Source organism: Oryctolagus cuniculus, chromosome 3 (genome assembly GCF_964237555.1).
Source record: "Oryctolagus cuniculus chromosome 3, mOryCun1.1, whole genome shotgun sequence".
NCBI classification, from domain to species: Eukaryota; Metazoa; Chordata; class Mammalia; order Lagomorpha; family Leporidae; genus Oryctolagus; species Oryctolagus cuniculus.
The window spans coordinates 125,865,398-126,009,576 of NC_091434.1; the positions used below are offsets into that span (position 1 = coordinate 125,865,398).

A 144,179-nucleotide genomic window follows, 5' to 3' on the forward strand; every position below is an offset into this window, starting at 1 on the left:
CCCTCACATTTCACCAAATTTTTCAGCAGTATCCATACTTCCTTTCTGCTCCCCCCTTCCTGACTTCCTCTTCTTCCTTCCTCCCTTCCTCCCTTCTTCCCTTCCTCCCTTCCTTCCTTTCTCTCCTTAGTCTTGTGCCTTGGTCTTTTTCTTCATCCTTCTGGTACTCTGGCATCAGATTTTTTTAAAAAAGATTTATTTTGTTATTTGAAAGGCAGACTGAGAGAGAGAGAGAGAGAGAGAGAGAGAGAGAAAGCGTTGCATCCTGTATTCCACTCCCCAAATGGCTAAAACAGCCAGGTCTGGACCACGCTGAAGCCAGGATCCAGGCACTCCATCCTGGTCTCCCATGTGGGTGGCAGGAGCCCAAACACTTGGGTCATCATCTGCTGCTTTACCAGGTGCAGTAGCAGGTAACTGGATGACAAGTGGAGTAGCCAGGACTTGAGCTAACTCTCTGATATGGAATGCCAGCATCACAAGTGGTGGCTTAACCCACTGTGTCTCAATGTCTGCTCCTAGTTCATTGACTTTATCCCTGTCTCTGAGGCTCTTTTCTAGTTTTATTCTCATTCTTTTTTCCTTGTCTTTCAGACTCAGTACTTTCTGTTGATACATGGGCATGCTTCTTAACACCTTCCTGTTATTTACCTCTGCTAGTGAACCCATCCAATGATTTATTCTTTTTGTCATTTAGTATTATGCTTTTCATTTGTAAATTTTCCATTTTGCCCCTTTTAATTTTTTTGTCTTTCCCTCTGAAATTTTCTGTCTTATCATTTGTGTTAAAAGTAGCCACCCTTACTTCTTGGATTATGCTAATAAAAGCTGCTTTAAAATATTTGATAATCCCTGGTCTCTATCATCATTGAGTGGGCATCAGTCAATAGCTTCCCCCTCACAAGACGTTCCATGCCCAGAAGCCACAGATTGTGTCTGAGCATTTTGAGTAGTTTTGAGTCTTTGGGGGTCTTATTGAGAATGTTTACATTTATGTTTTAAGATGTAATTGATATATTTTTAAAAATTATTTATTTATTTGAGAGGTAGAGTTACAGATAGTGAGAGAGAGAGACAGAAAAAGGTATTCCACCTTCTGATACACTCTCAAATGGCCACAATGGCCAGAGCTGAGCTGGTCCAAAGTGAGAAGCCTGGAGCTTCTTCTGGGTCTCCCATGGGGGTGCAGGGGCCCAAACACTTGGGCCATCTTCTACTGCTTTTCCAGGCTGCAGCAAAGAGCTGGATCAGAAGAGGAACAGCCAGGACTAGAACTGGCACTCTTATGAGATGCCAGCACCATAGCTGGAGGATTGACCTACTATGCCACAGCACCAGCCCTGACATAATTATTATATTATGTTGACCAGCCAGCCACCTTCTTACATATCTGAGAGTTTGGACCCAATGTCATAACATTTTTCTTTTTTTATATGAATTTATTGGTATATTTTATTTATTATTTTTGAGTAATATATTTTAATTTATGTTTTAGTCAAAACTTAAACTAAGTAAAGAATTAAATAAACAAAAAGTTAAAAGACCATAGTCCAGCAGGAAAATAGGCAAGAGCTATAAACAATAATCAAATGAAAAAATGCTCAACTTTATTCATATAAATTAAATTTTGAAATAGTCATAAAATCAATACCTCTACAGTTGTATATAATTCCTTTCAATTTATGTCAAGTCAGTTTTCAAAAAAATTACAATTTTATTCAAATATTTCTTGCATTTATCACTCAGTGACCAATCTGGGAGGTGGGCAGGGGTCAATGCTTGGTTCAATTCTCAGGGACTTTGGAATGCTGTTCAGATCTAATCATGCACAGATTTGGGATAAGCCTGAAAATATACACACAAAAAAAAAGTGAATGGAAGATTGATCTCTCTGTGTCTCTCCCTCTCTCTATAACTCTGACTTTCAAATAAATAAGTAAATCTTGAAACAACAACAGCAAAACATGTTAAACACAGAGGACTAGGATATTAAATTTAAGATCATAAAAAAACACATTATGTACATTTAGACTATTGTGCAAGAAATCTGGTGTCACTGTTGCAGGGGGAGTGGCAGGAAGAGTCTGTGGCTTCAGTCACTTGGGTCTGTGTCTTATCCCCAGGAGAGTGGCAAATTCTTCTTTTCACCAGATTCTTTAGAAATGGCACAGATCCCGTGTTACAGCTCCTATGTTACAGCCTCTTCTCTCCTGTTGGGTCACAGCTTCTTTTCTCTGCTGGGTTCTTTGTCCCATGAACACAAACAATGAAGCACTTGGACAAGGAAGGAGTGAGCAAAATGAAGGACATTACTGAAACAGAAAGGGAAAGCTCTCTGGCATCCAGGAGGACCTGATCCTCTAGGACTGCCTACCCCAAAGGGCTGCTTACCCAGAGCTGCCTCTCAAGGCTTCCTGGCCCAAATTTTCAGATGTTTCTGAAGGAGGAAGTTTGCATGATTGGTCAACGTATATGCTAATCAGTATTATCCATGAACCAATCAGGGAGTCAGCCAAGCTTGAATGTGATTGGTTAGACCAGAAACCAATCAGTAGGGGCCTAACGTGGAGCTCATGTTACAGAGGGAAATTAGGAGTGTGTTCGATACAGGTTCAGTGTGTTCACACAGGTCCAGGATGTTATGTTATGTCCAGATACAGATTCTGCATCTGAAGTTTATATTGTATATGTTTCTCCCTCCCCCTCTTTCCCTCAGGGCTCCTGGAGGGTCACCTCATATACTTTCTTCCTTTTCTATCCAGGGGCCCCTGGAGTCTCTATCACTATTTTGAGAGAAAAAGAATTTAAAATGATATATGCATATGCCTGAAAGAAAGGTAATAGCTGTCTTTCTAGCAGAGGTCTCATAGTACTCACTATCTTTCTAGCAGAGGTCTCAGTCTTTGCACTGTTGCCTCACTCAGCCTTCACCATCTGGAACATATCATTCTCGCCATTCAAAAGATGAGAAAACTAAGACAGAACAGGGTCATCTAGCCAAAAAGTGGCAGAGATCCTAATCCAGAAGATCTCATTCTGTTAGTCATCATGCTATATCACTTATTTCAATATAATTGCAGTTTTTACTGTTCTTTTATGATATTTTTATTTTTTAAATTTATTTTACTTCCAAAGAAACTATTTATTTAAGGAATACAGACTTCATGCATTTCATAAGTACAACTTTAAAAATATGGTGATTCTTCCCACTATCCCCCCCACCCACTCTCCCACCCCCTCTTCCTCCCTCTCCCATTCCCAGTCCCATTCTCCATTTAGATACATTTTCGATTAACTTTATACACAGAAAAACAACTCTATGCTAAGGAAAGAGTTAAACAATTTGCACAAAATAAAAAACCAAAACCAAAAAACAGAACAAAAAAAAAAAAAAAAAAAAACAACAAACTTGTTCCTAAACAGCAGAGATGAGGGCTGTTCAAAGTCATTGCATCTTGAAGTTAATTTCACTTATTTTTTTTTAGAAACTTAACTTTAAAGAAGCATCCAAGAATGATACATCTTTTTTGAGCACTTAGGCATAATTATAAAACAACTCTTTGAGGACAGAGGTCCTGAATGGAAGTTAGTTCACAGTGACCCTTGTTGTTAATTTAACAATTAATACTCTTATGTATGATATTAGTGATTATCTGAGGCTCTTGACATGAGTGGCCTAAGATATGGAAGGCTTTGGATACACAAATTCTGTCAGTAGATAGAAAAGGCCATAAGCAAAGTTGAACTTCTCTCCTCCCTTCAGAGAAAAGTACCCCCTTCCTTGAAGACCACTTCTTTCCACAGAATCTCACCCTCTGAGGTCCTTCATGGAGGACATTATTTTTGCCACAGTGTCTTGGCTTTCCATGCCTGAAATGCTATCATGGGCTTTTCAGCCAGACCAGAATGCCTAAAAGGCTGATTCTGAGGTCAGAGTGCTATTTAAAGCAATTTTCATTCTATAAATCTGCTATGTGGACTGCTTCCCATGTCAGAGCATTAACTGCTTTCTAATTCTATCTATTATTATTACCAGACCCTTAATCCTATCCAAATGATCACTTTAACACTTAAGATGGTATTTTTACTACCCAGCTTAAGGGGATTTGGTGTCCCATGGCAAGTTTTTAAACTGTACCCTTATAAGTAAGTCCATAGGAATGTATGCAGAGCTAAATAGCTTTAGAGTTACAAACTTCATATAGTTCATAGCTACAACTTTAGGAATGGTGATTATTCCCACCATGCCTACTCTCCCACCAATACTCCCAAACCCTCTTCCTCCTCCCTCTCTTATTCACACTCTTATTTTCTACTGAAATTTATTTTCAATTGACTTTATACACATATGTTTAACCCTATGTTAAATAAAGAGTTCAACAAATGGTATATATGAAAAAATGTTCCTCAACAGCAAAGACAAGGGCTGTTCAAGTCATTGCTTCTCAAAATGTGCTGGTACAAAAACAGATGGATAAACCAATGGAACAAAATAGAAATGCTGGAGATCAATCCAAGAATCTACAACCAAATTACATTTGACAAAGGAAGTAAAAATCAATCCCTGGAGCAAGGACAGTCTCTTCAACAAAGAATGCTGGGAAAACCGAATTTCCACATGCAGAAGTGTGAAGCAAGACCTTACACCTTGCACAAAAATCCACTCAAAATGGATTAAAGACCTACATCTACAAACTGATACCATCAAATTATTAGAGAATATTGGGAAAACTTTGCAAGATATAGGCACGGGCAAAGACTTCTTGGAGAAGACCCCAGAGGCACAAGCAATCAAAGCCAAAATTAACACATGTAAATCAAATAGAGAGGCTTCTGTACTGCAAAAGAAACACTCAGGAAAGTGATGAGGCAATTAACAGAATAGGAGAAATAATTTGCAAACTATTCAACTGATAAAAGATTAATAACCTTAATCTACAAAGAATCTACAGAATCTCCAAAGAGATAAGAAACTCTACAACACAAGAAACAATCCACTTAAGAGATGGGCCAAAGGACTTAAAAAAACATTTTTTTAAAAGAAGAAATCCAAATGGCCAACAGACACATGAGAAAATGCTCGTGATCACTAGCCATCAGGAAAATGCAAATCAAAACCACAATGAGGTTTCACCTCATCCCAGTTAGAATGGATTTCATACAGAAATCAACTAACAACAGATGCTGGCAAGGATGTGGGGAAAAAGATACACTCATCCACTGTTGGTGGGAATGTAAACTGGTAAAGCCACTACAGAAGACTGCATGGAAATACCTCAGAGATCCGAATATAGACCTACCATATTACCCAGCTATTCCATCCCCTGAAATTTACCCAAGGGAAATGAAATCAGCATATTAAAGAGTTATCTGCACCCCCATATTTATTGCAGCTTAATTCACAATAACTAAGACATGGAATCAACCAAAATGCCTGTCAACTGAAGACTGGATAAAGAAATTATGGGATATGTATACTATGGAATACTATACAACAGTAAAATAAATTAAATCTGGTCATTTACAACAAAATGGATGAATCTGGAAAACATCATACTTATTGAAATAAGCTTTTTGATTTTTAATTGTAATATGCTTCCAATTATTTCTAGCTAGTATCTCTTGTTGGAAATGTATTTATTCTTTCTTTTATATCCAAGCCTGAGTGACTGCATCACTCCTTATGGGTTTGACATCTTTCTTAATTTTCTTTAGTTGCCAAATATCCTGGTGTAAGAACAGCCTTCTGTCACCTTGAAGAGAATTAATAAGAACAGTTGGCAGAAGTCACATATTTGAGAGGAACATAAATTTTTGTTTTCATAAAACACAGTTGATAAATTTTCTGGGGAAATCAAATGCTAAAGTCAAATCATCAAATAGCAATCTATTTGTGGAGATGTTGTGCTATAGGAAGAGAGATGAAGCTATAACAATAACATCATATAGCTCCATGTAAAGCATAAAAAACAGTTTGTCAAACAAGTGCAAAAATATTTATAGAAGTATAAACCATAATATGAGAGAGAGAGAGAACTCAAATGTCTGTCAGCAATAAACTGGAGACACACAGTGTATATTCATACAATGGAACAATCTCTTACAAAGAAAATAAATGTATCACAAACACACTTTACAATACACATGAATATCATGAAAATAATGTTGGATGAAAAGACATACTATGCAATTTTACTTTTTAAAGTTCAAGTCCAAACAAAGTCTATGGTTTTAGCAGACAGGGAGTGTTATTACTGTGGAGGGAAGACAGTACAGAGGGCCTGGATGAGGAGCCCTGAGACAGAGATTGTCAATATTCTTTGTGCAAGATGAAATGAGTATGAGTGTGTTGTGGACATGATACAGCTACAACTCAAATATGTTGCTTTGTGTGTGCTCTGTGTAATACAATCTTATATTTGGTAAAATGGCATAAAAACCATAAATAGTTCCAGGGAATCAACTTTGCATTATGTGTCTGTGAAAGTAAGCGACAAGAATAATCTACATGCACATTATCAGGGAGCTGAATCAGAAGTGGAGCAGCCAGGGAGTCCCCAGACTCATATGGGATGCTAGCATTGCACGCGGTGAGTTAAACTATTGTGCCACAATTCTGGCCCTATCCCATGATTTTTTTGCAGGGCTCTTGTACACACATGTGAAAGAAAGGGAGTTGACAGTCTTACCACATCACACAGTGTACTCTAAGAGCTATCTCTTGGCTATAAGATTCCTGAGAGCCACAAGGGCTATTCAAGTATCTTGCAGACCAACACTGTGTGTCACTTGGAGATCTGTGAGCAACAGTGTATCTCCACATTGGAACAACTCTTATAACCCTTAAAGAGGAGCTCGCCCTTGCCAGAACAACTTCAACTCCCTTTATGGGGAAAAGACCTAGTGGCAGACCTGGACTGAGAGCGGGAAGATGCCCAAACCCTGAGAATGACCCTAACTGTATCCATGCCATGGCAGTGGCCTGCTCCTGCTGCCTCCTCTGCAAGTTCACTGCCACAGTAAATGGTGGTTCATCCAAGAGTGTCTGAGATCTAACTCAGATGCCAGTCAGAGCCAAAGGGAGAAGTCACCCAGGGAAAGCTGGTTAACTAGGACCTGAACCTCTGAATATGACTCATCCCATGACCTAGCAAAGTCCTTTTTCAGAATTATAATGAAATTTTGTCAACATTATACAAAGACTGGAAGCAGATAGAGTTCAAAACAGTGTCTTCTCACCTTCATTCCCAAGTTATGGCTTTTCAGCCTGCGCAAAGGCTCTGGGCAGCTCTTACGTAACAACACCTGGCAGCCACATGATTGTGTCTGTGGTGTCTAACAGTGGTCACCTTCTCTCAGCCTGAGAACTTAGAGGCAAAGTGGACTTTATGCTTGAGAATGAACCAAGGCACTGCTGTACAAACTAGTGATTGGAAAGAAATGCCTGTGACATGGTGTGTGTCTCTATAAACCTTGCACACACAGATCTGGGTCCTGGAGACTCACAGAGAAGTCTTCCCTCTTTCCTTCTTCTCCCTCTCCCCCTCCCTCTCCCCCTCCCTCTCCCTCTCCCTCTTCCCCTCCCCCTCCCCCTCTCCCTCTTTCTCCTCCTCCTCCTTCTCTTTCTCCTTCTTCTCCTTTCTTCTTCTTCAACATGACAAAATTTCTTAAGCTTTATTTTTCATTAAGAAAACCCTTTATTTGTATATTAATTCTGAACACAGAAAAACTAGAAAAGATTTTCTTTCTTTTTTTAAACCTATTACACCTAAAATAAACTATCATGCAGTTTTTCTTTATCTGGGCTATTTTAAAAATTTTATTCATTCATTCATTTGAGAGAGAGAGAGACAGAGAGATCGCACCTGCCAATTCATTTTCCAAATGCCCAGAGTGGTGGTTGGGCCAGGACTTAGGCTGGAAGCCAGGAACTCAATTCATACACCTTACATGAATATCAAGAATCTAGTTACTGGAGCCAAAACCATTGCTTCCTAGGATCAACCTTAGGAGGAATCTTGGGTCAAGAACCCAAGCTGGGTATCAAATCCAGGCTCTCTGACACGGGATACCTGCATCTTAACCGCTATGCCACATACCCAACCTTATTAGAACCATTTAATGACTTTCAAGATTCATTAAAGTAGTGAATGTATAAACTGGAGGGAGAAATGACAATATTGGTATATGGAAAGTTTTTATTTATTAACTCTTGATTCACAATATATTTTATAATCTTCCAACATATTTTCTTTCTGAATTTATGTAAAAATGGTTCAATATTTGAGGTCATCTTGTTTCATGGGCTGTTGTATTTACCCTATTAAAAAGTTTTACTTTAAGGGCCATTTAAAAACTCTTAAAATTTTAGTAGAAGATTGAATATGAAGTTGTTGGGGGATTTTAGGTTGTCTTTGTTGTGTGAAGGATCGATTTTCACTAATTAAGCACCAGGAGAATAAAAAAATGAGCAAATATATAGATGTTCAAAGACATAAATACTAAGGGGAAAAGCAGCAAAATTTCACAAGAAGACAAGGAGTTCTGGGATTGGAATGGATTGCAAATGTGCATAGGTAGTCAGGGAAAGTCACTTTAAGAAGAGAGTGTTTGGAGCCAGTGCTGTGGCACAGTGGGTTAAAGCCCTGGCCTAAAGCACCGGCATCCCATATGGGCACCAGTTCGAGTCCTGGCTGCTCCTCTTCCAATCCAGCTCTCTGCTATGGCCTGGGAAAGCAGTAGAAAATGGCCCAAGTCCTTGGGCCCCTGCACCCACATGGGAGACCCGGAAGAAGTTCCTGGCTCCTGGCTTCGGATTGGCACAGCATCGGCCATTGCAGCAATCTGAGGTGTGAACCAGCAGATGGAATACCTCTCTCTCTGTCTCTACCTCTCTCTGTAACTCTTTCAAATAAATAAAATAAACCTTTAAAAAAAAAAACAAGAGTGTGTTTGAGCAAAGATTTAAACGTTGAGAAGGAGAGGAGGCATGTGGTTGAGTAGAAAGATAAGATACCTGGGCCTCATGTGGACATTCTTGTCTTCTGTTCCCGTCTGCGATTCCTGACCCTGGAGAGGCAGAAGTGATGGCTCAAGCAGTTGGGTCTCTTTCATCTACATGGCACGCTGGGACTGAGTTCCCAGCTTCCAGCGTCACCTGGCCCAGTCCTCCACAGTGGGGGAGTGAACCAGCACACAGGATTGATCTCTCTCTCTCTCTCTCTCTCTCTCTCTCTCTGCATTTCAAGTAACTAAATACGTTGAGAAGGAGCTGGGTAGAAGAAAGCATACTTGCAGAGGCCCTGAGACACTAGTGTCTTAGCCATCTGCCTTTGGAACAACAGGGAGGTGAGTAGGCCTGAAGTGGGACCAGCTAGAGGCACAGTTAGCAGGCTATGTGTAGGGAGATACTCCAGAGCACCAGATACGTGGAAACCTAGAAGAAAATTAATAACAAAATATCCGCCATAGAGTGGACCCTAGGAGGAACAGAGTGGCCCCTGCCACCCACATGGAGGACCCAGATGGAGTTCTAGGTTCTTGGCTTTGGCCAGGTCCAGTCATTGTGGCCATTTGGGAAGTGAATCATCTCATCAAATAGAAAATCTCCTTCTGTCTCTCCCTCTCTCTGTAACTCCATCCTTCAAACAAATAAATGTATAAGAAAAGTTACTGGGAAATACTGTGAAAAGATAAATTTATTTATTTTGATGCAAAAAAGTCTTGAAATCTATGCATTATATATTTTCATAATACACATTTTCCCTGAACTACTTGAAGCCATGTCATATGTGTACATACACATAAACAGATATACTGGCAAACTGAATAAAAGTTTTAGATGCTGACTTTGTAAAACAGTGGTTAAGCCACTGTTTGTGACACCAGCATCCCTTACAGAGCCCTAGCTGCTGTTTCCAATCCAACTCCCTGCTGGGACATCTGGGAAGGCAGCAGACTATGGTTCATTTGCTTGGGACCCTGCCACCCAATGGGAGACCCTGAATGGAGTTCCAGGATTCTGGCTTAGGCCAGATACAGCCACAGCCATTGAGCCATTTGGAAAGTAAACCAGCAGATAGAAGATTCTCTCTTTCTCTCTCTCTCTCTCTGCCTGTCTAATAAATCTCGTTTTCTTAAAAGTCTAGATGTTGATTTTGAATAAAGTAATCTCCCAATCATTGAATGTTTTCAGGTGTCTGTATTTTTATGAACACAAGATAGCAGCTTAGAACTTTGTTTTCTAATTCTTTTATCTGACATTAAAAGGGCTTTACAGGGCTGGCATTGTGGTACAGCTGACATATATCAGTTTACTGGATCAAGTCCTGACTGCTCTGCTTCCAATCCATGGGCCTCCTGGGCCCTTGCACCAATATGGGAGATGAAGACAGAATTCCTGGCTTTGACTTGGCCCAGATCTGACCATTGTAGCCATTTAGGGAGTGAACCAGCAGATGGAAGATATCTGTTTCTCTCTCTCTCTCTTTCTCTCTCTCTCTCTCTGCCTCTCAAATAAATAGATAAATCTTCTTAAATCAACACAAAATGGATAATTAAATTAATAATTGATGATTGGATTGATGATTGAGTTAAAGGGTAAATGAAATACATTTTCTGTTTGTGGTGTTATCTTTCTCTCCCTCTAAGCCTCCCTACTTCCTTTCTGTCCTCTCATCACTATCACGCAGTGTTTGAACTGCCTGCCACCATGAAAGAGCACTATGGATTTAGGAATGTAAATGGCCAGAGTTAAACTTCACGAAGATGGCCACAGGATAAAAGGCAGATGATCGTGTAGATGTGTTCTCAGCTGCTTTGCTACTATAAAGAAAAAAAAAATGGCTCTCCACGTTGTGTTCCCTCTGCAATGTGTTTATCTTTAGATTATGTTGGTAAGAAACCCTGAGGTACCTGGATCTCGGCAGAACCTGCTGGGCTCTAATCCTCTTGGGCTAAGCTTCATGATTCTTTTCAAAGCAAGTTACTCAAGTTGTGCATTTAGGTTTAAATGTTTTACAATTTATTTTTAAGTTGTCTTGAGGTGTCATAGCAAGTAGAGAAGGGAGTTCTGAGATAGACACATTTAGTTGCCAATGTATTTCTTTTCTCTAATAGCTGTGTCGCCCCATCAATTGCTCTGCTATGTTCCAGAGGACTTAGCTGTAAGCTGAGTATTTGAGATTTAAATCAGATGATGTGCATAAAGGGACTACCGCAGTGCCAAGAAGATAGTGAGAGCACTGTAAACACTAGCCACTTATTAAGAAGTGATGGCATTTGGGTCTCATTTATATAAAGATGTTCTATTTTAAGATTTATTTTGAGTTCACTCTGAGCAGAGCAAATGCAGACAGATAAAAATTCCCTGTGATGGCTAAAAATATTCCCCAATAATCAGCAGATGGGTAGAGAATACCTGAGCTGACATTTTTATTTGCAACAGGATTTTATTGGCATCGCCAGAGTTTTCAGTGTTATAATTGAATGCTAAGTGTACAAACACAACATGTCTCTCTCAAGCCCTGAAAACCATCCCCTGTTTTCTCAGAGTGGAAACTCCCTATGTCTTGCTCCTTAGTATCTCTAACCCAAAAACTTGAAATCAGGTTCAAGATGCAAAGTATTTTTAGCATGAACATGATGCCACAAATGGAAAATTCCATACCACAAATTGTGAACTAAACTTTGTTTCATGCACAAAATTCTTAAAAATATTGTGTAAAAGGGGCAGATGTGCGACTCAGTGGTTGAAATGCTGCTCAAGACACCTTCCTTCCACATCAGAGTATTTGGATTTGAATCCCAGCTCTGCTACTGATTCAGCTTTGTACTAATGTGTACCCTAGGAAGCGTTGGACTATGGCTCAAGTACTTGGGTCCTGTCACCATATAGGAGACCCAGAATGAGTTCTGTCCCCTGACTTCAGTCTGGTCTGGCTATAGCAATGACTACAAAAGTGAAACAGAGGATGGCCTCTGCTCTCTCTCTCTCTCTCTGTGTGTGTCTTTCAAATAAAATTTTAATGTAATTTAAAAAATTCATTGTGTAAAACAAATCTAGGCTAATTGTTCATGATTTTTATAAAACATAAGTGAATTTTATGTTTAGATCTGACTCTCATCCCCAAGATATTTCATTATCTATTTGCAAGTATTGAAGAATTTGAAGAAATCTCCAAAGCAAAATACTTCTGGCCCCTGTGGGGGGCAACTCGGACTAGACTAAGTTACTGGAATTAAGACTTATTCTATGCATCTGCTCTCCCACAATATGGTGCTGGGAGAGGAGTAAACAACTTCTACACAGCTGCCTCTCGCCAATTTGACTGATGAGCTGCAGGAGCTGATCTTGCTCCTGATTGGAGGAGAGCAGCGTGCTAGGCGTGTGGGTAGCAGAGTTGGGATTGGTGGAAGAGGACTATAAAGGAGGAGAGAGACAACATGCACCAGGAACATCTAAGGGGAACATCTATCTGAAGGAACACCTGAGCAGCCCCCGAGAGAGCCGGCCGGCGGTGTGCCGCTCCCCCGCGGAAGTGGGGAAAGTGGCAGGGGGAGCTGCCCCTCCACGGAGGTGGAGGGATCGGCAGCCAACCCGGGAAGGACCAGCAGCAAACCCGGGAAGGGCCGAGCAGACAAAAGAACAGCGCAGAGTCCTGTGTCATTCCTCCATGAAGAGGAGGAGCGACAGGCCCCAAGCATTTTGGATAAGAGATACTCAACTTGCAGGTGTTGTTTCTGAGCTGCACTGTCTCACTCCTGCGGGCAACACCCCCCTTCCATATTGCATGCAAAATAAAACAAAATAAAAATGAAGTGAGCACCCAATATGGCCCACATGTGTGCAGTAGATTCCTTTGGAAGTGCACAGGGAGCAGTGAAGATTTGCACAAAATCCTGCAGCTTAAATGTGAAACATCCTCTGTGTAAACTCTCCTGTGTGTCCAGCCCTGCCTTTGATTTTTCCTGGTTACTTCTCCTGATGGTGTCGATGGTGTCCCAAGGCTGACATTCCCGCCTCTCTTACTGCTGTGTTCAGGCTGTGTTCTCAGTCCTCCTTGCTCTGGCCCCTCTTTCTTCCTCGCTGGGCACACATTTTTCTGTCCTTACTTGATTCATGCCAATGGTCACACCATCAGGCTCATCACACTTGCCTCAATCAATGCTTGAGCATATCTTCCTAAGCAAAACATTTTCTTTTCTAAGATAAATTTCATTTCCTGCAGGTAAGACAACTTTTGGAAATTTCCTCCACATATCCAAAGCTACTTCAAAAAGTTTACAAAAAACAGAATTACAAGATCAGTGTATTTTCTGGAAAAACATTGTGTGGTTCATGCATAGTTTTCTCACATTATGCATTTTTGTAAACTTTTTAAAGATTCCTCCATATGCATGCATTTCTGGTTTATTCACACAAAAATACATTGACCTTTGAATTTTATTTTCCACAAGCTTTTTGAAGTACCCTCATATTTATACTCCATTCCCTCTGGCACAGCTGTAGTTCACCTGCTTCCATGATAATCAATTGATCTACAGAAAAAAAAATAGCAAGTCTGGCTTTGGTGTTTGATCTGGTACCAGAGGGGATAGAAAAGCTGCCAGAGGGCCATTTCCCTAATGAGATCAGTGAACATAATGTTTAGTACTGAGCCTCACCTTGTGGAATCTCCCCTCTCTCTTGCCTTGTTGGTCAAGGTGCGCTATGGAAGGTGACCATGGTGACCATGGTGCTGGTGCTGGTGCCGAGGCACTAAAACCTCACAGTCCTGTAATAACTCGGCCCAGGCAGACCTATGCATTGCACAACCTTGCCTCTTCTCTCCTCTCCTTCCTCGTATGCAGGGTTATGGAGCTGGCTTTATCATGGATTTTGTTCCTTAGTTAAGGCTCTGGACTCCCAGATAGCTATAGACTATTTTCCACAGGTGAATACATTGTCCAAGACTCTCCAGCACTTGGGCTTTCAGCGTTCTGATGCGAACAGCTTCCTTTCCCTCTGGATGATATGAGTTCATTGGTGCAGTGTGGGACTCAAAAAGACTTAAGTCCAGGGTGGCTTGAAGAGAAGTCGAGCTGGTTCTCAGATGGCCTGGGTTTTCACTGTAGTAATTCACTAAGGAGAGCATGGTCAGTAAGTGACCCACTTGCAAGGATTCTAACTTCGCTGCTTGCTAAGCAGTGTAACCTGGGATAAGCCACTGTGCCAGTTTTTGCCTGACTTTTTCCTTAGTGGTTTGCATTTAAGTACTCAGGAAGTTTCACCTCTTATTAACATTGGTGGAAAGATTCACATGTTGATTTGTCACTGTTTGTAAAATGCCCTATGTGCTCCGGATTGAGCTACACCTAGAAAGACAAGCAGATGTACTTCCTACTCGATAGAGTGTTCATTCTAGTGAGAAGTCAGACATCACAACGGCTGTATCACTACAAGCTCATCAACCATGTTTAGGAAAAAATGGAGCAAAACAAGGGGGTGCAGTTAGCAAGCACTGGGAAGACACTCTGAAGCAGAAGAGCTTCAAATATATGCTAGGTGAGGTGAAGGCAAGGGAGGGTTAGGCCTAGGGTGGAGAAGGAGAAACTCACATGTTCAGGGAAGATGCTGGGCAAGGTCCAGAATGTAAGAAAGGGAGAGCCCAGTGTGGTGGGGAAGTTCTGAGCTGCAGGCAGTGTAGCTGTGAATCTGGATTTTGGGCAAGGACTTGGTCACATAGGGCCATTGGTGTCATTTTAGAACTTATGAACTTGATTCTAGGAGTGACTGGGGAATCATTCGAGAGTTTTCATTCTCATTTGTCTTCTTTTATTGAAAAGAGAAGCACAAACAGAGACAATGAGAGCTGCCATCTCCTGGTTCACTCAACAAGTGCCTGAAACAGCTGAGGCTAGAAGCCCAGAAATCAATCTGGAGTCCAAAACTCAATCTGAGTCTCCAAATTGGATGACAGGGACCTAAGTGCATGAATCATCACCTGCTGCCTCCCCCCCCCCCCCCGCCCCAGCATGAAGAATTCACAGGAAACTAGAATCAGAGGTGGAGTTGAAACTTGAACCTGTGTCCTCCAATATGAGATGTAGGCATCCCAACTGGTATCTTGCCATCACACTATGTGCCTGAAGTGTTCTCATTTTTTGAATGAAATATTCTGGAATATTTATCTTTCCAAATAGGATACTGAGATTATTGAGTGAACCTGGAATTATGTATGATTGGCACATCTGAAGAGAATGATTTATTTAACTCTGAAGAATGCTCAACTGGTGCTTTAACTGCCTGCAACCCTTCCATGTGTTAGACCAGGTGGGGTTGTCTGATGTCCCTGTACTCCTCTCCTCCTGCTCCTCACCCTGTATCCTTTCGGCTTTCCAGAGAGTCCCCAGATCTTTGCACAGAGAATTCGCTTTTTCCAAGCTAGCAGCTGTGTGATTTAGGAGGAGTCGCTGGAGACCCAGCTGCAGGAGGGTGTGCGAGCTGTGATCCTGTGCCCGTCCCCCATGCTGTTGTGCTGATTATATCAGGACAAGCCAATTAAACAGTGAGGGATGGGAATGGAAACCAGTGACCTTCCTGCGGGACATTCAATAGTTTTCTTTACCTTTTTTGTAAAGCAAATTTAAGATTTATTGCTCCCTCTTCCTCTCTTCCCCTCATCCTTCCTCTCTCTCATTCTCTTTTTCTCTGTCTCTCATGCATGCTCACACACAATATCAGTGATAAAAAAGTCTCTGATGTTAGTTCCCAGAGATATAAATAGGGCCAATGAGTAGATCCTCCAGAGATATGTCAGAAAAAAAGGAAAGAGTCCATGGTAGGGGGGAGAGGGAGAAACTTTAAGTTCTGGATGAACTGCTGGTGGTTTTCTATGTATCTGTTCACATTTTCACGTATTGAGTCATGATCTTTGGCCTGCCTACAGCAGCCTATCACATATGTTGAATCCCTATTCTTACCTTCAGACTCTCATGGATGCTCTGTTCTGGAAAAGTTCAGCAAACCCCCAGCTCTCTGAGTTTGGTTCAGATTCCCCCTACACATGGATCCCAGCATAATCATCTCAGTATCTGGATCTCAGCTTTGTCCTACATTTCACAAAACTACCAGTCCACAAAGGATTGCAAATACGTTGGCTTTTGTTAAATAGCAGGAAAACTTTACCCCATGCAGCTGAGCCATTCATTTGGAAAAATGCAGTAGAAGACATCAAATATCCTGTTCTGTAGTGAAGAGAAAAAAATAGTTTTTCTATTTGAAATATTATGAAATATAAATGCTTTTCTTCATGTCAATGTTCCTGTTCCCTCTGTGACCCAATTCTTGTTGATTAGTCTTGTGCTGCCTTGAGTCCAATGTTGATGAAGACCTTCCATTGTGACCTAAGCACTGTGACACTGCAGTCAAATCATGTCTAGCCCAAGGCAATGAGGTGCCCTTGGTACTTCCTGGATCCATGGGAGACACGTGGATGAATCCGGAGGCCTGTTCCTTGTTCACATGGGTGAGTGAGCACCTCCTCCCAGTGTCAGAATCAGGCCCTAGAAGCAGCCCTTAGCTGGTAAGAACCACGAGGCACAGGAGCTGTTTCTGTTTGCTTCTTCCCACTTCAGTTCTACTCACAGATGGGTAGGTTTTGCAATAGGGTCCCTATTTAGCTTTTGGAGATTGTGCATGAAATATCTTTGTATTTTCTCTTTCAGAGGTTGTGAGGTAACCTTATGTGAGTGTTATGTGTCTGTGTGTGTTGGGAGAGAGGGGGTTGATACAAGATTATATAGTCCTAACAAAGAGAAAGAAATGCAATCTGCTCCTTGGCATTAAACTTGGCTCATTCAGTAAAATGTTCAGTTCCTCCCCCTTTTACTGAGACTCATACCACCCCAATGAGCTACATTTGTCACCATTGTCAAAGGACCACAATTCTTTTTTTCCTTCAAGATTTATTTATTTATTGAAAGACAGAGTTAGAGAGAGACAGAGGGACAGAGAGACAGAGAGAGAGAGAGAGAGAGAGATCTTACATCTGCTGGTTTACTCTCAAGCAAACCAGCAGATGGAAGGACTATGTCCGGCCAAAGTCATGACTCTGAAACTTCATCAGGGTATCCTTTGATGGTGGCAGGAGCCCTAGTACTTGAACCAACTTCTGGTGGTATCCCAGGTGCGTTACCGTGGAGCTGGATCAAAGACCCAGCAGCTGGGACTAGAACGTGTGCTTTGTTATGGGATTCCAGCGTTAAAAGTGGCTACTTAACCAGCTGCAGCACATCAGCCCCAAAGGGCCACAGTTGTAATGGAAGTGTTGAGCTTCCTGGAAATGCTTTAGAACAGTAGTTGTGCATAACGATAATCCTCAAAGATGACTGCCTGGCCAAGCCTGCATGCCCCCTGCAGTGAGCTCAGACCCCCTTGCAGGCAGGCGAGAGCAGTTCTGGGTAGACGAAGAATCTTCTTTCCTCCTCTGTGCCCTGCTTGTGCTGAGAACTCCTGCCCACTCCCACATACAGTGTTTACCTCCTGGAGAAGACTCCAGTTTTTTTTTTTTTTTTTTTTTCATGTTTTTAATAGAACTCCATAAGTTTTAAATTTGAGCAAATCATGGTTGATATATATATATATATATATATATATATATTTTTGACAGGCAGAGTGGACAGTGAGAGAGAGAGAGAGAGAGAGAAAGGTCTTCCTTTTGCCATTGGTTCGCCCTCCAACAGCCACCGCGGTTGGCGCCCTGCGGCCGGCATACCACGCTGATCCAAAGCCAGGAGCCAGGTGCTTCTCCTGGTCTCCCATGGGGTTCAGGGCCCAAGCACTTGGGCCATCCTCCACTGCACTCGCTGGCCACAGCAGAGAGCTGGCCTGGAAGAGGGGCAACCAGGACAGAATCCGGCGCCCCGACCGGGACTAGAACCCAGTGTGCCAGCGCCGCAAGGTGGAGGATTAGCCTAGTGAGCCGCGGCGCCGGCTAATATACTGTTTCCTATACTGAGCAGCTCTTGGATTTTATTTAATTTATTTAATCTCCTTGGGCCAGTGTTTTCCAAGCTGCAGGTGCCAGTCAATTAGTGTGGCATAGTTAATTTAATGTTCACAGTGATACATGAAAAATGCGATCGAATAGGAAAATCAGTCTATCACATACTGTAATGGTAACTTTTGTTTAGATCACCTGAAATAGTCTGTGTTTCTGACTTCTTCAACTATTTTTAAAGCATTGCTCTAAGCCTCAGTTTCATGATCTCCAGTTGCCATTTAATTATTTAAATTTTTATATAAAAACCAAAGTTGTGTCTTCCACCCATCTGTTAGGGCAGGAACTAACTTCTTTCCTAAATGCTTGGCTCATATATCTTTGAATATCTTTAGACCAAATAATAAATCAAGTTAAAATGCCCCTTAGCAGGGACCTGCTAACAAGTTATCATTTTGATTCAATTATCAGAGATTGATGTGAGTTTTACTTCATCCTGTGGAGAATGGGCTTTTTGCATACCCTGATTCATATTTAGAAAAATGGTGTCCTGTTCCACTGATTTACCATTTGGTTCTCAGAGTAAATATCAAAAAATGAAATCAATTTCTTGGGGGAAGGAGAAAGGGAGAGGAAAGAAAAATATGGTAGGCTAACTTTAAGTTTGGTTCAATATGTTGACATATGGAATACAGAGCATCAGGCTGGGTTTTTGGATGGACATACATGTGCATACATGTATGCAAGTATGGTATGTGTATGTGTATGTATGTTTTGGAGTCCTGATGTTGAAGCCAGTGGGGCTGTTTACTGATAGCACAGTAATTCTCATTCCAGACACATCATGAATTGACATTTACTTCTGCTGTGGAGCTGAGCATAGCCACATGACTTGCTTTGGCCGCTGAGATATGGTTGACACCACATTTAGCACATCTGCATGGCCTTACACCCAAGCTTTGTTTGCTGTCTCATTTATATGACAACAATCTAATGTGGCAGAGACTCTGAGCCCAGCAATTATGAGATGGACAATCTATGTGCCTTGAAATAGACACATAATATGAGTGAGAAAGACTTTCTACCTAAATCAACTCTGATTTAGAGTCTAACTGATTTAAAAGTATATAGCCTTGTAGATTCCGATTGACACAAATGATAGATACATAAAGAGGTATGCTGTAAAATGTGGTTGGGGGAGTATTCACTCTGACTCTGCCACTATGAGCCATGTGGTGTTGGGCAAATTAGTTAACCTGTCTATGCTGCGACTGTCTCATTTGCAAGATGAGAGTAGGTGCAAAATTTGCCTCTTCGGATTGTTGGGGAGTTGTGAAGATGAAAAATATGCCAATACATGTAAAACACCAAGCTTGGAAGCTAATGAGTATTTAAAAATTTATTAGTAGTATAGATAGCTATTATTGTTATTATAAATAATACCACTTCAAATGCAATCAATATGTATTCAAGTGTTAAAACAATTATTTCTTAGTTATGATAAACATTTCTATTTTTTCAAAGGGGCTTAATTATCACTTACTTTAATAGTTTTAATATGTACAGGGCATCAAGCATGTTCATGCTTTACATATTATTTTTTTTAATTTTATTTAAGGTATACCCATTTCATGTATTTTATATATATAGATTCAGGAACGTAGTGATACTTCCCACCCTAACCTCCCTCCCACTCACATTCCTACTCTTCCTCCTCCTTCCTCTCCAATCCCACTCTTAATTTTTACATTGATTTACTATCAGTTCACTCTGCAGCCATTTTATGGGAAGGATAATTGGGGGAGTAGGGTCAGTGGTTGAAAAAGTTACCTTCATCTGCATGAAAATGCAAAACCAATTTTCTCTGGCTTTTCAGTTTGTGCCATCTCTTACCAACACCATGCTGAAATTGTGAGGGTACCATGACTTTATGGAATTTTCTGAGAATAGTGCCTTATACCAAAACTGTCACTTAGTTCAACCAAACACTAGTAACTAGAAATTATATGACTTGGAAGACATGCAAAGTTTTTGGTGAATGAACATTAGTGGATAACATGGTATCTCTCATTCAAGTTCTTTCCTATATAGCTGTAGGGGTTTATAATGATCTTCCAAGGTGGCTGCTTTACCATAAGAAAATAGCCAACTGTTCAGCACTTGTCCCTTGTGGGAATCCTGCCCACCAAGAGAATTATGAGATCATAGTCTGGTACTGACACCCCACTACCACCACAAACACCCAGCCACCATCACCCATCAGCAAGCTGCTGCCTGCTTTCTCAGACCTGGATCCAAATGGGTTTCTTGCACTGACCCCACATCTTCAGTCAAGGGGCCTTTCCACTCTCTTGAGGATTCTTAATAATCATATACTGTATCATTGCTGCCAAACAAACTAACCCATTTCAATTGTACATCTCAATTGATTGACTTGCCCTTTCATGAAATCAATCAATTGTTTTTAAATACGAACCTAAATGAGTGTGTCAGATCCTTAGAAATAGCTCTCATTGTCTTTTCCCTGTCTTTTACCATGAATCACTTCTTAATCCAATTGACTTTATCTGGACTGTTGTTTTCTGCTACTATTGTACCTCCTAACAAAATGTAGCTAAAAACAAAAAGCTATATTTCACTGTCCAAGAAATTGTAGTTCACCATGAGAGCAATGCATTTCCCTCAAATCTCAGTGCTTACATGAATGGAGTTGGCAAATGTTTGCATCATTCACTCACTTAGGTGGGTGTGAGGCATTTGTGAGAAGGTGTGAATAAATTTGCTCCACACAGAATTTCTTTGGTTTCTAAGAGTGTGTAGTAAAATATAAATAAATCATTTGCAGTTCTTCAATAGGCATACAGAACAAGCTTAATAGAGTAAGAAAAAACATGGAAGCCAAGAGGCCTCAGTCCCAGACTGTATCTGGTCAGTTGACCTCAGGAAAATGACCTATGGTCTGATCTTTGGAGCTCCTACTGTAAAGCTACAACCTTATGTGAATATAGTGTGCATTAGAGTTTTGAAAAACTCCAGTGTGCTTAAAAAAGTTTCAGTGGTAAAAAGCCTCATGTGCAAAGCTAGCCATTATGCTGCTGGCTATATAATTCAAAATCACAGGGAGGAGAGAATGAACTTGTGAGATGGGATGTGATTCTTTGCAGTAAAACAATAGATAGTGAATATTATTTATTGAAAAACTGTGATTTTTGTATTGTGCCAAATACTTCAGATATAATATTTTCTTTTTTTTTAAATTTTATTTAATGAATATAAATTTCCAAAGTACGATTTATGGATTACAAAGGCTTCCCCCACATACCATCCCTCCCACCCACTACCCTCCCCTTTCCCACTCCCTCTCCCCTTCCATTCACATCAAGATTCATTTTCGATTATCTTAATATACAGAAGATCAGCTTAGTATACATTAAGGATTTCAACAGTTTGCTCACACAAAAACAAAAAGTGAAAAATAATAGATGATTTTTTTAAAATGATGATGAAATCAGATCAGACCTATTGTCATGTTTAATCCCAGTGAGAGTCAAGTTGGGAGTTGACAATTTCTTTTTTTTTTTTTTTTACAGAGGATCAGTTTAGTATACATTAGGTAAAGATTTCAACAGTTTGCACCCCCATAAAAACACAAAGTGAAATATATTGTTTGAGTACTCGTTATAGCATTAAATCTCAATACACAGCACATTAAGGACAGAGATCCTACATGAGGAGTAAGTGCACAGTGACTCCTGTTGTTGACTTTACCAATTGACACTCCTGTCTATGGCATCAGATATACTTCAGATATAATATTTTCTTTAAATCTATGCACAAGTCCTACAAATTCATAATTATGTTATATCAAATATTAAGTAACACATATCTTCATGGAAAGCAGGAAAGCCAAGGTCTGTTCAGGGTTTCCCCAATTCTTACATAGTCATCATTAATCCTGGTTTCCTAAGGTTTCTTCCCTTGTGCTTACTTGCAGTGCTTATAAGAAAACTGTCAAGATTTCACAAAAGATCTAGTAAATTAAATGAAACTACAGAATGATAACATGTATTGGATATAATCAAAACTATAAAACAGAAGCACCCCTAGACAGAAGAGCCTGAAACTGGTTAATAGTGATACGTTCCAATTTCATAATCAAAGTTAGTATTCCAAACCCAAATACGAATGGTCCATGTTCTCTCAAACCTACCACCTTTCACAATCTAGAACAGTTGTGGGGATAAAATTTTATGCACTCAGTAAAAGACTCTTCAACATTTTCTCAAGGAAGATAATAAAGGCAACTCACATTTAATGAATGTTTTATAGTGGCCATGAATGGTGCTACATGCTTTAAATCCACATAACTACCTTACACGCAGGGCATCGTTATCTTTCCTTATCATGATAAGCAACTGAGACCCCCAAGTCAGACAATTTCTCAAATTCATTCAGTGAGAAAACAGCAAAGCCAGAACTTCACTAAAAATTTGCCTAATCTCAGAGCGAGGATCCTCTGTCTCTCTCTGTCTCTCTCTGTCTGTCTCTCTCTCTGTCTGTCTTCTCTCTCTCAACAGAAAGAAAATTGGGCCACATAGAAGCTGAGAGCCAGGAAGTCAATCCAGGTCTCCCACATGGTTGGCAGGGAGTCAACTGCTTGAGCCATCACTGCTCCCTCCCAGCATCTGCATTGAAAGGTAGCTGGAGTCAAGAGTTGGAACCAGAAATCCAATCCAGGAACTCCATTGTGGAACATAGATGTCTTAACCAGCATCCTACCTGTTAAGCTAAATGACATTTTTTCCCATTGAATATTGCTGCCTGACAAGTCACAGAGTCATTGAGATCTGAAAATCCAGAGATTCACCATGGATTTTCATCATCCTTTCTATATGAGAACCAAGAAAATGAACTGTGAGGGTTTGTAGATTCACAGCCACTGAGAAAATATGGAACTTTAGAGTTGATGCTTAATGAATAACTTCATCAATTTCTCATTTGTATTAATCTACTTGTTGAAAACAAAGCACCCGTGTCCCTGCTAACCCCCACAGGCTAGTTCCCTAGTTTGGAAATATTTGAGACAAAACACACAACCTTTAATTATAAAAGTGATTTTGGTAAAAAATGTCAGCATTTTTATTCATTGATGGATTGAGTTTTAGAATGCTCATAGCTATGCAATCCAGCACTCCACAATGGAAAAAAAGTTAATGTTTAGATATAACAAAGTAAAATGTCTCATATATGGATTCCTAAAGTTGCAGGTAGGTCCATGTTTTAGAAAAAGTAAACACATTAAACAATGTAGCCTTGGACTTGTTTTATATTTGCATTCACAGTTCCTGAGGTTGCCTTTACCTGTTGGTGGATGATGAAGGCATGATGAGATGCTCCAGCATCCTGTCCACACATACCCCACTCTTCTTCTGAAGCATTTGCACTGTCTCTGTGCCATTCATCATGCCTTCATTACAAGCCTGCCACGAGCCCCTTATGCTCCCAAGCACTGCAGAGGCAGTCACCGTGGCAAAGTCCCTGTCCTTCATGGCTGGTGGTCTTGTGTGTAGACTGCTTTAAAACTCAGAGATGACCTAAAGGGTCTCAGTAGGTATTTTATGCACTTACATGGTTTCCAGAATGGAGCCACTGCCCTAACACTACTAAATTGGAGGAAAATTTAATTATTGATGGCTAAAAGTCAAATTTAATAGCAATGTCCACTGATGTGGACATACAAGTAGGGAAATAAAAAATGGAGTTTTGTTTGACTCTCAGAGAGAAATAATACTTGACTCACAAGATCTCACATATGTTGCAGTCTATGAAGACATGACAGGGAGAGAAACTGCTAGCAAAATTAAACTGGTGTGAGGATACTGGCAGTGTTAGTTTTCTGAATCAAAGGATACCGCAGCAAGTGTGCCTTCCAGCAGGCTTGCAATGCCTGGTTAGTCCTGTGCAGAGTTCCAGGACCTCCAGTACCTGCAGATCCCTTGAATGGAACAGGCTCCTCATTCCTTGCAGCAGAATTCTAGAAACCATGTTATCAGCTATTTTAATTCCAACAGCTTAAAACCCAGGCACTCCTGGTGCCAACACCTTCCCCCATCAATTTTCAAGATCAAATACACTTTCTGTTTTGAAATTTTATTTTTTATTTATTTGAAATACAGAGTTACAGAAAGAGGTAGAGACACCGAGAAAGGAGAGAGAGAGGTCTTCCATCTGCTGGTTCACTTGCTAAATGGCCACAAAAGCTGGAGCTGACCTGATCCAAAGCCAGGAGCCAGGAGCTTTTTCCAGGTCTCCCATTTGGGTGAAGGGGTCGAAGGACTTGGGGCATCCAGTCACATTAACAGGGAGCTAGATTATAAGCAGAGCAGCCAGGATTCAAATGGGCACCCATATGGGATGATGGCCCTGCAGGACTAGGCTTTAACTCTCTATACCACAGCACTGACTCCCAATCAAATATACTTTCACTGGCTTGAAATAACACGTCCCCACTGTCCCCAACCTCCTGCTCCTTTGATTCTTCTGAACGGCAAGATACCTGAATTTATCACTGTTAGGATGCCCATCAGAACAATTATCTCTCTCTCTCTCTCTCTCTCTCTCTCTCTCTCTCTCGATTTATGCATTTATTTAAAAGACAAAGTTACACAGAATGACAGTTTGAGAGAGAGAGAGAGAGAGAGAGAGAGAGAGAGAGAGATCAGTCTTCCACCTGCTGGTTCCTCCCCATATGGCTGCAACAGCTTGGATTGGGCCAGGCTGAATCCAAAAGCCTGGAACTCCACCTGAGTTTCCCATGTGGGTGGCAGGGACCATCATCTGTTGCCTTCCCAGATGCATAAGGCGTTACCTGGAAGGGAAGTAGATTTGCTGGAACTCAAACCAGTGTTCTTATGGGATGCCTGCATTGTAGGCAGCTGCTTAATCCACTGCATCACCATGTCAGCCCTCATCACAGCTATTTTCCTAAAATAGTTCATCCAGGTAAAACATGCAATTTAGTCATTTGTAGTGCATATTCATGGAAACATACAACCAACAGCATAGCCATTTTCAGAACATTTTTTGTCACCTAAGCATGGCCTCCTTAGTTATTACCCTCTCACACCACCTCCCCACACTATCCCTAAACAACCACAAAGGTACTCTATCTATATATTTGCTTATTGGGGACATTTCAAACAAATCAAGGATTATGATACATAACTCACTGTGTTTGACACCCTTCACTTAAAAAAATGTTCAAGGTTCATCCAAGTGTAGCATGATCAGTATTTCATCTTTTTTATAGACAAACAATATTCCATCACATGGACATACAACACTTTTTATCTGTTCATTAACTAGGCTTTTGGTTTATTTTATTTTTTAAAGACTTATTTATTTATTTGAAAGTCAGAGTTACACACAGAGAGGAGAGGCAGAGAGAGAGAGAGAGAGAGTTCTTCCATCCGCTGGTTCACTCCCCAGATGGCCGCAATGGCCAGAGCTGCGCCGATCCAAAGCGAGGAACCAGGAGCTTCTTCCAGATCTCCCACGTGGATGCAGGGGCCCAAGGACCTGGGCCATCTTCCACTGATTTCCCAGGCCATAGCAGAGAGCTGGATCGGAAGTGGAGCAGCCGGGTCTCGAACCGGCGCCCATATAGAATGCCGGCGCTTCAGGCCAGGGCGTTAACTCACTGTGCCACAGCACCAGCCCCTTTTTTGGTTTATTTTCAAGTTTGGGCTTTTATTTGTAACATTGCTATGATAATTGGTTCAGAATTTTTTGTGTGGACATATATTTTTATTTTTCTGGGAGAGGCATTCTCTAGGTGTGCTATTTCAAGGTCATATGGTAACTCTATACTGAATTATTTTATGAGCTACTAACTGCTTGCAAAAGTGGTGACACCATTGTACATTTCCATTAGTGATAAACAAAGATTTTTGATTTCTCAAATCTTTATCAATACTTGTTATCTGACTTTTATTTTACTCATCTTAGTAAATATATATTAGTGAAATGGATTATGGTTTGATTTGAACTTCACTGTTTTTTTTCTTTAAAGATTTATTTTATTTATTTGAAAGACAGAGTTACAGAGAGATTTAGAGACAGAGAGAGAGGTCTTCCATCCATTGGTTCACTCCCCAGATGGCCACAATGGCCGGAGCTGCGCCGATTCAAAGTCAAGAGCCAGGAGCTTCTTCTAGGTCTCCCACGTCAGTGCAGGGGCCCAAGAACTTGGGCCTTCTTCTGCTTTCCCAGGCAATAGCAGAGAGCTGGATCAGAAGAGGAGCAGCCAGGACTAGAACGGGCGCCCATATGGGATGCTGGCACTTCAGACCAGGGTTTAACCTGGTGCACCACAGCGCCAGCCCTGCACTTCACTGTTAGCTCACAATGTTTGACTTCTTTTCATGTGCTTATTGCCTATTTGCATATATCTTTGGAAAATTATCCAGATGTTTTACATATTTTTTAAAATTAGACTACCTTTATATTATTGATTCATATGAATTCTGCATATGTAGAAGTCTTTAAAAAGCTCATGGAAACTGCATATTATATTACTTAAAAACTGTAAACTTCAAAAAATTTTGCACCAAAATAAATTAATCTTTTACTTTCACTTTTCCCATAATGGTTTTGAAGTATTCTCATATTGCAGATACAAATAACCCTCAAACATACTCTTCCATTCTGTGCATTTCCTCCTACTTTTTAAATAATGTCCCTTGAAACAAAGATTTTAAATTTTAATGACGTTCAATTTATTTATTTTTATTATCCCTGTTTTTGGTGTGCTAAGAATGCACTGATCAACTAAAGGTCACAATGCTAAACTTTGATTATTTCACCTACTATTTTTATAGTTTTAGCTCCTATATTCTGACTTTAATCCATCTCACTTAAGTTTTAGTGTGGTGTAAAATACTTATCAAATTTTATTCATTTGTATGTAACTACTCAGTTGTCTTAGCACCACTTGTTGAAATGATTGTACTTTCTCTATGGAATGCTCTTGTACCCTTATCGACAATGACTTGTTAAGGTTTATTTCTAGGACTTCAATTTTATTCCACTACTCACTTGAATTACAATGTTGGCATCAGGAAAATGAGATGTGTGTATGGGATGGTGGGAGGTCATTGACCAAGGGACTGATGGCAAACTGCAAACATATAAAACATGGTTCAGTTACAAAATTAGATAGATAAATATAAGCTTTTGAAAGTTCTTTCAAAATTCCACATCAATAGGTTGTTGTATGACTATCATTTTCTGTTCTTTTTTTTTTTTTTGTATTTTAAAGTGAGAGAGAGAGAGAGTGAGTTCCATCCATTGGTTCACTCCATAAATGGCCACAGGGCCTCAAAGCCAGAAGTCTGAACTCAATTTATGTCCCTCATGTTTTTACAGGCAGAGTGAACAGTGAGAGAGAGAGACAGAGAGAAAGGTCTTCCTTTTGCAGTTGGTTTGCCCTCCAATGGACGCCGCGGCCAGCGCGCTGCGGCCGGCGCACTGTGCTGATCCAAAGGCAGGAGCCAGGTGCTTCTCCTGGTCTCCCAGGGGGTGCAGGGCCCAGGCACTTGGGCCATCCTCCACTGCACTCCCTGGCCACAGCAGAGAGCTGGCCTGGAAGAGGGGCAACTGAGACAGAATCCGGCACCTCGACCGGGACTGGAACTGGAACCCGGAGGATTAGCCTAGTGAGCCGTGGCGCCGGCTCATGTGGCAGTTTCTTGAACTATCACTTTTGCCTCCCAGGTTTTGCCTCAGCAGGAAGCTGGAGACAGAAGTTAGAGCTAGAAGCAGCATCATAACTGGTAGCTCAAATCTGCATCTCTTTCAGTTTTTTTGTTTACTTATATTTATTTTAGCTGTGTCAATTTAAAAATTTATGCTTTCTTTTCCTCTTTTTTTGGTGATAATTAGCAAGAATATTATGAGAATACCCGAGGTAGATAAACAATCAGAAGTGAATCATCAGAATTGATTATCATTTTATATAATCACATCAAGTCAAAATTACATCACATGTGGCATTATTTTTATTTAAAGTACATGAAAACAATACCTACTGTAACCTCAAATTGCTCTCACAGAGAATTTTGACATGATATTCCATGAGTTTTAGAGATCTTCAAAAATCTCATCAAAAATATGCAAAAGCTATAAAGAAAGCTTCACCTGTATATTTCTTTGAAAGAAGACTCCAAAGCATATATAAAAGAACAAAAATCCAGTGTTACATCAGTATGATATTTCCAGTAATTGTAGTTTGAAATCATCTTCTGATCCATTTACTATTTTTTTTTTTTATTTTAAAGATGACTTTTTCAGGAAGGGCAGACAGAGTAGATTGAGCTTAGAGCTGGGGCAGTGAAATTAAAGTATGACAATCAAGTAGCAGACAATTACAGGAATTATAGCTTGACTACAGTGAAAAGGCAGACCTAGTATGAGAGTACGCTTACAGTCACTGTTGGAATAACTCAGTATTCTGTAGCCTGATCCATTGCCCCGTTCATGAACCCAACTCCGGACAGTCACATTTCAGAATGTCGTCTGCATTGTGTGTTTCTACCAGAAAAAACTCATAGACTTCACGCTCAGCTGAGCCACAGTACCCAGGAAGAAGTCATTAGTAATCTAGTCACATGGAAGCAGCAATCTTATTGACATTCATTCATCATATTGCCAGGAACCTTGCAAGATTTCTTAGATGATGCTTGAATTATTCCTTGAATGAGCCTCTGTTTTGACTACTTGAGTAGTAAGGAGAGCAATCCTAGCTCTGTTGAGCAAGCTGACATATCTTCTCATTGGAGAATGTTTTAATAGAGGACTTCAAAATGTTCACAGGGAAATGAAGTTAAAAGATAAATTTATTTTGGTTTAAAAATATGGTGTTTTAAAAAAATATGGATTCCATATACAGTTATTTCAAAATACGCATTTTTCGTGAAGTTTTGAAGATTCCTTGTGGGGATAATGCAAGGTGTCTTCCATGACTGTTGGGGCTCAATTGAAAAAGGAGCTATGAGCTCTTTAAATATGATGTTCAAATGCATGTTTCATAGTGTATGGCCATCATGACCCCTGCCTGTGCTTTTACTTCATTCCTTGTATGATTTTGGAGTACACAGGCAACTCATTTCTGAAAAAATTGTCACTCAACCAGACCTTTAATTAAGGAAGAATAATATCTAACCAGTACCAAGATAGTCTTGTCAAATGGAATCAAAGTTATTTGAGGTTAAAAAAACTTTTTTTAAAAAAGATAATTATTTATATTTGAGATATAGAATTACAGACAGTGAGAGGGAGAGACAGAGAGAAAAGTTTTCCATCTGCAAGTTCACTCCACAAATATCCACAACAGCCAGAGCTGGCTGATCCAAAGCCAGGAGCCAGGAGCTTCTTCTTGGTCTCCCATGCAAGAGCAAGGGCCCAAGCTTGCAGGCCATCCTCTAAAGCTTTCCTAGGTCATAGCAGAGAATTGCATCAGAAGAGGAGCAGCGACATGTATCAGTGGCTAGAGAAGAAAGGCCTCACATGTTGCTACAATCATGTAATCTTCTATAACCCACTATCAGCCATATAATCTATGGCAAAAATGGTTTGACAGTCTGTTTTCAGGCCTACCTATTTCTAGATACAGCTCAGTATGACTTAGGAGTTTATTTTGTATGTTAATTTTCTTATACAAAGGAAAATATTTATTAATTTACAAATACATGTATGAATGTATACATATAAATGTGTGTATATATATGTATTTATATATGTATTTTAGCCAATAACTTCCATATGCTCACTGTGTTCTATACTAGGTGTTAGTGATACAGCCTGGACACACTCATTAGATCTCCCTCTCATTCAAACCAGGCTCTAACTCAGAAAACTTATCATGTCTTAGTCATTTTTTCATTCCAGCGAGGAAATGAGGCATCCCAAGAAAGAGCAGGGATAATGCTTTGTTGGAAGGGCATTTCTGGACACCTGCAACAGTGATGCCAAGGACAAAAGAAAGGTGAGACACAGGAGCCCAGAACCTACAACAGCAGCTCAGAGTCGCCTTGGGCAGCCAACCCTTCTGGAAAACTGACAGCTGTTGTTCCAGACTAGGTTATCAGACAAGGATAGTTGCAGAGGACTGGGCCTCCCACAGGTGAAGAGGATATTAAAGCTGTTATATTAGTGAGACTGCTTTAAGGAAATGTCAATAAGTTAATAATAATAATAATAATATATATATTTGATTCTCCCTCTCTGTACACACACACACACACATACACACACACAAGAGGGCACTTCCAAAAGTTTAGGGATAATTTATTCCTTAAATTTTTATATATTTATTTTCATTTTTTTCAACTTTTATTTAATAAATATAAATTTCTAAAGTACAACTTTTGGATTATAGCGGCTTTTCCCCCCATAACCTCCCTCCCACCCATAACCATCCCATCTCCCTCTCCCTCTCCCATCCCATTCTTCATCAAGATTCATTTTCAATTATCTTTATATACAGAAGATCAACTTAGTACATACTAAGTAAAGATTTCAACAGTTTGCTGTTTGAGTACTAGTTATACCGTTAATTTGCATAGTATAACACATTTATTTTTCTTTTTCTTTTTTTTTTTTTTTTGGCGAGATAGAGTAACAGAGAGATCTTCCATCTGTTGGTCCACTCCTCCTAGGCCAGCAACAGCCAGGGTTGGGGCAGGTCAAAGCCAGTAGCCCAAAATTCAATCCAGCTTTTCATGTAGATGGTAGGGATTCAATTACTTGAGCCATCAGCTGCAGCCTTCCAGGAACTTGGATCTGAAACAAAGGATCTAAGTCTTGAGTCCTTGAAGGCCAGCATGTAGAAAGAATTCTCTTACTTGGGATGACAATCTTTATGTTCTATTCTGGTCTTCAACTGATTGGATAAATATCATCCACTTCTGGGAAAGCTCATGTGCTTTACTTGTCTACCAAGGTGTATGTTAATCTCATCATGGAAACACTCAGAATAGTATGGACATTTATGGCCCAATCAAGTTAATACATAAAACTAACTATCCTAACTATACCCCCCCCCTTTTTTTTTTTTTTTTGACAGGCAGAGTGGACAGTGAGAGAAAGAGACAGAGAGAAAGGTCTTCCTTTTGCCATTGGTTCATCCCCCAAGTGGCCGCTACAGCCGGCGCGTTGCGACCAGCGTGCTGCGCCGATCCGAAGCCAGGAGCCAGGTGCCTCTCCTGGTCTCCCATGTGGGTGCAGGGCCCAAGCATTTGGGCCATCCTCCACTGCACTCCCGGGCCACAGCAGAGAGCTGGACTGGAAGAGGAGCAACCGCGACAGAATCCAACGCCCCGACCGGGACTAGAACCCGGGGTGCCAGTGCTGCAGGCGGAGGATTAGCCTAGTGAGCTGCGGTGCCGGCCCCTCACTATATCTTAAAACCTGGTACAACATTTGGTACAAATAGATCCTTACTAAATATTTTTATAACTCATTCTACTGCTACTTTGCAATACCTGGGAGTGATGTAGTACTCTGGGTTTCACTTTTCTAATACAATGAGAATGGCACATTATTCTTTAAATAGAACTATTTACTTTGAGCTAATATAGGTCTTTTTTTAAAAAATATTTATTTATTTATTTGAAAGTCAGAGTCACAGAGAGGCAGAGGCAGAGAGAGAGAGAGAGAGAGAGAGAGGTCTTCCACCCTCTGATTCTCTCCCCAGATGGCTGAAATGGTTGGAGCTGCACCAATCTGAAGCCAGGAACCAGGAGCTTCCTCCTGTCTCCCATGGGGGTGCCGCAGCTATCTTCTACTGCCTTCCCAGGACAGAGCACAGAGTTGGATTGGATATGGAACAGCCAGGTCCTGAAACAGAGTCCATATGATTTGCCAACACTGCAGGCAGCAACTTTACTTGCTACACCACAGCACCGGCCCCGAGATAGTATAGGTTTCACTGCAGATATACAAAATATTACTGAAAATAATTTGTAAAACCTCAAATACCCACTACCCAGTGATACAGGGTAAATTGTTCCTCCCCAAAATTTATATATTGAAGTTCTAACCCTCAGTACCTCAGAATGTGACTGATACTTTCAGATGAATGGGTGTTGGATTTTGTAAAAAATCACTACATAAATCACTATCACCATATGATTTCTCCATTTAGTCTGTCCATAAGTCGGTTGCCTTGATATTTGAATGTTAAAGCAGCTTGGTCATAATGCAAATTTATTCTTTTTATATATTTCTGCATTGTACTTCTAATATTTTGTTGGAAATTTCTTCATTAATGAGGGGTTTTAATCCAGGGTGGATTTTTTGGGTAGATTTTTGTTTTCATTTTTTTGAAGTGTCATACATGTCTGATCTCTGTACCAAAATAACAGACTTCATGATTATGAAGTACTCCTTTCTGTTTTATTTTTCAAAGACATTGTGTAATATTGATATTAATTCTACTTTAAATGACTAATAAAATTCTGTGTTGAAACAGTCTGGGCCTAAAGCTAGCTAGCTTGCTTGCTTGCTTGCTTTTGATCAATTCCTTTTGTGAGTTTGCAACTACTCAAGTTTTCTATTCCAGTTTCAGTTGAGTTTTGGAATTTGCATTTTAATAAATTAATCTCTTCTAAGTAGTTGAATTCATGAACACGGAGTTATTCTTATTATTCTATTATTTCATACTAATGCCTAAAGGACCTATTGTGATATTTTTGTTTTATTCTTGGCAATTTGTGTTTTGTCTTTTGGTCAGTTTTTTTTTGCAAGTTTATTGACTATTCTATTTTTGAAGACTAGCTTTATGTTGCACTGATTTTTTCCATTGTCCTCTTTCAATTTCATCGACTTTTGTACTTAATTATTTCCTTTACTCTCTGTGTTACACTTTCTTTGGTTTTATTATAAACTTTTTTCTCTAGATTCTTGAGGAAAAAGGCTAGCATTATTGATGTGAGATTTCAAAGCCTTCTAATATAATAATTTCATGATATAAAAATTCATTCTAGTACTTCTTACTAATTACATATATTCTGATATTTTCCCCCAATTTTGGTGTATTATATTTTAATTTCACACTCAACTCCATGTGAATTTGCCTTGAGACTTCTTTCATTATGGATTATTTAGAAATGTTTTGCTTCATTTTCAGATGTTTAGAGATGTTCCCATCTTGATTTTGTTTTTAATTCCTCTAAAGTCTAATGTCCATTCTTGTCAAAGGAAACACTCTGTGTGATTTCAATTAATTTTAATTGGTTGAGGTTTGCTTTACAGCTCAGGATATGGTCTATCTTGGCAAATGTTCCATGAGCCATTGAGAAAATGTCTCCTCTGTGCTGGGTTGAGTGATCTATATATGTCCGTTGGATCCTTTTGCATTACTGCATGATTCAGGTATTCAATAGCCTACTTGATTTTCTGCTTATCAGTTACTGAGAGTGGAGACTTGAAGTCCCCAACCATAATTGTGGGTTTGTCTACATCTTTAAGCTCTTTCAGGTTTTGCTATTTTGAGGCTCTGGTGTGGTTTTGGAGTGTACACATTTAGGACTTTATTTCTTCCTGTTGGATCGACACTTTTATCATAATGTACTGTCTCTTTGTAGTAATTTTCTTTTCTTGAAACTCAATTTTATCTAATAATATATGCATTTCTTTTAAAAATATAATATATCCATTCCTTTTTAAAAATATATATGCTATTATATCTATATCTAAAATACGTGAACTTTGTTCACCCTATACAAATTAAAAAATAGAATATATATGCTGTATAATTTTCCACTTTAAAATTTTCATTCTACTTATATCCTTTATTTAAAATGAATTTATTATAGGCAATTTATCATTAGGTTGTTTCAAAATCACTTCCTATCTGTGCCTTTTGACATAGGAATATGTTTATTATTGCTATATTAGTGCTTAATTTAGACTTTTATTATTTGTCTTTGGATTCTGTTCTATGTTTTTCTCTCTTTCTTTTTTCTTAACTACCCTTGAGTTTTACAAACATCCTTTTTCTAGGATTCTATCTTGATTTAGTTTATTTTATTGCATATTGCTTTGCAGTTTTTTATTGGTTACTATTGTCTGAGCATGGCTAAACAATTTCATGGAAAACATGTACTATGAAAAAAATGTCTTTGACTTTCAAAATTTTGCTACAAAATATTTCCATATTTCATGAATGTTTTGAAGGACCCTCATACAGCAATCTATGTGTATAATGACATAATATGTTATTAACATTTTTGCACTTCAATTACAGGCAACTTTACTCTCTATACTTTTAAATTAAAGTTTTCTTGTGTTTTCCTTCTGCATATGTTGAGTTCCACATAACTTGGACTCACAAATTTTCTTTCATCCTTCAAATGTCACTTATATTCATTGGAAATGAAAGTCTGTTTGTTTATCCGTATTTTCATCTATTTATATATTTTTCCCTTTCTGAAGTTCTACCATGTCTTCTATTATTTCCTTTTTAAAAATCTTTAGAGAACTTTCTTTAGTCTTCCTTTAAGGATTGGGCAACAAAATCTCTCAGGTTTTCTTTATTTGAGAATTTTTTGTTTATTTAAAAAGGGGGTTTTACACATATATGCCTACTGTCCTCCCTGGTTTCAAGTGAGAAATCCACTGCAATTCAGCTTGTTGTCTACTGAGGGATGTATATTTGTCTTTGGCTTTTTTTTTTTTTTTTTTTTTTTACAGGCAGAGTGGACAGTGAGAGAGGGAGAGAGAAAGGTCTTCCTTTTGTCGTTGGTTCACCCTCCAATGGCTGCCGCGGCCAGTGCGCTGCGGCCGACACACCGCGCCTATCCGAAGGCAGGAGCCAGGAGCCAGGAGCCAGGAGCCAGGAGCCAGGTGCTTCTCCTAGTCTCCCATGGGGTGCAGGGCCCAAGCACTTGGGCCATCCTCCACTGCACTCCCGGGCCACAGCAGAGAGCTGGCCTGGAAGAGGGGCAACCGGGACAGAATCCGGCACCCCGACCGGGACTAGAACCCGATGTGCCGGCGCCACAAGGCAGAGGATTAGCCTAGTGAGCTGCGGCGCCGGCTTTGGCTTTTTTTTTTTTTTTTTTTTTTTTAAGATTTATTTATTTGAGAGGTAGAGTTACAAACAGTGAGAGAGAGACAGAGAGAAAAGTGTTCCATCTACTGGCTCACTCCCCAAATGGCCGCAATGTTCACAGCTGTGCCAATCTGAAGCCAGGAACCAGGAACTTCTTGTGGGTCTCCCATGCGAGTACAGGGGCCCAAAGACTTGGGCCATCTTCTACTGCTTTCCCAGGTCATCACAGAGAGCTGGATCAGAGTGGAGCAGCTGGGCCTTGAACCAGTGCCCATATGGTATGCCGGCACTACAGGTGTCAACTCTACTCGCTACGCCTCAGTGCCAGCTCTTGGTCTCTTACTCTTAGTCTGTCTTGCCCTTCTACCTCCCTCATTGGACAAGGATGACAAAGCCCCTCACCAGGATCCAGTGTCATGCTCTGGGGGTTCCCAGCCTATGGACTCCTGAGCCAAATACATCTCTCTCTTCTGTCTCAGGTATTCTGTACAGACGCAGAAAACAGACTGACACATGCTGCAAGGGCCAGGCTGGTGTGCTTGCTCAGCTTCCTACTGGGCACTGCTCACAGCATCTTGGCTAAGTGGGGAACCAGTTCTTGCTTATACCTGACAAGGGCAGCCTGCTGATTCTGCTCCCTGCTCACAGCACTGCCACCTCCCTCAAGTGGTGCATGGACTCTCACCTCCTATTTTTCCAAAGGGAAGTGGGCCTTGCTGCACTCTAGGAGGGATCAGACAGATGGACTCCATTTCTGTTGCTGCAGGGTGAGAACACAAGCATAAGTTCCTTCTTGTCTGCTCTCACATCAGAACTTGCGAGTGGAGTACCCAGTGACCCTGCCTTCCTCCCCTCATTCCCCCAGTTCCTGCTGGATTGGAGGTAGCGTAACTCTCCACCTCCCGATACGAAGGGAAAGGGAGAGCTATGGCCTTGAACTGCACCACTCTCTACTGTCTCCTGAAGCTGTGGAGGTAGACACTCAGATCCCTACATGGCACCCTCGCAAAGGGGTGACAAGGACGGTTGTTGGAACCTCCTAGGATGATCTGCCTTCCAGGCATGGCTAAGTCTCCTTGCTGCTGGGTGGGATGGAAGTCCCAGCTTGCTGATGACACCATCTAGATGGGATGAAGAAGATTAACTCCTGGTTAACCACCTGGTGGGGGTATCCGAGGAACACTCTGCCAGCTCAGGAGAATTAGGGAAGGGAATGAGTCAGACAAATCACATCAAATTCTTGCCCAGTCTCCAGGAAACCACAGTGGGCAGGCAGGTCTGTGGGCAATTTTTCTGTTTATGGAGTAGAAAGCATGTTGACAAACAAAACAAAACCACAAGTAATTTTATGCTCATAGTGTCTCCCTAGCACTAGACACATTGCAACAGTAGATCTGGAGTCAGTGCTGTAGCACAATGGATGAAGCCGGCTGCCTGTGACACTGTATCCTAAATGAGTGCTGATTTGAGTCTCAACTTTTCCACTTAAGTTGAGGCCTACATTGTGATGCAGTGCAGTAAGCCACCACATATGACACCAGCATCCCATATCACAGTGTCTATTGTAGCCTCAGCAGCCTTACTTCCGATCTGGCTATCTGCTAAGATGCCTGGAAAAGCAGCAGAAGATGGCCCAAATACCTGGACACCTGCCATTCACGTGGGAGACTGGATGGAGTTCCTGACTCCTGGATTTGTCCTGAGCCATCCCCAGCTGTTGTGGCCATCCCTCTCTGTAACTCTGCCTTTCAAATATTTTTTTAGAAGAAAGACTCAAGGGAGATGAGAAAGAAAAAATAGAGCTGATTGATGATTTAAAGGTGATAGGCAGGATGGGACAATCTCTGACAGCTATATTTTAGTGTTAAGAGACTATGTTGGGTTCAAATATCTCTCAACAGAAGAGATATTGGTACTATGGGGAGAAGTGATGATTAACTTTTATTTCCATCTGAGGATGAGTAAAAATGAATTCTTTCAATATCATCTCATTTTCCTTGGCATTAAGAGAAACTCAATTTCAGAATAGCTACTGTAAAAATGAAAAATTCCAAGTTTAAAGCTCTGTCAACAATCATCTAATAAATCATAGAAATAAAAAAAAAATCAGAGATTTGAAAATAGAATATTAATGTTGGGTGATTCAGAAACAGCACTAATAATAGATACAATGAGCAATGCCAGGAATTGTAAACATAATCTCTGCATAAATATTTAATCATAATACTTTATCATTTCATAATTCCTATCATTTCTCTTGAATTTTGATTGAAGCTTCTGAGTCACAAAATCACCATCTATCATTTTTCAACTCCATTAATGTAGGCAAGTAAATTCACATGCGGATAGTAAAATGAATTTGAGGAGTCCGTCAGAAAAATGTCAGTGTGTGTCGTTTTCCCCCACACAGGATACTGGGATTTTTTTTTCTTTCAATAGTGAACGTGGCATGTTATAAATCACCTGTTAATAGCAGACTGAGAAGGCTTCAAGCAGCCTCAAAGAATTGTTGAATTTAACGTCTCTTTTTAGAAAGTACCACATCCACCTGCTGCTGGATGAATGGGGTTTGCTATTGTTTTCTTCTTCACTTGCCTTGGACTTGAAAGCAAGCGCTTTTATTTCACAATGATTTCTTTTTTACATAAAAGTGACAAAAACACAGAAGACATCTTCATATCTTTCACCCTGATTCAGTCTTGGTTGACAGTGTGCTGCATTTGATTTATTATCCTCTCATTTAGAAATATTGGAAAGTAAGTAACACACATCTGATCCCATCCCAAAGAAATGCTCCAAAGTGTGATACCTGAAAATCATCACAAAGCAGAACATTTGACATTGAAAAGGTAGCAATTGTCTAATGTACAGGTTTCATTTATGTTGTCTGCATTACCCCAGTTCTCCATCAGAGCAACTAACTTCTCTACCCCTGTGTTCAATGCAGGATCACACTTCACACTTGGATTTACTGTACTTTTACATTTACTTATTATTCACATCCAATAAAATGTACTTGTTCAAAATATACAATGATGCAGTTTTTGTTTTGGTCACAAGGTTGTGCAACTGTCATCACAATCCAATGCTCTGGACACTATTCTCACCCTAAAAAGACACCCTGTTATCCTCTTACAGTTAATTTTTTTTAAGATTTATTTACTTATTTGAAAGCTAGAGTCTCACAGAGAGAAGGAGATGCAGAAGCAGAGAGAAGTCTTCCATCCACTGGTTCACTCCCCAGTTGGCCACAATGGCCAGAGCTATGCTGATCTGAAGCCAGGAGCCAGGAGCTTCCTCTGAGTCTCCCACAAGAGTGCAGGGACCTAAGGACTTAGGCCTTCCTCTACCACTTTCCCAGGCCACAGCAGAGAGCTGGATCGGAAGTGGGACAGCCAGAACTCTAACTGGCACCCACATGGGATGCTGGCACTGCAGGTGGCGGCTTTACCAGCTATGCTACAGCGCGGGCCACAGTTAAATTTCTCAATCATCCATTTCCTAGCTAGTGACAAACCATTTGTCTGATTTCTGACTCTTAGATCTGCCAATTAGGGAAAAATGTATAAATGAAAATTTTGTACATAGAGCTTAGACTTTAGTGTCTGACTTCTTTCACTTAGCTTAATGTTTAAAAATCAGTCAAATGTAGTAATGCATGTCAATTATTTCATTTATTTTTATAGTTGAATGATATCCTATAATATGGACTTTTCACATTTTATTTATTCCTCAGTTTGTGTGCAAGTATATTAGTAGTGTGTGTACACAAATGGATGTATATAACGTTTTTGCGTGAGTTCATATTTTTCAATTGTTTTGGTTGTATATTTAATAGTGAAATTTTTAAAAGATTTATGTATTTATTCAAAAGGCAGAGTTACAGAGACAGAGATGGAAAGACAGAGAGAGAGAGAGAGATCTTCCATCTGCTGGTTCACTCCCCAAATGGCCACAAGAGCTAGGGCGAGGCCAGGCCGAAGCCAGGAGCCAGGAGTCAGGAGTCAGGAGTCTCCCCACACAGGTGCAATCCAAGCCCAAGAACTTAAGCTGCTTTCCTGTGAGCTTTAACAGAAAGTTGGATGGAAAATGGAACAGCCGGGACACAAACTGGTACCCAAATGGATTGCCAGCATTGCAGTTGGAGGCTTAACACGCTATGATGCAGTCCCCTAGCAGTGAAGTGTTTGAGCCCTGTGGTCATTTTCTACTTAAATTTTAAGAAAATATCAAATTATTTTAAGAAAGGGACACATGATTTTATATTCCAACAAGCATTTCATAACATTGTAATTCTTCCATGTCTTGGGCAGCACTGTTTTTGTATGAAATTTTTTTATTACATTGCTAAAAGAGGTGAAGTGAAATCTCATTGTAATTTTGGTTAGTATTTCTCTAATGACTTGTAATGTTTAGGATTTTCTCATGTTTATGTTGTTTATTTTGGTATCTTCTTTACAAAATGTCTATTCGAAGGAGGGAGGGAAGGATGGGAGGGGAGTATCATTATACTCTTAAAACTGTATATATGAAATACATGAAATGTGTTCACTTTATACAAATAAAAAATAAAAATGAATTTATCTTAAAAGATGTCTATTCAAGGTCTTTGTCCATATTCAAATTGGATTGTCTCTTGGTTGCTAAGTTATATTAGACTCCTATTAGATATATGTATTGTGTTTTCTTCCTTTCTCTTTTGTAGCCCTCTAGATAATATCTTTTGATGCACAAAGGTTTTTAATTTTGCTGAAATAAAATCTAGGCATTTTTCCTTTATATGCTTGAATTTGGGGTGTCACATCTGTCGCTCCCCCTCTTCGTGGAGGAACGACACAGGACCCTGCGCTGTTCTTTTGTCTGCTCGGCCCTCCCCGGGTTTGCTGCTGGTTCTTCCCGGGTTGGCTACCGTCCCTTCCACCTCCGTGGAAGGGCGGTTCCCCCTGGCTACTTTCCCCACTTCCGCAGGGGAGCGGCACACCGCCGGCCGGCTCTCTCGGGGGCTGCACAGGTGTTCCCTCAGATGTTCCCCAGTGCATATTGTCTCTCTCCTCCTTTATAGTCCTCTTCCACCAATCCCAACTCTGCTACCCACAACGCCGAGTACGCTGCTCTCCTCCAATCAGGAGCAGGTCCTACAGTTTATTGGTTGAACTGGAGGCAGCTGTGTAGAAGCTGTTTCCCTTCTCAGTGCCATATTGTGGGAAAGCAGATGCATAGAATAAGTCTTAATTCTAGTAACTTAGTCTAGTCCGAGTTGCTCCCCACAACATCTAAGAAACCATTTCCTAATTGAAGGTTGCAACCACCTCATGAATTTTTCATAAGAGTTTAGTATCTTTTTTATTATTATTTTTTTTTTTTGACAGCCAGAGTTAGACAGTGAGAGAAAGAGACAGAGAGAAAGGTCTTCCTTCCGTTGGTTCACCCCCCAAAATGGCTGCCACGGCTGGCGCGCTGCACCGATCAGAAGCCAGGAGCCAGGTACTTCCTCCTGGTCTCCCATGCGGGTGCAGGGCCAAAACACTTGGGCCATCCTCCACTGCCTTCCCGGCCACAGCAGAGAGCTGGACTGGAAGAGGAGCAACCTGGACACAATCCATCACCCCAACTGGGACTAGAACCCGGAGTGCTGGCGCCGCAGGCGTAGGATTAGCCTAGTGAGCCCTGGCGCCAGCCTAGTTTTATTTCTTATGTTCAGGTTTGAATAGCTTTTGTGCTTATTTTGTATATGATGTGAGAGAGGAGCCCAATTTCACTCTTTTGTAAAGGTATATCCAGTTGTCCCAGCACAATGTGTTGAATAGACTATTCTTTCTCACATTTACCCATCTTGCCTTACTTGTCAAAATCAGTAACCCATAAATGTATAGCTTTGTTTCTGAACACTCATTGCTATTCCATTATTCTATGTGTTCATTCTTTTAAAAATATATTTTTTTTATTTGAAAGGTAGAGTGACAGAGAGAGAGGGAGAATGAGAAAGAGAGCAAGAGAGAGCAAGAGAGATAAAATTTTTCATCTGCATCTGCTGTTTCCCTCCCCAAATGCCTGCAACAATCAGACTGGGTCTGGCTAAAGCCATGAGCAAGGAACTCCACACAGGTCTCCCATGTGGGTGGCAAGAACTCAAGTACTTGAACCATCACCTGCTGCTTCCCAAGCATATTAGCAGGAAACAGTAAATAGAATATCCATGACTCTGTCAATTCAATTTGGGATGCAGGGGTCTCAAGTGTACCCCTCTGGGCCAAAACACTCAGGCGCTGTGAATCTCCAGATTTTCTTTTTCAACAGTATCGTGGCTACTCCCTTGTATTTCTATAAAATGTTTAGGATCTCTTTGCCAGTTCCTGAAAGTAAAAAATTTCATCTGGATTTTCATAAGAATTGTATAAATCTGTAAGTGAATTCAAACAGAATTGTGTTTTTTATATTATATCTTTTTTTTTTTTTTTGACAGGCAGAGTAGACAGTGAGAGAGAGAGACAAAGGTCTTCCTTTTCCATTGGTTCACCCTCCAATGGCCGCCGCGGCTGGCCCACCATGCTGATCCGAAGCCAGGAACCAGGTGCTTCTCCTGGTCTCCCATGCGGGTGCAGGGCCCAAGGACTTGGGCCATCCTCCACTGCACTCCCGGGCCACAGCAGAGAGCTGGCCTGGAAGAGGGGCAACCGGGACAGAGTCCGGTGCCCCGACTGGGACTAGAACCCGGGGTGCTAGTGCTGCAGGTGGAGGATTAGCCTATTGAGCCACGGCACCGACCTATTATATCTTCTAATACATGAACATACTATGTGTTTCCATTATTTTATTATTATTATTATTGTTATTTGAAAGGCAGAGTTATATATAGAGAGAGAGACAGAGATATCTCCCATCTTCTGCTTTACTCCCCTAAATGGCCACAATGGCAGGGTCTGGGGCAGGTCAAAGCCAGGTGCCTAGAGCTCCAGTTTGTTCTCTCAAATAGGTGGCAGGGACTCAATGGCAGCTGGGATTTGTACATTGATCTTATGTTACAAAACATTATTGATAATCCTCTGCCTGTGGCACTGGCACACCGGGTTCTAGTCCTGGTTGGGGCGATGGATTCTGTCCCAGTTGCTCCTCTTACAAGCCAGCTCTCTGCTGTGGCCCGGGAGTGCAATGGAGGATGGCCCAAGTGCTTGGGCCCTGAACCCCATGGGAGACCAGGAGAAGCACCTGGCTCCTTGCTTCGGATCAGTGTGGTGCGCTGGCCGCAGCGGCCATTGGAGGGTAAACCAACAGAAAAAGAAGACTTTTCTCTCTGTCTCCCTCTCTCTGTCTAACTCTGCCTATAAAAAAATTATTGAATTCGTTGAATAGCTATAAATTTTGTAGTTCATTTCTTCATATTTTCTCTGTATAAACATTACCTGTACTGAAAGATAGTTCTATTTCTCCCTTTCAATATAAAATTGTCTTTTTTTCCCTTACATAATTTCCCTGGCTTGCATTTCCAGTAAAGTTTTAAATAGAAGGAGCAAGAGTGGCCATCCTACTGCTATTCTTGACTTTAGGAGAAAGTTTTTAGTCTTTCACCATTAGATATACTGTTAGATGTCTCTTCTATAACATGATTTATACCCATGTTTTGATGCAATCATATTTTTCATTCTAATCTAATAAGATACATCTCATTAGTAGATTATGCTGTGCTGAAATACATTGTGCACGTGTGATAAACTGTATTTTGTTAACAGAGTATGTGTTTCGAAAATATAGTGTTGTGCTTGATTAATCACATCCACTCAGTGTGGAACTGAAAGGAGCCTGGGTTAACGCCTGTGTGAGCACAGATGAGTTTGACCACAGCAATTGCTTTCCAAGGTGAGGGGAACTGTGAGCCAAGGTATTTGATCACTCAGGGCTTTTCTCTACAAAATGCAAGCTAAAACAATGCCATCCAACTCCACGTAGATTTTTGGTGATTGAAAAAAGTAATGTATGTGAAGTGCTCTAAGTGTTTACTATTATTGCAATTCATTAATACTAATGTTTTTTCAGAAAGATAATTAGTATTAAGGTTTTTTTTTTTTTTATGTTTTTGACAGGAAGAGTGGACAGTGAGAAAGAGAGAGAGACAGAGAGAAAGGTCTTCCTTCACCATTGGTTCACCCTCCAATGGCCGCTGCGGCCAGCACACTGCACTGTTCCAAAGCCAGGAGCCAGGTGCTCCTCCTGGTCTCCCATGCGGGTGCAGGGCCCAATAACCTGGGCCATCCTCCACTGCATTCCCGGGTCATAGCAAAGAGCTGGCCTGGAAGAGGGGCAACCGGGACAGAATCCGGCGCCCTGACTGGGACTAGAACCCGGTGTGCTGGCGCCGCAGGCAGAGGATTAGCCTATTGAGCCCCGGCACCGGCCAGTATTAAGTTTTTCTTTCTGTCCTTTTTCTGTTCTGTTTGCTTTCAACAAAATTCTATCCTTAGAAAGCTTGTCAGCTGTTCACTTTTATTTGTCAAAAAAATATCTATTATTCCTTTCTCTGAAAATTATCCTACATTGTAGGAATCATTGCTTTCTGGAAGATTTCCTAATACTTGCTTATACAACATTCTGAACTTAGAATATTTTGTGGTGCTTCTTATTGAAGATTTATTTGCTCTAGTGATGTTAGAAATATCTAGATGTTGTCTTTTTTTGTTAAATTTAAATATTTTTGGTAGAAACTTTTTAATCTGTTTATTAATGTTTTTTAAAGATTTATTTATTTATTTGAAATATTTGAAAGAGTTACAGAGAGAGAAGGAGAGGCAGAGAGAGAGAGAGAAAGGTTTTCCATCCTCTGGTTCACCCCCCAATTAGCCACATGGCCAGAGTTGTGCCGATCTGAAGCCAGGAGCCAGGCTCTTCCTCTGGGTCTAACACGTGGGTGCAGGGGCCCAAGGACTTGGGTTATCTTCTACTGCTTTCCCAGGTCTTAGCAACTGGATCAGAAGTGGAGTAGCCGGGTCTGGAACTGGTGCCCATATGGGATGCCGGTGCTTCAGGCCTGGGCGTTAACCCTCTGTGCCACAGTGCTGGCCCACTGTTTTTTAATTTTAAGTTGTCTATAATTTCTTGTGTTGATTTTAAAATTTTAAATATATCGTGCCAGCACTGTGGCTTACTAGGCTATTCCTCCGCCTGCGGTGCCTGCACCCCGGGTTCTAGTCCTGGCTGGGACACCGGGTACTACTCCCGGTTGCTCCTCTTCCAGTCCAGCTCTCTGCTGTGGCCCGGGAGGGCAGCAGAGGATGGCCCAAGTGCTTGGGTCCCTGCACCCATATGGGAGACCAGGAGGAAGTACCTGGCTCCTGGCTTTGGATCGGCACAGCGCTGACCGTAGCAGCCATTAGGGGAGTGAATAAACGGAAGGAAGACCTTTTTCTCTGTCACTGTCTATAACTCTCTCTCTGTCTTTCTCTCTCACTGTCTAACTCTGCCTGCCCAAAAAAAAAAAAAAAAAAAAAAAAAAAAAAAATCTTAAATATATCAATTATTTTCACTTTGTTCAAGCCCTATGTTGTTTTGGAGTTTCTTATTTGTTTATTTGAAAAACAGGCAGACAGACAGATGGAAATCTTCCATCCGCTGATTCCCACCCCAAATGCCTGAAACAGCCAGGATGACCCAGGCTGAAGGTAGGAGTTGGGAACTCCACCTGGGTCTTTCATGTGGGTGATGTGAACCCAAGCACTTCAGCCATCAGCTGCTATCTCCCAGGATGGCAAGAAGCAGAACTCGGGAGTGGAGCCGGGCCTTGGGTGTAGGCACTCTGGTATGGAATGTGGGCATCCTGCACAGCGTCTCGAGGGCGCCCCCAAACGCCTGTCCAGGAGAGTTCCTTCGCCCTTTTGCTTTCATTGGGTCTGGTGCTCACGCCCTTCACTTCACCTTCCTCCCTGCTATGCACTTCTGTTGTATCTTGGGCCCAAATGAAGGCTTATACTTATTTTTTTAAAGATTTATTTATTTACTTGAAAGTCAGAGTTACACAGAGAGAGAAGGAGAGGGAGACAGAGAGAGACAGAGAGCGAGGTCTTCCATCCACTGGTACACTATCCAGTTGGCCTCAACGGATGGAGCTGTGCCGATCTGAAGCCAAGAACCAGGAACTTCTTCCAGGTTTCCCATAGATGCGGGGGCCCAACAACCTGGGCCATCTTCCACTGCCTTCCCAGGCCAAAGCAGAGAGCTGGATGGGAAGTGGAGCAGCCGGGACTTGAACCAGCATACATATGGGATGCTGGCACTGCAGGTAGGGGTTTAACCTTGTACACCACAGCGTCGGCCCCTACACTTATATTTTTATGTTTGCATTGTTTGTATTTACCTTGTATACATACCTTGTATGTATGAGTATATGTATCTCTATAATCTGTAAGGCATGGATTAAAGTTTAACCTCAGTGTTCTTAGTAACTGTAAGTACTTATTGGTTAAGTGACAAACATTTCAAGAATACTACACTAATTATGATTCCATTTTTAGATTGCACATATTTATATGTATGGAATGAATCTAGATTTAAGAGCATCACAACATTAATATTTATTATCTCTGTATAGTTAATTAGAGGTGATTTTATTTATCTTATCTGCAATTTTACATTTCTTTGTAACAACCATAAATTACTGATTTCCACTTTAAGAGAAATGAAAAAAAGTCTTTATTTTCCAAAATCATTCCTTCTAATTATATCAATCATTTTCTCAAGGCTTCAGTGATTTGCTGTTGCCTAAAGGATAGATTTTAAGTTCTTTATTCTAATATTCAAAGTTCTGTGTCAGCTGGCACCAGCTGCATTTCCAGTCTTATGGCCTAATTCTCACTCTCACAACAGCAGTTCTAGCCAAATGCCTTCACCAGCTGTTCCTACAAATTTCCCTCTCCCATCTTCCTACTTCTGTCCCATTTTTCTGGGCTACCCAACTCACAATAGCTCTATGACTTTTTCAGTCTATGCAAATTCTACCTATTCTCCAAAATTAAATTTGTTCTATGCATCATTCCTAAAGCCTTCTAGAAAAACAAAATCTAATGAGAACTTCTCTCCTTTGAAAAACGTAAGGACAATGTGGCCTCACTAGTCTTTAATCTCCTACTGCATGGGCATTGCTTCTAGTGGCATTAACTCAGGGTTGCATGTACTTTACTGTAGTCTTGGAGCTGCTCAAAACAGCCCAGCCAGGAGGATGAGTGGGGGCCAATATCCAGCTAGGCTAGCATATGCTAATTCCCCAGGCCATGTGCCAGGGAAGAACACTGTACCCACCCAGAGAAAGGAATGACTTTTTAAAAAAGTTTTCACCCAGAGAGGAAGTCATTTGGCCATTAGAGCCTGCCCAGAGAAAACATCCATCTTTCAGTTCTCCATACAATACTCTGCTTAAATTAGTAGTTCTATAGCAACATTTTTAATGGTTTGTATCTGTTCTACAAGCACACACACACAAATCATGTTCTAGAATCTGTTGTACATTTCAGATCACCTAGCATAATGCCATAGGAATATTTTTATGAATAAACATCTTACATTCAGATATTTTATAGCAGGAAAATGTAACCTCAGGGGCTTCCCTCAGATGGATTTTTACATTTTAAGCAAACTGTAGTTACAGACATTGCCACATAGCTTTCTAAATATCAGTAAGGACACTAGAATAGGGAAGACATTGTGTTAATACTCAACATAGCATTTTACTCATATTCAGACCTATTATAGCCTATATTTCTTGTTTTAGTGAAAATACAAGCGTTTTCTCTAAGCAGTAACAGTAACTAATACTATTAAGAACTGTTTTACAGGTTTCAAGTACATCATTCCCAGAAAATAATCATCTTTTTTCTATTTCTGATTTGATGCCTAGCATGGTGCTTGGATTAATAGTCATCCAGTCAACACCAGTTAAGTGGATAAAATAAACACATTGCTAACCATCACTGTATGTACAAGACAGACATTATTCACTTTAATATATGAATGAACATATTGAGATTGGACAGGTAAAGAAAAGAGTCAGCGGCTGGCAGGTGGAATATTCTCTACTACATCACCCCAAGGGCACTGAGGAAATCACATTTCCCGTTAAGCAGCTTAATAAACAGTGCACTTCACTGTAAAAGTCATCTAAGTATAGTCTCTTCAGTAGAGATAAATGACATTTAACTAAAATTATTTTTCTCCAAATCAGAAACTTTTTCTGGTAGGGGCTATACTCTCTGCATTTATTGTTCATAAAAGCATACAGATTGAGCATCCCTAATCTAGAAGTCCTAGATTACAAAATGCCTCCAAATCTTAACCTTTTTGAGCATTGACATCATGCCAAAAATGGAAAATTCCAAATCGTATCTCATGTGCTGAGTTGCAATCAAAACAGAGGTACAGTAAAATATCATATAAAATTACCTCCAGGTTGTGTAGATAGGGTGTGTACGCAGCATAAATGAATATCATGTTTAGACTTGGGTCTCCTGTTCAACATATCTCATTACCTACATGCCAATATTCCAAAATCTGAAAAAGTACAAAATCTGTAACACTTCTGTCTGCAAGCATTTTGGATGAGAGAGACATTCATGTTGTACAAGGCACAGGGTCAGGCAGGTGATAGAGCACCCTGCAAAAAGCAATGACTAAAAATACACTTGGCTTCTTTTTGACCAGTGTATTAGAGATGGCCACCATGATGTCCTGCCTCTAGTGTGTTACTGGTTTGGATATCAACAAGGCTGCCCTGTTTATCTATGGATATTGTAGAAGAATAGGCTGGAGAGAGCTGTCCACAAGGGTGTGATGCACAGTCCAACCATGCATTGCTGCAGGTGGCAGACTTCACAGTGAGCTTGCACAGGGTGTATTCTACACATTGACACCAAAACTACTTTTCTTCTAAGAATCAGAGAGGCAGTCAAGCTAGAAACCTTATGGCCTCTAAATTGTCTCTCCTGGCAGTAGCTTCTAGGGAATTCTGAACTAAACTAAATGCCCATCTGTCAAAACTGCACAAGTCCTTTGCTCCTGTGTAAGTGAGCACCTATAAGTGCTCCCTTCATCTGAACTGTGACCTCTTTTCCAAGTCGCTTTCTCTTGATTATGCATATTCTCATTCAGGCACTTAAGTCTTTGGAAGGATCTGGGGATACGCAAATGAAAAGTTCTCCAGCAGAATCAAAAGATGTAAGAACCCACTTTACGGATGAAGCAGCTGCGGCACTGAGCTGGAAAGAGACATGAGCAGAGGAAAAAAAAATCAGTATTCTGAAGCCACTGCTGCGTGCTTTCATGTTTGTTGTCTTCTCCTCCTCACATAATACTCTCACGATCTAGAGTGCACACCAACAGGACTCAGTCTGTCTTTCCTCCTCACCTGCTTAATCGTCTTCCCTTTCTTCAGATAAAATTAGCCTGATTTGTGTGTGTGTGTGTGTGTGTGCTGCTCTCACTATCTGCTTTATTTTACTTTCAATTGACAGATAATATTTGTACCTATTAATTGGGTACAATGTGATTACACACACACACATACATACACACACATACATATATATATTCTGCAGTGATCCAATCAGGGTAATTACTATATCCATCACCTCAAACATTCATCATTTCTTTGTGATGTAGTCATTCACAAAACCCTCTGTAACTACTTTGAAATACACATTACATTCTTGTTAACCTTCCTGTGTCCTAAGGGATATGGAAACTTAATTCTCCTACCTAACCTTCACATTGCATCCATTGTTCCCTCCTTTGCCCTCTGCCTTCCTCAGCCTCTGGTACAACTGTTCTATTCCCTGTCTCCATGAGATCATCTTTTCTTGATGCCACATATGATTGAGAATGGACCTGTTGTGATGGTCTCTATTCATTTGAATACACAAAGATTAGGGCTCATGGATCATGTTTGCCTACTTTTGCAGGATGCATCTGTGTCTCATCAAGGACCAGAAAGGAGGAGGCACCATGATTATCACATGGATTTTGAACCCTACCCGGAGACTCTGTAAAACCCCAGAAGAGGTCATTGCTGTGTCTTGGTGAGTAAAGCCTCAGCCTGCAGCACCAGCTTCCCCTATGGGTGCCAGTTCAAGTCCCAGCTGGTCCACTTCTGATCCAGCTCCTCATTAATGCAACAGGGGAAGCAGCAGAAGATGGTCCAAGTACTTGGTTCCTTGCACCATGTGGGAGACTCGGAAGAAGCTCCTGGCTTCAAATCATCTCAGCTCCGGCCATTGTGGCCATTTGGAGAGTAAACCAGTAGACGGAGATCTCTCTCTCTAATTCTGCTTTTCAAGTAATAAATCTTTTTTTTTAAGATTTAATTATTTATTTGAAAGGCAGAGTTACAGAGAGGCAAAGGGAGGGAGAGAGAGAAAGAGAGTGAGGGAGATGGAGAGGGAGAGGTCTTCCATTCGCTGGTTCACTCCCAGATGGCCATAATGGCCTGAGCTAGGCCGATCAGGAGCCAGGAGCTTCTTCCAGGTCTTCCACAAGGGTGCAGGGGCCCAAGGACTTGAGACATCTTCTACTGCTTTCCCAGATCATATCAGAGAGCTGGCTCAGAAGTGGAGCAACTGAGACTTGAACTGGCATTCATATAGGATGCTGGCACTGCGGGTGGTGGCTTTACCAGCTACACCACCCTCCTCAAATAATAGATCTTCAAAAACAAAAGAAGAGAAAACAAAACAAAACAAAAAACCCAGCTTCATTCATGCTGCAACCCAACCCCATTTGTTTATTCAATTAAGGCACCAGCCCCTACCTCCTACACTGACACATGGGGAAGGCTCCCCTTTGGCTTCTGATAATGCTTGGGGACTCTTCTCTGGCCTTCTATCTCTCATCATAGGCAACTCTCTGGCTCACTCATGATAGGTATCTCTCCATGTGGGGTGGCTCATACTCATATGTGAATCGGTGTGCCCTCTTACTTTTAAATAATTCTGCCCCAACTTGTGCACTGTATATTGTCTCCCCTTCTGATTATTATTTCTGTGGAACTTAAGAAACTGGAGAAAAAATTAAGGAACCTAGGTCCACATCACTGACTTAGCTTAGATCAGACCTCCAAACACACTGCTTTCCTCCAGTTGGAAAATGGGCCAACTTTGTTATGCACTCTGTTCTTCACTCTTTAGAATTTTCAACTGGGAGTTGAATATAAATTCTTTCATTTGCAATCTTTCCCTAAGATTTCTAAGAAACACTGGGAACAATACTTTTTCAATGGAAAATGCCTCACTCTAACACCATAAACCTACATATTCAAGTTCCCTGGGGTTGACCCATGCCAGAAAACAATAACCACATAATAACATCTGAATCAGGACTACGTCAGAAACCTCACTAGCGAGAGGCTAATGAAGACAGGAGCAGGCGCCACAAGGCTCATTAATGCGCTGGCTCTTTCTGTGGAAGAAAATTCAGTGGTGACACCCTTGAGTCCTAATTTGAAAATGACCTCAAGTCATACTTCCTAAGGTGATGTTGAGAGGGCAACATTTCAAGAGCTCTTGATTAATGTGCAGAAGAGAATATTGTTAGTAGGTTTTTTGTTGTTGTTGTTAAGTGGTTTCTTTCTACTGCAGGTTTCTCAGAGCCTTAATATATTAATGCACACCTTTAATTTCAAAGAAGTTGGATGGCCAGTCTTTCTCCAGTTTCTTTGGACAAAAGTGATTACTTCCTGGAAACAGTGAGTAAGGGCTGTGAAATACCAAGACACATAAGTGTGGATATCTCACTATACTCGTTTTTTGCTAAAGGGTCAAAGTCTGAGCATACAGATTGTACTTATTTTCATTCGTTTGTGTGCAGAGTTGCTCTGTATGAGTTTTCATTGTCTCCCCTACTGATTAGCTATGTGAAGTGGAATAAATAATTCAACCTAACTGTTCCTCAGTTTACTTACCTGTAAAATAAGGACAATAATAGAACCTATCCCAAGGTTTTTTCACTATATATATATTTTTTTTTTTGACAGGCAGAGTGGACAGTGAGAGAGAGAGACAGAGAGAAAGGTCTTCCTTTGCTGTTGGTTCACCCTCCAATGGCCGCCACGGCCGGCGCGCTGCGGCCGGCGCACCGCGCTGATCCAATGGCAGGAGCCAGGAGCCAGGTGCTTTTCCTGGTCTCCCATGGGGTGCAGGGCCCAAGCACCTGGGCCATCCTCCACTGCACTCCCGGGCCACAGCAGAGGGCTGGCCTGGAAGAGGGGCAACCGGGACAGAATCCGGCGCCCCGACCGGGACTAGAACCCGGTGTGCCGGTGCCGCTAGGCGGAGCATTAGCCTAGTGAGCCGCGGCGCCGGCCAAGGTTTTTTCACAATGACAACTTGCAATGATAGATGCACTTGGGAGGCCTTGCTGCACAGATAACCACATTTATGTTCTGTTTGCCCCTTGTTAGTGCCTGGTGTGCACATCTGCTTTTCATCCTCATCTCCCACCTTCTGCCCAGGTGGATCTTCCTCCCCAACCATCAGACAGCACTGGGCTATTTTCACATTTGCTGGTCACTTGGAGAAGACTTGGCAAATCTCAATAAGTATTAACTAATAGGTACACAAATCCATTTTTACATGATACAAAATTCACAGTTAATTTAGACTATTTCATAACTTAATATATTTTAAAATGTATGAAACCTTCTATATACCTCTGAGTAAAAATAGTTGGCTTGATATTATTATATTTAAAAATATATGCCAATGATTAGTAAATATTTTCATTGTTGTTAAGTTTCACAAATATACATAAGTTTCTCACATTGTTAGTCCTACAAAGCCTTTCTCCAGAATATCCCCAAGGGTCAGAGGTCCTTGGAAAGCTGGAGAACTTAACATAGTGACTAAACTTAACTTGCATGTTTAGTCACCATGGATTCTATGGACACTAATTACAAGCACAGGTCCCTTTAAAAAACGTTAATTGCTTCACTAACTCCCATCAGTTGAGATCCTAGCACATGCATGGTTCTTCATACATACAATTTTTTAAAAAGATTTATTCATTTGCTTGAAAGACAGAGTTATTTAGAGACATACAGGGAGTAAGATCTTCCTTCTGCTGGTTCACTCCCGAAGTAGCCACATCAATGGGAGCAGGTGCCAGGCCAGGCCAAAGCCAGGAGCCTGCATCTCTACCTGGGTCTCTCACACGGATGGCAGGGGCTCAAACACCTAGGCCATTTTTTCGTTGCTTTCCCAGGATCATTAGCAAGGAAGTGGACCAGAAGTGGAGCAGCCAGGACTCAAACTGGTGCCCATATGGGATGCCAGTGTTGCATGCTGGCTTTGCTGCTCCACAATGCCAGGCCTTCACACATGATATTTATAGCTATTATATTGGTCACACATGATCAGTAATGGCACTTTTAGATAAGGAAACTGAGATTCGAGGTAGTTCCACAATTAGTATCTTGTATAATTTAGATTGTAAGCCAGTGCTACTGAGCACTGCTCACACTATCATGCTGTCCTGCATTACCTTTCCTGTGGGGAGATGGGCAGGTCAGCAACCCAGGCTGACTCAACCAAACTAAAGGCCACCCAGCAAAGATATGGAGTTTGCCCATGACTTCATATAGTTCCTGTTGTCCTGTACTTTCAATGTTGTCAAGTTTGAGGAAAAAAATGCTAAAGTTATTTTCTATTTTGTACTCATTTTGAAATAAATCTATTTAACACACAAATCAATAGTACCTCTTGACTGGATCATGTGAGGGCTGTGTACTTAGTTGCTGTCCTTGTTTCAACAGGTGGGAATTGCCCAGGCATGTGAACAGTGACTCTTTCAGGAGCAAATAAAATGCTTCAGACCATACTCACTAATGTCTGTAGTATTCTTAGGATTTCTAAGGAGATGCCTAACTATACATTTAAACTAGATAGATAGAATTCAACAGATACAATATTAATGAAAGGGTCAATTGGTTAAGTTAACCAGGATTTCTTTTTGTCATTGTTTTTTTTTTTTTTTTTTTTTTTTCAGGTGAAAGCAGGTTTGAGGAAAGAAGCCCGCAGACTCATTTATTTCAGTTGGTACAACATCTTATATAGCCAAGACCAGCCAATCCGGTCAAGGGGCAGTCTATGCCCCAACCAATCACAGCCTGTTGCCAGGAAGTTTCCAATGCCATCCAATCACAGCCTGTTGTCAGGCAGGCTCCATTGCCAGGTGGGATTCAAAACCATCCAATCATAGCCTGTTGTCAGGCAGGCTCCATTGCTAGGTGGGATTCAAAGCCATCCAATCACAGCCTGTTGCCAGGCAGGCTCCTTTGCCAGGTGGGTTTCAAAGCCATTCCTGAGTAACTGATGCTCGCTTGCCAGCGGCCACCTTGGCATGGCCTTCTCATTCCACCAGAGCTGTAAGGTTCCAGGGTTCACACAAACTCACTTCATTTAGAGACAGGAGAGGACACCAGGGTCCTGGCTACTGACCCAGTTCACATCCTGTGGGCCACAAGTTACTGGTCTCAGACACTCAACACTTTCCAGCTTTCAAGGAGTTCCAGGGTCCTCCTGAAGCCTCTTCTGATGAGGGAAGTTCACAGAGCAGCAGTGGCTAAAACACCTGAGACCTCACTCAGCAACAAACCCAGAAAGCCTTGTAATGGGATGTCAGAAAAGAAGACCCTGAGTGGTTCAGCAGCAATGCCCTAGAGTGCCTGATTTTGCGAGTGGGAGGGAGGTTATGAGGAGAAAAGATATTATAATTCAAAAGTTGTACTTTGGAAATTTATATTCACCAAACAAAAGTCAAAAAAAAAAAGATTGTCCTAACTACAAACACACATATCATGAGAAAAGATACACCCAGGGCCGGCGCCATGGCTCACTTGGTTAATCGTCTGCCTGCAGTGCTGGCATCCCATATGGGCATTGGGTTCTAGTCCCAGTTACTACTCTTCCAGGCCAGCTCTCTGCTATGGCCCAGGAGTGCAGTGGAGGATGGCCCAAGTGCTTGGGCCCTGCACCCACATGGGAGACCAGGAGAAGCACCTGGCTCCTGGCTTTGGATCGGCGAAGCACCAGCTGTAGCGGCCATTTGGGGAGTGAAGCAGCAGAAGGAGGACCTTTCTCTCTGTCTCTCTCTCTCTCTCTCTCTCTCTCACTGTCTATAACTCTACCTGTCAAAATAAAAAAAAAGAAAAGATACATCCAATAAAAATCACTCCTTCTTTTTGTCATTGTTGTTAAGCTTTATTTATTTATTTAAAGGCAGAGTGACAGAGAGAGAAGGAGAGAAAGAGAGACATTTTCCAACTGATGTTTCAGTCCCCTAAAAGCTTGGGCTGGGTCTGGCCAAAGCCAGAAGTCAGGAACTCCATCTAGGTCTTCTACATGGGTAGTAGGGGTCGAAGATCTTGAGCCATTGTCTGCTGCCTTCTGAGGTGTGTTAGCAGAAGACTGGATTGGAAGTGAAATAGCCAGGATTCAGACAGGTACTCTGGCAAGGGATGTGGGCATTGCAAGCAGTGGCTTCACCCACAGCACCACAATGCCCACCTCTATCAGGGTTTCTCACTTCATGATATCGTATGTGAAACTTATGCCTACCTCAGTGGCCATAAATCACTAATTACAGAATAGATAATCATGTTTTCAACCTTTGTGTTAATATTTTGTGTTCACATTATAATAAACAATCAGCTAATTTGTGCTAGCTTTGTCTTAAGCATTGGGGGTATATCAATCCTAGCGTGAATGAAGCTGATATTTAATTGGGAAGAGAAGGATAAATTAGTACATGTGACACACACAATGCACATAATATCACCTTGTGTAAGGAGGTAATAAATGCTATAGAGAAAAAGAAAAAAAGGAAGAAAGAGAGAAAATTGCAAAAAGAAGTGCAACTTTCAAGTGTGGCCAGAACAATTACTATGAGATAGGTCTTTGATTCGTTCGTTCTTTTTGCCTTCTGTTTTTCTTTTCTTCTTTTTTTTTTTTTTTTTTCTGCTGCTGTTGTTTACTCTTTTTGTTTGGTTTCAAAATTTGAAGGAAAACAAGGAATCATGCATACTGTCATTGGCAAATGGCTTCCCCTCAAAGAGAAACAATATGTGAAGAGCTGTGATGATACCTCACGTGTTAGAGGAAGAGCCAAGGGTCAGCGTGACAGTAAGTAACTGGGAAGGAGAATGCAATAGAGGAGGTCGGTGGTTACAGAAGCCTGGACCTTGCTGGTCTTGAAGTCAACCTTAAAGATGGGCACTGTCACAGGGCCGATGGCATGCCAGTGGAAGGCTTTTAGAGGAATGATTAAGAAGGATGATGGGGATCTTTCTTTTCCTAATTCAGCTGTAAGAAGTTGCAAGAGACTGGCACGTACATCTTTATAACTAAATAAATACAGGTAATTGTAAAACACAGAGCATATATGATCTAAGTTCAGAAAGGACTACTGGATCCCTAGGGATACTTTTATATCTGGGTTGAGAGCCAGTATGAACAAACATAGAGAATACTAAGGAGAACATCCTAACTTAAGATCAAACGTAATGGTCCTGTGAAGGCTGGCATGAGGAATTAACACTCTGAGGAGGCCCAAACCAAAGGTGTCTGCAACCACCAGTATATTCTTTCTTTATAGGCCCATTTCTGCAGGCAGGATTTCAGCAAAGGCTCTGGAACAGTTAGATGAAATAGACAGTCTACCCATGAATACCAAGATCCTCACTAAAAGTAAGACATGAAGAAAGTAACTATAGTAAATGTAAGGATACTTCAAAAAGTTCATGGAAAAATGTAATGAAAAGAAAATGCACATTTCTAATGAACTTTTTGAAGACCTGTGGTGTATTAGCTCTTCATTACTATGACTAAAACACCTAAGGTGAGCTATCCAGGAAGGATTTTTGTTCATGGTCTAAAGGTTCATGGTCCAGGATCAGTTGAGTCTATTAGTCCAGTGTCTGGCAGAGGCTAGCAGAATATGTGAGGACCAACCAGTGTTGAGTCAAGAAGCAGAGAGACAAGGAGCACAGGCTTCATTTATTTTCCCTAGGTCACCTCCTTATAAAGCCATTGCGATTTAATCATAGGGCTCCATCTCCAAAACCTAATCCAATCCGATTCCTTTTCAAGGCCCAGTCTTCAGACACCATGATTGGATCAAGCCGCCATCCTTAATCCATCAACTGTTAATCCATTAACATTAACATAAAGCTTTGAGATTTCAATGTCTGCCTGAGTTTAGGGAGCCAAATTTTGTAATAATAACTATGTGCATAGTTATAAATGTGTATGAATATATAATAATATAAAAATCCTGTACAAACTATAACTATGCATAAAGTTATAACTGTATATAAATATATATAACTATATAAAATATTGTACAAATTATAATTTTGTATATATATGGGAAAAGGGAAGGTGATATATATTATCAGATAAGGAATTTTGGCAACACAAAAGAAACTACAAAGAGGAAGCAAATAGTTTACAACTAAAAACAAAAATACATCATAAATGAGAAGTAATTTGATGAACTTTCCAGGAGACAACACAGCAAGACAAAGGATCAGAAAACTGGCATTCAAAGACAAAAGTGATGAACAGGCCATCTGGGACTCATGGAAAAATATGAAATTACATGGTCCAACGTGTGTAATTGGAGTCTAAGCACTAAACGTGAAGAGCTTGTAAAAGAATATTTTTTAAACATTTTAAACATATTCATTTAAAAGGTAGAGTTACAGAGAGAAGGAAACACTCACACACACACACACAAACACAGAGAGAGAGAGAGAGAGAGAGAGAGATCTTCCGTCCATTTGTTCACTCCTCAGATGGCCACAGTGGCTAGTGCTGGGTCAGGCTGAAGCCAGGAGCTAAGAGTTTCATTTGGTCTCCCACATGGGTAGCAGAAACTGAAATCCTTGGCCCATTTCCCACTGCTTTTCTCAGGTCGTATGCAGAGAGTAGGATTGAAGGTGGAGCAACCAGGACACCAATTGGCGCTACAATGGGGTATGTGGCTATGCCACAATGCCAGCTACAGAATTTATGTATTTATTTATTGCTGATGAAATCAACCACTAATTCAAGAAACCCTACAAACAATAAACCAGATAAACACAAAGAAAATCACATCTAGGCATATCAGACATTTACTTCTGAAAATGTAAAATCTGAAAAAAGTAAAAAGTCAGCCATAAGTTTAGAAATATTATTTTCAGGAGAATGAAATGATTGATTCCTGATTAGAAAGAATAGAAACCAAAATACTAGGTAATGGAATCATTACGTAAGGCATTAAGTAGTCAACATATAATTTTAAAACCAATGAACATATTTTTAAAAACTAACAGGGTGATTAAAGTCATTCTTATGGCAAATGGAAGCCATTTAAAATAATTTTCGGAATAAAGGAAAAAAATCATAGTATCATAAATTAATATAGAACAATATTTGACAGAATTCAAAGCCTACTTGTAGCAAAATTCCTCAGTGAATTAGGAATCAAGAGGAATTTCATCAACTTGCTGAGGAGCATATATAAATGAGCTACAATTAGGTATCTACTTACTGGCAAAAGAATGATTTCCTTCCATATAAAATGAGGATCAGATCAAGGATATCTGCCCTGAGCATGGTACTAGGAGAGTACTACTACTACTGCTAATAACAATAATAATAGTAATAAGAAGTTGGTAAAAATATCAAGGACTAATATTTCTGTGGATTGATAAATATGGTGTAGCACTGGTGGAGAAATGACATGTAGATCAATGAAACAGAACAGAAAGTCCAGAAATAGGCCTACATAAACATGCTCAGCTGGTATATGACAAAAATACAAAAGCAATTCCAAAGGATGATTTTTTTTAAAAAATGACTCTGGAGCAATTGGGGACTGAGGAAGAGAGAAAGAAAGATAGATGAGAAATGATAGATAGAAGACAGATAATAGATAGATGATAGATGATAGTGATAAATAGAGAATCGAGATTTTTTAGGGGTTTTGGTAAAATTCTGACTACAATGGGTGCAAGGAAAAACTAGAGAAAGGCATTGAAAAGCGTGAAGCACAGAATATGCATTAGAGTAGTTTTATGGGATGTTACAGAAAGAATTGTGAAGGATCAGAAAAAGGCAAGAGAGTGATGTCCATGTAAGAAAAACAAAGAAATGAAAAACCCTAACCTTATTCCTTACTTAAACACCAATAAATTGAATGAACCAAGTTACCTGATTTCAATTTTAAGCTGCTGCTTTCCCACCATTTACTCTTGAGCACCTTGCTTAAGCAATTTTTTCCAGGAGTCTCTCCAGCTCCTCGCAACTGCAAGCATAGTTATCATTTCTCTCCTGTTATCTCAAAACAAATTTCAGTTAACTCTCCTTTAAATTCACCTCCCAGAGCCAGCGTCGTGGCTCATTCGGTTAATCCTCCACCTTTGGCGCCGGCATCCCATATGGGCGCAGGGTTCTAGTCCCAGTTGCTCCTCTTCCAGTCCAGCTCTCTGCTGTGGCCCGGGAAGGCAGTGGAGGATGGCCCAAGTGCTTGGGTCCTGCACCCCATGGGAGACCAGGAGAAGCACCTGGCTCCTGGCTTCGGATCTGTGTAGCTCCGGCCGTAGCTGCCATTTGGGGAGTGAACCAACGGAAGGAAAACCTTTCTCTCTGTCTTTCTCTCTCACTGTCTAACTCTATCTGTCAAATAAATTTAAAAAAAAAATTTTTTAAAAACTAAGTTCACCTCCCTAAGATTCTTAGAACGCTCTTTGCAGAAGGCTGTCTGTGAGACCTGGTCCTCACCATCTCTAACATGGATAACAGCTGTGACCTATTATTACCTATAGAGTTCTCAAATCCCTCTGATATATATCGTATTCTGATCTAGATTATATGTTCTTAGAGAGGTAACATGAGTATTGAATCCATTCCATTCTTTTGTATTCATCCCAATCTAGTATTTCTTCATGAAAGAAATTAACTCAGTCTTTACTCCATTCATATAATAGATGCTATTTGATTCTGTGAGGGAGATATTGGGAGAATATAAAATTCTAACCTGTGAGTCTAATGAAATGGATTGCCTTCTTGGATAATTCCAAGTAATCATCTTTTTATTCTAAATGTCTTTAATTGCTCTCATACATCACACACCTAACGTTTACATGTGTATGTTAATATAATTGTTTTCCTCTCATCTATGTGCCTAGCTGTATCCAGCTAATTGAATAGAAACATGAGTAGCTGATGGCTGCTCGAGTCTATTCTTTAAGTTTGTGTAATTTGGCTGGTGCCGCGGCTCACTAGGCTAATCCTCCGTCTGTGGTGCCGGCACCCCCGGTTCTAGTCCTGGTTGGGTCGCCGGATTCTGTCCCGGTTGCTCCTCTTCCAGTCCAGCTCTCTGCTGTGCCCCAGGAAGGCAGTGGAGGATGGCCCAAGTGCTTGGGCCCTGCACCCGCATGGGAGACCAGGAGGAAGCACCTGGTTCCCAGCTTTGGATCGGTGCAGCACGCTGGCCATAGCCGCCATTTGGGTGGTGAACCAACCGAAAAATTAAGATCTTTCTTTCTGTCTCTCTCTCTCTCACTGTCTAACTCTGCCTGTCAAAAAATAAATAAATAAAATAAAAAAAGAAAGTTACATGAATTGATTTATATGCATAATGGCCTTGTCTAAAAATTATCAGAGTCAGTGAACTCAGGGGTCTTCCATAGCCTTGGCAGCTCATGACAAGAGCCTAGGGTGATTACTGATGCCATAAACAAGAGTGTTAATTTGTTAAGTCAACAACAGGAGTCACTGTGCACTTACTCCTCATGTAGGATCTTTGTCCTTAGTGTGCTGTACATTGAGATTTAATGCTATAACTAGTACTCAAACAGTATTTTTCACTTTATGTTTTTGTGTGGGAGCAAACTGTTGAAATCTTTACTTAATGTATGCTAAACTGATCTTCTGTATATAAAGAGAAACGAAAATGAATCTTGATGTGAATGGAAGGGGAGAGGGAATGGGAAAGGGAAGGGTTGTGGGTGGGAGGGACGTTATGGGGGGGAAGCCATTGTAATCCATAAGCTGTACCTTGGAAATTTATATTCATTAAATAAAAGTTTAAAAAAAAATACTGAATCTGTTAAAAACCAATTAAAAATTAAAATTACAATTAAAAAAAAAAGTTTGTGTGATTCATCCGAGAAAGACTATCTCAATAACTCTTTAGAGATAGGCTTTTGTATATAGATGTTGGATGCAATAGTTTTGGTTTTTATTTTTATTTTTTAGATTTATTTTATTTGAAAGACAGAGTTATAGAGAAAGGTAGAGACAGAGAGAGGTCTTTCATCTGCTGGTTCACTCCCCAGATGGCCACAATGGCCAGAGCTGCAACAATCCGAAGTCAGGAACCAGGAGCTTCTTCCGGGTCTCCCACGTGGGTATAGGGGCCCAAGGCCTTGGGCCATCTTCTACTGCTTTCCCTGTCCATAGCAGAGAGCTGGATTGGAAGAGGAGCAGCTGAGGCTAGAACCGGTGCCCACATGGGATGCCGCCAGTGCTTTAGGCCAGGGCTTTAACCCATTATGCCACAGCGCTGACCTCAAATGTGAGTGTTGATGATAGATGTACTATCAGCTTGTCTGGGTTATAGGGAGCCCCACTACTTGAGTAAGCATTTCTGTGTGTATCTGAGAGAGTGTTCTGTAAGAGGTTAGTGTTATTTGTAGACCAGGTGAAACACATTACCCTCCCTTAGGTGAGTGAGAATCATCCAGTCTGTTGAGGAACTGAGTAGAATAAAAATGGTGGAAGAGTAGAGCATTAACTTTCTCAGCCTGACTCTTCAGTAGTGACATTAGTCTCTGTCTTCCCTTGGACATGGACTTACATAACTGGGGCCTCTGGCTCTCAAGGCTTCATATTTGGATGGGAATTTATTGGCTTACATAGATCTTATGCATGCAAATGATTGCAAAGCATATTGTGAGACTTATTGACTCTCCCTCCCTCTCTCTCTCTCTGTCTTTCTCTCTCCCCCACCCCCCTTTGATTCTGTTTCTGTAGAGAACCTCAATTAATATTATAGAGAAGGAAACTAAGCCATGGGTTCTTTAGGTCATTCATTAATTGTGTTTTGAGATGGTTCATACAAATGTAAACAATAAAATGTAGATAGCACTTCAATGGGAAAACAAGGTACATAAAAGGAAAAAACAAAGCTAAATTAGACCTCAAAAAATACAAAATATCTGCTCTATGACAGACCCATTGAATGGACAAAACACAAACTATAGGGAGAAAATATTTGCAAATTACACATTTAGCAAAGAACTAGTAATTAGAATTTATAGAGGACTCTGAAACTTCAAAAGTTAGGAAAAAAGAAAAAATCATTTAAGAGAATACACAGATGGTAAATAAGCACATGGAGATTTTCAACATTCTTAGCCATCAGGGAAATGCAAATCCAAACTACAATCAGATATTACTGCATACCTATCAAAATGGCTAAAACAACAACAACAAAAACAGCACAAACAGTGATAAGACTAAACATTGGCAAGGATAAGGGAGAAGTATATCCAGTCTCTCAAGATGTACACAATATAAACAGAAAATGGAATAAAGACCTAAATGTAAGACTTCACCTTTGAAACTATTATATGAAAACACAGGGGAAATGTTTCAGGATATTGGAATAGGTAAGACTGGTGTGTTTTTTTTTTTTTTAATCAGACCCTAAAAACAAAAAGCAGGAGCAAACTTAGATAAATGGAATTTCATCAAATTAAGGTGCTTCAGTGTAGCAAAGGAAATAATCAACAGAGTGAAGAGACAACCTACAGTGTGGGAGAAAATATTTGCAAATTATACATATAACAAAGGGTTAATAAGAGCAATGTATGAGGAACTCGGCAGCAAAAAAAAAAAAATCCTCACAAAATTCAATTTAAAAAGAAGGCATACTTTAGCTAGACATTTTCTATAAGGAAATATTCAAATTGCCAACAGGTCATGAAAAAAGGGTGGACATAACTGTCATCAGAGAATAGCAAACCTGAATCACAGTGAAATATCACCTCTCTCCATTTGCACTATTACCAAAGGAGAAAGGTAACATACACTGACAAGGGTGTAGAGAAAGTGAACTCTTGCACACTGTTGATGAGAATGTAAATTAGTGTAGTCATTGTGGAAAACGGTTTGGAAAATTGTCAAAAACTAAAATAGAGATACCATATGAGTATCCAATGACTGGATATATATCTAATGGAAATGAAATCAGTCTGTGGAAGCAACATCTGCATTCCTGTGTTTATTGCCATCTTATCCACAATAGCCAAGAAATGGAAACGACTTAAATGTCCATCCACTGACTAATGGATAAAGAAAATGTGGTACATATACATAGAATACTACTCAGCTTTCCCACTCAATATTTGCTTTATCAAGAAACTTAGCAAAGGTGTCTGTTTTTTTACAAAGCAATGAACATTAACTTTATAAGTAGTTTAATAAGCTATAAATTGTACACCTTCATACACTTTCATACTATATGAATTGTTTATTGAATGGCTGTAAGTGCTGATTTATGTTCCACATGAATCTAACAGTAAGCAAAAATTATAAAAACAACAAAGACAACAATAAATATTAACTTTTAAAGAATTCAAAATCTCATGAAGAAAGTGCACATTTAACAGAGAATCACACAAAACAAATTGAATTCAGCTGATGAAATAGGAATTATAAATGTAGTCACAGAGGCTAAAATGGATTCTCTGTGGAAGTGGTGATGGGGTGAAAACTGAGCTAGGGGATCCAGGGATGCAGTGGTGGGGTGAGGGCAGAGTTGGGGGAAGGGCAGAATTCCAGGGAATCCAACAGCCACCAAGACTGGGGCATGCAAGATGCATGTTTTGTACATCATAGTTAAACAGGAAACCATCCAAACAGAAACCAACAAGGTATTTTGTTGTCTTAGAGGGAGCTTCATGCAACATCAGACCAAGAGGCAATGCTATGCTACAGGCTGTCTTTTTAAGAGCCATTAAATTGAAGGTTTTTGAATACTTTTATTTCTCAGCAGAGAATTTGTGTGGATTTCTGTTTTTGAAAGACCTTTCTGGCTACCATAGCTAATATTCAATGAGAGCTGATGCCCTGAGGTGGGCATTGCTCTGAGAATCACACATGAATAGCAAATTTGATCCTCATGACAGTCTTATGAGTTTTGTATTCTTTTCCCCATTCTAACTGTGAAGAGATCGAGGGAGACATTAGTTGTCTCCTATTAACTGACTCACACAGTGACTGCACAGAGCAGACTCTTGGAGTTTGCCTTCAGCTCTCACAAGTATAACCACTAGGGTAACTATGCTCAGGTGTAAAAAGGATGGGAAGGAGAATGTAGATGTAAGTGGCTAGCTGGAAGCCTACTTTAAGAGTGAATCTACAGAACTTTTCATCCTACACATAAAACATTTACATTCTTCTCAGCAGTACATGGAACCTTCTCTAGGACTGACCACATACTAGTCCATAAAGCAAGTCTCAGCAAATTCAAAAGAATTCGAATCATACGATGCAGCTTCTCAGACCATAAAGGAATGAAGTTGGAAATTAGCAACTCAGGAATCCCTAGAGCATATGCAAACACATGGAGATTGAACAACATGCTCCTGAATGAACAATGGGTCATAGAAGAAATCAAAAGAGAAATCAAAACTTTCTGGAAGTAAATGAGGATAACTTCACAACATACCAAAACTTATGGGATAGAGCAAAAGCAGTGTTAAGAGGAAAGTTTATATCAATAGGTGCCTACATCAAGAAATTGGAAAGGCACCAAATAAATGAGCTTTCAATTCATCTCAAGGATCTAGAAAATCTGCAGCAAACCAGACCCAAATCTAGTAGGAGAAGAGAAATAATTAAAATCAGAGAGCAAATCAACAGGATTGAATAAAAAAAATACAAAAAAATCAGCCAAATGAGGAGCTGGTTTTTTGAAAAAATAAACAAAATTTACACCCCATTGGCCCAACTAACTAAAAAAAGAGAAAAGACCCAAATCAATAAAATCAGAGATGAAAAAGGAAACATAACAACAGACACCACAGAAATAAAAAGAATTATCAGAAATTATTACAAGGACTTGTATGCCAGCAAACAGGGAAATCTATCAGAAATGGATAGATTCCCGGACACATGCAACCTACCTAAATTGAACCAGGAAGACATCGAAAACCTAAACAGACCCATAACTGAGATGGAAATTGAAACAGTAATAAAGGCCCTCCCAACAAAGAAAAGCCCAGAACCAGATGGATTCACTGCTCAATTCTACCAGACATTTAAAGAAGAACTAACTCCAATTCTTCTCAAACTATTAAGAACAATTGAAAAAGAGGGAATCCTCCCAAATTCTTTCTATGAAGCCAACATCACCTTAATTCCTAAGCCGGAAAAAGATGCAGCATTGAAAGAGAATTACAGACCAATATCCCTGATGAACATAGATGCAAAAATCCTCAATAAAATTCTGGCCAATAGAATGCAATAACACATCAGAAAGATCATCTACCCAGACCAAGTGGGATTTATCCCTGGTATGCAGGGATGGTTCAATGTTCGCAAAACAATCAACGTGATACACCACATTAACAAACTGCAGAAGAAAAACCATATGATTATCTCAATAGATGCAGAGAAAGCATTTGATAAAATACAACACCCGTTCATGATGAAAACTCTAAGTAAACTGGGTATGGAAGGAACATTCCTCAATATAATCAAAGCAGTTTATGAAAAACCCACGACCAACATCCTATTGAATGGGGAAAAGTTGGAAGAATTTCCACTGAGATCTGAGACAGGGATGCCCACTCTCACCACTGCTATTCAATAGAGTTCTGGAAGTTTTAGCCAGAGCTATTAGGCAAGAAAAAGAAATTAAAGGAATATGAATTGGGAAGGAAGAACTCAAACTATCCCTCTTTGCAGATGATACGATTCTTTATTTAGGGGATCCAAAGAACTCTACTAAGAGACTATTGGAACTCATAGAAGAGTTTGGCAAAGTAGCAGGATATAAAATCAAAGCACAAAAATCAACAGCCTTTGTATACACAGACAATGCCATGGCTAAGGAAAAACTTCTAAGATCAATTCCATTCACAATAGCTACAAAACCAATCAAATACCTTGGAATAAACTTAACCAGGGATGTTCAATGTCTCTACGATGAAAATTACAAAACCTTAAAGAAAGAAATAGAAGAGGATACCAAGAAATGGAAAAATCTTCCATGCTCATGGATTGGAAGAATCAATATCATCAAAATGTCCATTCTCCCAAAAGCAATTTACAGATTCAATGTGATACCCATCAAAATACCGAAGACATTCTTCTCAGATCTGGAAAAATTGATGCTAAAATTCATATCTAGACACAGGAGACCTCGAATAGCTAAAGCATTCTTTTACAATAAAAACAAAGCTGGAGGCATCACAATACCAGATTTCAGGACAGTTGTTATCAAAACAGCATGGTACTGGTACAGAAACAGATGGATAGACCAATGGAACAGAATAGAAACACCAGAAACCAATCCAAACATCTACAGCCAACTTATATTTCATCAAGGATCTAAAACCAATCCCCAGAGTAAGGACAGTCTATTCAATAAACGGTGCTGGAAAAATTGGATTTCCACATGCAGAATCATGAAGCAAGACCCCTACCTTTCACCTTACTCAAAAATCCACTCAACATGGATTAAAGATGTAAATCTATGACCTGACACCATCAAATTATTAGAGAGCAATGGAGAAACCCTGCAAGATATAGGCACTGACAAAGACTTCCTGGAAAAGACCCTGGAGGCGCAGGCAGTCAAAGCCAAAATTGACATTTGGGATTGCATCAAATTGAGAAGTTTCTGTACTGCAAAAGAAACAGGAAAGTGAAGAGGCAAGCGACAGAATGGGAAAAAATATTTGCAAACTATGCAACAGATAAAGGGTTGATAACCAGAATCTACAAAGAAATCAAGAAACTCCACAATATCAAATCAAACAACCCACTCAAGAGATGGGCCAAGGACCTCAATAGACATTTGTCAAAAGAGGAAATCCTAGTGGCCGAAAGACACATGAAAAAATGTTCAAGATCACTAGCAATCAGGGAAATGCAAATCAAAACCACAATGAAGTTTCACCTCACCCCAGTTAGAATGGCTCACATTCAGAAATCTAACAACAGCAAATGCTGGCGAGGATGTGGGGAAAAAGGGACACTAACCCACTGTTGGTGGGAATGCAAACTGGTTAAGCCACTATGGAAGTCAGTCTGGAGATTCCTCAGAAACCTGAATATAACCCTACCATTCAACCCAGCCATCCCACTCCTTGGAATTTACCCAAAGGAAATTAAATTAGCAAACAAAAAAGCTGTCTGCACATTAATGTTTATTGCAGCTCAATTCACAATAGCTAAGACCTGGAACCAACATAAATGCCCATTATCAGTAGACTGGATAAAGAAATTACAGGACATGTACTCTATAGAATACTTTACAGCAGTCAAAAAACAATGAAACCCAGTCATTTTCAACAAGATGGAGGAATCTGGAAAACATTATGCTGAGTGAATTAAGCCAGTCCCAGAGGGACAAATATCATATGTTCTCCCTGATAGGCGACACTAACAGAGCACCAAAGGGGAAACCTGTTGAAGTGAAATGGACACTATGAGAAACAGTGACTTGATCAGCTCTTGTGCTGACTGTTGATGTACAATGTAATACTTTATCCATTTTAGTATTTTTTTGTTTTGTTCTAGTACTATTGATTGAACTCTGTGATTAACACACAGTTATTCTTAAGTGTTTAAATTTTAACTGAAAAGTGATCTCTGAAAAATATAACAGTGGGAATAAGAGAGGGAGGAGATGTACAATTTGGGACATGCTCAATCGGACTTGCCCCAAATGTTGGAGTTAGAAACGTGCCAGAGGATTCCAATACAATCCCATCAAGGTGGCATGTACCAATGCCATCTCACTAGTCCAAATGATCAATTTCAGTTCACAATTGATCACACTGATAGGTCTAAGAGTCAAAGGGATCACACAAACAAGACTATTGTCTGCTAATACTAACTGATAAAATCAAAAAGGGCAAGAATGATCCATCATGGGAAGCAGGATACACAGCAGACTCATAGAATGGCAGATGTCCTAAACAGCACTCTGACCTCAGAATCAGCACTTAAGGCATTCGGATCTGGCTGAAGAGCCCATGAGAGTATTTCAGCCATGGAAAGCCAAGACACTCTGGGGAAAAAAAAAAAAGAAGACCTAAATGAAAGATCTCTGTGAGTGAGATCCCAGTGGAAAGAACAGGGTCGGTCATCAAAGAAGGAGGTACCTTTCTCTGAAGGAAGGAGAGAACTTCCACTTTGACTATGACCCTGTCGGCATAATATCAAAGTTGGCGAACACAAAAGGCTTCCATAGTTTTGGCAACTCATGACTAGAGCCTAGGGAGATTACTGACACCATAAACAAGTGAGTCAAATTGTTAAGTCAACAACAGGAGTCGCTGTGTACTTACTTCTTATGTGGGATCTGTCCTTAATGTGTTGTCCAATGTGAAGTAATGCTATAACTCGTACTGAAACAGTATTTTACACTTTGTGTTTCTGTGTGGGTGCAAACTGTTGAAATCTTTACTTAATATATACTAAATTGATCTTCTGTATATAAAGATAATTGAAAATGAATCTTGATGTGAATGGAGTGGGAGAGGGAGCAGGAGATGGGAGGGGTGCGAGTGGGAGGGAAATTATGGGGTGGGGGGAAGCCATTGTAATCCATAAACTGTACTTTGGAAATTTATATTTACTAAATAAAAATAAATAAATAAATAAAATAAATAAAATTTGAAGAATGCAAAAAAAAAAAAAAAAAAGAATGTTTGGCTTAGTGGTTAAGGCACTGGTTATGACTCTTGACTCCCGTATCAGAGCGCCTGTGTTCAATACTACATCCAGTTCTAACTCCAGCTTGCTGGTAATGCAGACCCTGGGAGGCAGCAGTGATAACTCATGTAATTACGTTCCTGCTACCTACATGGGGATCCAGGATTGAGTTCTGATTCTTGGTTTTGGCTTTGGCTTTACCTCATTCCCAGCCATTCTGGGCAGCTGGAGAGTGAACCAGCAAATAGGAGCTCCCTCTTTGCCTGTCAAATCAAGAAATAAATTTTGAAAATAGTGGCAGTATTTCTTTGTTTTTAAAGAAGCCTGTTTCAGCTGGTCAGATGAATGCCAGTCTAATGCCATTAAAGTGAGTTGGGCAGAGCTTCAGGTGTTCTGGTTCTCATTTGGGATTTTGCTTTCAGCCCTCATCTCAGGACATTGGTGAATGTATGGAGCCATTTTAATTGTTAGCACATGGAGGGAGTGCCTACTGGCATCTGATTAGAAGCTGCAAGATATGATGCAAAGCTTGCAACAGTGTGCTGGATGCAACCAAAACTAAGAGTCATCCAAAGTATCAGTGGCATCAAGCTGACCATCTTGGTGGGAAGAAAGATTTTATGAGGGAAATTGATGAAACCTGGTACTGGATGACATATGTGTGATGAAAGACAAAGAACAACAAGGACAAAGAACAACAAGGATAATGTATAACAGAAAAGACTGACAACACAGCAAAGAGCACAGGAAGGTTCAAGGCGTGGGGACACATGGTCAGATTTGTCCTTCGGAGAGAGTTGTCAGGTTGTCACTTGGCTTTAGTCAGTTCTGGAGCACAAAGGGGAATCATGCGTTAGGGCAACATATTGTGAGTCATGAGGGAATAGATGATATTTAAAACCATGAATGTAAACAATATTAAACATATTAAAACCATGAATGTAAACAATCTTTCAGAGAATTAGCATATTGAGGGAAAATCAGTAATTTAGGTCTGACCCTCAAAGAGGTCCAATGTTTAGTGTCCTTTTGTATATAGAAAGAGGATGGGCAAGGGAGAAGGAGATCAGATCAGAGTCAGACAGGGAGGAATGAAAACCAAAGAATGTGGTGCTTAAGTAGCCCAGGGAGGAGAATTTTATTAATTAATTAAGTAATTTTTTAATTTTCCTTTCAGTTTTTATTAGCAACACACTAAGTATAATATTTAAAGAATAAATACATCTGGAAAATAATGCAAACATTACTTTTAGCATGACCCTATTTTTATTTGACTTTATTTAAAGTGCACAGATTTCATGTATTTCATATATACAGATTAAAGAACGTAGTGATGCTTCCCATCCTGCCCTCCCTCCTGCTCATGCCCCCACCCTTCCTACTCCTTCCTCTCTTATTCCTTGTCTTAATTTTTACAAAGATCTATTTTTAGTTTACTTTATACTCATAAGATTAACCCTACACTAAGTAAAGAGTTCAACAAATAGTAAGAAGAGAAAAAAAAAAAAAAAAAAAAAAGCACTGTTCCTCAACAGTAGACAAGGGCTGTAAACAATCATTGAATCTCAAAATGTCAGTTTCACTCCTATACATTATAGTTTTGGTACTCTGTTAGTTACCACAGATCAGGGTATGTCTTTTTGGGACTGAGGAGAATTTTTAAAATGACGAATTTTAGAAATGAAAGAGTACATGGACGGCACCGAGGCTCACTAGGCTAATCCTCTGCCTGTGGCGCCGGAACCCCAGGTTCTATCCCAGTTGGGGCGCTAGATTCTGTCCCAGTTGCTTCTCTTCTAGTCCAGCTCTCTGCTGTGGCCCCAGAAAGCAGTGGAGTATGGCCCAAGTGCTTTGGGCCCTGTACCCGCATGGGAAACCAGGAGGAAGTACCTGGCTCCTGGCTTCAGATTGGCGTAGCACGCCAGCCGTAGCGGCCATTTGTGGGGTGAACCAATGGAAGGAAGACCTTTCTTTCTGTCTCTCTCTCACTGTCTAACTCTGCCAGTCAAAAAAAAAAAAAAAAAAAGAGAGAGAGTACTGAAAAATCAGGGAAACCATGGAGGAAAAATACATTTCAGAAATATGGGAGTCATTCAGTAAAAATCATGAGCTCATTTGGAGGAAGGAGAACTTTCTGGGTTGTAGTAAGGCCAGAACACACACACACTATTCCAAAAAGAATTCAACTCGATACATTGTAGCATACCACATTCTAAATCCTACATGTGCCACAAGTGACTTGTCTTCACCCAGATACTCTAAAGTTGTGTCATTATCTTCATTTCTCAGAGATTGTCCTAAGTCCAGATAAAGGCACAATTTGGAATGAGGTTTCCAACCCAAGTCAGGCAGGATCCGAAGCCTGTGGTCTTTCCCTTACACAGCACAATGAAGGAAAGCTCTAAATTCCATGGTGGACTCACGCTGACTTTAATCTTACTTGCAAAATTCGGATTCAAAATTGTTTTCATATGTTTCCTCTCCTTTTGTGAGCAAGGCTGGCCATGGGTTATTAATCATTGCTGCAACAGATAAAGCTGACTTGTAAAAACCAATCTCCATTATTCATGTGGAGCCATGTTGTGGACTGAGATACGGTATCAGCAGAGGAAACAGATGGTGTGTACTCCCAGTAAAGGCACAGCATAAAGGCATCCCTATCTGCAGTTTACAGACTCCAAATGCATCCTATCAAACATGATACACACAAGGTCATCATGTACAGTTGACCTTAAATTACTTTGCAGTGGGAAATACAGTGTGTTTCTAAATGACATTAGGAAGAATAAATTCAGGACAGATACATACTGTAATGAAATCAGATGTATTCATGTTTCAGATCTAACAATGAGTAAAAGCCAATTAGATGAATGAAACTTGTTCTGTGACTGCTCAGAATTGCTCTCTTTGTTGAACTGGTTTCCTCTTGTCCAGAATCCACCTTTAGTCAGAGCCAGCAGTTAGATTATTCTGTTGTCCTGTTTAAAATTTTCAAATAGCTCCCCTTTACCTAGAAGGGGCTTTACCTTGGACAAGCTACTGGAACTCTCCTTATCAAGCTCGTGACCAGATATCTAGTGCAGTGGTGAAGCTGGGATCAAGTCCCACATAGCCTTGTTAGGTAGGAAGTGAGAAATGGGTTTATGTGTGTGTGACAAAGACCTATGGAATTGACATCTACAGCGTCCAGCATCCGCATCTCAAAGTCATCCAAATAACCGTCCAGGTGCAGCCTGCATTTCTAAAGTCCTGCCCGGATCCTGATGACCTTCCAGGGGGTCCTGCACCTTCTACCTGGCCTGATAAACATTCTTCCTCTAAGGCGGAGTGATGCCAGCCAGGCTCCCCCTGTCTGACAAATCTTCAATGGGAAAAACTCAGAAAGGAATTTTTGTATTTACATCCAACAAGTCCTTTGTTCCGGGAGGAGAATAAGGAGAGGGGGAGATAAAAGGTGGGAAGGCAAGGCCCATCCCCTTAAAAGCCCCAGCCTAAATGTGAACTATGCACTCTCTCTCAGGTCCTGTCTGGAGAGGTGCCTATCCGTTCTTACGGATGTCCCTACCCTAATAAACCTTGCTATTTTGCTTTCCACTATTCTCTGTCTCACACCTGAATTCTTTCTTGCGAGAAGACAAGGACCCTTTACTTCTCTGGTAACAGCCTGACTCCTACTGTAAGCCCTCAACCTCTAAGTTACAATGATTTTCTGTAACAAGGGTCAGAAAACCATGTCCTGGGATACAAATTCAGCTTGGCCCTTTGCTTGTATTGTCTGCAATCTAACAAAGACTTCATTCTCCATTCATTGGAAAACTAACCAAAAGAAAAACAATGTTTCAAAGCACATGGAAATCTCATGAAATTAAAACATCTGTGTTGGGGCCAGCGCTCTGGTGCAGAGGGCTAAAGGCCCTGCCTGCAGCACCAGCATCCCATCTGGGTGCTGGTTCGAGTCCCAGCTGCTCCACTTCCAGTCTAGCTCCCTGATAATGTGCTGTGCCTGGGAAAGCAGCAGAAGGTGGCCCAAGTCCTTGGGGCCCTGTACCCACGCAGGAAACCTGGAAGGAGCTCCTGGTTCCCGGCTTTGGATTGGCTCAGCTCCAGACGTTGAAGCCATTTGGGGAGTGAACCAGTAGATGGAAGACCTCTCTTCTCTGTCTCTACCTCTCTCTATAACTCTGACTTTCAGATAAATGAAATAAATCTTTAAAAAATCTCTGTCTATGAACAAACTTTTCTGGGTCACAGCAATGACTACAAGGTTAGGTACTAGCTGGTATGGCTGCTTTCACGCAGCATCAGAATTTAGGAGCTAAAGAAAAAACTGCACTTGCCACTGTACCTAAAATAATTGCTTCTTCGCCCTTTATGGGAAAAAAATTTCAACACATAAAGTAAAGGCAATAGTTTAGAAAGAGGGAAATATAAAGCCAGAGAAGTACTCACGAGTAAAATCGTATATGATTACATTTCTCTCTCAAGGAATTTGGACTTGAAAAATCAAAACGTATTCTTCGGATGCTTCGAATCTTGTATATTGATAGTTGTGTCTTTATCAGGTTTTCTAATACATCTTGTGTATCTAAAATATTTATGTATAAACATATGGGTGAATTTTACTACTTTATTTTGAACAGTGTTTTTCTTTGTGCTTGATAACCTCTTATCTTTCATCAATATTTCCTTAGCAATGATCCTTTTTTTTTTTTTTTTGATTTAAAAGTATTTATTAGAATCAAAGGCCTCCAGCCAGAGTGGCATGGAGCCGGGCTTCCAAGAGAGGAAAAACCCAAAAGGCCTCATAGCAGTGGGCATTTTAAGTACAATTTCAAACAAACAAACAAAACTTGACAACCAGATCGGCATTCAGTTACCAGGCAGGGACAAAACCATCAAAGACCTCCTTTGACAATTCTCCATCCTGTCTGGCCTGCTAAGGGTGGGATAGGTAACTTGTTTTCACAATAATCTCAGGAAGAGCTCCCTTCCTATTCTTATGGTAAATTTGGAGATTCCTAAGGAAGGAAGGAAGGAAGGAAGGAGGGCAGCCTGTTTCTTCTTGCTTCCCTTTTCGGGTAGGAAGCAAATGTTTTACACATCAAATTCCATTGAGATCCCCTGACTACCTATTAACCCATCAGACTTCTGAAGACTGAAACCCTAACATCTGTTAGGAGGGACTGGACCAAGATCGCTCTGCTTGCTTTGTGCTGAAAAGGCACATCTTTGGGAAGGGGAATCAAGACAGGGTTCCAGCAGGAAGTTGCTTCTCCAAGGGGATGCAGTGCCAACTTGCAGAAACTGTTTCCATGGGATGTTTCATGTGCATGGCCACCTAAAATTTTCTTTTTTTTAAGTCTGGAGAAAACGAATCTAACAAGCAGTTTGAACTCATAGGATCTAAAACTGAGGACAGAGTCATTATTAGAGGCCCTAAGAAAAGTATCTAAACCATGAGCAAGGTGTTTTTTTTTTTTTAATTGAGATGCAAATACAAACCGTCAGAAAGGGCTTGAAAATAATCAGGTGGGCTTAAGACCTTTTCAGTTATGAGGCTCAGACCTTTCTATATCTCTTTACATATGGCACATCATAACGGAGGCACACTGTTGACTTCTATTATCTAGCTGGCCTGGGAGGAGAAGCTGGCTTGAAGAGAAGGCAGGTGGCATTTCTAAAAGGAAAACATTTTTAGTTAATATGCAGTTCTGCCTGCAATGTTGTTGACCCTACTTGGCCATCTCCTGGACAGCAGTGGTTGCTTTGGAAGCTGGGCCGAGTGAAGGGCTTTTCAGCTTAGAATGAATAAGGTCTGTGGCTCTGACTGGGAGCCCTTCGACTTTTTAAATTATTCATTTACTTGAAAGGAAAAGAGGCAGAGACATACAGATAGAGACAGAGATTCTTTAATGGCTGGTTCATTCCCCAAATGCCTACAATAACCTGGGCTGCACCAAGCAAGAGACCCAAGCCTGTACCTTAGTCTAACTCTTCCACATGAGTGGCAAGAACCCAAGTAATCAAGCCTCCACCTGTTGCCTTTCCAAGGTAACCATTGGCAGGAAGCTGGAGGTAAAAGTGGAGCTGGAAATTGAACACTGGAGTCTGATAGGGGATGTGTGGATTTTAATTACTGTTCTAAACACCTATCACTAGGGCTTATGCTTAATGGATGCTTTTATAGTGTTTCACCATGGTTGATTTTTTTAACTGGATTTCTTCAACCTTGGACTTATTTTAGTTATTCTTGTATGCCCATGGCTAAGAAATTGCTCAACATGAAGTATGCACTTAATAATACAAGTCTGAGGAGTGATACTTAAGAAATGCCATACACAACCTGGATCCAGTTTGGTCCTGGTTTCAGGCATGGACTGTGATCCTCCTTTGATGGAAATCTTGGAAATGTCAGAAACGCTTAGTGACCTGCTAACACCTTTTAGAAACTAGCTAAAATACATGCAAATATGATGGAAAATAAGGTCTTAACCACAGGAAACATTTTCTACTCATTCAGTCTTCTTTCTGAGGCTAGGGAGATTAGTCACCGACAGCTTTTGTATGTAAGGAGTGAGGCCCAAACCAGGAAAAGTCTTGGAATAGCCTGGGCACCCAGGTGTATGTGACTAGTAGATTTTCTTTTTGGACATATAGACCAGTAAATCAATGAGGACTACAGTTGAGGTGTCATATGGTGGGAGAAAATTGGTTACACAGAGTTAAGGTGTCTTCCCAGAGCTCTGGGAAGAGTTCAGTTCTCTCTTCTGTTTCTCTGCATTTCAAAAATTTAAAATAAATAGCATAATAATAAATATTATCTTTAGTCTTTATTGACTGTTTCCTAGGAACCAGGTGCCATTCTAAGTACTTGATATGTATTGATTCCTTAATATTTGCAGCTGCTTTGTAAAGTTGGTACACTTGTTGTGTCTTCCACATGAATGATAGGGACCCAATTACTTGTAGCCATCTCCACTGTCTCCCAGTGTCTGCATTAGAGGAAGCTGGAATCAGTTACTGGAGCAGGTATCAAACCCAGGTACTCCATATGGGACACAGGTGTCTTTACATGTAAACCAACATATGAATTTTGGAAAAACACACAACATTCAAACTACAATAATATTCTCTCATGTATTCAAAGATTTATCCATTTGTTCATTCATTCAATATATATTTAGTACTCATGTGTCAGGCATTGGGAACTGGAAATTCAAAAAAATGAAATATAGTTCCTGACAGATATAGACTTCTAAGCACACAGCAATCACAGGGGCTTTGAGGGAGGTGTCCTGGTTCTCGGATCAAAGGAAGCAGCAGAATCTGATCAAGAAGCCTCAGGGAAGGGAAGTGTGCCAGAGAAGGGCACACTGAACGGAGGCCACAGTGTGAGCCATCATACCACTCTGAGCAGTGTGAAGAAGTCTATTGGCAATGGGTGAGGACACAGAGCAACGGAGGTGGATAGTGTGGCTTCAGCTGGGGCTGAGACTTGAATGCCACAGCAAGGAAGCTGGCAAGGCAAAGACAGCGTGGTGTAGAGGTGAAACAAGCAGCATGGCTGAGCAATTATGGAACTAGAGGAAGACCATCACATTCTATAACTCTGTATTTTGATGCCCTGATATATCTCTCCCTTCCTATGCAACACCAGCAGGAGACAAGAGTGCTATCTGGCATGGCAGGTAGTCAAATAGCATGACCAAAGCTACAATGAGATTATAAGATCAGGATTTGAAAGGTGAGTCCCAAATTCCCATTTGGAAATTTGATAAGCAATTTACATAAATGGATGTGTTGTTTCACTGCAAAGATTTGCCAATGTGTGTACATGATATATGTGCATATTGTATGTATATGCATGTGTGTGCAAGTCTGTGTGTGTGTGCACACATGCACTGCCAGGTTTGTAGCTTTCCACTATTTCTGTCTTTCTCACTTGGCATATTACAATAAATTGAACAGATATTTCAGATTGCAGAAGGAAGATTGATAGATTAATAAAAATAAAAGAATACCCTACATTCCAAACATGTGTTTTCATATGCTGAATTGTTAAGAGAATAGAACATTTCTATATAATCTCAATAAAATAGTCTCCTTTATAACAATGTTATTATGCTTAATTGAAAAAGAGAATCAATGAGTTCATTTAAAAATATACTTCTGTCTTTGTAATGGACACTAGTTGATCTTATTCTCTGCCTCAACTTGTGGGAAAACTCAACCAAATTGGGGATTTATTGAAGAGAATACAATGGTACTAAATTTAAAAATAAAGTGACGTTAAAACTATTCTGTTGAGTTCATGTAATAAGTTAGATCTTACTACTATGTTTTTATATATAAAGTGACTGAAGTTCAGAGAAGTTACTATTCCTATTCAAGGCCAGATGGATGTTGAACTCCAAAGTGCAACATTGTTCCTGTGTTACCAGGCAGCTCAACTGATGTTAGACAGGGAGACCCTTCTTCTCACAGCAACAGCTTGTATGCAAATGCCATGATATAAGGGTTTTTCTGAGGGAGAAAAAAAGGTTCTGCGTAAGGCTAGAAATAAACCTCCATCTCACAGCACATGCTGGTGTTTGTGTATGTGTGTGTGTGTGTGTATCCTGAACCCTGCCTGAGGATGATTGTCACTAGCCACATTGAACAGGAAACGCAGACCCATGTGCCTGAAGCAGGTTTAAGTAACAGCCTATAAACTTGCACACAATCTTAAGGTGACCCTCAGTGGCACTCTTAGAACCACCAATCCATCAAATCATGCCACCTTAAGACCAGTGAAGAATGACAATGTCATCTATTCTTCAATGCATCATTTCTCTGTTAATGAAACTGAGAACCAGAGATAAGAGGAAATTATAAAAATATTAGATTCTAGCCTTTTTGGTCAAATTGCATACCAATCTTCAGCTCAGATTGTTATGTATAGCATAGGACAACATATCAAGATGAACAGTCTCAGTTTACAAAATGTTAAAGAAAGAAATAGAAGAGGATACCAAAAAATGGAAAAATCTTTGATGCTCATGGATTGGAAGAATCAATATCACCAAAATGGCCATTCTCCCAAAAGCAATTTATAGATTCAATGTGATACCAATCAAAATACCGAAGACATTCTTCTCAGATCTGGAAAAAATGATGCTGAAATTCATATGGAGACACAGGAGACCTCGAATAGCTAAAGCAATCTTGTACAACAGAAACAAAGCCGGAGGCATCAGAATACCAGACTTCAGGACATACTACAGGGCAGTTGTAATCAAAACAGCATGGTACTGGTACAGAAACAGATGGATAGACCAATGGAACAGAATTGAAACACCTGAAATCAACCCAAACATCTACAGCCAACTTATATTTCATCAAGGATCTAAAACCAATCCCTGGAGTAAGGACAGTCTATTCAATAAATGGTGCTGGGAAAACTGGATTTCCACGTGCAGAATCATGAAGCAAGACCCCTACCTTACACCTTACACAAAAATCAACTCAACATGGAATAAAGACCTAAATCTATGACCTGAAACCATCAAATTATTAGAGAACATTGGAGAAACCATGCAAGATATAGGTACCGGCAATACTTCTTGGAAAAGATCCCGGAAGCACAGGCAGTCAAAGCCAAAATTAACATTTGAGACTGCATCAAATTGAGAAGTTCTGTACTGCAAAAGAAACAGGAAAGTGAAGAGGCAAGCGACAGAATGGGAAAAAATATTTGCAAACTACGCAACAGATAAATGGTTAATAACCAGAATCTCCAAAGAGAACAAGAAACTCCACACCAATAAAACAAACAACCCATTCAAGAGATGGGCCAAGGACCTCAATAGACATTTTTCAAAAGAGGAAATCCTAGTGGCCGAAAGACACATGAAAAAATGTTCAAGGTCACTAGCAATCAGGGAAATGCAAATCAAAACCACAATGAGGTTTCACCTCACCCCAATTAGAATGGCTCACGTACAGAAATCTAACAACAGCAGATGCTGGCGAGGATGTGGGGAAAAAGAGACACTAACCCACCGTTGGTGGGAATGCAAACTGGTTAAGCCACTATGGAAGTCAGTCTGGAGATTCCTCAGAAACCTGAATATAACCCTACCACACAACCCAGCCATCCCACTCCTTGGAATTTACACAAAGGAAATTAAATTAGCAAACAAAAAAGCTGTCTGCACATTAATGTTTATTGCAGCTCAATTCTCAATAGCTAAGACCTGGAACCAACCTAAATGCCCATCATCAGTAGACTGGATAAAGAAATTATGGGACATGTACTCTATAGAATACTATACAGCAGTCAAAAACAGTGACACCCGGTCATTTGCAACAAGATAGAGGAACCTGGAACACATCATGCTGAGTGAAATAAGCCAGTCCCAGAGGGACAAATATCATATGTTCTCCCTGATCAGTGACAACTTCCAAGCACCAAAATGGAAACCTGTTGAAGTGAAATGGACACTATGAGAAACAGTGACTTGATCAGCTCTTGTCCTGTCTGTCTAGGAACAACTTAATACTTTATCCCTTTTAGTATTTTTTTGTTCTACTTACTACTATTGTTTGAACTCTGTAATTAACACACAATTATTCTTAGGTGTTTAACTGTTAAACTGATCTCTGCTAAATATAAGAGTGGGAATAAGAGAGGGAAGAGATGTACAATTTTGGACATGCTCAAACTGACTTGACCCAAATGGTAGAGTTAGAAATGTGCCAGGGGATTCCAATTCAACCCCATCAAGGTGGCATGTACCAATGCCATCTCACTAGTCAAAGTGAACAATTTCAGTTCACACTTGATCATAATGAAGGGATTAAGAGTCAAAGCGATCACATAAACAAGACTAGTGTCTGCTAATACTAACTGATAGAATCAAAAAGGGAGAGAACGATCCAACATGGGAAGCAGGATACACAGCAGACTCATAGAATGGCGGATGTGCTAAACAGCACTCCTGCCTCAGAATCAGCCCTTAAGGCACTCGCATCCAGCTGAAGAGCCCATGAGAGTATTTTAGGTATAGAAAACCAAGGCACTCTGGCAAATAAAAAAAAAGAGGACCTAAATGAAAGATCTCTGCGAGTGAGATCCCAGTGGAAAGAACAGGGCCATCAAAGAAGGAGGTACCTTTCTCTGAAGGGAGGGGAGAACTTCCACTTTGACTATGACCTTGTCTAAATAAGATCAAAGTCAGCAAACTCAAAAGGCTGCCATAGCCTTGGCAACTCATGACTGGAGTCTAGAAAGATTACTGACACCAGAAACAAGAGTGTCCATTTGTTAAGTCAACAACAGGAGTCACTGTGTACTTACTCCTCATGTAGAATCTCTGTCCTTAATGTGTTGTCCAATGTGAAGTAATGCTATAACTCATACTGAAACAGTATTTTACACTTTGTGTTTCTGTGTGGGTGCAAACTGTTGAAATCTTTACTTAATATATACTAAATTGATCTTCTGTATATAAAGATAATTGAAAATGAATCTTGATGTGAATGGAATGGGAGAGGGAGTGGGGGATGGATGGTTGTGGGTGGGAGGGAAGTCATGGGGGGGAAAAGCCATTGTAATCCATAAGCTGTACTTTGGAAATTTATATTTACTAAATAAAATTTTAAAAAAAGATGAACAATAACATCCTCATAACAAAGAAAGGACCCTGAAGTTGGAATGCAGCTTTCTCTGGGTTGCACTATAACAAAGGATCATGACTGGTGCTGAAATGATCTTTGGTTCCGGAAGGTGCTTTTCTTTGAGCTCCCAGATTCTCCTGAAGTCAGCAGGTTATCTGAGCAGAATGCAGCAAGACCCCAGCTCTTTTGTTGCCTCAGTGTAAAGTGCTTCATCTCCCATTCTGGTGGGGGGGAGCATTTGAGCTTCCACTTAGAGGAGAGTAGAACAGGGAAAGAAAGACACTGAGACTAATTCTAGTTCATTGTAATTCTGATGGCATTATTTTCTTAAAGGCTTAAATTTTTAAGAATTGATTTTTTTATTATTTGAGAGAAAGAATGAGAAAAATAAATCTTTGATCTTGCTGCTTCACTCCCCACATGCCTGCAACAACTAGGCTGGGGCCAGCCAAAGCCAGGGACCCAAAACTCTGTCTAGTTCTCCCAATTTGCTGGCAGGATTCCAACTACTTAAAACCATAACCTGCTGCCTGCCAGAGCGGTCGTTAGCAGGTAGATAGAATTAGAACTGGGCCTCCAACTTAGACATTACAACATGGGATGCACTTTTCTCAAGCAGACAATGATGCTCTTTTCAAAAGCCAGACAGAATTTCAACCCTTGTGAAAACTCCCGACTCCCTGAGAACTGCCTGGCTCATGGATGCAGAGTTTTCTAGTCAGTATCACTGGGGATTCATTCTATGACATTGATCAGACTACCATTTCTTTATCTCAGTTTCTCCACCCATAATCTGATGATAAATACCCCATGCCTCCCAGCAACAACACCAAGGTAACAAAGCATGAATATTGTAATTATTTATAAATCATTTGGTGAAACATGATATGAAAAATATCACTACACTCAAGATATCCCCTGACAGAAAGACTTAAATGGGAAACCTATTGCTTTCTGTGTAGAAAATGCATCTGATGTAGTATATAATTCTCTTTCAGAAAAATGCCTTTCATACAAGGACCTGGATACTTCATTAGTTTTCTTTAAGGTATCCAAGACTGTGGCTGGCAGACTGTGGGTGCAAGACTTCAGGGACCTGTGTTCCTTTCCCTATACTTTTACAACTCTATTAATTAAAACCAGGAGACAAAATAAGATTACAGGGTTCCCCAAACTTGGATTGTCAAATAAAATATATGATATGAGGATATATTAAATTCTAGGAAATCAATAAAATATATATATATATATGTTTTCAAAAAGTTCATAGAAAATGGATTAAAAAGATGCATTTCTTTTGGTGCAAAAATTTTTGAAATCTATATATATATTTCACAAGACAAATTATCCTTGAAAATTTTTTAAACATTTTATTTAATGAGTACAATTTTCATAAGTACAACTATGGTCTTCTGACCATACCCATCGCCCACCCTCTCTCCCATCCCACTTGCTCCTCCCTCTCCCATTCCCAGTCTCCCTGGTCCACACCTCTGCCCTACTTCTGTCACTTCCCTTTCTTATTTGCTCTTTCAGCACGGACCTGCATAGTCTCTGTTGATCTCCTGGGCTTCCTGTTGTGAATTTCTCATGGCTCTATCTCTGGTGAGTATCTTCTCTCCCTTTTAATTATCTATTTTCCCGTGTGAGTTGGATCATCCTATTGCTATACGGCCATCTTGCGAGCCCCCTACCCCATGAACTTTTTAGTAACTCTTCTTTGTGTGACTTTATTTATTTATTTATTTCACCAGGAGCAGTGTTTGACTTAGTGGTTAAACCACCAATTGGAATGCTTGCCTCCCCTATTTTATTGCCTGAGTTGGAGTTTTGCCTCCGCTCCCAATTCCAGCTTCCTGATAATAAGCACCTTGTGAAGAAACAGGTGATGGAACCAGTAGTTCAGTACCTCCATGCACATGGGAAACTTACATTGGGTTTCTAGCTCCCTGCTTCAGCCTATTCCAGCCCTGGCAGCTATGAGTACTGCGAGAGTGAAACAGCAAATAGGAGCTCTCTCTCCCTCTCTCTGTCTCTCAAAAAAATGCACCAAAATGTGTTTTTTAACTACATTTCCACAAACTTCTTTAAGTACCCTTATATCAGTTGTATTAAAAATAAGTAATTATTTATATAAAATTCAAGTCTAGCTGAGTGTTTTATTGTTACTTACTAAATCTGTCAACTATGCCTCAAACCCTACTTATTTAATTATATTTCAGCTTAAACTGATGAAAATCTTTCGTGTAATGATTAAAAGACTAAATGATTTCATTAGAAGCAGATAACATAAAATTAAATTATATAGGGTTTCTGCAGCATTGTAAGCACTGGGTAAATGTTCCTTGAATAAATAAATGAATAAATGATGGATTGAATGAATTAATTAAACTGTAGAGATTTAAGATTGGTTAAGACATATATATATATACACACACACACACATATATATATATATTGCTGTTCTAAACCTTCTCTTTTTTTCCTGCATGGAATTTCAAAAACAGCTCACCAAGCTTCCCCTCCCACTACTATTTGCAGCTCTGTGTTGTCCCACGATTTCCTATCTAAACTGGTCTGCTGTGGCTGGCACCAGCAGATGACAATTAGTTACCATGATGACAATTAGTTACCATGCAATTTCTATATGAAAGTTTCTTCTAAAATGGTTAAATTAATTTAACTTTCTTAACTTGCAAGCTTTCACTACACTCAACAAACACTATTGAAGGCCTTTTTATGTACAGTGTATTTATCTTGGAGCTGAATTGCACCGTTAATTACTTACCAAGCTACTTGTTATTGATTCAGCAGCAAATTCTTCCTAGATCTTCAATTATAGAAACATTATAATAACTGCTTGCTGATTTTCAGTTTATCACTAAGTATGAAAAGCAGGAGCAGTGAGAATAGAGATTACAGAAAGATTTTGAAAAATGACTGAGAAATAAAGTTAGAAATAAGCACATGTAAGAGAGGAAAGAAATCAAGAAATATAAATCCTGCACGGAGAGTTGGAGTGCAGGGTTGTCGGCAGACCACATGGTTTCAAGTCCTGACCTCTTTCAAAGGTCTGTGATCTTTTTTTTTTTAAAGACTAAATAATTTTAGTTTCTTCATAAATGCATTTCAACTAAGAGGTTTTTGTTCCTATTTTTATCAATCACAAATCGTGATAATAATTTTGAGTGTAATCATAATTTTAAAAAAATTTCAAAACGTTCACTTATTTTATAATCAAAGCATTAAATCATTTTGAACATTTGAATACATTTTCAAAAACTAAATAAACTTCTGTAAACATCTAGAGCACAGCCAGGACCTATGATTAGGAAGCCACAAGCCCCTTTAGGCTTTCTTTCATTCACAGCGTTTTTGAATGTTGAATCAACTTTCAGCTGCTGGGTGCAGGGTGGTTACTTTGCATTACTGGTTTCCTATACTACTGGATTCAGTTTGGTTAACTTCTGGGGAAGATTACTGCATCCTGTGTCATGGATAAGATGACCTTTGACACACCCCTCTTTTCATGACTGTTTTCTAGTTCTGAGTTGAGGAACACAGCCTCTTAGTCTGCTGGAAGTGTGTGTGTAAAATTAGCATTATATGACAAGGTCTTTAGCTTATATTTATTTGAATTTGACAGTGAAACACCTGTCCTAGACATTTCCATTGTTTCCATATTATTATCGATCATTTAAAATATATATCCATGCAATGTGTATACAAACACCAAGCCAGTTAGGACAGCAGAGGTTTGAAACACGGAGGTTGATCAGCATCACCTGAGGAGCCTGTTAAATCAAACACTGCTGGGCGCCACCTGCAGTCTTGGCTTGAAAAGGGGTGGGCTGAGCTTCTGTGATCTTAAAAAGCTTACCTACCCTCCGAAAGCACAGCCTGCGAATGCTGGGATAAGAGTAGACCCTATGCATGAGGTCAGTGTTGGCGTTGCACAGACAATGCACCGGGAGCACTTAACCCCATCCTACCAAGAGAGGCACACTCTATTTGTCAGTTAACTTCTATCACAGGTCTTTGTATTCTTATCAAAACATGGGGCTAAGGTATCACCTTTCCAGGGACTTATTTACTCGAAACAAGTAATTTAAAAATGTATGTTTCTATAAAATCAAGCACAGTGGTATCCCATTTACAAATTATATCCTATCTACTTTATGGTCCATAACATGTTGCATTTATAATTCTCTTATAAATGAATGTAAAATACATCTTTTCATACAAGGCTAAGGCTCATTGCAGCTACATTGGGCTCTGTCTCTAGAGGTTCTGGGTGCTTTATTTTCCTCTACTATTAAAGTAATGGCAGTGAAAATGTTGGAAAAAACTTTTGGGTAAGAAAACAAAAATAACTTAAGTGAAGTATGAACTTGATTGAATGCTCAATCAATAGTAACTATTATTAGATTCCAGCATTTTCATGCTTTTTAATATATTTAAATTCAACAAATAAACAAAGAAGCAAGATTTCATTATTTCCAATTTAGAACAGAGATCAAAAATCTCTCCCAGGGCAGTATAATTGGAGAACTGGCTGAAGATCCCCGTTTGCTGATGCCAAATAACTTGCCTTTCACCTCCCAGCACCTCATTCGTGGAAAGGTAACCTGCAGTCAAGTCCAGCATTGTGGAGAAAGTGACCCCATCTGAAAAGAGAGAAAGATTTCAGGATGGATTTCTCACTGCTTCTTGCTTGAAAGTGAGCTAGGCAGCCAGACACAGTCCCTTTTCTGATAGTAACGTCAATAACCAGTAACATAAACTCATAAGCTAAGCAATGATCATTACAGACTTGGACAAGGAAGCACTATTAACAGAAATGATAATGATCCTCAGAACTAATTGTTTCTTTCTATCAGAGGGCTACACTGGGAGCGTCAGTGTAGACAGAATGGCAATGGGATGCTACATCCTCTGGAAGACGGTGCTTCCTGTCAGGGTCTGGAGGCAACATCAGTGAGTCTCGCTCTGCTGGCAGTGTTAATTTCAAGCTCTGTTAAATACATGAAATAATAAGTGTATGATATCTTATTCAGAACAAAATTACAACACCATTAACTGCTTTACCAGCAGTGAATAAATTACCCTCTGACATGTAGTTTGCATTGGTCAAGCAAAAAGAAGGTGCGGGAGGAAATGGAGGTTGGGATTTGCTTCTTGCTATTTCCCTCAGCCTCTGTTCCCCTGTCTTCCTTGCCTCTGGTCCCTGAGGCAAACAGCCTTGTCCTGTCTGAGTCTTCCCTCACCCAGCCTATCACTACTCACTACTGGTCCATGGACTCACTCATCTGCTCCTTCAGTCTTGCCGGTTTGGGAGGTTCTCTCACTTTAGCCTTCTCCATCAATCAGAGGGCTGGCCCAAGTCGGGATGACTCAGCCCCAGGAATTTCCCATTCTTGAGCCCCGTTTCTGAGGGATGTAGATGTTTCTGGCTGAGTGTTCTCTTTCAAATTCAGTTTTCTAACCCAGAGAGACTGTGGCTCAGAAGGGCTTCCAGATCAGATCCATTTCCAGCTGTTTGTTTTGGATCCCTTGTTCCAATCTTTGGACTGAGGAAGTGCCATGGAAAAAATGACTCCAATTTAATAACCCTTTGTCTAACATCATGTCGGCCTTTTACTTTTATACTTCCAAACTTTGTTGCCTATTCACAAAGCACTCATCACTTGCCTGGTTATGAATATAATATGTGATATTTACACTCCTACAGTGCCTATTGGGAAACCATCAGAAAAGTAAAACAGGCATCAGGCTGAGAAGGCACAAAGGTCTGGAGTGAAAATCTGTGTGAGTGTTGCCTCTTCTTTGCTTCATTATCTTAAAAGTCAAGCTAAACTATCCTAAGCCTGCAGAGCTGTCATGAGGATGGCATAATGTGAGCGCTCTCAACGCTAGGGCCACAGCAGAATCCGCAGAAGGTTGTTGAAGCACAGATTTCCTGGCCTTACCCCCCAGAAGTTCTGATTCCAGGTTTGGACAGGTGCTTAAGAACAGGTACCCAGCAGTGATGCCACTGAGCACATCTTGAAAGTCACCAAACTATTGAAAAACAAAGGCTTACAAAGGTGTAGCCACCTGTGGGTAGTCAGAATGCTCTCTCACTCCTACCTTTGTATTCTCGCATATTCTTGAATAGATCCACAAGAGCTCTCTTGCTCCAAAGCCGGTTTAATCTGATGTGTCTAACTTTGGCACTCACATCGACCAGTTCATATGTCTGTTCTGTGCTTAGTTTTTTACTGTCTGAACTAATCAGTTTCTATTGCACCCGATTTTTTTGGTAATATGGCATCTCTACCCAGAATTCAGAATCTTAATATCCTCTCTGTTTCTCCAATTTTCAGCTCCATTTGGCCTCTCCCCAGAAACTCCCTCCCACAATTAGTCATGCATGTCGCAGCAGTGGAGGTGTGAGACTGGATTATTTTCTGCTCCAGGTGAAGGCAGAAGAGCCTCTGAACTCTCCCTGCTCCAGAGCTTTTGAATTGCAACGTTCTGTTAAAACAAACAGACTATGTTGATGCAGACAGCTGTCCCGCCCCCAAACACTTTCAACTTTTGAAAAGCAACAGCAAGATAAAAGCAGATCAAATCTATTCGGAAATTTGTCCTTTGGCAATAAGCCTCTTATTTCTTACTTGGGAAAGAAGCTTTTGAGCCTCTACTTTCTTTCATCTCTCTCAGTGCCCACCTACCTCCCCATACTTGTGGGAGGAGGGAGGCTCTCCCACACCCCTCCTCTGCTGCCCAGCCAAAGGGATGCAAGAGGCAAAGATCAGACTCTACTTTTAAGAGATAAAAGCCAGTGCACTCCATTTGTAATGCCTTGCTCTTCTACCTGTGTTTTTACCAGGGATCACCAACCACTACAGAAGTGCTTTGCAAAACTCTCTTGCTACTGTACTTAGCTCCAAATGGAAAATCAAGTGAGAGCCATCTGCTGTGTGATATTGCACCTCATCGACCACAATGGATTACAGGACAAAGGTAAATGGCCCATGTGTTTTCTGGAATAGCCCCTATTTCTCTAGAATACATTACTTGTTTAAAGAACAAGGAAGGTAAATTTGAAAATATAGTTTGTGAGCAAGAGTGTTCTCTCAGGAAGAGTTCTGGGGGGAAAAAAACCTCAGGACCAACTTTATATGGTAAATGATGAATGACAGATCAGGAGACTACTTAAAAACATCAATTTTAAATAGTGCACTAGAACAGAATTCGCAGCAGGGGATTAATAAACTTAAATACTTTAAGAATCCAAAACTGGTCATAGAGTTAAATAAAGAGCTACATTTTAAGTGGGGGAAATTTCAAAGAACAACTGCAAGAATTCCATCCTTTTTGTGCAGTGTTTCAAATGGAGCGAAACGTCCAATATGAAACTCCAGTTACTTGGTCACAGTAAGGTTAACAAAATTCTGGGAGAAGAATCTGGGAATTTGAAATATCAAGTTCCAATGCCAGAATTGTTTCAACCGCCCTCTTTATTTCTAAATGTATCATCTCACTAGCCTTTGTGTTTCTCTTTTGTATTAACACAAATTAACATTTTTAAGACAGATAGTATTCTAAGTGACTCTGTCCTTCTGTAATTAGAAGTTGATCAATCGGCAGGGCTTCTTGTGGACTGCTGAAATGAAACCATGCAAAACACAATTCCTACAGTCAAGCTCTATTTGCAGGAACCTCATCCATCAAAGGAAGTTTGCTGACATACATCGACTGCTTGATTTGGGGCAGGATAGTGCATATAGTGTTTTATTTCTACTGAACAACAATGCTGTGTAACAAATATCAAAAATGCAGTCCTCCAAGCTCAGAGAGTTTGAGTGACTTGACTAAGTTTATACTACTGGCTGGTCAGAAAATCAAGATTGGGATATAAACCTGACCAGATCAAAAACCTGTTTTATCTTTGGTAATTACTGCAACTGATGAGAGCAGAGAGGGCTCCACCCCAGCTTCATAGAATTTAGTCGTTTGCTGTACATACATCATGGTTTTATGTATGTGATTTAATAGGACTGAGCAATTAGAAGGTGGTGTTTGTTCAGCCTGAGCAGTAACTGCTTAGTGACTTGTTAGATTAAGAAGGTTTAAGTATGCCTAAGACAGTCATAGCTTGCATTGATTTGGTTTCAAGGGTCATTTGGCCAAGCTAGTGGTTTCCCACATCAATGGATGTTTTGTTTGTTTAACAGGATGCTAGTGGTGTTTTGTGGGAAGAAGCAAACCTAGCAGAGCATGTGAGAGTCTTTGAGAATTAATTTCTCTGAATTCTGCATCATTTTCAAAAACCTTATTGGACATTAATGCAGTAGGAAAAACTTCTCGAAAAATGTTGACCCTGGAATCAAATTTCATTTTATATTAAACTAAAAAACGTGTTTTAGCTGAGGTTTAATATTACTGAAATTTCCACAAATGCAACTAGCTTGTAAATTGAGACCCAATTTTACCTTTTTTGTTAAGAACGCTGCCAAGAATTGTTCACTGTATTGGAAAAGCACGTCATGAGCAGCCATGCTGTAATATTTGAATTGCTAATAAAATAGATCTGTTTCAGCATTTTCCATAGCTGTTGCTTCATCACAATTCCATGTAGAGATGCAAGCATTTATTTCTTCGTGCCTTCTGCTATGGACCTGTGTGATAGTTTACATAATGAAAGGCATATTGTTTTATTATAAATTCCTTTCCTTTTGTTTCTCCATTATATTATTCTTGGAGAAATATTTCTGGAAATTTTTATATGAATAAGTTAGTTTATCAATTATTCCAGTTCAAAATAGTAAAAGGATGTCATGAAACATTGATTACAAAAGGGTACACTGGGTCATTATAGAGTTGAAAGAGACTGGGCTAAGCTCTCATTGCCTACCTGAGCTATTTGACCTTTGGCTTTGTTAGTATTCCAAATCTCCTCCTAAAATTTTTAAGCTGACTTAGATCTTCCTCCCTTAGGTTTGGATAGTCTTTATTTTCTTTGTTTAAAAAGGAAATGATATATTTGTGTTTCCAATAAAGCTGTAATCCACATAATTCTGTCAGAAGGTAATATTGTCACAAGCTAAAACACATATTAAAACACCAGGCAAAGATTAGGAAGCCGGACAAAGCCAAGTGTTTACAATAACAGAGAATATAAAAACTTCCCATGAGTACTACCGTTGGTATGAGCTGATGGTCACATTGAACATAAGCATATATTTTGATTTTGTTTACATAGGATCACATTTGTGACACCCACTCAGAAGTGGTGTCCTATCTAAACAAGGGTGCCCTATATAAACAATTCAAATAAATTTTCACATAGGTGAATAACGAATATAAACAAAAATATCCTTTTCAACGTAAAGTCCAGAAGTAAGAACTGGGAGCAGCATGCATGGCCAGTCCCAGGAGAGTGGACAAGTGAAAATCTGGAGTTTTATACAGTAGACTAAAGCACTGGATTCAATATACTCATAGAAACCTGGAGGAAACTTAAATCTAATTGACTAATTAAAACATCACAGGAAAACATGCTATATAACAATATATAGCTTATATATTAAAAATATGTAATCAAAGATACATTTTGCAATAATATATAACAAAAATACATATTAGGCATATTTAAAGGATTGACTATACAGATAAGTAGAGTGATAATGTAGCATTAGGCTAAAAAGCAATAAAGAATTAATTTTTTAGTGATTCTTATAATCTATGCAACCAAATGCAATTTCAAAATTACAAGTCTTTTACTTGTGTTTCTTCAGAGAAAAGATAATGTCACAGTAGAACCAAAAAATCCTCTCTGTGAGCATTCAGTAATCAGACTACTTTCTCCTTAACATTGAGCTGACCTGTACTAAGTGTCCAATAAGAAGTTCTTACAGGGAGTATAGCTTTACCCAGGCTGCCTTCTTCCTCAGTGTCCCTGTAAATTTCCCTACCAGCTGTGGTTTTCAAATAGCCTTTCTGACCTCCTTCCATCCTTATTTTCACCCTCTCCACCATTGTAAAAGTTTGAGTCAATTTAACAATACAGGAGCCAAGTTGGAGGGTGGAGGAAGGGAAAGACCTATTGCAAGACAAACCTGGGTTCCGTTTAGGATCTCAAGGGAGACAGCTAGGAACAACCTCCCCATAAACACTCAGGCTGGTATCAAGTGTCCCAGGAGGCTGTGTGGATTCCCACAACCTTGCCTGCACACAGAGTACGATTCAGTCCCTAGCAGAAATAACCTAAAAAGACAGGTCAAAAACAGGGCGATCTGGCTCTTAAAATCAATCCTTAAAAAAAAAAAAAAATCTGAATTTTTTTGTATGGTCAACTAGTTATAAAACTGTTATTATTATAGAGGAAATTATCTATCAAAATAAAAGGGATTGTTTTGACTTAGATATTCAATGCCCATTTTGGGACAAAGAGTTTTCAGCAAAGCTTACCTTCAATTGAATAAGCACTGTCTAAAGGCTGTCCATTCTCCTTTAGTTATACATGTTGACCAAAAATTCAATTTTAGAGGCCCTGAGATGAAAATGGAAGATCCTTGAATATGGAGGTAAATATTCTAGTAACTGTAAAGGAATAACCCAATTATAAAAGATAGTACTGGTATGTAGTTTATGTGGAAGAGCCATGGAAATTTGCTTTCATTATGTACATTAATCTAACCATCATTTGCTTTTATAAAATCAATTCATGAAACTGTGTAATTGGAATGTGGAACCCAACCAAAAGTGAGCCTATGTCTCTGGTCAACTTCCCTTTCAAGATACCATCTTGTCCTTTCTTATTCCTTTCATTGTAGCTCAATGGAATATCTGTCATGAAGCATTGTTGTTTAGAGGCATTGGTGGAAACAGTTTATATGTTAAAAAGCAGCATTCCCTGTGTATCAGTTTCTTTACTTGGAAGGATCATTGAACTCTACCATGTACTCTGCCATACCTAGCATATTACTATGTAGTCATATAAATGTGAAATGAATTAAAACCAGTAAGACCACAAGACTTGTAACTTCTACTCTGTAGCATGTCCAACACTCAAGAAAAAGCCTTCCTATTGTATGTTTTTTTGTTTTTTTTTGTTTTGACAGGCAGAGTGGACAGTGAGAGAAAGAGAGAGAGAGAAAGGTCTTCCTTTTGCCATTGATTCACCCTCCAATGGCCGCCGCGGCCAGAGCGCTGCGGCCGGCGCACCCGCGCTGATCCAAAGGCAGGATCCAGGTGCTTATCCTGGTCTCCCATGGAGTGCAGGGCCCAAGGACTTGGGCCATCCTCCACTGCCCTCCCGGGCCACAGCAGAGAGCTGGCCTGGAAGAGGGGCAACCAGGACAGAATCCGGCACCCTGACCGGGACTAGAACCCGGTATGCCGGTGCCGCAAGGCAGAGGATTAGTCTATTGAGCCATGGCTCCGGCCCTATTGTAGGTTAAAGGGATATTGAAAATACTTTAACAGAAAAGGAAATAAAATAGACAGTTATAGGAGATGCTAAAAATATTCTTAACGTTATCTCCCCAGCTTTTTCTATAGTTCTTCACTTCCCTTTGTGAAAACATCTGAAGTCATACTTACTTTTCATGATGGCTTAAATGAATTTCATTTAACACATTTCTCTCCTCAAATGGAAGACCCTTAGTAGATTGAGCATAGCAGGTATGTGAAAATGAAATAACTTCACTGAAGGACTTCCCTGAGTAGCAGATAAATAAAAGTTTGGATTGAGATTGTGAATAACCTGAACCTTTATTTGGTTAAAAAAAAAAATGGGGGCCCAGTGAAAGATAATTTATTAGAAAATTAGATGCAGGAGAAATAAAACAGAAGAGCATTTTAGTAACCATAATTTTAGTAATCATAGTGTTATGTGATATGAAACTCTTGGTCTGGAAGAAGTCAAGGAAACCATAACATCTACTTCTGCCACTTTCTACCTATGCAACATCTGACTAATTATGTAAACCCTTTAAGTTTTAATGTTTTCCTTGCAAAACTGACATATGAGGATACTCCAAAAATTTGTGTATGAACAGAAATAAAAGATAACTGTATTTTGGTACCAAAACTGTGAATTCCATGTAATTTTTCACAACTTATACTTTCCAGGAACTTTTTGAACACTCTTTGTGTAGACTGATTGCAAAATCCTTTTCATCAGTATAAACTTATCTTTGAATTTTATAAAGTTTCTTTTCATGAACATTATAAAGTATCCACATATTTATAATAGCCTCTCAGGGTTGTAAGGATTGGCATATTGCTGCACACATGGAAATTTTTTAAAACTGTAGGACAGTATTGGAGAGCATTGGTGTTCAAGGTGTAAGCTGAGTTTAAAAGGGTGAGGCATTGCAATCAGGGAGAACACATGGCCTGAGCACAGCTTCACTCTTCATCCTAATGATTTCATGGTTTGGGGCTCGACATGGAGCTTTCTCCAGTTGAATCTGAGCCAGTGTACATAACTCATTTGAATGAGATGAGTAAGCCGTATTAATGACTGTTTTGTGTCATCAACAACTGTGCACTCATATTCATGTGTGCCTCCTGGAAAAAAAAAAATGAGTGTGCTTTTGAGTGGTTGAAATTTTGTGACAGAATTTGGAATCATAGTTAGTTTGGATAGTGCTGAGAATGTCAGCCAAATAAACTGCAAGCAAGTGTTCTACCTAGGAAATAGCAGCATGTGCCAAAAACGGTACATCTGCTAATGCAATGAGGATGCTAATAAAAATCGTTAAAATTTGTGAGGATTTTGGAATGTCAAATGATACATCTCTAAAGAGGCAGAATTCTCCTCTCTATTGCAGCAGCATCTGCTGTTCACATACACTTACCACACCCCAAGCTCGTTGCGTATATGGCATCCTATCATCTAACAACCTCTGCGTGGGACAGGTGTTATCCTCCTACTGATGCCTAGGAAATGAACTCAAAAGATGAGCATTTTTGTTGAAGGTTGTATAACCATTTTTTTTTAAAGATGTATGCTATTTATTTCAATGTGGGCAGTAGAGGGGAGAGAGAACCTTTCATCCACTGGTTCACACTAGTTCACTCCCCAAATGACTTCCACTGCCTGGGCTCAGTCAAACCAAAGCCAGGAGTTTGGAACTCCATCTTGGTCTCCTTCTTGGGTGGCAGAGACCCACGCAGTTGGGTGATTATTTGCTTCTTTCCCATGTGCATTAGCAGGGAGCTGGATCAGAAACAGAGTATCTGGGACTCACACTGGTGCTCCAATATGGGATGGCAGTGGCACAAGAGCCCGTCCCAACTGTCAAGTGTGAAATTGCTGCTTGAATTCAGTTCATTTGTCTTTCAATGCTTTTTCTTCTCTCAAAATCCATGCTTGCTGCACTACATGGGCCTGTCACTTGCCACCATTATTTTGGGGACAAAAATACTTAAATACCATGAAATATGTTAAGCTTGCATGATAAAGGAAGAAATGCTAATGAATTAAATTAGTTTGATAATTATTTAGGTAAACTAGTTTAATAACTATTTTTATTACCATACTATCTTTAAGTGCATCATCTGGAAAATTGTTGCCCTATCAATTCTATTGTTTTGCTTTGCTAGTAAATTTCAACCTTCAAGAGTACCTGGAATTCCTATGTAGGTGATGCTTAATGGACTGAACTATATTTATGCCCTTGTCTTTGATTATCACAACATAGAGCTACAGCTTGAAAGAAGCATCATGGGGCCCTTAGGTTTGGATAGTCTTTATTTGTGTTGTGGCATAGTGGATTAAGGCATCACTTTCAATGCCAGCACCTCATTTCTAAGGGCTGTTTTGTATCCTAGCTGCTCTGCTCACGATCCACTCCATGTTAATGCACCTGGGAAGCAGCAGATAGTGGTCCAAGCAATTGGGACCCCTGCTACCCATGTGGGACACCTAGATGAAATTCTCTCATGAAAGGTCCAGATGGAGTTTCAGCTCCTGGCTTTGGCATGCCCCTGTCCTGGCCATTGCTCACATTTAAGGGAGTGAATCAGAAGATATAAAATTCATTCTCTCTCTCTCTCTCTCTCTCTCTCTCTTTCTTTCTCTTCTCTCTTTCGCTCTGTGTGTGTGTGTGTGTTTCTGTTTTTCTGGCTTTCAAATAAAAAATAATATTTGAAAAAACAGGAAAGAAAAGGGGTTAGCATTGTGGCATAGGATGTTAAGCCTCTGCCTGCCATGTTGGCATCCTCTATGGGAGTTGGTTCGAGTCTTGGCTGCTCCACTTCCTATCCAGCTCCCTGTTAATGTGGCTGGGAAAGCAGCAGAGGATGGCCCAAGTGTCTAGGCCCCTGCACCCATGTGGAACACTGGCTCCTGGCTTGGGCCTGGCCCAGCCCTAGCCCTTGAGGCCATTTGGGGAGTTAACAAGCATATGGAAGGTTCTGTCTCTCTCTCTCTCCTCTCCTCTCTCTGCATCTCTGCCTTTCTAATAAATTAATAAGTCTTTTAAAAAAGAAAAAGAAGGTTGTGGATATTGAAAAGCAGGAGCAGCAACAATAAAGCCAAATAAACACAAAAAAAAGTGACTAAAGAATTTCTCACTTAAAAAAGTAGAAGGAAAAGAACTATCACAGTTATTGCAGACAAACCACAGAAGAAATGTCTAATATTGAAAATTTCTAGAAAAAATATTCTCCCCTCTCCACTGACATTCATTTATAAGTGGCAATTATACACATGCAGTTTACATTGCCTGAAAGACTACAAATGATAGTCTTGGTGAGATCATCCCTAGTATGCACATAAGAAGGGAGTTCAAAAAGTCTGTGGAGAGGCCGGTGCTGTGGCATAGGAGACAAACACTCCACCTGCAGTGCTGGCATCCCATATGGGCACAGGTTCATGTCCCAGCTCTCTCCAATGTCCTGAGAAGGCAATAGATGACGATCCCACTGTTTGGGCTTCTGCACCCACGTGGGAGACCCAGAAGCTTCTGGCTCCTGGCTGTGGCCATTTGCTTAACTCTGCCTCTCAAATAAATAAATAAATAAATCTTTAAACAAAAAGTTTGCGGAAAAATATAATTTAAAGAAAAGTTTGACAAGTGATTTTTGAAAAAGGTTTTTTAAACCTATACATAATGTTTCCATAACACACATTTTTCATGAATTCTTTCAAGAAACCTGTGGTGCTTCCATGAGTGTCTGGGGAAGAACAGCTACTAGCTAGGAAATAGTGACTTCCGGTGAATCTCACCCCTGCTTGCTGCCGTCGGAGGCTCCCCTGCCACATACCCGCACTCCCCAGATACTCCTGAGTGAAGGCCTCTGCTCTCACAGTCAGGAGCACCCACTCAGTGCTGCCTTCTACTGTCACAGCCACTTCCTTCTCCACCCTGATCTCCTGTTCACTGGGTCAGAACCTCTCTTGACCCTTCTGTGTTCTCTGGCAATACTAGCTCATCTCCTGAAAAACTGACATGTCAGAAGCATCCCTGTTTGGTTTCAAATAAATAGGTAGAATAAGTATGCCACGAGCTGCTGTTGCATAAATGTATTCTGAATTCGCCAACTCAGTGCAGATGGACACGATTCAAGTGTCTGGAAGAGGTGCATTTGGAGGCTTTGCTTTTGACTCAAAACATTGCCTTAGCTCCACACTAGGAGTGGTGGAGGTAAACTAGGGCTTTGTTAAGAAACTGAATTAATTGGGTGCCAGGAAGAGTAGATATCAAGAGCCTGTACTCTGTCCTTTGTGGTTTTTTTTTTTTTAATATTTATTTATTTATTTGAAAGGCAGAGTTATAGAGAGGCTCCAATGGATGGAGCTGGGCCAATCCAAAGCCAGGAGCCAGGAGCTTCTTCCAGGTCTCCCACGTGAGTACAGAGGACCAAGAACTTGGGATATCTTGTACTGCTCTCCCAGGCCATAGCAGAGAGCTATATTAGAAGTGGAGCAGCCAGGACTAGAACCAGTGTCCATATAGGATGCTGGCACTGCAGACGGAGGCTTTACCTGCTACGCCACAACACTGGCCCCCGTTTGTGTTTTTAAAATTTATTTTACATTAACATTATTTTTAAAATGTTTTAAAATATTTATTTTATTTATTTATGAGGCAGAATTACAGAGTTGGTTGAGAGGAGAGACAGAGAGACAAGGAGAGGGGGAGAGAGAGAGAGAAAGAGAGAGAGGTTCCATCCTCTGTTTCACCCCTCAAAGGCTGCTACGGAAGATAGGAGTCAGGAGGTTCATCTGGGTCTCCCACATGGGTACAGGGGTCCAAGCACTTGAGCCATATTTTATTGATTTCTCAGGCCACTAGCAGGGAGCTGGATAGGAAGAAGAGCAGCTGGGTCTCAAACCAGCAGCCCATATGCGGTGCTGCTATTGCAGATGGCAACTTAACTGGTTAAACCACAATGCCAGCCCCAGAAAAATGATTTTAATAAAAATTAATTGAAAACAATGATTTATACTCTTCATTTGAAAGACTCAAAATTATTGAAACATTCATGAAACAGAGGAAAGCATCTCTTTATCCAGAACATTATATTCCAAGAATATTTTAATGGTGATGTATTGAAAGAAGCATCAAAGTATACATAAATGTGTTAATAAATATTTAGACATAATTTTGTAAAATAAGTATTACTGAGTACAGATCATTGCATTTATTTTAACTTGAATAAAAATGGGCAAATAAAGATGAAATTCAAGAAATCACTACACGTCATAAAATTTACTCAAAAGAGGAAATACTGATTTTTTAAATATACCTTTGATTAAAGATAAGTATTACAAAACATTAATGGCTTATATTCATAATTATTTCAAATTCTACCTTCGAATTTCCATTTTACATGTAGCAATTTTTCTCCCTCCCTCAAAACTTGAACAAGTCAACATAAGCTTTCTCATTTCTCTGTCTTCTGACTTTCATAATGTGTTTTAATTACAAACAATTTTAACCCTATTAAGGTTCAGCACATTAGCAATCATTGCTGTAATTGTTATTTACAAATGCTTTCAGTGTTATTACTGTATATCAAAGGATTGTATTTCCACCGTCTGTTTTGTTTGCCATGGTTTTTTCATTCTTTAGTAATCTATTTTGCTTTGTGTATTTTCTCCATCTGTTCATCCCACTATAGCTGTTATACAAACGAGTCATAAGTGGGGTACCCTGAGTTCTAGTCTTCTTGGGATTTTCTATGTATTGCTTTATGTTTAAAGGAAAACACGGATGAATATAAATTTCTTAGAGCTTTGAAATTGCATCAACACTTGTAACCATGGCTTCTGTAGTTATTAAGAGAGTAATTTTACCTTCATCATTTATATGTAACTCTTCCCTCCCTCCCTTCCTCTTTTCCTTCCTTCCCTCCCTCCTTTTTTTTTTCAAAGAAAGGGGCGTGCATGGGGCTGATGCTGTGGCACAGTGGGTTAACACCCTGGCCTGAAGCGCTGGCATCCCATATGGGCACCGGTTTGAAATTCGGCTGCTTCACTTCCAGTCCAGCTCTCTGCTATGGCCTGGGAAAGCACTAAAAGATGGCCCAAGTCCTTGGGCCCCTGTGCCTGTCTGGGAGACCTGGAGGAAGCTCCTGGCTCCTGGCTTTGGGTCAGCGTAGCTCCAGCCGTTGCAGCCATCTGGGGAGTGAACCATCAGATGGAAGACCTCTCTCTCTTTCTGCCTCTCCTCTCTCTGTGTAACTCTGACTTTCAAATAAATAAGTATTAAAAATAAAGAGAAAGGGGCATGCACACAGCCTACATTCCCAGGTTACACATTTCATGTCATCTGTCACATCCTTTGTTAATGAAAGATGGACTGAAGGTGTTATCTGCAGAAAGTTATTTTCCTCTCTTCCCTTCCGTGGCTCTCCACTTTCTGCTGGTAAACACATTTGTGTTTTCTCTCGGAAGGGACTTGACTTTTATGACTGAGTGACTTAAACATCCTTTCATTATTCTGGAAGTTCAACAAGTCTTCAGTGTTGTCTGTGCTTGCTTTCTCCACCTTGGACCAGCCTCTGGCAACTGCCCTTCAGTCTGGCATCCTTCCCCTGCCCTCCAAGGAAGCAGCTCCCGCTGGAGACTCCTCTCATCACATCCAAGGCTCATCCTCAGCGCTCATCTTATTTGGAATGCCAGAGGCAGAGGATGTACTCGATCATTTGCTCTGCCTTGCTTTCCACATCCATTATGTTCTGTCTATTTCCATTAATCTCTCTGTCTTTTTCCTCTCCATTTACGTTATCATCTCAAGCCTCTTCTAGTTCAGCATTTCCATTTTTAGCACATCAATTTTCCCCTCACTGTTTTTCACAGTTTTTCTTATAATGATAATGTTTTGTATTTTATTTTCTTTCACCTCCACCAAAGGACAACTTGATTTTTTTTAAACTTAAATGCAATTTTTTTTAGGTAAGCCCTTTTTTATGGAATTCAACTTGGGAATTTCTTCTCAAGAACAGACAAATATCTAGAAGGTGAAAGAGGAAAGATATAGCAGGCCAGCAATAATCAAGATAATATTAGTTAAGTTATATTAATAATAGGACAGAAACATGTTTACAGATAAAAGGGAGCTAAAGAATGAAAGAAAGATGTTCTAATAAAGTATAAAAATTCCAAACTTTGTAATCACAGGTTTAAATCTGCTCTCTTTACATAAATAAATTTTTAAAAAAATTTTGAACGCCAAGCTTGCATACACATAGTAATATATCCTAAGTGCATAAAAAAGTTTTAAAGAGTGTCAGAACTAGAAATTAACAAAATTTTCCATTAATATTACTAACAGTAATATTATAATAGTAATTATTATATTATAAATATATAATTATAATAATAATAATCAACGTGCACCAACCAAATAAGGAAGAAGAATCGAACAATCCTAACATCAAGCTTTATATAACATGGATGAAGACCTATAATTAATGATTATAGGTCAATAAAGACCTATAATTAATGATTATAGATTATATATTATTTTTAGTTACAGAAGGTATATTAATTGTATAGTTAGTCACAAAGAAAATCTCAAAAAATAACAGAATCAACATCTTAAAAATTCCATTTCTTATCACAATGAAATAAAATTGGACATCAATAAAATGTTTCCCTCAATTTTGTGAAATGTGAAGCCACGCTAACATATGGAGAAAAGTATGAGTTGATCTTTTTTTAATAGATTCAACTAATTCTATAATTTTTGGCTAACTACTATATTAGTTGTGTGTCATTGCTCCTAGTGTGTGCCTCATCATCTAAGTCTTGTTTCTGTCTTCTAAATATTCACTAGGAAGAGAATAAGAAAGTGACATTTTATAGTGACAACCAAATCAAAGTCTGAAGTCTCACAGGAAACCCTTCAAAAGCAGCAGTTCTCTACTAGGAGCAAGCTGGAATGGCTTGTCAAACACACGTGATGGGTCTTCACTCTACAGTTTCTAATTGTGTCAGATACTAGGAGAGGACAAAGCATTTGCATTTTTAAAATATTTGTTTTATGTATTTGAAAGCAGAGTGACTGAGAGAAAGAGAGAGGGACACACAAACACACATACACACAGAGAGAGATGCAGAGAAGGAGAGATAGAGATAGGTAGATAGATAAATAGATATATAGATAGATAGATAAAGAGAGAGAGAGAGAGAGAATCTTTCATCTACTGGTTCATTCCCCAAATGACTACAAGACTACAACAGCCAGGAGGGGGCCAGGGTGAAACCAGGAGCTGGCAGGTTCCTCCAGGTCTGTCACATGGTAGCAGCAGCCCAAGCACTTGGTCCATCTTCTGCTGCTTTCCCAGGTGCATTAGCAGGGAGCTGAAGCAGATGTGGAGTAGCCAGGACTATAAATGGCACTGGCACTCCATATGGGAAGCCAATGTTGCATGTGGCAGCTTACCCCACTGCACACAGTTCAGATCCCAGAATTTACATTCTTTTTTTTTTTTTTTTTTTGACAGGCAGAGTGGACAGTGAGAGAGAGAGACAGAGAAAGGTCTTCCTTTGCCGTTGGTTCACCCTCCAATGGCCACTGCTGCTGGCGAGCTGCGGCCAGCGCACCGTGCTGATCTGAAGGCAGGAGCCAGGCACTTATCCTGGTCTCCCATGGGGTGCAGGGCCCAAGTACTTGGACCATCCTTCACTGCACTCCCGGGCCACAGCAGAGAGCTGGCCTGGAAGAGGGGCAAATGGGACAGAATCCGGCGCCCCGACCAGGACTAGAACCCGGTGTGCTGGCGCTGCAAGGCGGAGGATTAGCCTAGTGAGCCACAGCGCCAGCCAGAATTTGCATTCTTAACAGGTACTCAGAGGATTCCAAAGACGCTTCTCTGGGAACCACACTTTGAGAACCACTGTAGTGGAAGCGTGACTTGTAGGTGATAAATTTGAGTCAACAGTACAAATGATTCTCAATAAATGAAAAACATTTTGAGTTATCATTAGAGTCAGGAAAATTAATTTTGAAACTGTAAGATCAAGTGCATTTGTGGCCTAAAAACATAATGGAAGGAAGTGGGAGTGTTCCAGACAGAAGCAGGATAATTTATTCAGTGAGACACTGGAAAATGATAGAAAATGTGTTCAGTAGCTCAACAATATTTGCTAAGAACTCACTATGTGCCAAATACCATGAAAAGCACAGGAAAGACCAAAGGTTGTCGTTTCCTTCAGAGAAATGATTGAAGCAAGTAGCAGAATACTGCATGGTGATTCCATTAGAGATTCATAAGGGGAGAGATCTGTTTCTGACAGCACAGAAGAAGAGAAGCAAGCCAGCCTGGGAGTTCAGAAAACACTTTCCTGCTCTGAATCTGTAAGCCTTATCTCAAGAAGATGGGCACTTCCTCTGAAACAGAGGGGAATTTGTATTGTATTGTATTTATTCATTTAATCAAAAAGTTCCTTGGTGTATTCATATTGCACCATTTCAGCATTCCTGAACTTCTTTTTTAATTTTAATTTTTTTTTATTTACAGATAGAGTTAGACAGTGAGAGAGAGATACAGAGAGAAAGGTCTTCCTTCAGTTGGTTCACCCACCAAATGGCCACTGCGGCCGGAACGACCTCTATCCAAAGCCAGGAGCCAGGGGTTTCCTCCCGGTCTCCCACGTGGGTATAGGAGCCCAAGCACTTAGGCCATCCTCCATTGCCTTCCCGGGCCACAGCAGAGAGCTGGACTGGAAGAGGAGCAACTGGGACTAGAACCCGGCGCCCTTATGGGATGCCGGTGATGCAGGTGGAGGATTAACCAAGTGAGCCACAGTGCCAGCCCTCGCATTCCTGAACTTTAAAAAAAAATTTATTTATTTAAAGGGCAGAGTTACAGATAGAGGGAGAGAGCTTTGATCTGTTGGGTAACTCCCTGAATGGCCTCAATGCCCAGGGCTGAGCCAGGCTAAAGCCAGAAGCCAGAAGCCAGAAACTTTTTCTGGGTCTTCCACATGGGTGGCAGGAGCCCAACCACTTGGGTCATCTTCCACTGTTTTTGCACTGTTTTTACAGCATATTTGCAGAGAGCTGGATCAGAAGTCGAGCATCTGGGACTCAGGTTGTGATTTAATCTGATGCACCACAAGGACCGCCAACATATTATATATTGTTTTGAAAGATTTTATTTATTTATTTGAGAGGTAGAATTACAGAAAGTGAGGAGAGACAGAGAGAAAGGTCTTCCCTCCATTGGTTCACTCCCCAAATGGCCGCAATGTACTGAGCTGCATTGTTCCAAAGCCAGGAGCTAGGTGATTCTTCTGGATCTCCCACATGGGAGCAGGAGCCCAATCACTTGGGCCATCTTCCACTCCTCTCCCAGACCACAGCAGAGAGCTGGATCAGAAGAGAAGCAGCCAGGACTAGAACTGGAGCCCATATGGGATGCCAGTGCTGCAGGCAGAGGATTAACCTACTGTGCCATGCGCTAGGCCTCCCAACATATTATATTTTAAAACTTTGGGATTAATAAGATCGGAACAACTACTTATTAAATTCAAATTACAGATGGAGAGAAGTATAGAGGAAATACAAAGGAGGGAGAGAGAAAAGAATGGATGTAAATAGAAAATAGATAAAAAATTATTTAGAAGTAGAAAAGTTGTGCAGCAAGGCTTACATAGTCTCCAGGAACCACCAAGCGGTTGTCATCTGCTGAGAGGGAGATTACCTCAGCCCTGAGAAGGTGAAACCCTCCTGCCAGCTGGAGGTGGACTAGAAGGGTGCCCGGGCTTAGAGGCCCCAGCTGTGCTTAGTGCAGTTTTATGAGGCACCAGTTGTGAGTGACATTTTCAGCCTAATGCAGTAGCCTGAAGTTCTCATTGAACTCAAAGTAGCCAAGTCTACTTGGTGTTGCCATACAAAGGCTTTGTAATACTGGATGCTTTCAAGAGGTGAGTGGGCAGAGCACGATATTGCTCATTAAATGTTGGTATCTACACTGGTTAGTCTGCTGACAGGTCTGGCAGCTCCAAGAGCATGGAGCATAGGTGTGGCTCTCACATTGTTTAGAAATTAGTCTAGCAGGTAAGATGCAACTTGGGATACTCATATTGCATATTGGAGTTTCTGAGTTTCAGTCCTGGTTCCACTCCAAATTCTAGCTTCCTGTTAATGTAAAACCTGGTAGGCAGTAGGAGAGGGCTTAAGTACTTGGATTGCTACCACCCATATAGGGGACTGAGTTCTGGGCTCCAAATCTAAGCCTGGTTCAGTTCAGTCCTGACTATTACAAACAATAATGAGCCAGTGAAACTGAGTGAAGCAGATTGGAAACTCTCTCTCTCTCTCTCTCTCTCAAGTAAATTGAAGCTAAATAAATAAGATATTTTTAAAAAGAATCTATATAATTCTGATAATTGAAGGAAACATGGGGGAGTAAAAGCAGATGATAAGAGAAATACTATTATGTTTGCTCCAAAACATTCCTAATTCCTAAAATCTAGGAAGAGCCAACATTTCCTGAATGAACAAAAACAGCTACTGGGCTGCAGCTCAAAGAGTGATGTTAGCAGAGCTAAAGCAATAATGTATCTGGTAAAGCATGGAACATTTAGAACAAATAAACAAATGGAGAGGCCAAAAGCAGCATAATGCCTTACACTCCAAGAGGGATGCTAAATATGGCCTACATGGATATTCACATCAATAATGGGTGTCCTTTGGATAGCTTTCATGGTGGCTGGGACAGCAGCTTTTTTTGCCATTCCTTCCTCTCCCAGGAAGCACAGTCTTTTAGGAAATGGAGCAATTTAGAAGCTCATCAAAGACATGTAATACAAATACATGTCTTCCTTTTCACTTGTATTATTGGGAAAGGCACTCAAAGTAGATGCAAAGCGGCCATCTTGTCTCCCTACCTGACACTCAAGGTTACCTGGCTCCCCTTGCTGTTGGGTAACCTCAGCAGCCCCCAACACTGCAAGGTGGACACCCTCCAAACCACATCCTTGTCACCAACTGGGTAAAGCACTGGCCCTCAACAAAGCATCACCGGCTAATGTGTAAGCTTCCTCACCTAACTCAAGCTTGTATTACTGAAAGCATCTTTTCCTATTTGGCTATCCACTCATCTCCTCTGGCTTAATCCACAGAACCCTCGGTGATAACCCAAAGCATTTTACCTGGAGTTAGCTTAAATGACAAGAGGCACACTCCTAAATCTGACCCAACTCCGACCCACTCTTCAATATTCAACACACACATTGATGCTAATGCTTAAATTAGCAAGAGGATAAACAATTCAGCTGAACCTCTAACAAAGTTACTGAACTCTCAAGAAGATAGAAAATTATGCTAGATAATATGGGACAATAAAATTTGCAGAAATGTCTCTGTTTGGAATACCAAAATTTAATTTGCTGTGGGAATTATGATGTGTGTAAGGCCAACTGCATTTTAGAAAGGGAAAATATATGCCATACTAAAATTTTCATTTACAGGAAAACTAGTTATAACATTATGTGTCACTCTCTGTTTAATTTCAGCAACTTCTATCCCCAAATAAAGCAAAACATTTTGTGGATAATGAACAAGAGATTTAATATAGGATGGGTGACTAATTTAGTGACTTAAAAAATCAAAAATGAACTGGATGTTCTCAACTTGATTAGTGATTCTAACATAAGGAAGCAACATTAGTTTGACGATTGAAATTCAAAGCTCATTATTTTTGTATGGCTTCTCCACTAGCTGCACATCTTAGAGTTTCACTGCTCTATGAGAATTGTTAATTTCTGCTTCTTGGAGAAGTTTTGCTTAGTAAAGCCAGTTTTGAGAAACCTAAATATAACAGAATTGAAGCAATTATGCAGATCATTCTGGACCTAGATTCCTTTCTCGCTCTCTTTCTCTCTCTCTCTGTCTCCTCTCCTCTCCTCTCCTCTGCCCTTCTCTCCCCTTCTCTCCCCTTCTCTCCTCTCCTTTTTTTGAAGTTCTCTCAAATTTCATCTCAGTTGCAAAGACCTAGATAAAAATTGCACATTTTGATTAAAGAAATAAAGTTCATTAATATGCTTTAGGAAACTTTAGGCAAGCAAGAATTTTCTGTCCGTTTCCCATATGATATTCTTCACAACCATTACCATTTCCAGAAAGGATTTCATTAAGAAGCAATGTCCCTTGGTGCATGAAATGAGTTATGAGTCATTCACACCTTAACACAAACTGGTTTAATCATCCATATTTCTTTATATTACCTTACCAAAGAAATTTGCATTTGGAACAGAGGAAAAAGTGAAGAGAACTTTTAAAACAGATATCCCAGTGGAGATCAGGTACCTGGGTAGACTGGTAAAGTAGAAGTGTATAGGGAACTGGAAGTAGCCAGGAGCCTCCAACTCTGCCCCAAGTTAAGCTAATGGCATAACAACAGGAAGAGAGAATGATTGAAACATGTCTCTGCCAGTTCAGATTCATTTTCTAATAGAGCCCACCAACTTCTTCAATAGCTGCTACTTGTTTACATGTTAATGCCCCCAACATTAAAATGGGAGGTACATGGAAACATCAGTCTACTTCCTTGCCTTGATGAAGCAGAACAATTTTTTAAAAAATCAACTGCTTGAAAAGACTTCCCCAAATGACAAGGCCACCATAGAACTCTTTTATTTTACAGTGTGCCAAAGGCAGTTTGGATCACCTCATCCAGAGGCTGTCATGGAATTCTACCCAACAGAGTAGCAATGGGCTGTTTGATCTCTCTCTCTCTCTCTCTCTCTCTCTCTGTGTGTGTGTGTGTGTGTGTATTGTGCATGTGTGTGTCCAGGATCCCAAGGGAAAAGGAACAGAGAATAGCACCAGCATCAGATGGCTGTCTCAGGAGTACAGGGCATCTTTTATTCCTCACTCCTTCTCATAGCTTTCATCACTCCTCCTTTAGGCTGAGGATATGAAAGCTTAGACCCCATTGTCCCACACTCATGTGGACTTGCCTGCTTCCCCTGACAGTTTGCCAGACATTGATCATGGCACTGCTTGGTGTTTGTGGCAAATCTATCTCAGCAAATTGGCCTTTGGGAAATTGAACTGGACTCTAGAGGTTAACTTTGGCCTCTACTGGGATTTTTGTCCCTAGCCTAAGGCTGACCTGGTTCCTAGGTAGGAGTATTCCGGGAAGTGTAAAGTCAGAAGCTAGTATCTCCACATTAGCTCAGCTCCTAAGGGTCACACACTGGTCACTGGCACAGGTCACATTTGCTCACTGCGGTAAATTTACAATGGGTTTTTCTGCCTCTAAAATCCATGAACATTGTTGCAGTTTTTATCATAACAGTTGTATGTTTTCACTTACAAATTTCCTTGAGTGAGAGTCTCATGTCTCTGGGACTGGAGGTAAGAGTTTCTAGTGGAAGATGGGGTTTCCTTCCTATTCTGAAATTACTACCCCACCCCCATTCTCTTTAGGATATAGTGCCATACTCATTTCTTTGCTCCTGAATCTTTTCCACTCTTTTTAAAAACTATTTATTTGAAAGCTAGAGTTACAGAGAGAGAAGGAGAGGCAAAAAGAGAGAGGGGAAGAGAGAGACAGACAGACAGACACTGAAGTCTTCCACCTACTGCTTCACTCTCCAAATGGTTGCAATGGCCAGGGTTGGGCCAGGCCGAAGCCAAAAATCTGGTCTCCCATGTGGATGGCAGAGGTCCAAAGACTTGGGCCATTTTCTGCTGTTTTGCCAGGCCACTAACAGGGAGCTGGATCAGAAGTGGAACATCCAGGAAGTTACCCAGTGCCCATATGGGATGCTGGCATAGCAGGAGGTCAGTTAACCTGCTACACCACAACATTGGCCCCTGATCTTGAATCTGTGTATCACATGCTGCTTGTCTACCTCTGGAGCAGGGTCCTTTCTGCCTGTTTTCCATATGCAGACATACAGGAGGTGGTCCTACGTTCCCACTGAGGCGAGCAACGGATGTCTACCACTCACCTCTTCACTGCTGCTCTACTGTGCTCCTCAGAACTGGGGACAGAGAACATGACCAAGCAGCAGGTGCCAACTTCTGGCATTGACCCAAGGGCTTTTTCTGCATTTTTTAAATTAAACATTCTCACAAGTTCTAAAGTTTTAAAGTAAACATTCTCACAAGTTCTTTCATTGACTGTTGGGATTAGTAGAGATACGCAGTGTGGTGAGTTAATAAAAAACACCATTCTTGATAGTAAATACTTGGAGAGCCTTTAGAAATGAAATGATATGGTGGAGGTATATACTCAATTGACTCTGCTGACATTCATGGCCAGATTTACCATAAATCAAAGGAGGGACAACAGTGATTCCTATGTGTTTTGTGATACTCAGTTACACTGTAGTGTTAGGTGACGAAAGCATTCCATGGTACAATAGATCTGGGAAGATTAGAATAAACACAATAAAACATATTTATTTCCTGTAGGATGTGAAGTGTTTGCTGCACTGTAAGACAGAATATATAAGATGATGTCAAAAGGTTCATTGCACACGGAACTAATAGATGAGTTCATTTGGATGCAATAGGGTTTTGGAAATTTGTGCATAGCTTTCTCATAGTATGCATTTTCCATGAACTCTTTGAAGGTCTCCAATATTTCTTCTCAGAGCTTTCATTGGAACTGATGACCCTTAGAACATAGAATAGTCTACCATGGAAGTAAATTCAGGTCTAGCAGAGTGGTAACTATGTGTGACACAGAAAAGTATTTATATCATTATTGACACTTGTTCCAGTTCTAGCAGAGGCCATAGGCAAGAAATGGACCCAAATTTCCACTACTAGGCTGCATCTGGTGTGCATGATGGAAGGTTTTCATTAAACCTCAAACTCCACCCAAGTGATCTCAGTTGCTTGCAGAGCTAAATCTGCAATCCCAGGTAGTCCTATGTTTTTCCAATTCAAACAATGAGTGAGCATGGTAGGTGGTAGACAGGGAGTTATTAACAAGACAGTCTGAATAACAGAACTAAATATAGTTTATTTAATTTTATTTTATTTAAGTAATTATTACCTTCTGTGTCTTTACCATGAATTCTTTTTTTTTCCAAAAAATTAATCCTTAATTCTGATATTCAGAAAGAAAATGAATGCCTGATCCTGGGCTGCAATTACTCAGAAATTTTGGTTATTTCAGATTAAAAAACAACTACTAATTTACCCCATTAAATATTGGTTATTATAAGTGACATAAGGAATAGAGATTGCTTGTGGATTTAAGTGTTTTTCTCCCAAGATAAGTATATTATCGGGTAGGTTAATTGCTCTTTTGGAGTCACCTTTAAATAGGTGGTTTGAATGCTTTTCATATAATCCTCTTAACACACTTATCTATTCCCTTGGATCTGGGGAGAAACTGGATAGGCCTACATTGACATGACATGCTAATGGTGGAATAAGATGTTCTGTGCAGCTGTATTCTATTGGCATGCATTTAAATATTTGAAATATAAGTAAGTTAATTGCTGGAAATGTAGCAATATTGTAGTACAATTATAGTCACCATGAACCACAGCCCCCGCAGTGTCCATTCTACCACCTTGTCTCACAATTGTCAATCAACCAGCTAGTTATGTTGTGAGTAGTAGTCCTAAATTTTTAAATTGAATTGGAATCTCCCTACGTGATTGCTAAAGGTTCTGATTCCTAGGATTCAAAAGTGCAAAATAAGAAATTCTGATTCAATACGTCTGAGGTACGCTTAATAATAGTAATGTCATATGCAATGCATGCCTTAGATCAAAATTTAATATTACAGACTGACCACTGTAGTTTTTCTTGATAAAAGCAATGTCACAGGGCCAGCACCATGGAGTAGTGGGTTAAGCATCTGCCTGTGGTGCTGGCATGCCATATGGGTGCTGGTTCTAGTGCCGCCTGCTGCTCTTCTGATCCAGCTCTCTGCTGTGACCTGGGAATGCAGTGGAAGGTGGCCCAAGTGCTTGGGTTCCTACACCCATGTGAGAGATCTGGAAGAAGCTCCTAGCTCCTGGCTTTGGATTGGTCCAGATCTGACTATTGAGGCCATTTGGGGAGAGAACCTATGAATAGAAGACCTTTCTCTCTTGTTTCTTTCTCTCTCTCCTCTACCTCTCAAATAAAATATATAAATCTTTCAAAAAAAATAAAACAAATGCCACAACACCTTTCAAACATTATAAGAAATAATGTAGGCCGGCGCCGTGGCTCAATAGGCTAATCCTTCACCTTGCAGCGCCGGCACACTGGGTTCTAGTCCTGGTCGGGGCGCCAGATTCTGTCCCGGCTGCCCCTCTTCCAGGCCAGCTCTCTGCTGTGGCCAGCGAGTGCAGTGGAGGATGGCCTAAGTGTTTGGGCCCTGCACCCTATGGGAGACCAGGAGAAGCACCTGGCTCCTGCCATCGGATCAGCGCGGTGCGCTGGCCGCGGCGGCCATTGGAGGGTGAACCAACGGCAAAAGGAAGACCTTTCTCTCTGTCTCTCTCTCTCTCACTGTCCACTCTGCCTGTCAAAAAATAAATAAATAAAAAAAGAGAAATAATGTAGTCAAAGGACAAAATAACAATAAGTTTAGTTTAAGATGTAATTTGCTTTTATTAGAGATTGGGCAACATAATATCCTGTGAAGTAGAATGAGAAGTCTAATGAACAGAGGGACTGGGCTTTCTAGTTAGAAAAACACTGAAGAAATAGCAATAGGTAAAAAGAAGAGCAAGTGTAACGTCAAGGTCACTTTCTGTAGAGGGTTAAAATAGAGGAGCTTCCTTACCGTACCAGATAAGGTAAAGTGGCCCCTTCTGATTGGTTACTATGAACTTTTTTTTTTTTTAAACTGACCTGTTTCAAGGTTCAGTTGGGTGTCATTGCACCTAACAATGTGACTCCCTCTGGTTTGTTCTCGTTGCTGATCTGGCGAGGACTAGTGAAGAGCCTAGTCTAAAATAACATAGCTCCCCCAGCCATATCCCTCGTAACTTCCGTATATTTTGTTTAACTGTGTGAGTGACCTAACATAGCCAGGTGATATAGAGAACCTATGACGAGAGTCACCTCCTTCTCTGCAAATATGTTTTAACCACTGACTGCAAGAGAACGCTGTTTTTTCCTGGTTCTACTGGAGATACAGTAGGAATGTAGTCATAGAATGCCTTTTGCAAAACATTTTTTTAGAAGCATGTGACTGTGGAAGGGTAGGATGGCTCCTTCCACAGTGTTTATCCACCTCTGAAAACAGTTCTGTTGTGACCAGGGTTGGGGTCAGAGACCACCTTGCCTCAGTCTTGGTACTACTCTTTCTTTCCCACTCCATGACTAGAACATTTGTTATGTATCCAAGTTCTAGCACATTTTTGAGTCCTCCCATGCTTCCCACCATGGTCCCACCCTGCTTGTTCTTGTTTCCATGGAGAACGTTTTCACAGGGCACCCAGAAACACCTTATTAAAAACACCAACTAGGGGCTGGCACTGTGGTATAGCAGGTAAAGCTGTCACTTTCAATACCAGCATCCTACATGGATGGCGAATCAAGTCCCAGTTGCTCCGCTTTTGGTCCAGCTTCCTGCTAACTACTTGGGAAAGCAACAAAAGATGGCCAAAGTATTGGGGCCCCTGTCACCCATGTGGGAACCTGGAAGAAACTCCTGGCTCCTGGCTTCTGCTTGGCCCAGCCCTAGCTGTTGCGACAATCTGGGTGGGTGGGTGGGGGGGTGAATTGACAGATGGAAGCACTTTCTCTCTCTCTCAAACAAATAAATAAATAAAGTTTAAAAAATACCAACTGTCAGATCACATCATATCTTTGATCCCTTTCCTCCATTCTTTCCATGCCATTCAGAAATGAAGCCAAAATTATTTGTTTTTCAAATGACGGGTTTCACTCCCTCTTTGAGTCGATGTCAGTCTCCATTTAGATTCCTTGGATCCCAACCATGTCATTTCCCCTTTCTACTCTTAGAATAAGCCTGGCCAACTTCACCTCAGGTCTGTTGCATTTGCCCTTTGTTCTAACAAGAGTGTTCTTTTCATGTCAGACACTTGAATAGCCCACTCTTCCATCCCCTTAGAAGTCTGGTTACAGTGCCCCCTTTATGGAGTCACTTCCTGACATCTCTGATTAAAACTGTATCTGCTATGACTGTGGCATGCCCTATCTCCTTGCCTGCTTTCTCACCTACCCCAGTTATTGTCATTTGTATTAGATACTGTGCAGACTTCTTTATTTCACTGATTGTATTTTCTCCTCCCTCTCCCTAAAAAATATAAGCAAATCAGAGAAAAGATTTTTTATGTAATGCACTGATGTATATCACAAGCACAGACAATAGAATCAAACACAATTGGTTATCATTAAGTGGATATTTGAATAAATAAGTAAATGAATGGATAACAATTAATAAATGAATTAAATAAATAACAGCATTTACTGCATCCAGGATATTCCAGGTACCAAACTAAAAGTTTAAATCGTTCCACTCCCATGAGCAATCCATTGAGGTAGGTGTTACAAAGGAGGTATTCACAGATGAAAATCAGGCTGGGAAATGGTAGCAAAGCCTGAAAGCAGATACTTGAAAGAAGATGCATCTGATTCCAAAGCAGTCATTGACTGCTTTGGAGGAAGTTGTCTTTCATATCCTTTGAGATACCCTACAGCCATTGCTACTACAGGCATCTCCTAATATGATAAGTTTATTTAGCTGATTTTAATGGAAGTTATAAGTTTGATATACAACTTTAGTGCTAATTAAGTTATGCTTATAAGACTTTATTTATAGGTATTGGCAAACATGTTATTAATTGCTATTTTTGTACGCTGCTAAGTCTTACTAATTGTGAAAGTTCTATCATTAATGAATTCATATCTTCATTTAGCATTATTTAGCAAAGTAAAACATTAACGTCATCTGAAGTTTGCAGTAGAAGCTTTTCATCATTTCTTCACTAGGTCCTAACTGCACTTTACTGACACAAGTTGAAGTATTGATCTTTATGTATGCACTTGATGTTTCTTGTCCCATATAGTCAAAGACCTGTAGGTAATTCCTTGTGAATCTTGTGGAGTTTAGGTTGGTTGATCTTATCCAGCCATTTGGCAAAATTTTAATCAACACCTATTCCTTATACTGGGTTCATTGTCACTAGTATTTACTATATCGGTTGCTTCTCATTTGAAGTTCCTGTTCCCTTCTTCTATCTCTATCCAAGTTTTCATAGACTTGGCCAATAGCTTTGCACCATCTACGAACTTTCTTTTTTTCTGTTTACTTGGTTACGTTAATATCTTCCTTCTTAATTGTCACACGTGTTTCCTCCATAACTTTGCTTTCTACAATGCTAACTTATTCATTGAACTTATTGAGAGTTCCTTTTCTGAATCTGAATATGCATATGAATATGACACACTCTCCAGATATGAAATATGAAGTTGTGGTTTCAGCATTGTGGAACAGCAGGTGAAGCTGCCGCCTGCAATGCCAACATCCAATACAGGTTCTAGTTCAAATCCCAGCTGCTCTACTTCCATTACTGCTCCCTGGTAATGTTACTGGGAAAGCAGTGAAAGCCCAAAACCTGGGATCCAACCACTCTTGTGAGAGACCTGGCTTCTGCCTGGCCCAGTCTTAGCTGTTGCAGCCATTGGGAGTGAATCAGTAGATAGAAGATCTCTTTCTCTCTCTCTCTCCCTCTCCCTGACTTTCCATCTCTTTCTGTAACTCTGCCTTTCAAACAAATAATGAAATAAAATCTTCTTAAAAAGAAGAAATGCAAGGGCCGCCACCGTGGCTCACTTGGTTAATCCTCCACCTGTCGCACCAGCATCCCATACGGGTGCCGGGTTCTTGTCCCGGTTGCTCCTTTTCCAGTCCAGCTCTCTGCTGTGGCCTGGGAAAGCAGTGGAGAATGGCCCAAGTGCTTGGGCCCCTGCACCTGCATGGGAGACCAGGAGGAAGCACCTGGCTCCTGGCTTCAGATCGGTGCAGCTCCAGCCATTGTGGCCATTTGGGGAATGAATCAATGGAAGGAAGACCTTTCTCTCTGTCTCTGTCTCTCACTGTCTAACTCTGTCTAATTAAAAAAAAAAAAAAAGAAAGAAATGCACAGCTGTTAGGCATGAGTTTAATTTTTTAATTTTTTTTTCACTTCAACATTTCTTGGCTATTTACAACATTCTATATTCTTGTATTCATACTGTAGAAGTAAGTTAAACACAATCCTTCACTTTTAAGAATGTGTATTATTATGGAGGAGAAAAGTGCATAAACTATGATCAAAATATGATGTGGTCAGTGCTACAAGTAATGTGAATACAGGGAAATATCAAAACAAGAAGGCAGATTGCATGATCAACTTGGGAAAAATCAAACTAAGAAAAGGGAAAGTTTAGGCTGTAAGTCATAAGTGTAACCCAATTAGAGCTGAACGGGGTGGGAGGGTTCCGCAAACTCTGAGACAGATTTTTTTCCTTATCCAAACTTAAGAGATAGTAAGTTCTCAGTGAATGAGAACCATGGTGTCTCAAAGGGTGTCATGGACTGGAAGACTTATGGTAAGTATTCAGTTACAATTTTCTGAGGAAAGTTATTGATTGGTTAATGGAACTGCTATTTAGTTAAGGGGCAATCATGTACCATTCAAGGGACTGCTATAACTCATTTGAAGATACAACAAACAAAACTAAGGCTGTGGTTCCAGTTCCTGTATGGGTCCTTTATGCACAATCCAAAGAACAAAGACTATTTTGCTTTAATGTTCCTGTACCGTGCTAACATTTCTTATAGAAATAATGACAATAGAAACCCACAGGTTGAGGTAGTGCATTTGTTTCTAAGTTTCTGACCTTTGTCAAGATCTTCCTACCTCGACTTAAAGTTTTGATTTTTCCATCGAGTAACCCAACAGGTATGCTGCCTTCTTTGCAGAGGTGAGGTTCTGTCACCTGAGGTTTTCCTGGTGGGGTCAATTGCAGTCTAACCTTCTGAAGACACATGGGGACAGGGAAGCGAATATATTCCCAGACACAATTGGCAGCACAAAGACTTACGAAAGACTCCAAGGTGAGAAAATGCCCCTGAAACACCTCACCATTATATCACAACACTTAGAATTTCCTCAAATGGCTCTGGTTCCTGCCGCATGCTGTGGAGTCAGAAGGGAGAGGGTCTGGCTCTGGCTAAGGAGCTAATTAGCTATGGAGCCCTTAGCAAGTCCCCTGACCTCTCCAGATCTCAGCAAGTCCTTACCTATGAAGCAAAGGACAAATTGCTATCTGGCCTGCAGATTTTTTTATTAAGAAATTATACTTTAAAAAAAAATCTCAAAAAGATATCCCTAGTATCCTCATGTGCTTTTTTTCTCAGCTGTCTCCCTTTTTAGGTGCTTAAAGAATCTCGGGGTGAAAAAGAACTTTGAGGTTTTTAAGGTCCCTTTCGAGTTTCCTTCCCTTTAGAGAGCCCATCAGAACTCTCCTCATGAGACTGAATTTTTCTCTTCAATGTTTCCTCCAAGATAATTGATGTACAGCTCTCCTTATGCTGTAATCACCCATCTCTTTGTACCTTCACCTGGACTGTAAGGGCCTTAGCACAGGAAATCAACTCTTTATTGCACCCTGTGGACCTTTGACTTAGGACACCCTCAGTAAATACTTCATAAATCAATAAATAAACAAACATACTGTTACCTGCACCCTGACCATCTATGGCACTGATTACAATGTCTCTCCAGTACATTCTTTTTTAAAATTTTTTTATTTTTTGACAGGCAGAGTGGACAGTGAGAAAGAGAGACAGAGAGAAAGGTCTTCCTTTGCCATTGGTTCACCCTCCAATGGCTGCCACGGCTGGCGCACTGCGACCGGCGCACCGCGCTGATCCGATGGCAGGAGCCAGGTGCTTCTCCTGGTCTCCCAGAGGGTGCAGGGCCCATGCACTTGGGCCATCCTCCACTGCACTCCCGGGCCATAGCAGAGAGCTGGCCTGGAAGAGGGGCAACCGGGACAGAATCCGGTGCCCGACTGGGACTAGAACCCGGTGTGCCGGCGCCGCTAGGCGGAGGATTAGCCTGTTGAGCTGCGGCGCCAGCCCTCTCTAATACATTCTTTTTTTTTTTTTTTTTTAATTTTTGACAGGCAGAGTGGACAGTGAGAGAGAGAGAGAGAGAGAGAGAGAGAGAAAGGTCTGCCTTCTGCTGTTGGTTCATGCTCCAAAGGCCGCCGCGGCTGGCGCATCATGCTGATCTGAAGCCAGGAGCCAGGTGCTTCTCCTGGTCTACAATGCAGGTGCAGGGCCCAAGCACTTGGGCCATCCTCCACTGCCCTCCTGGGCCATAGCAGAGAGCTGGCCTGGAAGAGGGGCAACCGGGACAGAATCCAGTGCCCTGACCGGGACTAGAACCCGGTGTGCCGGCGCTGCAAGGCAGAGGATTAGACTATTGAGCCGGCCTCTAGTACATTCTAAAAGGCATTATGTAACTTCATTTTCAGTCAGTTCCATCTTCAACTTTACATTCAAAATGGTAGTGATCATTTAGTTTTATTTCAGTACCTGTTAAACATATAGAATCAGTGTAAGTGTGTTATTATATATTGACTATCAAAACAATATCAGTTGAGTTTTGAGAGTTTACAAACGTACGTGTGTGTGTGTGTTCTCTTACCTTTTATGTTATGAGAGTCTTCTGTAAAAGTGTCACTAGATGATGAGGGAAAAGTGGAGCTTTTTGCTCCAGGCTCTCACCAGCCCAGGGAATAAGACGTCCCTCTTTTTGCTGCTTGACCCTAACTCATTCTTCAGAAGTCAATTCAGGTGTTATGCACACAAGAAAGCTCTTCAAGACTTATCAAAGTGCCTGAAAACCTCCACTACCTCTCATAATTGTTCCTTGTAGCTCTTTTCTCAGAGAGTAGTACAAATGGTTTTTGTCTACTTATTTGATTTTTTCTCCCTACTGATTTTAAGTACCATAAGTGCTTATGTGTTTATTATATATTCAAAAATAATAAGTATCATCATATTAAGATCTAATGAGAAGGGACCTGTGCTGTGGCGCAGCAGGTTAAAGCCCTGGCCTGAAGTGCTAGCATCCCATATAGTCGCCAGTTCTAGTCCCGGTTGCTCCTCTTCCAATCCAGCTCTCTTCTATGGCCTGGGAAAGCAGTAGAAGAAAGCCCAAGTCCTTGGGTCCCTGCTCCCATGTGGGAGACCTGGGAGGAGATTCTGGTTCCTGGCTCGGATCTGCTTAGCTCCAGCCGTTGCGGCCATCTAGGGAGTGAACCAGTGGATGGAAGACCACTCTCTCTGTCTCTACCTCTCTCTGTAACTCTATCTTGCAAATAAATAAAAAATAAATCTTAAAAAAAAGATCTAATGAGAAACCAAGCATTTGAATTTTTTTTTTGAATGAAATAAATCATGTTTCTGTTGACAAATTTAATCCCTGCTCAGAAATCTAGCCAGGGGTCGGCACTGGGATGTAGCGGGATAAAGCCCCAGCTTGCAATACCACCATCCCATATGGGTGCCAGTTCGAGTCCTGGCTGCTCCACTTCCAGTCCAGCTCTCTGCTATGGCCTGGGAAAGCAGTGGAGGATGGCCCAATGGTTGGGACTCTGCGCCAATGTAGGAGACCCAGAAGAAGCTCCTGGCTCCTGGATTCTGATCAGCTCAGCTGTGAGCATTGCAGTCATTTGGAGAGTGAACCAGTGGATGGAAGACCTCGCTCTCTCTGGCTCTACCTCTCTATGTAACTCTTTCAAATAAATAAATTGAATCTTTTAAAAAAAGAAATCTAACCAATAGAAAAAGTAAACTTCCATCAATTGGCTTAGTGACAGTGCAAGGATAGGGTACTGCCATTGACACGGCTCCATTATGCAGACTGTGTGTTTTGAAGTGCAGTGTACTCATAGAAGATTTGAGGTATAGTAAGAACAGAAGATCAGGAGAATATTTCCATTGTAAAGATAGTTTGTTGCTGGCCAATATGCCTGCATCCACACTTCCACGCTGGGTTTGAACTCCTAACTCTGAGTGCTGACCTGAGGAGGGAGGCAGCCATGATAGCTGAAGCAGTTGTGTTCCTGTCCCTCACATGGGAAACCCAGACTGAGATCTCAGAAAGTGAACCAATTGGCAGTCCCCCCCCCCCACTCTCAAATATTTTTTTAAAAAGATAATGTGTTACAGTTCCCAAGAAAATGGGGTCTCCTACATCAGACAGTGCCATATGGAGAGCACAGAGGTCACTCAGGAAGCACAGGAGTGAGGGGAAATCATGGACAAGACTCTGTATATATATATATATATGTGTGTGTGTGTGTGTGTGTGTGTGTATGTTATGGGAAGGGGTAGATGAGGCAAAGTCAGCAGCCTGGGTCTGACTACTTGGAATAAATGTCATGGGATCACTACACAGGGTCTGTCTGTACTTGCTTGGTAGTGACTCTGGGGTTGTTCAGGTAATGGCAATGCTGGCTGGAATAGCAGAGTTTGAAGGGTGATGTGGTCGGGGATTTGGACTCTGGATTGGTTGTTTTGTATTTGGGGAGTGTGTCTCTTCTGGGGATCCCTCCTCCCCAGGAGAAGGAGGTGATGAGAGAAGTAGGAGGTCAAGTTGCCCAGTTGTGTTATTGGCTGTCTGATAACAAGGTGTGCTTGGCAAGGACACGTGGGTCCACTGTCCACTTTAGAGAGGCTGGAACCTTAAATATTGCATGGTTATCTGCTGGAGGTCAGGGAGCATCTGAGATAGAGCACTGAGCCTCCTGGTGAACCAACATTTCCCTTGGCATTTGGTTGATGAATTTGGGGAGCCCTTGTAAATTTCCATTCTGTACTTTTGTTTTGCATTCACAAGACTGCATACAGTGAAGGGGAAAAGGAAACATAATTGTATTTTGATTTCTTATCTCATTTGATGCTCAAAACATTCCCCTGACATTTGAAATCTGCTTGGCAGAGGAAGACATTGAAACTCAGAATTGTTAAATGATTTTCTCCAAATTCATACAGCAATGACTAACATATTCTAGCTGTTAAGACTGTTTTTTTTCCATAGAATCCTGCCTTCTACATTCTACTGCTGCAACAAAAAGTACAACATATGCTCACTTAGCCTGCAAAACATCTTTTGCTTTCCATGAGTAGTGTATTTACAGAGCTGTAGTAAATGAAGCAGGAGAGCCACATGAGTTTAAAATATGAATTTCATTCACAAGGATTGTAGAATCCATCTGGAAGACAAGGTATATATGTGACTTCTATTGCTGAATCTTCTGCTTATTCACATATTGCAGACAAGTAAAACCATATATCATCTTTAAGTTAGTGCCCAGACTTTCTCTTTCTTCTAGGAATATCATTGAGTGGATCTGCATGAAAGGTTCCTAAATTATTTCTTGCCTACACCTAGAGACAAAAAAAGATCAATATTAATACTAGTAGTTACGTATATGATCTGCATTAGAAATCAACTGATGTTGGAGCAGGGATGTTAGAGGAGATTATGGAAAGAGGAGGATGTGCAAGAATATGGAGTCTGAATTTGGGAAATGGAAGTTGATGTTTTACTGACTAGAAAGCTGTTTGTCATGCTATGATCTGATCTAAACTCTCTATACCCCCAAATGTTCAGTGGAGTTTGGTGGAAACTTGGAGAAGGAATCTAAGAGTAGGGCTGAAAAACCATGGGGAAATGACCTTGAGCTGACATAAACCACAAAACCAGCAGAAACAGCTACTTTGATCCAGGGATGAGTGTGGAACCAGATTATTTCTAGGGATATTCAAAAGTTAGGAATGGAGTGTCACAATGGCCTCCAGATAGCTATGTGGGGCACACTGACATCAGACAGTTCCTCTATTTCACTACCATTGTGGCAATGTGCCCTGTAAGTTCAATAACACATCAAATGAATTAAGTTCCATCTCTGCCATACCAAGTTTTGTCAAGACCTTACAGTAAGATCTATGCATAGGAAAAAGTTAACATTGATACCACAATAAGCATTGCTGTGCAGCCTACACAGACTGTAGAGCTGGGCTATAAATGTTCCTATCTTCCTTTCCAAAAGTAAGTATCAGGTTGGAGAGAAATCTTTGCATGTATTTCTACCAGAGAGGAGTTTCTTGAGGATAAGGGTGACCTCTTATTCACTGCTGCATTCCATTGCAGAGCAGAACAACTGGGGCCTGACTGAAGAGCCAACAATGAATGGTGCTTGCATTGCACAGTCAGTGTCAGGTAGATTTGATCAACTGACCAAATTTAAAAGGAGGAAGATAGAATTACATAAACAGAATTACTGAAGAATCTAGGTACATACTTCTGATTGTTCTCAGTATACATTTTGAAAACTTGATCTTTTCCACTGGTGCTTTTATTCAAAGGATCATTTTTGAGGCTTAAACAAAAACAAAGCGGACTGTTTATATAGAAGGCTGTTTTTAAATTAAGTTTAATTGTACCTATTTTGTAACAAAAAATAAAATATTTTTTGCCTTTTTTAAAGATTTATTTTATTTATTTGAAAGGTAGGGAGTGAGAAAGATGAGACAGAAAGAGAGAGAGAGAGAGAGAATAGTATCCATCCACTGGTTCACTCCCCAAATTGCCACAAACGGCTGTAACATCTAGGGCTGGGCTAGACTGAAGTCAGGACCCAAGAGCTTCATCCAGGTCTCCCACATGGATGTGGGGGCCCAAGCACTTGGACCATTTTCTGCTGCTCTCCCAGGTCCATTAGCAGGGAGCTGCATCAGAACTAGAGAATCTGGTACTAGAACCAGCACCCATGTTGGATGCTGATATCATATGTGGTAGATTTACCTGCTACACCACTATGTCAGACCTTAAAATTGTTTTCAGCTATTACTTATGGACTTAATATGGATAGGATATTATCAATATTTTGTATGCTATTCACTCCTACAATGGATCTTGATATTAGGAAAAAAAAAGACAACATGTGAATGTTCCCATTTTCTCTAAGACCTCAAATATTGCAAAGAGCAGTGAGTGCCAGTCCAAGGATTTTTTTTAGAGTTCCAAAAATTTGTTGATTTGAAATTCAGAGTGACAGAAATGGAGGGGGGGGAGAGATTGATTTTTTTTCTACCCTTTGGTTCACTCCCCAAATGCCTGCAACAGCCAGAGCTAAGCCAAGCTGAAGCCAGGGAATGGTAACTCCATTCAGGTATTCACATTGGTGGATGGACCTCAAGTATTTCTGCCATCATCTTCTGCCTCCTAGGTGCATCAATGGACACTGGGCCAGAAGTATGGAGTATCTGAGAATTGAACCAGGCACTCTGGTTTGGGATGCAGGCACCCCAAATGGTGACTTAACCTGATACAGTACGACACCTGCAATCAAGGATTTTTTTTAAACTATTCAGTGGGAGTAATTATCTTTTTGAACTCATTTTATAATCATCAACTGCTCTGTTTGCTTAAAGAAGCTTATTATTCCAGAGATAGCTACCAACAGAGGATAATTGTGTGGCATTTTCCTAGTTACTACAATGTAAATGGCCACTTTATTTCCTTAAGTAGTCTGCTTATGTTCAGCATGAAATTTGTCTCCAATTTCATTTTATTTTTTCAAGACAAATTTATTTGAGAAAGAGAAAGAGAGATAGAGGAGAGAGAGAGAGAGAGAGAGAAAGAGAGAGAGAGAGAGGTCTTCCATCTTCTGGTTCACTCTCAAATGAATGCAATATCCAGGCCAAAACCAGGAACCAGGAACTGTATCTGGGTCTCTCATGTAGGTGACGGGGGCCCAAGCACTTTAATCCTCATCCGCTGCCTTCCAAGGTGCATTAGCAGGAATCTGTATAGGAAGAAGAGCAGCTGGGCTTGATTCAGCAATGGTATTATAAGCAGCAGCTTAACACACTGTGCCACAATGCTGGTCCTTCCAGTTTTATTTTTTAATACAATTAATATTGTGAATGATTTATATAAAGACACTGTGGAGCCTGAAAACCAATGTATAACTTATGAAAACCTACATATTTGTAACATATAAAGAAGTCATTGGCATCAGTTTGCAGATGCATGTTATAGAGAGAATGGAAATTTCTGTTTGCACTTCCAGTGTTTGCCTTACATTAGCCGTGTAGTCTGCACATGGTTTCATTCACTGTCTGAGTCTTGGTCTCTCCCTCAGAAAAACGGAAGTAATAATTGTTATAGAATTATAGGTTTCTAAGATTCTGTTATACATTAAGATATGTGAAGCAGTAAGAGTATGTTCAGTAAATACTGACTACCACAGTTGTCAATTTCAAATATGGATCGATTTTGAAGTGCAAAATAGTTTAGCTACTCTTGGTCAAATGGCCTGCTTTTCCTTCTACCTGTTACACCTCTTACACAGATTGAAAGTTTGGGGATGGTGAGTAGTTAGGGAATCAGGGACAGATGAAGGTAACATTTATTCAGTTCAGATGTTATAGAAAGTCTGATTTTTAAAAAATATTATCTATTTATTTATTTGAAAGGCAGAGTTACAGAGAGAGAGAAGTCTTCCATCCAGTGGTTCATTCCCCAAATGGCTGCAATGGCTGGTGCTGTGCCGATCCAAAGCCAGGAGCCAGGAGCTTCTTCCAGGTCTCCCAAGTGGGTGCAAGGGCCCAAGCACTTGGGCCTTCATCCACTGATTTTCCAGGCCATAGCAGAGAGCTAGATTGAAGACTTGTTATTTTGAATATGTTATGACCATGCTTATCAAAAGCTATACAATATGAGATGTGTATAAATCAGTCACCATTTCATTGTTACAAATAAAATACCAGGGAGGAGCTACTTTAAAAAGATGGATTATTTTGGTTTTCAGTTCAAGATCTGGAGGAGTCATTGATTCAGGTGACTGGTGAGAAATGGAGAGTGGAGACATCTCCCCGGCAGGAAGAAGGAGAGAATGGCTGGGCTGAACTCACTTACTCAGCCAACAGGCTCATCAGAACCACCTCCTGAGGACACTCCCCCAAATCCAACTCACTTGTCTCTTGTACCATGTGATGTGTCACAGATACTGCTGATATGATGCTATTGAATAACGATAACAAGGCACACAGGAGACAAGCAGCATTCTCAACATTAGAAATGGAAATAAGCCAATCCCAAAGGGACAAATACCACATGTTCTCCCTGATTGGTGACAACTAACTGAGCACCAAAAAGGAAACCTGTTAAAGTGAAATGAACACTGTGAGAAACGGTGACTTGATCAGCCCTCGCCCTGATTGTTGATGAACAACTTAATACGTTACCCCTCTTAGTATTTTTTGTTTGTTTGTTCTACTTAATACTTTTGGTTGAATACTGTAATCAATACACAGTTATTCTCAAGTGTTGAAACTTAACTGAAAAGTGATCACTGTTAAATGTAAGAGTGGGAATAAGAGAGGGAAGAGATGTGCAATTCGGGACATGCTCAAGCTGACTTACCTCAAACGGTAGAGTTAGAAACATACCAGGGGATTCCAATTCAATCCCATCAAGGTGGCATGTACCAATGCCATCTCACTAGTCCCAATGATCAATTTCTGTTCACAATTGATCATAATGATAGGACTAAGAGCCAAAGGGATCACATAAACAAGACTAGTGTCTGCAAATACTAGCTGATAGAATAAAAAAAGGAGAGAATGATTCAACATGGGAAGTGAGATACACAGCAGACCCATAGAATGGCAGATGTCCTAAACAGCACTCTGGCCTCAGAATCATCCCTTAAGGCATGTGGATCCTGATAAAAAGCCCATGAGAGTATTTCAGGCATGGAAAGCCAAGACACTCTGGGGGAAAAAAAAACCTAAATGAAAGATCTCCACGAGTGAGATCCCAGTGGAAAGAACGGGTCATCAAAGAAGGAGGTACCTTTCTCTGAAGGGAGGAGAGAACTTCCACTTTGACCATGGCCTTGTCTAAAAATGATCAGAGTCAGTGAACTCAGGGGTCTTGGCAGCTCATGACAAGAGCCTAGGGTGATTACTGATGCCATAAACAAGAGTGTCAATTTGTTAAGTCAACAACAGGAGTCACTGTGCACTTACTCCTCATGTAGGATTTCTGTCCTTAGTGTGCTGTATATTGAGATTTAATGCTATAACTAGTACTCAAACAGTATTTTTCACTTTATGTTTCTGTGTGGGAGCAAACTGTTGAAATCTTTACTTAATGTGTGCTAAACTGATCTTCTGTATATAAAGAGAATCGAAAATGAATCTTGATGTGAATGGAAGGGGAGAAGAAATGAGAAAGGGGAGGGTTGCGGGTTGGAGGGACGTTATGGGGGGGAAACCATTGTAATCCATAAGCTGTACTTTGGAAATTTATATTCATTAAATGAAAGTTAAAAAAAAGAAATGGAAACTCAGTGAATTAATGTTAAGCAGTCTGACTCCAAAACCAATATTCAAACCACACTGACTTCTGGAGGATTGAGACCAACTTTAGCACATTAATGTGCAAAGGCTTTTTCATTCCTAAATACCTCCAAGTCAATGCTCTCTCCAATCTCAAACACTAGGTCATCAGATTGTTAACTTCTCTTCAAGTGTGAATATGTTCTCAAATACTGTATATATGTGTTATGGATCAGCAATTTAGACGTGAAAGCTAATGGAAGGGTAACAACACTGAAAATCTGCCAAGAACTCAGTGGAAAGCTAAGGCAGTATTTGTCATTTCAAACTCTCTTGTTCTTATTTGAATCCTGTTGCATATTATAGGACTAAGTCCAGTATTATGATTTTAGAGACACAGGATACCCACCAATTACGCCCACCACGCATTACACATCAGCACTGAAATAAAATGCATTTATTGATTATATACCTATCACTTGTAGTCTTCTATCTGGCTCTCTGGAGAATATCCCTTTTTCTGTAGTGCTACACAGGTACATAAGAGTAAGGGCAGAAAGTGACTACGTGCACCTCTTAAACTTATTAAACAACTTTCTTTTTTTAAAGAATTATTTTATGAAATGTCTCAGACAGAGTTACATAGAGAGGTAAAGCAAGAGAGAGAGAGAGGTTTTCCATTCCACTAATTCACTTCCCAAATGATCACAACAGCCAGAACTGGGCTGATCCAAAGCCAGGAGCCAGGAGCCTTTTTCAGGTCTCCCACATGGTTGCAGAGGTCCAAGGACTTGGGCCATCTACTATATGCTTTTCCAGGCCATGGTAGAGAGCTGTATTGGAAGAGGAGCAGCCAGGACTAGAACTGGCCCCCATGTGGGATGCTGGCGCTGTAGGCTGGGGCTTTAACCCACTGTGCCACAGTGCTGGTCCCTAAGCAATTTTCAGTAACCTTTCTGGTAACCTTAACTTTTTTTTTCCTGAAAGAGCCAGTCCACATGATGGCTGAGATCTTTTCCAGAAATGTCCTCATTGACACATTTCAAATGCATTGTAGTTAAATATCAAGTGCAGATGATTCTCTTTATTTTACTTTAGTAATAAAAAAAGGAATAGGCAGATAGAGCTTATCATCTCTACTTAAAGAATGTTGGAATTGGGGTCTGTCATGGTGATATAGTTGGTAAAGCCACTGCCTGTGATGCTGGCATGTAGGCATCAGTGGGAGGCCTGGATGATCCACTACAGGTCCGGATCCCTGCTAATGTCCCTGGGAAAGCAGTGTAGCAAAGCCCAAGTATTGGAGGCCCTGACACCTATATAGGAGCTCTGGAAGAAATTCTTGCTTCCTGGCTTCAGCCTGGCCCAGCTCTGGGCATTGTGGCCATGTGGGAAATGAACCATTGGATGAAAGATCTCTCTTTCATTCTCTCTCTCTCTCTCTCTCTCTCTCTCTCTCTCTGCGTGTGTGTTTGTGTGTGTGTGTGTGTCTTTCTCTCTCTGTAACTCTAGATAAATAAACAAAAAAGAATTACAGAATTGACTGAATAATGGTACACCTCTGCTCATGACTGAATTCTCTCCTTTTGCTGCATTTACACTACAACCCCTTAAACCATAAACACTAGGAATCATATCTTTTCATGTTACCCGCTTTAAAAGGTATGCTTAATTTATTTGAAGTTCAGAGTTACAGAGAGAGGGAGAGGGAGATAAACAGAGATAGAGGTAGAGATAGAGTTAGAGCTAGAGAGCTAGAGTGAGAGCAAGAATGAGAATGAGAGTGAGCAAGAGAGAGAGAGAGAGAGAGAGAGAGAGAGAGAGAGAGACTCTTCCATCCTATGGCTCACTCCTTGAATGACTGTGAAGGTCAGGGCTGAGTAGGCCCAGTCAGGAATCTGGAGCTTCATCCAGGTCTCCCAAGTGGGAACAAGGGCCTAAACACTCTGGCCATCTTCTGCTGTTTTCTCAGGCACATTAGAGTAGAGCTTCATTTTAAGTGGAGCAGCCGGGACTTGAGCCAGCACTCACATGGGATGCCTGCATCACAGGTGGCCGTTTAACCTGCTGTGCCAAATTGCCAGCTCTTACGTCACATATTATTAACCCCCATAGAGCCACCCAGGTGAGTCAGAGTAGAACAAGACAGAGCAGGGCTTAGCTGGTTTTTTCTCACATTAAAGGATTTCAGAATGATTTGGCAAGTTCTCAATTTAGAGCTTAGACCTTGAGCTGTTGAGAATCGGGATAAACTGCCAAGAGAGGGAAACAGGCAGGCATGCATGCTGAGAAGTGACTGTGCAGAGAGAATTCAGGCTACATGTCTAATACATCTGATATGGCCAGCCAGCAAAAGGTTGTTCTTCCTGGAGCAGATGTGGAGGACAGTGGAATGGGGTGATGCTCTAGGAAACAGTACAGGACCCCAGCTTGACTAGATACTGTGCTCCCCTGCATAAAGGGGGTCCTCTCCCTCCTCTGAGTGTATCCAGCCTTGACAGTGCTCCTGCTACAGATTTCCTCAACTAATCTCTCTGTCTCTTCACTTTCCCTTCTCCAACTCCCTTGATCACAAAAATATTAATGCCTTGGAATAATTTTAACCAATGATGTGAAATAGCTCTATCATGAAAGTTATAAAACATTAAGAAAAGTAGCATAAGACACAAAAAATCTTCCATTTGCATGGATTGGTAGTATTAATATCACCAAAATTTTCATACTACCCAAAGCAATTTACAGATTCAATGCAATACCAATAAAAATACCAAGGACATTCTCAAACCCAGAAAAAAAGAGTGGAATTGACATGGAGACACAAGTGACCCCAAATAGCTAAAGCAATCTTAAAGAACAGAAACAAAGCTGAAGATAGAAACAATATTAGGTTCCAAGACATACTATAGGGTAGTTATAATCAAAACAGCCTGATACTGACACAAAAACAGACATGTAGACTAGCGTAACAGAATAGAAACCCCATAAAATAATCCACACATCTACAACTAACTAATCTTTGGCAAGCAAGCCAAAATCACTCCCAAGAGAAAAGGCATTCTCATCAACAAATGGTGTTGGGAAAATGCATCTTTTCACGTAAATATATGAAAAAAAAAACCACTACCTTATACCTTATACCTTACACAAAAATCAACTCACAATAGATCAAGGGCCTAAATCTACAACCTCATACCATCCAGTGCTTTAGGGAAACTCTTCAAGACATTGGCAAAGGCAAAGACTTCTTGGATGAGACCCAAGAAACACAGGCAATAACAGCAAAAATATGCAAATGGAATTACATCAAGCTGACCAGTTTTTTAAACTAAGTGATGCTGAAAATACTGAATACACACATGTGAAAGAATAAGGTTAGATATTCACTTTATGTACAAAGAATAGCCAAAAAGTGACTACAGCATTAAAACTATAAAACTTTTAGATATGACAATGGAGTTAGCAGTAGCTCATTGTATGTGACACCAAAGTCACAGACAACAAAAGTAAAAATACACAAATTGGTCTTCATGTCACAGGCAGTGGCTTAACTTGCTATGCCACAATGCCAACAGCTGTAACTATTGTTAAATCAATACAGTGAGAGATTCAGAATCCTTTTTTTAAAATTTTGATTTTTAATTAGTTTTAACAGATTCGTTGTGGTTTTTAGAAATAATTCTAAGAACATAATAATATTTCCTTTCTGCCTCCATTTCTCCTTTAACCCTCTCACTTTCTTTTCTTCTCCCTTTTTTTGTCTTTTTTAATTTTTGAAATATTTTAAATTGACATTACAGTTAAAAGGCTTAATACTTCACCAAATAAAAAGTTTAGCAAGTAAAAAGCAAACACCCTATCTAGTTTAGTGGGACTATAGACAACAGCTATAAATAATAATTGAATAAAAATGACCATTTTACCAATATACAGTAAATTTTAAAGAAATCATAGATTATTAAAAGAGTAGATATATAACATCCTTAACCATCATTTTCACAAAGGTATAAAGCAGATGTTACAAAACTATATGTGAAGCAATACTGATACACAACAGACTTTTCTTTCTTCTTTTATTTTTAAAATTCTTCCTCCCACATACAAGGGAGAACATATGATGTTTATCTTTTTGGGTCTTTTATTTAACTCAACATGATGTCCTCCAATTGAGTCCATTTTACTGCAAATGGTATAATTTCATTCTTTTTTATAGCTGAATAATATCCGTTTTCTTTGTCCATTCATCTTATGATGGATACCTTGATTGATTCCAAATTTTGGCTATTATGAACAGTGCTTCTATAAACATGGTGGTACTGGTATCTCTTTGATACATTATGTTCAAATCTTTTCGGTATATACCCAGTGGTGGGATTGCTAGATCATATGGTAAGTCTATTTCTAGATTTTTAAGAAATCTCCACACTGTTTTCCACAGTGACTACACTAGTTTACATTCCTACCAACAAAAGTGAGTGTTCCATTCTCACATCTTTACCAGCATTTGTTAATCTCTGTGTTTTGGATACTAGCCATTCTGACAGGGGCGAAGAGATATATCATTGTGGTATTGATTTGCATTTTCCTGATGCCTAGTGACTTGAGCAGTTTTTTATATATTTGTTGGTACTTGTATTTCTTCTTTTGGGAACTGTCTATTGAAGTCCTTTGCTGATTTTTCAACTGGATTGGTTGTTTTATTTTTGTTGTTGAGGTTTTTAAGTTGATGATATATTCTGGATATTAATCTTTCATTATATAGGTGGTTTACAAACATGTTTTCTCCTTCTGTTGGATGTCACTTTATTCTGCTGATCAATTCCTTTGCTCTTCAGTGGCTTTTGCATTTGATATAGTCCCACTTGTTTAGCTTTGCTTTTGCTGCCTGTGCTTTAGGAGTCTTGTCCAAGAAGTTGACCCCTACATCAATATCTTGGTGTGTTTCCCCTTCACTTTCTTCCACAAAATTCAGTTTCAGGTCTTATATTCAGGTCTTAGGTCCATCTTGAGTTATTTTTTCTATGGTGAGAGGTATGGATCTAATTACACTCTTATACATATATACATCTGGTTTTTTTTTTTTTTTTAATTTTTGACAGGCAGAGTGGACAGTGAGAGAGAGAGAGACAGAGAGAGAAAGGTCTTCCTTTGCCGTTGGTTCACCCTCCAATGGCCGCCGCTGCAGCCGGCGCACCGCGCTGATCCGATGGCAGGAGCCAGGATCCAGGTGCTTTTCCTGGTCTCCCATGGGGTGCAGGGCCCAAGCACCTGGGCCATCCTCCACTGCACTCCCTGGCCATAGCAGAGAGCTGGCCTGGAAGAGGGGCAACCGGGACAGAATCCGGTGCCCCGACCGGGACTAGAACCCGGTGTGCCGGCGCCGCAAGGTGGAGGATTAGCCTATTGAGCCACGGCGCCGGCTACATCTGGTTTTGCTAGCACGATTTGTTGAAGAGATTATCCTTTTGCTGTATGTAGGTGGATTATTGTCTAGAGTCTCTATTCTGTTCCATTGATCTATTTATTGGTTTTTATGCCAGAACTAAGCTGTTTTAATTATAATAGCATTGTAGTATGCTTTGAAATCAGGTATTGTGAATCCTCCTGCTTGATTTTTCTTGTTCTTTACCACTTTTGGTTATTCTGGGTCTTTTCTGATTCCATATTCATTTCAGGATTGCTTTATCTAATTCTGTAATGAATGTCATTGGTATTTTGATAGGGATTGCATTGAATCTGTACATTGCTTTTGGTAGTATAGGCATTTTAATGATATTAGTTCTTCCAATCCATGAGCAGGGGATGCCTTTCCATTTTTTGTGTCCTTGATGATTTCTTTCATCAATTTCTGATAATTTTCAGTCTAGAGATCTTTCATTCTTTGGTTAAATTTGTTTCTAAATATTTTATTTTTTGTGACTATTGTGAATGGTACTTCTTTATTGATTTCTCTTTCTGTGAATCCATCATTAGCATACAAAAAGTTATGTTTATTATATATTTATTTTGTAATCTGCAACTTTACTGAATTGGCTTATCAATTCCAACAGTTTTTTGGTGGAATATTTAGGTTTTCCCATCATGTCATCTGCATACATGGATCTTTTGACTTCCACTTTTCCAATTTTGATGCCTATTATTTCAGTCTCCTTTTTAATTACTCTTGCTAAAACTCCCGGTACTATATTGAATAAGAGTGGCTAGATTAACATCTGGTATTTTTTGAGTTCTTAGGGGAAATATTATTAGTTTTTTCTAATTCAGTATGATATTGGTTATTGATTTGTCATATATAGCCTTTATGATTTTGAGACATGTTACTTCTATACCTAATTTGTGGAAGGTTTTTATCATGATGTGGTATTGAATATACAGAGAGGCAGAGGCAGAGGCAGAGAGAGAGAGAGAGAAACAGAGAGAGGGAGAGAGAGAAAAAGTTTTTCATCCACTGATTCACTCCCCAAATGGCCGCAATGGCCAGAAATTTGCAGATCAAAGCTTGGAATCTGGAGCTTCTTCCAGGTCTTCCATTGGTGCAGGGGCCTGACAACCTGGACTGTCTTCTACTGCTTCCCCAGGCCATAGCAAAGAGCTGTATCAGAAGTGGACCAGCCAGAATTTGAACAGGCACCCATATAGAATGCTGCCACCACAGGTGGTGGGTTTTATCTGCCATGTCACATTGCCAGCTCCATGTCTTTGGTCTTGATAGCAAAGTAAGCTGGCCTCATTAAAAGAATTTGGCAGAGTCCCATACTATTCAATATTTTGGAATAGTTTAAAGAGCATTGCCCTCCTGCCAATCAGGTATACTGCTCCAGTGAGTGGCCCAGGCCCACCCGGAAAGCTACTAGCCTGTGTGACCTTCAAGCTGATTGGAGAAGCATGGAGGTGCCAATATTGGCTTCATCCTATAGAATTAGTATTACCCTGAATTAGTCACACCCCCTCTGCCTGTCTTATAAAAGGTGTCCTTGGTCGTTAATAAAGTAGGCATGTTCACAGAAACTTGTCTACAGTGCTTCTTGTTGAAGAGTGCCGTCACCCACCCATGCTGATGGCGTGGGCCTCAAGGGATGAGCCCGCACATTTCTTCAAGGTTTTCTAGTTTATTAGTATGTACTTCTTCACATTAACTTTCTGTGATCTTTGTGTTTCAATGGTGTTGGTTGTAAAATCTCCTTTTTCATTTCTAGTTTTAGTTATTTGAATATTATCTCTTTTTTTCTTTGTAATCTGGCTAGACTTTTATCTATTTTCTTTCTCTTCTCAGAAAACTGACTTTCTGTTTTGTGGATCTTTTGTATTGTTTTATTTCAATGTCCTTTGTTTCTCCTCCAATCCTTATTATATTTCTTGCCTCCTATTGTTTTGGGTTTGTTATAATCTTCCTAAATTTTCAAGATGCGTAATTAGATATTTAATTTGTGCTAGCTTTTAAAAAGATTTATTTGTTTGTTTGAAAGGCTTGGCTACAGAGAGAGAGATGGAGAGACAGAGAATTCTTCCATCCATTAGTTCACTCCCCAAGTGGCTGCAATGGGTAGGGCTGACCCACATCAATGTCAGGAGACAGAAATTTCATCTGGGTCTCCCACATGGGCTATAGGACCCCAAGCACTTGGACTATCTTCCACTGCTTCCCCCAAGCCATTAGCAGGGAGTGGGATGGAAGTGGGACAGCCAGGAAACAAGCTTGTATCCATATGGGATGCCGGTATTGCTGATTGGCAACTCTACCCATTACACCAAAATGTAGGCCCCATTGAGCTTATTGCATTTGTAATTCCATTCCTAAAATGTGGAATGTTCTTTGGCCATTATTTCTTCAAATAGTTTCCCTGTCTCTTTATTTGTCTTAAACCTCTTAACAAATATCCTCTGCTTAATTGTGTCTTTCAAGTCCCTTAGGCTCTATTTATTTTACTTCATTTATTTTTATTTCTGTCCTTATATTTCTTTTCTTGTATAAATCATATGTGTGTATATATATATATATACATTCATATATATATATATGGAGAGAGAGAGAGAGAGAGAGAGATCTTCCACCTACTTATTCATACCCCAAATGGCCTCAGTGTCCAGGAACCCATCTGGGTTCCCCATGTGGTAGCAGGGGCCCAAGCATTTGGACCATGTTCTTCTTTTCCAGACTCATTAACAGGGAGCTGGATTAGAAGTGGAGCCATCGGGACTCAAACTGCCCCTCATATATGATGCCTGTATTGCAGGTGGCAGCTTAACCTGCTGTGCCACAACACGGGCCCCTCAAATCTTTCCTTGGATCTTTTACAGGTTGAGTAAGATTTTTCTCTACAAACCCTATGTAGCTATATAAACTCTAAAGTCTTAATGTTAATAGCTGATTGATTAATTATGGGGCCTTGATTTATAGTGACATCAAGAGGTTGGCTGAATAGGTGTTTCAGTGACATAGGAAGGTGGCTCTCTCTAGAAGTCTGAGTGCTTTTCAATTCCAGCTTGGCCTGGATACTCCTTTCTTCCTATCTCACTAAGTGATCACTGTCACCACCCCTGCTATAGATGTCCTCCAAGAGACACCAAACTTTGGTTCTGCCTTCTCCTGTAACCTCAAATTGTGAGATGAAATAACCCTTTTCTTTCCCAAAGAAAGAGCTTTGAGGTATTTCAGTTGGTTAAAGTAATGAAAAGCAGGCTAATACAGTATCCAACCCTAATCTTTCTTTCCATGAGTTAGGTGTCCTATTGAGTTATCCTACTTGTAAGCAATTGCTCAAGTGTTTGCAGACTTTCAGTCATATGTAGTTTTCATATCCCATTAAATACAACATTTTCCCTGGTGACACTTTTTAGCCTGAGATCCAAACTATGTCTCTTCTCCCCGCATGATTTCCTATTCAAACAAAACAGAAACCTGTGCCTTGGCCACCCCATAGAAAAGTTTAGTTTTGCAAATAAAGTTTGCCCTGCTCTATTTTGTCTGAGGAAGGGAAGCAAGAACTGGCTTCTCCCAGATCATTCTATGGGCAGGAGCTGAGCAAAAAAATCATGAAATTGCTCATCATATGATTTTGGCTTTTACTTGAGTATTCACTGAAGATACCTTACTTACCTTATTATTTTATCTTAGTATTTTCTCCAGGATTTATCTGTCTCCTTAGTGGATCAAGATTATATAGCTTCCTACTCTGTCATCTTATTCATATCACACTGTAACTACAGTTTAAAGTTATGTGTCCATCTGCCTAAAGTACAGTGCATGAATGAAGTAGAAATCAATTAATTAAAAATGGCTCTTAAATAAGGCAATGACTTAATGACAAACGCAATACAGTGACAAAGTAACAGATGATTAAACTCTCAATAAAGAGAGAAACCATGCTTAGTGGAAAGGGCAGGAATCAGGAAGGGGCCAAGAAATGCTTCATGGAGGACCCTTGAAGACTGATGGGGAATTTTATAGACACATGTCAGAAGAGGCCACCAATGGGGGGGGGGGAAGAAAGTTAAGTAAAGGTTGGAGCAAAATCCAATGTTTCTTTTTTAAATAGAAAAATGTGTTTAAAATTTTAACATAGGATGGTCATTTGGCCTAGGAATTTAGATACCAGTTAAGACACAGGCATTGCACATCAGAGCACCTGGTTTCTATCTGGTTCCTTACTCCACCTTCTTGCCGATGCAGACCATGGGAGGCAGCAGGTGATGGCCCACATGGGAGATCTGGATTGAGCTCCTGGCTCTTGGCTGTAGAATCAGCCAGCCCTTGTCATTGTTGGCATTTGGGAAATGGAACAGCAGATGGGAACTCTGTTTGCCTGTCTCTGTCTCTCCTTCCTTTTCCCTCTCTTGTTTCCCTGCATCTTTAACAAATATATAACTTTTAACATTTAATTTTAATACTAATACTATGAATCAGGTATTATCCCTATTTTACACTTACACTGAGGCTTTAGATCATTTCCACTGCTATAATAGAAGCCCACAGACTGAGTAAATCATAAACAATAGCAGGTTCTTTTGCTCACAGTTCAGGAGGATGTGAAGTCCAAGATTGAGGAGCATCAGGTAAGGTCTTCTTGCCACAATGTCACAAGGCAGAAGGAAAAGCAAGTGTGCTGCAGACAGAGAGGGGAATAAAGAGGCCAACCTTATCACATACTCCCTCTTATGCTAACCAGCCCAGTAGTACATTCCTGAGATAGAGCCCTGTTGAACTTGTGACTTTTAAAGATCTCACCTCTTAATACCGTTAAAATGGCACTTAGATTTCAGTATGCCCTTTGGAGAGAGAAGTGAAATGATAGCAAAGGGATTAAGTAACTTGCTGAGTGTGTGCAGCAAACCTGGCGAGGGTGAAATTTGAACTCAGGAAGCCATGGATCTCCTAGATTTTAATTATTACAAGAAATCTGTGGTAAAGTCCATCTTAATTTTTTTTTTCCATGTGAAAATGGAGACTCAGCACAAATGCTTTTTTCAAGACCACACTGGCCCAGCATACTTTTTTAAAAGTATTTATTTTATTTGTTTGAAAGGCAGAATGAGAGAGAGAGAGACATCTGGGTTTCCTACATGGGTGGTAGGGGCCTAAGCACTTGGAGCATCTCCTGCTGTTTTCCCAGGAACATTAGCAGGGAGGTGGATTGGAAGTGGAGCAGCTGGGACTTGAACTGGTGCTCCAGTGTGGGATGCTGGTGTTGCGGGCAGCAGCTCATCTGACTGTGACACAATGCTAGCCCCTCATTTTTTGTATTACATCTGCATTCCAAGACCATATTTGTTATCACTGTTTAAGAGCTTTGGTAGAGAAACTGGAGGAGAGGGTCTGTCAGAATGTCAGAAGATTGAACCCTGTGCTTTAAATATTTGTGGAACTCTGATCTTTTTTTTTTATTTTAAAATGCATTCCCATCTTCCTAGGCATAGTTTGATCTGTATTAAGGAAGATTAATCTGACAGGACACTGAGAAAGAAGGGGATCATTGCTATGGAGCTGTTTTTCTAGGGCTCACCTTGTACAAAGGATGCTGGAAGAGGAATCAGCAATAGGGACGGGGGCAAAGGGTAAATGGACCAGAGCATTGTGGAGACACACCTGCCAAATACAGAATATAAAGAATTGTGGTGGGCCAGATGCCAAAGTCTAACTGTCAGGTTATTGATAACATGTTTACTCCAGCAGTAATTAAGTAGTCTCTGGTTTTGTCCCATCAACAGAAAAATATTTATTCACTGTGAAAGACACCATGCTAATGACTGTGCTGGAAACTGCTAAGCCTTCCAAGAAGTGTAAGGCGCAGACTTTAATCTTCCTTCCCTTTTTTCTTGTTTCTCTCCCTGCTCCCCCAACACTCCACCTTCCCCTCCTTCCTCCCTTCCTTTCTATCTCCCTTCTTCCCTCCCTCCATTCCTTCCATTTTGTTCCACCTTCCCTAATTTTCTGATAGTTTGCTTTCTTCTAATTATTATTGTTAAATTTTTAATGTAAATAAATTTCATGTCTTTCATATATATAGATTTAGGAACAACATTCCGCCCTCCTGAGCATGTCCTCAGCCTCACTCCTCCTTCTTACCTTATCCTTTAATTTTTACGATGATCTACTTTCAGTTTATTTTATACTCAAAAGATTAACCCTATACTAAGTAAAGAGTTCAACAAATAGTAAGAAGGAAAAAACACTGTTCCCCAATGGTGGAAAACAAGGGCTGTAAACAGTCATCCAATCTCAAAATGTCAGTTTCAATAATATACATTTCTTTTTTTGATACTCTATTTGTTACTACAGATCAGGGAAGACATTGTGTTTGTCTTTTGGGGATGATTTCCAGTTGGATCTATTTTGTTGTAACAGAAAGGATTTCATTCTTTTTATGGCTGAATTTTTGGCTGAGTTTGATATGTGTGTATATATATATATATATACACATATATATATATCTCACAATTTCTTTATTAGTCATCAGTTTATGGACATCTGGGTTAATTCCATGGCTTAGCTATTATGAATGGAGTTGCAATAAACATGGGGGTACAGATAAATCTTTCATATGCTGGTATCATTTCGCTTGTATAATTTCCAGGAGTGGGATTGCTGGGTCATATGGTAGATCTGTTTTAGCTTTCTGAGATAGCTGCATATTGTCTTCCACAGTGTCTGAATTAGTTTACGTTCCCACCAATAATGTATTAGTGTTTAATGTTTGTTGATTTTTTTTTTATTTATTTGAAAGACAGAGTTACAAAGAGAAGTATAGACAAAGAGGTCTTCCATCCACTGGTTCACTCCCCAAATGGCTGCAAAGGCCAGAGCTGTGCCAATCTGAAGCCAGGGGCCAGAAGCTTCTTCCAGGTCTCCCATGTGGGTGCAGGCACTCAAGGATTTGGGCCATCTTCCACTGCTTTCCCAGGCCAGAACAGAGAGCTGGATCAGAAGAGCAGCCAAGACTAGAACCTGCCCCCATAGGAGACGCTGGTGCTTTGGCTGGCGCCGCAGCTCATTTGGCTAATCCTCCGCTTGCGGCTCCAGCACCCCAGGTTCTAGTCCCGATCAGGGCACCGGATTCTGTCCTCTTCCAGTCCAGCTCTCTGTTGTGGCCTGGGTAGGCAGTGGAGGATGGCCCAAGTGCTTGGGCCATGCACCCGCATGGGAGACCAGGAAGAAGCACTGGTTCCTGGCTTCAGATTGGAGCAGCGTGCCGGCCATGGCGGCCATTTGGGGAGTGAACCAATGGAAGGAAGACTTTTCTCTCTGTCTCTGTCTCTCTCACTGTCTGACTCTGCCTGTCAAAAAAAAAAAAAAAAAAAAAAAAAAAAAAAGAGAGAGAGAGAGAGAGAGATGCTGACACTTCAAGCCAGGGCTTTAACCGGCTGCACCACAGAGCTGGTCCCTGTTTGTCGATTGTGGCATGACAGCCATTCTAAGTGGGGTGAGCCCAAACCTCATTATGGCTTTGATTTGCATTTTCCTAAAGGCCTGTGATCCTGAGCATCACTCTGTGTGTCTGTTGGTCATTTTAATTTTCTATTCTTAAAAATGCTTGTTCAAGTCCTTTTCCCATTTCTTAAATGGATTGTTTGTGTTGTTGTTGAGTTTGTTGAACTCTTTATAGGTTCTGGATGTTAACCCTTTAGGATTTTCATAGTGTGCAGATATTTGCTCCCATTCTACCCATTGCCTTTTCACTTCGTTGAATGTTTCTTTTGGACTGCAAAAGCTTCTCAGCTTACAGGAATCCCATTTGGCTTTGATTGCCTGTACCTCTGGGGTTTCTCCAAGAAGTCTTTGCCTATGCCAATGTCTTGCATAATTTCCCCAATGTTTTCCTCTAGTAATTTGTTGGTATCAGGTCATAGATTTAGATCCTTAATCCCTTTTGAGTGGATTTTGTGTAAGGTGTAAGGTAGGGATCTTGTTTTATACTTCTGCATGTGGAGATTCAATTTCCCCAGCACCATTTGTTGAAGCTACTTTTTCAAGGATTGATTTTAGCTCTTTTATCAAAGATTAGTTGGCTGTAGATGCCTGGATTGATGTCTAGAGTTTCTATTATGTTCCATTGCTCTACATGTCTATTTTTGTGCCAGTACCAGGCTGTTTTGATTATAACTGCCCTGTAGTATGTATTGAAATCTTTTATGACTCTTGAGTTTGTTTTTGTTGTTTAAAGTTACATTAGCTGTTTTGGTCTTTTGTGTTTGCATATGAATTTTATAATTTTTTTTCTAGTTTTGAGAAGAATGCCATTGGTATTTTGATTGGGATTTCATTGACTCTGTAAATTATTTTGCAGTGTGGACATTTGATGATATTTTCTGACTAACAGAAACTCACCTCACCAACAAAGAAACATGTAGACTGAAAGTGAAAGGATGGGAAAAGATATCTCAAGCTAACAGAAAGCAAAAATATGCAGGTATATAGCCTTCCTAATTTCAGACATAATATACTTTAATAAAAAAACTGTAAAAAGAGACAAAGAAGGGAATTATGTAATTATTAAGGGATCAATTCAATAGGAATATGTGACTATAAGAAATTCATATACACCCAATGTCAGGGTGCTTGGCTATTTAAAACAAATGTTAATGGAGCTGAATGAAGACATACACTCAAATATAATAATAATGAGGGACTTCAACATTCCACTTTCATCAATGGACAGATCAATTAGACAGAAAAACTACAAAATAATTCTATATATCTTTTCTGACCACAATGGAATGAAGTCAGAAATAATCTCCATAAAATATGCAAGCACATAGAGAGTGAACAACATGCTTCTGAAAATATAGTGGGTCATAAAACAAAAAAAATTTTGCAAATGAGTGGAGGTAACAATACAGTATATCAAAACTTATAGGATACAGTGAAAGCAACATTAAGAGGAAAGTTTACAGCAATTAGTACCTATATCAAGAAATTGGAAAGGCATCAAATAAATGAGGTGTAACATAGGGGTCTTGTTTTATACTTCTGTATATGAAGCTCCAATTTTCCCAGCACAATTTGTTGCAGTGACTGTCCTTGCTCCAGGGATTCATTTTCTTTCTTCTTCCAAGGAGTAGTTGTTTGTAGATGTATAGATTGGTTTCTGGAGTTTCTGTCCTGTTCCATTGGTCTATATTTCTATTTTTGTGCCAGTATCAGGCTGCTATGTTTGTACCTGCCCTGTACTATGTTTGGAAGTCTGTTATTGTGATGCCTCAGGCTTTGTTTTAAGATTTGCTTTAGCTATTTGGGGTCTCTTGTGTTTTCATAATGAATTTTAGCATCATGTTTTCTGGATCTGAGAAGAATGTCATTGGTATTTTGATTGGTGATTGGGATGGCATTTAATCTGTAAATTGCTTTTTGTAGTATGGACATTCTGATATTAATTCTTACAATCCATGAACATGGGAGATGTTTTCCATTTTTGTGTCTCTTCCTATTTCTTTCTTTAATGTTTTGTAATTTTCATCATACAGATCTTTCAACTCCTTGGTTAAATGTATTCCAAGGCATTTAATCATTTAAAATTTTGTAGCTATTTTTAGTGGATCTTAGGAATTCCTGAAGGTGTGGAAAGAGAGAATGTGTTAAAAGGTCTATTCCATGAAATAATTACAGAAAACTTCCCTAATTTGGAGAAAGGAAGAGATGCTGAAATACAGGAAGCACCTATAGAACTCCAAATAGATGTGACCAGAAAAGCTCTTCACCATGACTCGTTGTAGTCAGACTTTCAACAGTAAAACATAAAGATTCAAAAAGGTGCCTGATAGAAATGCCAAATTACTTTCAAAGGACCTCCAAGTAAATTCACAGCTTATTTTTCATCAGAAACCCTACAGGCTAGGAGAATGGAGAGACATAGTCCAAATCTTGAAAGGAAAAAAAAAAAAAAAGCTGTCAACCAAGAGTGATCTAACCTGCAAAGCTCTCATTTATAAGTGAAGGTGAATAAAGACCTTCCATAAGTAACAGAAGTTGAAAGATTTTGTCACCACTCATCCAGCCTTACAGATGATGCTTAAGGATGTGCAACAACAGACACACAGAGCGATAATCATTATGAAAGAATGTGAAGGAAAAAAATCTCCCAGTAAAGGTACAAAGGAAATCTAAAACAAACAATTATGGAGAAATGGTGGGGCCAAGTCATTACTTATCAATAATAACCTTAATGTAAATGGTCTGAATTCTCCAATTGAAAGATACAGACTAAGTGGATTACAAATCATAACTTATCTTTTTGTTGCCTGCAAAACACACCTCACCAATAAAGATACATGCAGACTGAAAGTGAAATGATAGAAAAAGATATTCCATGCCAAAGAAAATCAAAAATGAGAGGGTGTAGCCATCCTAATATTGGGCAAAAAAGAATTTAACACAAAAACTGTTAAAAAAAAAAACAAAGAAAAGCACTATGTAATGATTTATGGATCAATTCAACAGGAAGATGCGACTATAAAAAAATGTATGTGCACCCAATGGCAAGGTACTTGGCTATTTAAAACAAATGTTAATGGATCTAAAGGGAGACATATATTCCATTATAATAGTAATGGGTTGCCAGGGCTATGGCACAGTCAGTTAATCCTCTGCCTGCAGTGCTGAGATCCCATATGGGTACCAATTCTAGTCCTGGCTACACCTCCTTCATTCCAACTCTCTGCTATGGCCTTTGAAAACAGTGGAAGATGGCCCAGATGCTTGGGTCTTCTGCACCTGTGTGAGAGACCTGGAGGAAGCTCCTGGATCCTGGTTTCAGAAGGGCACAGCTCCAGCCATTGAAGCAATTTGGGGAATGAACCAGTGGATGGAAGACCTTTCTCTTTTTCTCTTCCTCTCACTGTCTATAACTCTACCTCCCAAATAAATAAAATCTCTAAAAAATAAAATAAAATAATAATGGGGGACTCCAGCACCCCACTTTTCACCAGTGGACAGATCAACTAGACAAAATCAACAAAGAAACAATGGAGTTAATCTACACTATGGACCCAATTGACCTGATTGATGTTTATGGAGCATTTCATCCCACAGCTGCAGACTACACACTCTCTTCATTGGTGAATGTATGTTTCTCTAGGATAGAACATATACTACACCATAAAGCAAGTCTCTACAGATTAAAAAAATGATATTATACCATGTATCTTTTCTGACCACAAATGAATGAAGCTAGAAATTAGCAACTTAAGAACCTCTAGAAAATATGCACTCATAGAGACTGAATGAACTGTGGATCATAGAAGAAATCAAAAGTGAAATCAAAAACATTCTGGAAATGAATGAAGATGACAATATATCATATTTTCTTTTAACCTTTCTCACCTTACCTTTAACTTTTTTTGCAAACATGTACATAATTTTCTACCCTTTGTCAGATACTGTCCTAAGCAGCGTTAGGAATTTAATAATGAAAAAGACAACACCTTGCCTTTAGGGAGTTCATTTCCTTAATGGAGTTAGCCGTTGACATATGAATAAATAAAATAATTTTAAAAACAAATATTTCTTTCACCATTTGAAGAAAAAAGAAGAGAGGAATACAATGATGCAGATGCTACAGAAGAGATGGGTATGGTTATCTTAAGGTAATTGGGAAAGGGTTCCTTGGATTTCTGGACTACACTCCCAGTGTTGCTAACATGTGACAAATGTGAACTAGAGGATATAACATTTTCCCTTTTATTTTCCCAGTTCTTCTTTCCTTCCTCCCTTCCATCCTCTCTCTCTCTCTCCCTCCCTCCCTCTCTCCCTCCCTCTCTCCTTCCCTTTCTTTCTTCCTCTCTTCTTTACTTCCTTTCTTTTCTTTCTTCGCTTTCTTCAGCTTTCAGCTAATGTCAGGACTCCTGTTCTACTTGTTCTTTTATTTATGTTTTTGGAAAGTAACCATTCCTTAATATCAGAGAATGAAGATCAAATTTAAACACAAAGTAGTGATTATACAAGAACAGAAATAAGAAAACTAATTCCTCAGCCATATTAACAAATTTATTTACAGGTTTCCCAAGAGATTGATAACCATAACCAATTCAACACTAAAATATGTATTTTCATAAATTGCAGTTATCTATTTTTATATGTGCAGAGACTCAAGGAGGCATATAACTTGCACAAAATTAGCAAAATACACAATTTCATTCCTTACTTAATGCTAAAGTGTTTCAAATAAGAAATGAAATTCTAGAAAAACCAACTTAATAAGTTAAATCTCTGGTGATTCTGTTCCAAGAGAATCCTCACCCTTGTAGAAGATTGAGAGAATAAGACCAGTCCCCTATATCAAAAATAAAATCCTAGCCCTAATTTGCTCAAATTGGACATGGCAGACATTGCTTTCAAGTGGTGTTAAGTACTTCAAGGACAACAATGTGATGATACTATTGTGTAGGAAATTCTGTCTGCTGTATCCTACTCATGTAATGTGTGTTGAAAGCACTGAGAATCATCAACAAGAAGAAATTACTTAAATTTTATGTGATCCATCCAGAATGTCTGAAACTGATTGAAACTGCCTTAGACCTATGTTTGTCCTTTCTTGTACTCTTAAAATAATTCTCCTGAAAGTGTTGCAAAGCACATCAGCTTGGATGGTTTGTTTTAGGCTAATCACCATTTCTCCTCCATCAGGCATTTTTTTCTTCCACCTAAGTACTGTTTAAGCAATGTGTTACTTTATATTCTTCAAGATGATTTTATTCCAAACACAGGTGTATTTGTCAGCTTTTCATTATTATAGCAAAATGCAAAGAGAAGTCTAATATAATAAGGAATAACGGTTTATTCTGCCTCATGGTTCTGGAAGGTGACTGTCCAAGATCAAAAGGATCTCAGTGATTCTACTTCTAGTGATGATATTCTCAGCAGAGTTCTGTGGTAACACATGGCTTCTATAGCAACAGACAGGGAGCGCATGGGAGTGTCTGCCCACCTATCCAGGTGGTTTTCTTCCCTTTCATTATGAAGCCCTCAGTATCCCAACATGTCAGTACCTCCCAACAACTGCATCCAACCTAATCCTTTCTAAAAGCCCCTCCTCTAAACACCTCAGTTGTATTAACTTCGCACCTACTTAGTGCCATTGCCATAAGACTTTGAAAATGAACCTCTTAAATTTGAAAGAACACATGTTCAAATCATAATGACAAGTACTGACCATTACATAAACATATCATTACTTCAGTATGCTGCCATACCCTGACATCCTAATTAGCACTGCCATATTGAACAAACACAAGAACTGGAAGCATTATGACACCCCACCCATGAAAAAATACATAGGCATAAGGAGGATTCAAATTAAAATTACATTTTTTAGGGCTCTGTAAATAACAAAATTCTCATTTGTTTGTTTCCCTCTCCTTTTTTTGACATTGCCTCCCCATGGACTTGGTCAGCCTATCAGAAACCTACACTATTCCATTTATCAAGTCCTTGAAACCTCTCATGTGGAATCACACTAAAACAAGTGCCAGCCTGGGGACTTGCATCCAAAAATTTAGCGGGTGACAATCTAATTGAATATTGCCATTAGAGATGTGCTTTGGAGCTTAATTTACACAGGAAAAAATAAGACTTAAAGCTTAATTTTTATATAAAAAAAGCTATATAAGCTCTCTATTCTGTAGTCCTAGGATACTATTAACATCAAATTTCAGACTTGCAATGAAAAATCTTACCATGGAAAACAAAATGCCATCCCATCAGCTCACCTCGGGGACTTCAGTTCCTTCCATTCTTCCCACTATTCTGGCAGACTGGAGTCTTTGTTGTTCCTTTATTTAGCCAAATATACTTTGCTCAAAAAGCTGTCAAAATCGTGATACCTTCAGTCAAAGATAACTGTCCCCTGGAGATTAGCATAACTCACTTCTTCACTCTCTCAAGATATTGTTCAAATATTACTTCTTGCACGAAGTCCTGATTGTGAAAGGAGGAGCTCATGATTAACTTTTATCTCTTATTAAATAGTTTAAATTTTATAATGTTGTGTTTTCCTTCACCATGTGCATAAAATCTAAGGCAGTTCTTGAAACTTAGGAAAAATTCAGTAAGCACTTTTGGAAGGAATGGATGAATGAATCTCTCAGACACAAGACTGTCTCACAAATGTGTCTTTATAATGTTATTTTCTTCCCTATATCTCTGATGGATTATCTGCATTCAAAAACCGTTACTTATATTCTGTCACCTTCTCTGGAAATATTTCCTAAGATACTCAGATAAATGATGAATATAAAGAAGATACAACAATTTCCTTTTTACTCCCCGCCTCCACCTCCTTGATATTTTTCTTATGTGGTGATTGTCAACCGTGGCCTGGCTCTATCACTGTTAAACCTTTGGATATGAGTTTTATCCTGCACTCGTCTGTACATTTAGTTGTCAGCACAATGCCTGGCTGTTCATTGGTTCCTCAATAACTGCTTGTTGAGTCGAACCAACGGATCTTACACTATTGCAACAACAAGAAGCACAGAAGAATCACAGTATTTTTAGTTGAGTATAAATTGCTGTAATTCAACATAGGATATTAATGTAACACAAGCACAAATGCACACATGAACATACACACACACATATACCCCTCAATAACTGGACCAACCTGCTTTGGTCAATACCTTGCTACAAAGTTCCAAGCTCTTTTCTCAAGAAAAACTTAAAATGACCAAAAATATGATGAATTAGAAGGAGAAAAGTTCTGGAAGACAGGGAAATGTGTATAGTGACTTAGCAAATGGCCTGTAAGACATAGGCACCTGGGGCCAGCATTGTGGTGCAGTGGGTTGAGACACCATCTGCAACTCTGGAATCCTATATGGGCACTGGTTTAGGTCTTAGCTACTCCTCTTCTGTTGGCGATGTGGATAAAGTTCTTGGGTTTTGGCCTCAGCATGACCCAGTGCTGGCTGTTGCAGGCATCTGGGATGTGAATCAATGGATGGAAGAGCTCTCCCTGTTTCTCTCTCTCTCTCTCTTTCTCTCTCTCTCTCTCTTAAGTAGTTGAAAATTAAATAAACATTTACAAAATGAAATTCTGAAGGGAGTCCTTTAGGTCCCAATGAAAGCATGCTAGACAATACTGTTAATGAGTAAGAAGATACATGAATCTCTGGCAAATAAATAGGAAAACGTAAAAGCTGTGTTACATCACTTTTTATCTTCTACAGAATTAAGAAGATAAATCCATAAATATAACTACGCATTTATGTTAGTGGGTACATAATGTATACTGACACAAGGCCATAATGTGTCCTCACTAAGCTTTATGACCCCTCAATTATATGTCTGGTGGATGACTAAGCAAGGTGAAGAGTGAGCATCTGTCTCAAATTATTTAAACTGATGTGATTACAAAAAGCTGCATTTTAATCAAGTGGCACCTACACAAGGAACTTTCTATTTAAACAAATATTTATATAATATTTTTATGAACTGAATATCTTTTCCAACTACCTATAAGCTATTTCTGGAATATTGCACAATGGAGTATTATAAAAATTGGACACATACACATATATGTGTACACACCTGTATTTGGCCATAATATTTAGATTTTGAAAGAATATTCTTTTACTATGCTTCATTTTGAAACTGTCAACTCATTTCCATCAAATTTATGTTTTCTGCACTAAGCAGACCCAATAGTTCAAAAGAAGAATCTAAGCAACATTGCCTTCAACAAGGAGAAAAACATCATGTATTAAAAGAGGGGTCTGCAAATTGCCTTAGCTTATGCAAGGCTGTCAGGGTTAGGTTCTGGAGTCCTATGTATGTTCTGAGAAGCTCCGGAATGGAGCTCCATGGCTGCTAGATGATAGGGTTGCCCCAGTGAGGAATCTTATTTACAGGGGAAAATTCTCATTCTGGGTTTGGAAGACAGAGTATGCCATCTGTTTTCTAAATGTATTATTATTTTTTTAATTACATAGGGAGGTTACCTCCAAACTGAGTTCACTTTCAGAATCAATTCAGAAAGCTAGTACTAAAAGTGCAAGCTATAATTTTTAGTCATTTGCAGTGGAAGCTCTCTGAACTGATTGACTTAATAGATGCACAGAATGAGTCTAACTCCACACACCTCACAGAGTGGTGCTAATGGCATCCAGGGTACTCCCCGTTTGGAAATCCTTAGTTAATGTGGCTACATAATTCAGGTCTCACCAAAT

At 40.1% G+C, this 144,179-nt stretch overlaps 1 long non-coding RNA gene across 5 annotated transcripts; it reads left to right on the forward strand.

The window, feature by feature from the left end:
* The first annotated feature begins 16,426 nt into the window (after positions 1-16,426).
* LOC127491634 (uncharacterized) lies at positions 16,427-85,019 on the forward strand. 5 transcript variants are annotated; one of them, XR_011387625.1, is made up of 7 exons: positions 16,427-16,508; positions 49,029-49,128; positions 50,700-51,058; positions 51,428-53,289; positions 55,119-55,238; positions 81,255-81,323; positions 84,599-85,019. It is a non-coding gene; the product is annotated as an uncharacterized lncRNA (long non-coding RNA). The 5 variants fall into 5 exon arrangements; XR_011387624.1 differs by lacking the exons at positions 81,255-81,323; positions 84,599-85,019 and having other exon boundaries at positions 49,029-49,145; positions 55,119-57,932; XR_011387623.1 differs by lacking the exons at positions 81,255-81,323; positions 84,599-85,019 and having other exon boundaries at positions 55,119-57,932.
* Positions 85,020-144,179: the final 59,160 nt, after the last annotated feature.